Consider the following 143,169-nt stretch of genomic DNA (forward strand, 5'->3'; position numbering starts at 1 on the left):
GATTATATGTACCATGCATTTTCATAGAATCCACAAGGTTGGAAAAGAACTCAAAGATCATCAAGCCCAACCTGTCACCCAACACCTCATGTCTACTAGACCATGGCACCAAGTGCCATGTCCAATCCAATCCCCTCTTCAACACCTTCAGGGACAGCAACTCCACCACCTCCCTGGGCAGCACATTCCAATGGCTAACAACTCACTGTGCAGAACTTTCTCCTCACCTCCAGCCTAAACTTCCCCTGGTGCAGCTTGAGACTGTGTCCTCTCATTCTGGTGCTGGTTGTCTGGGAGAAGAGACCAACCCCCTTCTGGTTACAACCACCCTTCAGGTAGTTGTAGAGAGCAATAAGGTCTCCCCTGAGCCTCCTTTTCTCCAGGCTAAACAATCCCAGCTCCCTCAGCCTCTCCTTGTAGGGCTTGTGCTTGAGGCCTCTCCCCAGCCTCGTTGCCCTTCTCTGGATGTGTTCTTTTCACAACACTACAGTTAATTCCACCTCAGGGCCTTTCTCCAAGCTCTGGCACATTTTGTCAAGCTACTATTTGACTTGATTTGTGTGCTGCCTTTTGTTTTCTATACTTTTTATTTTCTTGAAACCAAAGAAAGCTTGGTGGATGTTTAAAATGAAAAAGAAAGAAGAAAAGAAGAATAATATTGGAGAAGGGTCTCCAGCAATCTCCTGTGCTGCCTGATGATCTTCTAGGAACAATGCATCATGTGGATTTTTATGTAGGATGATTTTTAGACTTTTAATGCTTGGGTGTTAGCCACAAGGTTCATGTGACATGACAAATGTGGAACATCTGTGCACTGATGCACATCACTGTTCTAAAAGTCATTCCCACTACCACATGCATTGAATTAAATACAGGAATTTAGGGAAAAAGAGTTGGAAGAAAACATGCTGTCAAATGCAATGGCAAGGATCTGTTGTGCAAGCTGTCTGAGCTCAGCCATGCACTTCTCTATCTCTTACTCAGATGTCTGCTGTGCTCAATGCATTAACTTGTTGCCCCCTTTGGACTGGGAAAGTGGAGTCAGTGGCAAACTATTTTCTGGATAGGAATTACAGCATAAAGGGTTTCTCGATACAGTTCTTGTCTGAGTGATGTGTGGGCTGTATGTCAGGTAAGTAGTTGACCAAGTTGGCATACTTGAATTGGAAATGAAGTGTGGCTGAGTGGCTTTGACCAGGATCTCTCACATTAAAACAGAATTTTATTCATCACTCTGCCTGAAGTGATCTTACTTAGCAGCTGATACCCTGGTAAATCCTGGATGCTACTGTTTGACTCCATGATATAACTGGAGTAAGAGTGTTTGGCTGTAAAGTGGCTGTGATGTAGAAAAGAAAAGCAATTCTAGGTGAGATTTGGCTGTTAGTGTTCTGGACCAGTAGCTAGGAATCCTGTTTCTTCCAGACTGCTAACCAAACTGCAGGGAGGATCCTCTAGAATCATAGAATCAACAAAGTTGGAAAAGACCTCAAAGATCATCAAGTCCAACCTGTCACTAAAGACCTCATGACTACTAAACCATGGCACCAAGTGCCACGTCCAGTCCCCTCTTGAACACCTCCAGGGACGGTGACTCCACCACCTCCCTGGGCAGCACATTCCAATGGCTAACAACTCTCTCTGTGAAGAACTTCAAGTCTAAACTTCCCCTCGTGCAGCTTGAGACTGTGTCCTCTGTACTGCATTAGGATTTGTGTGCTTGGTGCCATTACCTCGATCTGACAAGAGAGGCTGCCAGGTTTAGGTTGCAGGATGCAGTACATTCAAAAGGCAGACTTCAGGATGCAGGTCACAGCTTATGTTGGGGTAACAAGAAGCTCACTGCTATGCAGAAGGGAAGTCTAGCAGACTAGTAGTTGTCTTCCTAATGACTTGCATGTATTTCAAGAGTGGCCTGAAACTTTGTGTTTAGGTTTGAACATAAGCTGATGTAGTAGGATTTATAAGTAATGCAAAGCTGTTCTTTCATTTCTGTCATTACAGATAGGGGTTTATGCAATTCTGGTACTCCCAGCTGGAAACCAGTCTTAAGAGCTCAGTCCTTGCCTTCTAGTTTACCTTCACAGGCTTGAGTCTGGGATTGCAAACGTAAAGGACCTCCTTAAGTTGACTTAGTTTCAATCAGCTATCTCTGAAATGCTTTCCTTCATATGCTGAAATTCTGATGGATGGTTTCATGCTACGCTTAACTCTTTCTGACCTTATTATTTCTAAAGCATTTAATAGCTTGTTCAAAAGAGATTTCAGTTTAGGGTAGCTTCCACTCCAGAGTGCATGTAAGAGCTCTTGTTCCACCATGGCTGTGTACACCTGTTTTTTGGAGGGAGTGTGTGCAGACATTCAACATGTCACTTCACTGAGGAGCAGCTTCTGAATGGTGCCCTGCTTTTAAAGGAGGCGTGAGAAATGGTCTGATATGAAGGGGGACATCTCTGGGACTTGTGGTGCTGCGTCAGGTTTTAGGGAGTGGACAGAAGTTGGTATACAAGCCCTAAATAATTTGGGCACCCATTTCAATTGTCCCCTTCAGCAATGCTGTCTTAGCCTTTGCTACACTTTCAATAAATAATTTGTAATCATGAAATCATAGTTAATTCATAAGAAAATTAAAGTGGGGTGGAGAAGGGGAACGTTTTTGCTTAAAACCTAAGTTGATAGTTGTGAAACAAGTATTTTCAAAAGCTGTTGATCTAAACCAAAAAAAGCCACTTCTCACTTCTTCTCCACCCTGCTCTGCCTGGGCTCTCAGAGGCTACTCCTCCTGCTGACTCTGTGAGCCTCGTGTCTTTAGTGTATGAGGACCTATGTGCATTTTTGTGTCCCATTTCCAGCAGGCTTCTTGCCTTGAGTGCTGCCTACAGTATTCATGTCTGAGTCAGCAGCTCTGTCCACACATCGTCCAGAAATCTGACAGAGAACCTGAGCTGATCGAATTGTGATCTCTCTGGTACTGGACTTACCTAAGCCTAATGTTTCTATTTGAAATGGTTTTCAACTGAGCTTTCTAAAACTGTAGTTAGGAAACAGTTTGTCCAGAATACTTAGGTGTGAAGTTAAACTGGTGTTCAAAGTAGTTCAGTGCAGCTTTGATGTGAATGTCTGCAAGCACAGCAGTAGCTCCACATCCTTCAAACAATTTATGTAGCTTCTTTTACCTGTGCTGCAGTTTTGCTACACAATTGAGAGTAATCCTTTGAGGCCTTTCTCACTTCAGTCTGTTTTATTGCATGAAAATATCCTTCACAGGGCTGGGAAAACAATTTTTCTAAGGCTTTGAAGAGACTTCTCATGCCTTGAGTCTTTATTACACTAGAGGTCAGTGTATGATGGGAGCTTCTGTGAGCTGGTGTAGAGTTTCTTGCAGAATCCTATTTCATCAAATTTGAAACCAGATTCTAAGAGAATCTGTCGCCTACTACTGTGGAAAAAACTTCACATTAACATGTCTTATGACTTTCTTGGCTAAAGGGCTTTTCTGAGCTTCCTGCTTTGAATTCTCCTTGCTTAGGGAGTATTTGGCACGTACCAAATACAGCACTTTAATGTGGTAAGCATGAATATAACATGCACACTCAGTTGTTCCAACTAGCACCTCAAGCATTCATCTTGCACTGCAATAACATGGCTTTTTGGTTCAGGTATATTCTTATATGCCATACTGTTTATAGGAGTCACCCTTAACTTGGGCACTGTACTTGTTAAGAGCACAGAAGGAGAGTTGCACAGGCATCTCTTATTCTTAGTGTACCTAGCAACTTCCTGGGCACTGAGACAATGACTTCCAGGTGAATGACTCCACTTTTGAGGGAACCTTATTCAGGCATGATTCTACCTTCTCAGCAGGTTGTCTTCAGTTCTCCAGAAAAGTAATTTCTCTAAACATCTGGAATGTGCAACAGCAGATTGTTTCCCAGAAACAATAAAATAAATCCTTGGGCAGAGGGACTAGAACAGATGGTCAAGCTATGACAGTGCTATGTGAGGTCAGAAGGGAGAGAGATGCACTGGAGAGAGACCTGCTGACTGGAGCAGATTATCACAGATGACAGTGTAAGTAAGGTGGTGGAATAAGAAGTAGTAACAACAGGGTGGATTTGAACTCTTGAGAGTTTTTCCAAGAGAACTGGCTAAACCCAAAAGTGCCTACATCGTATTACTCTTGTCTAGGGTTCTTCTGAAGCACCTGGAAAACAAGAAGAACAAGGACACAGGATTTTAAGAGTTTACAGACTACCACATGTATAGAGAGTATAAAGCTGCAGGCATAGAGCTGAATTTTACTGTTCTTAAATGATTTGCTTAGTGTTTAAGAGAGACCTGGACCAATGAAGGTCTTTGTGGCCTTTCTTTTTGGTGGAGTGGAAAGGGAAGAGGATGCTAAAAACATAACCAGCAGTCTGAAAATCTCCTTTGTGCTTGGCTGCCGCCCAGTATGTTTTGTTACATGCCTCTGGAGCATTAAGAAAGGTAACACCTCAGCTGAGATAGTGTGAAGGTGTTAGATTCTGGTTGAATTGAAGTCTGTGAGGATGCCTGGCTTTGCAGGAAAGTTTTTGTGCCCCTCTACATCTTCCCTGGATTTTGCAGGCTGCATTTTTTTTTATTCTCTGTAAGAGGATGTTCCAAGACTTTGCAGAATGGGTCATAATCAGAACATCTTAAAGGTTTGTGGTGTCAGGCATCACTGAGCTTGAGTTTGGAAGATGGGGGTTTGGAGAGCTGCTGTGATGTAAGTCATTAAGCAACAACTAAAGCTTCCTAAAAATTTCTTTCCTTTTCCTGTCCTTTTGATGCTGGGGAGATGCAAATCAAATTTGTATCAATGCAATTCTTCAAAGTCCACTCTGCACATAAAGCTCCAGAACTCTGGGGCTTATCTTAAAGAAGAGAAGCTGTTGTAGCTGTCCTGTAGCCAGTCTAGTGAATAACCTGATGGGTCACTGGTAATTCTGTCTGATTTGCACATAGTGACAGTCTTTCCTGGTTCAACTGTCAGGTGTTAAGTTAGTCTAAATATTGATATTATCTGTATCCAGAAGAAGCTTTTCCTTAATAAATAAAGAAATATTTATTTTAAAAGTTTATTATTGTATTTATTATTCCAGCTCTGGAGCCCTCAACATAGGAAGGACATGGACCAGATGGAGCAGGTCCAGAGGAGGGCCACAAAAATGGCCAGGGGGCTGGAGCATCTCTGCTCTAGGGACAGGCTGAAGGAGCTGGAGTTGTTCAGCCTGAAGACGAGAAGGCTCTGAAGAGACCTAACAGCAGCCTTCCAGTACCTGGCAGGGACTACAAGAAGCTGCAGAGGGACTATTTCCAAAGGCCTGTAGTGATAAGACAAGGGATAATGGTTTGAAATTAGAGAAGAGGACATTTAGACTGGATGTTAGGAACAAGTTCTGTACCATGAGAGTGGCGGAACACTGTAAGAGATTGATTAGGGAGGTAGTTGAGGACCCATCCCTGGAGATAGTCAAGGTTATGCTTGACAAGTCTCTGAGCAACCTGATCTAGTGAAGGATGTCTCTGCTCACTGCAGGGGGGTTGGACTAGATGACTTTTGGAGGTCCCTTCCAGCCCAAACCATTTCATGATTGTATGATTATCCTCCTGGATTAAAAACTATGGATCTTTGTGGCTAAGCAAAAATGATTATCCAGTTGCCCAGTATCCAAATGATATTTTGATGCCTGGTCTTTCCTTCATGATGTACTGACTGATTCCAGGATCTCTCTTGTATAATAAAGCAGAGCCCATGGAAAAGACAAAACCTAATCTTTGGATTGGCTTTTCCTGCTTTTGTGCTAAACTCTCAAAGTGCGAGTGTTATCAGATACAGGGTTCAAGTAGCTTGCCAGGCAATTCTTAGCTGAACTGGAGAAAGAGTGTGAAAAATCACAGCCAAGGTCAAGCTTTGGAAGGTTGAAATACAATTGCCAGCTCTTGCATTGTGATTTCAGTCTCAAATGTTTCCTAATAGGTGCTCTCTATTTGTCAGCCTTTGTGTCTGCCTCATCATCTGTTCTTGCCAAAGCTTCTTGTGAGATTTCTGATGCTAACAAGGATGTGTAGAATGTAATGACATAGGTGAATGGAAAAGACAAAAAGCCCCACCAGGATGGTTCAACTCACACAGGATGTTCAAAGTTGCTTTAAAAAGATAGACTTTGACAGACCTCCAAAACCGCAGCGCTGTGGTCTTCGCTTTCTCCCTCCAAGGCGCAAATGTAGCCCTTGCCAAAAAAAAAGGAGTAAGATGTGCTAGTGGGGTCATGGCACTGTGCACCAGGTTTAATGTATGCTCTGCATTGCAAATGTCATTTCTTCCAGCCTCCAAAGTACTTGCCTAAAACTGTAACTGGATTTCAAGTCCTTCTTTTTCTGTCTTTGGAAGCAGCTGATATGTAAAGAGGAAGAAGGTAGCAATAGTGAAAGTAATCAGGCAGCCCTACAGCTTGGCAAGAAAGAATTCAGAAACTGAGCATTAGGTAAGGATGAAGAGACTAGTTCATTTTTCCTTCAACTACCCTTGCTGACCACCTTTATTTTCTTCAACTTTCCTACCAGGCTGAAGTGAGTCCCCACTTCTTAACCCTTTTTAATTGAAGGGATTCTTATTTGAGGTGAATGAAAGTTGGAAATGGGAAAACAATAACACGAGGCTTAGTGTATTCTGGGAACTTTAGGGTAGCTCCTAGCTGAAATACAAAGATAAACGTGGGTAGACCATAAAAACTGGCTTAGTTAAAATGTGGGAGCAGTTGCAGAGCATCAGGGAGAACACTGAACTGATGGATTGTAAGGTAGTCTTTGTTTGAAGGTTTGAATGTCTTCTAAACCCAGATGTTTTTTCCCACCTGGGGCAAAATTGCTGCTGTACCTGGCCGTCTGGCTTTTCAATGAATTATTTTTGTTTTGACCTCTTCTCTAGATGCTGTTATTAGTGTCTGACATGTTCAGCAGCTGCAGTGGAAGCAGAGCAGTGACCTGACTGCTCTTAACAGTTGTTGCTATGATCATGTAGGATATCATGACTTCGTTTTGTGCCTCTTAATAGGTTAAAAAAAAAGGGGGAGTGGGGGTGTGGAGTTTAATAGGTTTAATACAGCAGCTGTGAAAGTGAAAGCAGTGTATTTAACTAAAGCAGTATATTGACACCTAAAAATGTATGCAGGTTAGCTGAACCTCACCCCTTCAAGAGTGAAAATGTTGGTTTAGTTTCTAGCTGTTTTACAGGAGGCTGCACAAACTGTTTTATGGAGGTCAGATCTGCACTGGAGAAGTCTTCACTGCTCAGTGGAAAGAAATAACTGCATTTGTAGTACAGAATAGAGCAACAAGCACAGAGCAGTCAATTATTATTGGGTTTTATTAGTTCAGGGATTGGCATCCTTAAGGACAAGGTGGTGTTGGGATAATTCAGCTAGTTTGAAACAACTTGGATAATGTATCATTGTGAATCTCCACATGGGATAAGCCACCTGGTAGGAAAGCAGTTAGCTTTAGGGAGAGCCAGAGATGTTTTCTGTTGGCTGAAGAGGAAAATAAAAGCAGCTCTGTTCCAGCAGCTCTGTTCCAGATTTGGGATCAAAACTCAGGCCAAAAGAAAGGTTTTGTCCACAGAGCTGGACTTGCTTGATTAGGTCAATTGCTTTCCACTGGGAGAGGTCTCAATTCCTATTTCCTGATTATTGTGGCTCTAGGAAGAGAGCTGGCTCTTCTCCCAGGCAACCACCAACAGAACAAGAGGACACAGTCTCAAGCTGCACCAGGGGAGGTTTAGTCTGGATGCTAGGAAGAAATTCTTCACAGAAAGAGTGGCCATTGAAATGAGCTGCCCAGGGAGATGGTGGAGTCACCATCACTGGAAGTGTTTAAGAGGAGACTGGATGAGGTACTTGGTGCCATGGTTTAGTTGATTAGATGGTGTTGGGTGATAGGTTGGACTTGATGATCTCAAAGGTCTTTTCCAAGCTGGTTAATTCTATTCTATCCACTGATGTTTCAAATTAACGATTTGCAGGGTAGTAGGTCTTTTGTCACTGCTATTTTGTTGTCTTTAGTGCTGCTTGACCTTATAAAAAGTAATACAGACTACTTTTTGTGAGGTGGTTAAGGAAGGCTTGGTAGTTCAAGAAAGTCTCACGTTAGAGGCTCAGACTGTAGTAACTGAAGGCTCTAGTTCCTTGGGGTTCCTAGCAAACTTGTAAGACCTCTCTTTTCTGCCAATATAGCCATGAGTAGCTGGGCTTTGAAAAGTGCTGCTGCTTGCTGAGAAGGTCTTGTCTGTATGAATGAACAACATAGCACAGTAAACTACTCCACTCCCTGTATTCAATCAGGTCATTGCCTTTGTGCAACTGCCTGGTAGTTCTCAGCTTGTTTTTATACCTTAGGATGTGCACTCATGCTTCTTACTCACACTGTTTTATTTCTTGTAGGAAGAAGACTGGCTTTTGGATTGTGAGCCACTTGGACATAGTGATGCAGATCTACCTAGAGGGTCAGGCCTGGATGGTTGGGATTTAAAGGTGAGCCTGTGCTGAAAAATGGATGCAGATGTGCACTATATACTATGGGTGGTTGGTGTTTTTCTTCTGTGGTTGTTTGTGCCAAAAACTTATAGTAGGAGGCACACAGATTCTGCTTTAGGTGTAGTAAAACACAGGGATATAACAGTTAAGACCCTGGAGTAGCCTTTAGGACCTTCTCAAAAGTGGAATTTCTTGCTGACCCAGAAATTAATTTGCTTGAACTTTTGTGCTTTACTGCTCCAGAACTGTAGTACCAGACTTCTTGCAAAAGCCAAGCTTGCAGGGAATGTCACCTTAATGTATTGAAAGTGGTTTGCTCTTACAATAATGCATATGCCATGATAATGCTTCTGTGAAAATGGGCTTGGCATAGTACCTGCTGTGCTGTACCTCTGTTGTTTGTCAAGTCATGCTCCCTTTACCTGAGAATAGAAGTGTTAGTGTTGGAATTGGCCTGGTGTCTTGTGTAGAAGTCCTCAGTTGTGCTCAGAAGTGTACCAGCTCTTCACCTCCTTACCATGTTGGTAAGACTTGGGGTTTTGTTTGTTATTTTCTCCATGCAGTTCCTCTCAGGCTTTGGGACTGCACTGCTTGAAGGCATACTCAAAACTTTGGATTTTTATAGTCATTAATTTGTTAGTTTGTTTTTGTTTTGCTTTCTTTACAACATTGGGAGTTTAAGTAAGGATCTTACCTGGTGAAAAAAAGGTGAGATAGGAACAGTGCATCTCCCTTACTGCTGCATCTCTCTTCAAATTCCTAACTAATAAGAAAGGAAGTTATTCCCAGTGTCACTCCCAGAAGCTTAACATGTGTGTGGCCTGCACTATTGCTGAATGTCCTTAGCATCCTGGCTATATTAGAGTTGTAAACCCTGAATGAAGCTACTAATCCATGCAGTCTGACATCCTTTCTTGCACTGACTGCTTCTTTCAGCATTAAGGCTATTAGGCAGACTGTCTACCTTATTGCCATCTACAACTACCTGAAGGGAGGTTGTAGCCAGGTGGGGGTTGGTCTCTTCTCCCAGGCAACCACCAACAGAACAAGAGGACACAGTCTCAAGGTGCACCAGAGGAGGTTTAGGCTGGATGTTAGGAAGAAGTTCTTCACAGAGTGATTTGCCATTGGAATGGGCTGCCCAGGGAGGTGGTGGAGTCACCATCACTGGAGGTGTTTAGGAAGAGACTGGATGGGGTGCTTGGTGACATGGTTTAGTTGATTAGATGGTGGTGGGTGATAGGTTTGACTTGATGATCTCAAAGGTCTTTTCCAACCTGGTTAATTCTAATTTCTTCCTAATTTCTATGTTTGGGGGTGGGTGGGTTGATTGTTTTTAGGTTCTCAATTACTGGCGCCTCTTTTCGAAGTTTTTATTACAGTAACCTACCTAATGTCAGAAATTTTCATCTTAAGGAATGTTTTGTTGCCACCAAATTGTAATGACTCTGCTGTTGGTGGGATGCTGTGCAAAGTGAGAGGTCAAGAAATCTGAGAAGTGCTAAGTAAAGCTTTTGCCAATTGCTAATTTCTTTGAGTTGTGGATTCTAACTTCCATTAGTGACTCTACAAATCTCAGTGTTTGAGCCTTGCAACTGACACCTCTTCTAAAAACAGAAGGAGGAAGGAGAGGGAAGCACTCTGTTTATTTCAACAACCACAAGCAACACTTCCAAAATACACTTGTGGTTGTATCTCAGAGTTATGAATCTTAGGTTATCTAGCAGTGACTAACATGGTGAGACAGTAGCCTAATATGTCTGTGCTTTATTTAGAAAAGGTAGTTCTTATCTGAGACAGGGAGCACCAGGGCTTCATTCACTGTGCCTGCTGAATCCCCAAGTATATGCATCAAGTCTGTTGGCAACTCATGCTGTGAGGTACAGAAACTCACTGCAAGTTCTTCAGGATTTTTTTTTCAGTACAGAAACAAATTCCTCTTCCTCTCCACTTTCTCTGCTTCTAAATACACTTTGTTAGGCTGTCCTATGGTTGATCAAAGTTGACAAAGGGTTGTGATACCTCTTGGTCAGATTTTTCATTTATATTGTGGTAAATTTCCTTTTTTTAATCACTTTTACCTCACTGGAGTGGGGGTTCACAAATAGATTGTAACAGCTTCTTGTATTTTTTTTCAGGCAGCCCCTAGATGACACCAATTATTACCTTTAGGTTAAGAATGGCTTTTTTTTCCCCCCTCACTGCAGAGTTCAACCTGTAGAGTCCAGATGTATGTCTTCAGTAAGACAGCAGTCTTTTATTGTTCTGCCTATTTAAGAATAAAGTGGAAGAGCAAATCCTACCTGGCAATCAGTTTTGGTGGTCTGTATTTTGCCTGGTTGAAGGGCACAGACTTTGACACAAACATGTAGGCTTATTCCCACAGACAGACAGTGCAGCCAGACTGGGGATTACTGAAGGCTGTGGGGCTGCCCTCCCTGACTTGCTACCTTCTCATTCATTGAGCACCGGGGAGTTGTTTGCCCCTGTGGCAGTAACACCAGCTGTAATGTGTCTTGGTGAAAGGATGAACAGTTTGATCTCCCAGAAAGACAAAAAGAGCGTGCTTTGGGGTTTATTGTTGCTTTGTTTGTGGTGGGTTGGTTTGTTTGTTAGGGTTTTTTTTAAAGATAAATAAAAAAAATCCTCTGTGAGTAATTTTAGGCTCTCACAGAAACTTGAATATGCTAAATGAGTGTGACTCCCTAGCTGAGCCAATAGGGGTGGCCAGGCACAGGCAACACTTTTATCCTGGGAGAGGGAGGAGGGGTGAATGAGCTGGGAGATATAAGCTGAAACAAAGCCATGCTGTCCTCCTGAGTCATTCGCATACACTGGCTGGGTAAGGCTTCCTGCTTCCTGGGACACAGAAGTGGGGCCATGATTCTGACAATGGATGCTGGTAAGCCACTTACTAGATTTGAGTTTGTTTGTTTGTCTGGGTAGTCCCTCCTCCCCCTCTCCCCAGCTGTAAACTGGGAAATTGAATTGCTAAATGGATGCAGGCTTACTCCAGACTGGAGTGCACTTTACCTTGTGGTACCCTGCTGTTATTTCTTGACTGTTACTCTTTGAAACCCATGTCCCATGTTGCAATGCCAAGACCTTGGTGTCATAAGTGTGCCTGTTAATTTGTACTTCTGTCTCAACAACAGAAGCTGTGGTCTGAGAAGTGCTCGATGTGTCACTCTTTGATAGTAGAGGTGATAGTCTCTGGAAGGTGCCTGCTAGATCCTTAATGGTTTTTGTAAAGAGCTAGCAGGGAACTTGTGTATTGGCTGTGGTTCCTTTACTCTGTGTCCAGAAATTTTGTACAGAGGGAGAATCTGCTGCATTTCTGTGGTAGTCAGCTCTCTTGGTGGGTTCAGAGCCAAGGAGGTCTGTGTGAAAAGTGCACAGGGAGAAATGTTACGTTTTAAAAGTGGTTGTGAATGTGAAATCTTTAACATATTTCCCTCTGTGCTGGGGAGAACAAATGCAAACAGTCAGATGCAGAGTGGTTTCTATAAAAGAAACAAGCAGCCCCAGTCCTGCTTCTTGAGAGGGGGTGTGTTTCCATGTCATAACTTGCATCCTTCAAATTCCACAGCAATAAAAAGACCTCAGATTTTTACATGGCTATGGGTAGGGCATAAAGCACCAATGGTGGTGTTCTGGCAGCATGAGCATGGCTGCGCTCTCTCTTACCAGTTGCAAGCATGCCTGCTGCATTTTTAAGAGCTCTGTTGAACTTCTGTTAGCAGTTGGTTCAGCTACTTTTTTTTTTTTCACCTCAGTGCAGAAACATAATATGACAAGTTCTACAAGCCATGTTCAAAGTGATAAACTTACTCAGGCAGATCTTGCTGGTCTGTTTTATCTCCATGTCACATGCTCAGTTTATTCCATGCTAATGAATAGCTCGCTGTCCCCTCTGCAACTGAATTGATTTGCTTAGGCATTTGCTAGAGCCTAAAGGGAAAACTCTCTGTGGCTTCTTCCAGCTCTTCTGACTTCTCTGAGACTTCCAGAAGGTGACCCAGCTGTTTCCTTCATGCACAATTCAGAGGAGATAGCAAACCACTTTGTTTCACCCACCCCACACTTGGTTAAAGATGTTTTGTCATCGTCTGTGTAGGCAAGATTGAAAGCAGTACCTCTTTTTGTGTTCAGTATATGTTACATGCTTGGCAAATCAGTTCAGACCCAGGCCTGTTAACGGAGATGATAAAATGTAATGCAGGCTCAGAGAGGAGAGAGCAGAATGGCATATGGCTGGCAATTTTCCACAAGGATGAGTTTTGTGTTTTGATGCTTTCTCTAGAGTTATTTCTAGAGGAGCCCAGTTTTGGGCCCTTCTTAAAGCAATTTGAATACCAGGAATTGGCAATCTCTTTCTCTTGCCACTGGGACAATCAGGAGTGGTGCCTGGATGTCACGGTAGGTGTCATGGCCACAATCATAGGAGGATGCCCTGCCAATATTCTGGGTTTACCTGCTTGTGGGAGATACAGGTCCAGGCTTTGCACACTGGACACTGTTCCTCTTTGAAGTACCAGAGCTCCTGCAGTGACATAATTTATCTCTTTGTTTTGGAAAGTCTACCTTTAGTAATAGATGGTTTAAAAAAATAGAATCAATCTATGATTTTCGTATGCTTTACCTACTTGCATTTTGTGGCTTCTTGGTACTGAGAGCTGAACCATAAAGATAATGCTGCTCACTTCTGTGTCACAGGATCGAAGAGGGAAAGTTTTGAAGCAGAGGGAGAGTAGGAAGAAGTTCTTCAGTGTGAAGGTGATGAGACTCAGAATGGGCTGCCAAGGGAGGTTGTGGCTGCCTCCTCCCTGAGGATGCTCAAGGCCAGATTGGACGAGGCCTTGAGCAGACAAGTCTGGCTGAGAGGTGTCTCTGCTGCTGGCAGGGAGGTTGGAGTAGATGATCTCTAAGATCTTTTCCAACCCAAGACATTCTATGACCTTTTTCCACTAATTTCCTCAGCAACTGCTGTGCTGTAGCAGTACTGCTGGTAGTTTTCAGAGTTGCACTGATTTGCACCATTAGTAAACACATTTTGGAAGCTCCCAGTTCCTAAAGTATAGTTTTCATCTTTCTATTTTATTTTAAGGTGTTTTTTTTCCCCTTCTGAGGAATGATTCTAACTAGCTGGAAGGAAACATTGTAATACAAGGATTTATAACTCAGTTCTAGTACTTCTCCAGTGTATTTACAGGAAAAAATATGCAAGCAATTTGGTGCCTTGTGCCTTAATCTGGGACACAGATAGTTTATCTGCTTGGTTTTGCCTGCCCTCTAAAGCTGCACTTTGTGTTCTTGCAACTTCACTTACTTCAAATTGTATGTTTGCATTACAGGTCAGGGCTGATAACTTGATTTTTGTTTCTTAAGCTGCTTTTTCAACAGAACTTCTGCTCCTGAAGAGAGCTGTGAGAATGCTTCTCCATCGTGTCAGATGTTTATTACCTGCATTTTGTTTTGCTGCATTTGTCTTTGCAGCTTTTTATTTCTCACAGGAGCAGGACAAAAAAAGTTTTGGGGGAAGTAAGAAGGAGGGCTGCAAGCTAGAGGCTGACAGTATAATTGGATTTGAAGCAGCTACAGGCTGGGACTGTTGCAACAGCTGATTTGATCCTTCTGAGTTTCAAGAGCTATTTATGGTAGATTAGCTGTATCGAAGCTCTACTGTTCCAACCATAAAAGGTTGGTCCTATGTGAAGTTGCCACACTGCATTTGGCTTAGTCCTCTGAGGTTGCAGAGCCTATAGCTTTTTATGTGGATAAATCCAGTCATGGATGGAAACACTAAATGCAGCTCAAGGAATAACATTGTTGAGGACTTCAGATGGCAGCGAACTCTTACAAGGAGATTTTCTCTGTTAAATTTTTCTCTCTAATGTTTGGAATCAGCACTTGGATATAGCTCCTGCATATTTACTGCATTTGGTGAACGCATGCTTTTAGGAAAGCTCTGTTCTAAATTTATCAGACTTATCTGAATCATCTTGACTGCACATGTACTTGCCAGCCTTGCATGTTGATATTTGGTAACTTTTGTGAAGTCAGTTTTCTGTTCACTTAGCGAGTGAGTGTTAGGTGCTTTGGAAAGGAATTGTAGCTGGGGTAAGAAACTTCTCTAAACCAAGAATGATGAAGTTCCTGGTTAGAGAGAGCTACACACGTTATCAGTAACTACTCTGAGAAGACTTTGACCCCTTCTGCTGCATCTGTACCTTCATTCTCTTCTCCCTTGTGTAAGGCAGACAAGTGGATTTTTAACGGGATTCTGAAGTAAGTAGCCCCTCATTCGGAGAGCTTGCACACAGTTGCTCAAAACAGTTGCTTGAAAATACTTGCAGCTTTGTCAGGTTGAAATAGGAGTGGATTTATTCCAGCCTGTGCATGCCAGTCATTCAGCCTTCCTTAAGGCGTTTTGTGATTTTATTCTTGTGGTTTTGCTTGGGGGATGAGTTCATTCTGCTATGAATGGAAAGTGCTGTTGCTGGTTGGTTTGTGTGAGAGGTGTCAGTCTGTTCTTTTTCTGCTTAAATGAGTTAACCTTAGTCACAGTGCTACGAGCAGCTCTAAGAACACGTCTATACAAACACTACTTGTTAGTACTGATTTTTCTCTTGTGTTGGAGCAGTTCTGTAAGCAGATGTGAATACAGTTGCACTGGATAATTCTTGTTGTGTTTTGAGACTTGGGCTGTTCTGAAGAAAGCTTTCTCCAACGTTCCATTCTCTTCTTTTTAAACATTACCAGCCCACCACAGGTGAAAGTTACTGGCACTTCTCTACCTTCTTTTCCTGCAGCAGTATCAGCTTTTAGAGGGGAGCACAAGGGGCTGGAGGGTGGGAAGAGGAGGTTTCTTACTTCAAGGATATTTCTAGTGTTATACTCTAATCTCCAGAAATACAAGAATAGAGTCCTTGCCAAATAAATAAGTTTTCAGGCTTTCAGTTTCCCTTTCAGGAACTAGCAGTTTAAGGCCACCTTCCTTTTTCTTTGGCTTACAAATCTGTATTTTGTTCTTTTGTCAAATGGATCTAGAATTTTTATTCTGAATTATGTATACCTTGTGTTTTAACCTAGAGTATACCAGAAGACAGAAACCATCTGGAGAGTTACTGTTTAAAAGCTACTGCATCAGTTTAGGAAGAGGAATATTTTGCTGGAATAACCCCCCCCCCCTATATATTTAAGTTTGCTCACACAGACCTTGGTAGATACAGATTTAAATACTCACCTTTATTGTCCTATTTTATAGGAGATTGAATCCTTATATTTGTAGAGGCAGTGAGGATTAAGAAAAGACTGCCTGATCAATATCTTCCTTTGGACAGCCTGTTAAATGCTGTCTTGGATTAGCAGATGTGTACTTCAGTTTGATACCTGACATCAAAATGGTTTTGCACCCTCATCAGTAAAATTTTAATAGGTATCCTTTTTTTCCTATGATCAGAATATTTTTTTCTTTGCTACTTGCATTTTAAAAGTCAACTTGACAGAAATTGCTCCACCATCTTAGCATGCCTATGTTGTGCTCTTATAAATCTGTTAGATGTCAGTGCCTTGGAAGCCTTAAAAGAGACCATAAACGCATCAGAAATGGAAGTTAGGTACCCCAGAGTCTGCACAAGAGCAGGAAGAGACTGTTAGAGCTCTTGAGTTTGAGGCTCAAATGCACTAAGAATGTAATGCAGGAAACATTTTGATTGATGAGGAGTAACAATATCAGCTCCTCTTTGTGCAGCAGATGCCTAAACTTGTTGAAACAGGTAAACTTTCTTGCCTGCTGTCTCTGGAGGATTAGCTAGTCAAGTTAGGATTTAATTTTACTGCTTCCAGTGCTGCTTTATGCTGATTCTGTTGGTAAACTACACTCTTGGTAAACAAATCCAGTGGTAAGGAGGAGTTGAGCTTTCTAGGAGCTTAAATCAGAAGGGCTGTGGCTTTGTTATTGGTGCTTCTTTGCTCAATTCCTTAGACTTGATAGTTTCTATGGGACAAGAGTAGTGAGGGCAGGCAGTTTTCCTTTAGCCAAGCCTTTTTTATAGAGTGAAGAGAGATTACACTCAGAGCTCCCCCAAACTATCAGAGTGAGGAAAAGTGAAGTGTTCCTACATATTTCTTCTTCACAGCAAGTCAGGGCAGACTTGGAGTTGAACCCTTTGTGACCCAAGAGATTTCTAGTCAGGTCTAAGGATTCTTTTGCCCCTTTCCTGTGTGGAAAGGGTGCACCCATTATCCTGCAGGTTTCATTATGCATGCTGAGCTGAGGTTTCTCTCTTGTTTAGATTCATGTTGGCGAAGAGGTCTTCTTTTTATGGCCCCAGTACACTTGTTTATGCAAAACATTAAGACTATGTAGAATTTGTGGTTTGTGGGGTGGTGGTTGTGGTGGTTTTTTAAAGTGCAGCATTGTAATTTTCCTTTCTTAGAACACCTTCACAAGACCTCTTCTTGTCTGTGAAGCTTTTCATATAATGATCATAGGTGAAAATTGCACAGATTTATTTAGCTTAATTTGCCATTGGTTTAGTTCATTTCTTCCCTGGTGTGCTCCCCACTAATTAATTCCCTACTTCCCCAACTAGTCAGTTTGGCATCATGGAGAGAATAGTGTGCTCTCAAAAGAAGCAGCAGGCAAAATGCTCCCCGCTAATTAATTCATGGGTTTTGCTACTTGCCCAACTAGACAGTTTAGAGTTAACAAGCACATTGGAAAGTCCTGATTTTTAATGAGCAAAGCATGTCCTAGTTGGAATCTGCCTTAAGTAGATAAGAATGCATTGGGTAACTGGTGATAAAAATGCTTCTGATGTCATTTGCACGTGGTGGTGTGTTGAAGGGAGTCTTTCAGTAGAGAGGGGTAGAGCAATTATTCATTAATTATTCATTCTTTGCTAATATATTTGAAACTAGTTGATGGGATGATCTGTTTTTGCTCTCCTGATACCAGTTTTCAGCATTTAAAAAGCACAAAAAAATAGGTAAAGCTAGGCCTTCAAAAAACCTAGGTTAAAGTAATTCACATTTTGGGGGTTGTCTCTCTTAAGGCACACAGAAAAGAGCTGTGGTGAACTTGGGCATGAAGCATCATTTGTGCTGATTGCATTAATAAACTACATTCTAAAGGTGCATTTCTAAAGCAAGCTGAGGCTCCATCAGACCATTACACAGGGCATCACAGATGTCAGGGCTTGGAAGGGACCTCTGGATATCTTCAACCCCCCTGGCAGAGCAGGGCCATAGAATTTAGCACTAGTCTCACAGGACTGCATCCAGATAGAGCCTGAAAGTCTCCAGAGAAAGAGACTCCACAACCTCTCTGGGGAGCCTGTTCTGGCACTCTGTTGAGGTGGAACTTGCTGTGCTGTAGTTTACATCCATTGCCCCTCATCCTACACAGAGATATGTAGCTCCCAGCAGAAGTGAGCCAGTTGACACTACAACCTGCTGTGCTGTTACTGGTGAGGTGCTACAGGGAACTGGTTTCAGGTGTTAGCCCTGAGACTGCCTGCCAAAGTACTGTGAGAAGTTAATAAGACTTCCCTGGAGTTAATGACTGCCAAATAGCTTATACCTGTAACACCCTTGGCAGTCAGCAAAGATCTGCAGGATTTCATTCTTGTTCCATCATATCACCCTTAGCTTTAACCAAAATGACTGTCTAGTCTCTAAACAGAACAAAGCTAGCACTGTCTCCTGTCAACTTGCTGCAGAAGGAAGGAGTATGGATTAATGTTTTAAACCAGTTGCACCAAATGATAGAGGCAACGTGCAAGTCGTGTGCTTCACATGTGACTTTTTCAGTCTTGCTTTTTTGTGACAAGAAGCCCAGTTAAGCCTCAGAGACAGCCAGAAGAACTCTTTAACTCTGAGAAACTATTTGTCTCAACTGTTTATATATTAGAGTGGGAAAATGGACAATATTTCAAAGTCATTTCCCATTAAGTGCCAACCAGCCTCAAAACCAAGGTGTGATCCTACTGGAAGCAACGTTTCAGGCAGCTGTTTGCACTCCAGTGGTGACTAGGGGTTAGTAATGCTAACCCTGTAGCCCCAAGTTAGCTCTGGGAGTTGAGACACTGGAGTTCACTGGGTGTCAACAATCATAACCCCAGCCTGCCTTCAGTTTCCAACAGCAAATACATGCCAGATTTGTTAACACAGACAACAAGAGCTGAAGAACTGAGGCAACTGTTGCTCCAGCAGCCCTGGATTTCACTTTTTCTTCCTCTTTTTTGTGAAGATGAGTAGCTATTTTTTCCACTGAGTAAAGCTAACCGTGAATAAAAAAGCTTCTTACTATATTCAAACCATCCAGAGCAGGTAACTCATTTGAAAGAAACAGACTCAAAGATTCAGTGCTGGTCATTCTAAGCAACATGATTAACTCTAGAATTTGAGGGAAATTAAGCTTCCTGCATGCCTTAAACCTCCTAATTAAAGTTAGTTTATACTAAATCTGCTTTGAACAAAGCCCATGCCAGCTCCCTGATTGGCACTCAGTGAAACCTGTGTGAATTGTACAAGCTGACTTTGAACACACAGTTCTGGGCCCCTCAGTTTAGGAAGGATGTTGACTTGCTGGAACAAGTCCAGAGAAGGGCAACGAAGTTAGTGAGGGGCTTGGAACACAAGCCCTATGAGGAGAGCCTGAGGGAGCTGGGGCTGCTTAGCCTGGAGAGGAGGAGACTCAGGGGTGACCTTATTGCTCTCTACAACTACCTGAAGGGGGGTTGTAAACAGGCAGAGGTTGGTCTCTTCTCCCAGGCAGCCAGCACCAGAACAAGAGGACACAGTCTCAGGCTGCGCCAGGGGAAGTTCAGGCTGGAGGTCAGGAGGAAGTTTTACACAGAGAGAGTGATTGCCCATTGGAATGGGCTGCCTGGGGAGGTGGTGGAGTCGCCGTCACTGGAGGTGTTCAGGAGGAGACTTGACAGGGTGCTTGGTTACATGGGTTAGTTGATTAGGTGGTGTTGGGTGATAGGTTGGACGTGATGATCTTGAAGGTCTCTTCCAACCTGGTTTATTCTATTCTATTCATCCCTTCTTTCTGAGCAGACAGTGTGGTTATCCTTGCAAGCAAGGAATCCTTAGTTCATAGCTAGAGGTTGTGTTTCAGAATGGGAAACTTAATTTTATAGCTGTAAAATGAAGTCTTTAAAGGGCTGCATTAGTTACAGGTTTAAATACCTAATTCTCAGGTCAAAGTTTCTTGTGCTTTCTCACTCCCATTTCTTGTTACATTGTCGGTGGGGAAGCACTAGGAGAAAAACCTCTGCCCTATCAAATAGCACAGAAATCATTCTGATAAGAGCTTACATGCTAAAATATTCTGATTATCAGTGCACAGGTATCTAAAGGTATGCTGCAAATGTAATTGTGGCAGGTACAATGTTGATATCTGCAAATATTCATAGTTTCATAGAATGGTTTAGGTTGGAAGGGACCTTAAAGATCATCCAGTTCCAACCCCTCTGCCATGGGCAGGGACACCTCCCACTAGCCCAGGTTGCTCAAATCCTCATCCAGCCTGGCCTTGAATACCTCCGGGGAGGGGGCATCCACAACTTCCCTGGGCAACCTGTTCCAGTATCTCACCACCCTCACTGCAAAGAATTTCTTCTTGAACTCCAGTCTAAATCTGCCCTCCTCAAGCTTCAATCCATTCCCTCTCATCCTATCACTACAAGCCCTTGTAAAAAGTCCCATCCTGACTTTCTTGTAGCCCTGTTCAGGTACTGGAAGACTGCTTTAAGGTCACCCCAGAGACTTCTCTAGGCTGAACAGCCCCAACTCTTTCAGCCTGTCCCCACAGGAGAGGTTCTCCATCCCTCTCATCATCTTTGTGACCCTCCTCTGGACCTGCTCCATCAGTTCCATGTCCTCCTTATACTGGGGGCACCAGAACTGGATGCAATACTCCAGGTGGGGTTTCATGAGAGCAGAGTAAAGGAGCACAATCACCTCCCTTGCTGGTCATGCCGCTTTTGATGCGGCCCAGCACACGTCTGCTTCTGGGCTGCACTAGGTTTAAAGGGGTCCTCAAAGGTAATCTTGTTCAACCCCCCTACAGTCAGCAGGGACACCTCTAACTAGATCAGACTGCCCAGGGCCACATCTAGTCTGATCTTGAGTGTCTCTAGGGATGGGGCCTCAACCACATTTCTGGGCAGCCTGTTCCAGTGTTTTGCCACTCTCATTGTCAAGAACTTCTTCCTTGTGTCCAACCTAAATCTACCCTGCAAATGTTGAAGGCTAGGGATACCAGCTTCTTCTGACTGCTTTAGGTCAGCTGATGGTTTGGATTGGCAGATGATAAGAGTAGAAATTACAACCTCACTATAAAATACTGTTTAGGTATCCCTCTCGCTTGCCCTCCTGTTCTTGGTTTGCTTCCAAACCATTCTCTCTATGTACATCAGTTGGCTACCTGGCCACATAGTTTGGAGAATCGCTCTGAGAACTATTTTTCCCCTTCTTCTCTAGCCCTGTGAGCCCTCCTGCTCACCATGGCTGTGGCAGTGTGGGTACTGATTTACAGGGGGTGGGAAGGGTGGCATTTGAAAAGAGATGCTCAATGTGGGAATGAGAGTGAAAGACAGGTGAGCAGAGAACACTGTATTGGTTCTGGTTAGATGGCAGGAGAAGGGACAAAGGAGAGGTAAGTTTACTTGTGTGTTGAGTGACAGAGGCTTACATACTGCCCAGGCCAGGGTGCTGGATTTAAGTAGAAATAGGGTAAGTAAAGCTAGAGCATAATTTTGAAGTGCAGCTGTGAAAGACTTAGGTTTGTTATCACAGGAACTTTGCAGCTTGTTTGAGGCTAGCACACAAGCAAGTGGTGAAACATTAAATGGATTAATGGAATTAAACCTCAGGCCAGTAATCGAGCAGACTTTTATGTGAGAGACTTGCAATTGCCTGTGATGATGTGAGGCTGAATGCAGACAATGAAATGTCATGACAACACAGCTCTGTGGAAGTAATTGTCAGGGGAGAAAAAGTGACTCCACACACATTCTTCTTGGCAGACACTTAAGATAAATCAAAGACTATTATACTCAGTTGCCCCTGCTTGTCTTCCCGGCATCACAAGCAGCCACCCACAGCAGCTGACTTGCTCCCTGTGCAAGGCTTTGGAGGGATCAAGAGAGAGGGAGAAAGCAGTGAAAGCAGTTGAGGGAGTTCAAAGATTATGGACCAGGCTTTGAGACTGAAACCTAGAGATGGTTTCAAGGAGGACCAAGGAAAGTACTGAAAGAAAAGGAGCTCCCTCATGCTTTTGTTTTTACTCTCTTGATTGGATAAGTGGACTAGTTTGAACAGGATCTTTGGGTCACCTGTCTGCTAAGAACAGACAGGGTTGATATGCTGGGGTAATAGTCTAAGATTTAATCTTAGTGTTGCATCATGGGATTACACCCTAGGAGGTGTAAATGACCAGTGCTCAACATGACTTTACTTAGATGTCATGCACCCTGCAGTGCCCTGTTCTGCACCTTGATATTTCACTTCATAGCCTCCATTCAGTGGCTGTGACATGCAACCTGCTGCTCCACTGCTTCCACAAACCTGTATTTTTGTTTCCCCTATTAGTATGGGAACAAAACTTATGAGAAACCATTGCATATCCCACAACTGGTAACTGAAACACTCACTGAAATCTAACCATTTGAGACTCATCCTTCTGTTTGCAAGGGGATGTTCTACTGTAGCTCCTGCAGGGCAGAAGGGAGTGTGGATCTTCCTGATGTAGAGGAATAATGTTCTCAGTTCACTGGGGGTTAAGTGTATTCAGCAGAGTACAGTAAAACACAATGTAGTTGATGGTACTGTTCCCATGGCCAAGCTGTACTCCCTGTGGGTGGTCTAGCCAAGCAGACAAACTCTAAATGTTTTGACATATTTACATAATTCAGGCCCCTGACCCTGGTGAACAGGGATGTGCATCCTATGAGAGTACAGGATGCCAAAAAAAACTGGGCACTCGGCTTTACCCAGCCTATCATGTTTTTCCTTGTAGCTCAAAGTCCTTCCCACAACCACCTGCCAAGTGTAGCTCTTTAGTTGAAGGCTTGACAGCTCCCTGAACGTGGTTTTGTTGCAGGCTAGTGACTTAGCTTGCAAACCACTATAAATAAATAGGGGGGCGGGAGCGGAGTTTTGCAGGGCAGATTTGGTTAGGGGGTTCCCCCCCCATCTTTTGGAGCTCTTAGAAAAGCAAAACCAGAGCTTTTTAGATCAGGGGTTCTTGAAGTCAATTATTTTAATCTTCTGTTGTTTTTAAAAATGGTAACAACCACCACCCCCATTCTGCTTCTACAGGAAATCCCCCACAAGTGACAGGTTCTCCTTCCCCCTCCACCACAAAGGACCTATCTATCTCTGTGAGGGCAATCAGACAGCTTGTGGCGTTGACAATAGGTCTTTGTGTTCTGAAGACATCACATAAACTATTCTTTCTGCTTGCCAAAAAAGGCTGGGAGAGAAAAAAACAAGGCCAACCAGCCTGGTTTCTGTACAGAAGCAAATTAGAGAGCCTGTAACTGAGCCACAGTGAGGCTGTGCTTGCTGTACCCTGACCAGTGCCCAGGACTGCCTGTAGTGCAAAGCTTTTCACCAGCTTTTGGTAAGAATTCACAATTCTATTCCCAAACACCAATCTCTGGTCAAAGCTGTTAGAGGAAGCATCAAGTGGAGAACTGCAGATGCTGACTTTTGCTGTAATTTTATTTATGGTGCATCAAACTTTCTGAACTGGCCAGCAGGCCATTGTATCAGTCACAGCTTTACCCTTGCCATATTTAAAACAGGGTGATGATCACATCCTTCAGAACATCTGACCTTTCTTTTTCACTGCCTGAGTTGTTGGTCTCTAATTTCCCTTCCCTTTCCCTTCAAGGATTATACCCTTTTTTATTACTTAAGTTACTCTTTATCTGCCTTCCTCTCCCCCTTTTCTGCTAACCTTGGGTATTCTGCAGGTTCCATTTGGAGACACCTTCAAATTTTGCATTAGCCAAATGGTGCTGTGTCATTGCTTTGTAAATGCTTGGAGCAGAAACAGAAAGCACAAACTTTGCTCATTTATGATAGGTCAAATCTCTTACCATGTTTGTTCTGAAGTGGTGGCAGTGAGGGGGAAAATCCCGGGATTGTTTCAGTTGTTCTAAGGTAAGGTTTGACGATGCCTTCAGAAAGATCTATTAACATTCATTTTGTTAGGAAATGATAAAAGTAGTCCTGAGCTTTTTTTGCTTCTCTGCTGCCAAAGGAGAAGCAAAGCCAAGGTACAGGTAAGAGAAATGACAAATGGCATTTGGCTTTGCAGTTTGCATGAATATCAGGTGGAAGCTTCTAAATAATTAACTAAAAATAGACCTGGCTTAATACATTTCATGTAGCCTTAAATTTCCAGTGCCTGACAAACTGCGCTCTAAACATTTGTTGCCCAGTCCAAGTTCATCAGAGCTTTTGACCTGCCTGCACTATGAACTATTACTGAATGCTCCTTTCAGAACTGAAGCTGCCTTACATCTGGGGATGGTTGGGTCACACGTGTGAAATGCAGCCGTGTCTAAGGCGATGATTTAAAGCTGCAGCACTCTCACAGCGCTGAAAAAAAACAAACAACTGCTAAGCAAAACATACACTCTGGTACAGAAGAGTTGTTTGTGCTTCTGGGTAATGGAATAATGTGTCACAAACTTTATTTAGCTGTTGTAGTGTGTGAGGTTTGCCTGACTTGTATGGCTTGCTGAAGCAGGCTGACTGCATAAAACGGTTGTCTGGGCAGACCTCATTGTGTAGAGCCCCTTGTGGTTTGGGCAGCTCTTCTCTCCCACAGGAGCAGTCTTTGAAGGACTGGTTGTTGTGTGCTTGACTTGTAATTCCAATGGCATATAGGAGGAGAGAAACACAAGGAGCTAAGGGAAAGAAAGGTTTTATAGTAAAGAACCAATGAGGATTGTGGAGATGCATCACATCCAGGGAAGGGATTCACAAGCAGCCTTAGGAGAAAGCATCCTTAGGAGCTGCACTTGGGTGTGTGCTGTGTGTACTCATCTCTGTGAAACGACATAGTTGGACCGACTGCAGGCTTGATGCACTTTCTGACAGCATAAAATTGGCTTGTAATAAATATGCTAAGGAAGCAGCAGGAATAAATGGAAACTATTTGGGAACTGACTTGCCGTTGGGTTTTCAAAAATCCCTGGAAGTGTTATGCTGGCAAATGAATATTCATAAACCAGGCTGTTAAAATTTTAAGAGAACCTAGAGGGGGTGATGATGTCAGACTCCAGAGTTAATTATAGAGATGATCAAATTCTTGGCTAACTAGCCTGAACATACTCTTACAACAGTTTTTACACAAGTAGCAGTGAGTGACAGCATTGGATGCAGGCTCTGAATCTCTTAATATGTTCCCTGAACTGAAAGTCTACCAGTGTAGAGAGGAGGAAGTATTTACATCCAGCTACTGTGGGAATAAATTGGCTTCAAGCAGTTCAGTTGCTCATCATTTATTTTGTGCTTTTTCTTTGTGACTGAACTGGTCATAATTTCTGCCTTTCTTGCTTGCAATAAAGTAGCCTGCTGGGCCAGGAAGCATGAGGTGGCCTCCTAGGAAACTGCCAGTTGTTCAATGCAATCTGTACTGCTCACTGAACTTACTATGAGGGATAGTAATACTACAGTAGCTTTACTCACTCAAGGTAGCAGTTTGGAGGACTAAGAGATTCTATTCCTCTCAAAAGAGTTATGAAAAATACCTGATTTCCATTCTGTAAGATGGCCTGAAAAAAAAAAAAGCAAATATCAAAACACTCTAAATAGAATTCTGAAGGTTGGGAAGGACTTAGAAAATCATCTCAACTTGTTTTGAAATAGACATCTTTCTTCTTAAGAGGCAACTCTTCAGCAGTCAGTAAGTCCAACAGTGATGCTATCTGGCCATAAAAATGCAGAGAGTCTTAAATGCTGAAATACACTTTATCAGAAATAATGCTCCCAAGAGCTCTCACCAGCTGGAGGAGTGCAACAGGAAATTGCCAATGTTTGGTGAGATGTGCAGCAATTTTGAGAGAAGGAAAATGACTTCTTAACCTCAGCTTTCAGCAGCTCTTCTGGTAGGGTTGCTTAAGAGGCAGTGTCTTGGTTTTGGGTGTAAAACACAGACTGCCTTTTTGACAAGGGCCTTTGGAGCCCTCTGAGTGGGAAGCATGTTTGTCACTTACCTAGTCTTGTAGTTTATGTGATTAAGTAAGCATGAGTTCTTCCACGCTTGTTGCTTGAGTCCTTTTACAAGAAAGGCACTTGTGCCATGGATACTATCCTGCCTCTGCCCGCCTCTTCCTGCTTTAAGCTGTCCAAAGATACTTTGGCCTCTCTGTGTGAGATCAGGCAGGAAAAATGAAAGTACTCATTTGCAAGGTGTTTTCATCATGAAGCACAAAGTTCAAGACTCTTGTGGATGAGAGCTTTTTGAATGTTACTTGCAGGCAGGCAAAGTTTTTGATTGCATCTGTGCAGGAGACAGCAAGGCTACTTGCCATGGGTGGAGGAAAGGAACAGGTGCCAAACCTTCATTACAAGTCTGTCCTCTGGGAAGAAAAGCCTTGTTGAAATCCAGGCTTTTCCTTAGCAAATTAAGTTTTTTTTTTTCAGTAGTATTTCCCCTTCATTCTCCTGTAGTTGCCTCATTGTTATATTGCTTTGTACTCGCTTTGCTTGTCTTGTTCAGACTTTCGAGATGGGCAATTTGCATTTTCATGCAGACCATATCTGGTTCAAGAGAGTCTGTGACTAGCCTCTCAAAGTGAGCAGTATCCACAGGCCTAAGGACTGATTCATCAAAGGGTGCAAAGGTTTCTGTCACAGAAGCCAGATGATTCCATGAACACTGTAGTCTGCAAAGTTGGAAGTAGAGACTAGCTTGGTGGTGATGGCTGAAGATACAGAAACTTTCCTTGCTGGGCGCATTTCTTGGTGTGAGGGAAAGCAGGTTGGAGGAAAGAAATGACACACAACCTGATGTGGCACTTGAGGTCTCCTTCTCACTTGGTCTGCTTTGCTAATAATGTTCCTGAGGCTCCTGGGGGATCAGGAAGGTGGCTGCTTCAAGTTTGAGTTCTGTCAAAGCTGACTGATCAGCAGCTATGTAAAAACAGTCTCTTCTCCCTCTCTGTGGGGATGTGTTCTGCAGCAACCCCCTTGCAGGTACTGCAGTGAGCCTGAGCACTAGCACCAGGGTGTGAGCTGCATCTTTGGTACTGGGGTGGTACCTATTGAGAAGCTTTATGTCTAGCCATTTGTCAGCACTTCAGTTAGCAACCTGTTCCACTCTCATTCACAACCAGTGCTGCCCATAGCACTGTGCTCTCATATCTGGAGCCAGTCCTTGCTCTTGAGCAAACAGCTGCAGTCCTGAAGACAGCGCTGTGATGCAGGCAGTGAGTGTCCTGAAGTGTTGTGTGAGCTTCAAGCTGTGCGGGGCTTGTACGGAGCTCTGGTCTCTGCCTAAAAGCAGAATTCCTCTCTTTCCTTTAATGCTTACTAAGCAATTACAAAGAGGGGGTTGGTTGTTTGCCTTTTCAAACTGTAAACTCCACGTTTGGTTTTTGGGGACAGGGGCAGTTAGAGGAGCATATGGCCGTATTGATGCTGCAGAGCTGCCACTCATTTTGCCAAGTTGTCGTTAGTTTGCATGTGGGCAGGCAGCATTTATGAAAAAGCCCTGCCCTGCCCTGCCTGCTCCTGCATTGTTTCCAAATAAAGGCATGTCTGAAAGGGGACTTAAGCTTCCAACTGTCGGACCTTAAAGAAGAAAGGGACCTTTTTACCCATGGATTGAAAAGAGGTGATTTATCTCCAACGAACTGTTCCTCCCCCATTCGCCCCTTCCTTTTCTCGTTAAGTGAAAAAGTTGCTTTTAAATGTAGATAATGCGAAGTGGTTGTTTTAGATCCGTGCTGTGAGAATTTAAGAACATAACCATCAGCCCTGGAGTTAGCTCAGACTTACTCAAATGTCCAGTGGTTATATTTGGGTTTTACATTTAGAGCAGTTTAACAGAAAATATTTGTGTTCCTGAAAGTTATTTAGCAATTGAGCTGTTCCTTGCATCTAAACTCTGATCTGTGTGGAGAGGGGAGAACTCGAAGGGCTGCCTTTATAGTGCAAGATAGCAGTGTGGGTGACTTTGTGTTTTATTATTTCCTAAGCCACAAGTAGGCTTTATCAGGGCTTAATACCAGTGACATAATGGTGTTTTGCAGTGTATGATCTCAGCACATAACTAACATAAGGTTGTTAGGAAGAGCTAATTTATTAGACCAGCTGGTATGGGGGGAAAAATGAGACAAGCTTGCAGGCACACCAGCACTTCATCAGAGCTGGAATAGAAGCAGCAGATTTCAAGGTTAAATAGCAGTTACAAATAAACTACCCAGTTTAATCAGACACGAGCTGAACTGTCAAAGAAGAGCTTGCTGCTATCTTATTGTGGTACACTTATTCCTTTAGTAGAAGGTGAGAAGCTAATTGTTTTACTAGAGAAATAAATAAGAACTTTACAGGAAGCTAAACAGGAGGATGCTATAAAAGCAGTGCCTGAAGAGCCCAGGGCTGTTCTGTCTAGGAGAATTGGGAAATTCTGGTTCTTGGTTTCTTTTTGGAGGCTTTTCTTTGTATAGGTTTGTTTTGAGAATCAAGATTGCAAGACCAGTCATTTGTAGACAAATAGAGTTGAATTTATCTAAGGGAACTTTGTCAGACAAATCGTTTCGGGTGGTGTTTGGCAGCTGGTTTCCATCCTTAGCCTACACTGCTAACTTAGAAGCTACTAAGTAGTTAGTTCATAGCTGTAAAGGTGATGGCAGAAAACCCCCAACCCTTGGTGTTTGGGGTTTTTGTTGTTTGGTTGGTTGTTTGTTTTCCCTCCCTAAAAAGCACCAAGTATTTACTTCACCAATCAGATCAAATCTGCTCTAATCAGAAGCCCTGAATGCTAGTACTTTATTTTTTCAAATCTATTATTTTCCTCAAGCAGAAACCAAATTTGGAATTCAAACATTCAAACCAATGTCAAGGCTTTGCAAAACAACAGATGCTTTACTTGTGCTGCTAGCAGAGCTGGCAGTGTGCTGGGTTTAAGCTTGGAATTAGGACGTGTGACCAAGGTGGTTTCAGTACACATCTAGTGATGCACTGTCAATGTACACTGGGCTGTACCCAGTGAAGAGCAGAGGAAAAGTATTTGGTGCTCTTTTTCTAAAGCATTTCACTATTCTTCTGTAGTGCTGTGTCCTGAAGTGATTACTTTTGTAGTTGAATCAATGCCAGATTAAAGATGTTAAAGCAGAAGTTATTAGCTTGTCCTAGCTTTGCTCTTCTGATTTCTTAGTCCTTTTTTAATGGACTGTCTGAAGAAATGCCTCTAAATTAAGCTCTGTATGTAGTCACAGCTGCTTTTAAAGTTAGGGCATCTGGCTTTATCCTGCAAAACTGACTTCCAATATAAATTCTAATGCTCAAATGGATGCTGTTTGAGTGGTGTCAGGAGTCCCAGGAACCAGCCTGTTCTTCCTTCTGAGTCCTGCTGCTGTATGTTAAGAGGTCAGAGCTGTTTACTCAGCTGTGTCCTGTTAGTTCTGCAGGGGCTGGATAGGTAACCCTTGCATTTAACCCAGGCTCTGGGTACGTGGAGGAGGTCAGAAAAGCTTAATCTAATTTAGATAAATTGCTTGCCAGGAAAGGGGTGTAGCTGTGCTAGCATTTGTCTTTCTTTGCCAGAAGACAGCTTCCTCCAACCTGCTCAACCAACACTTGAAAAATATTGTCACATAACTGGAGGAGTTGAACAGCACATCAGCTATACTGAGGGAGGGACTGAAGCAGCTTCTATAGAATCATGGAATCATAGAGTGGTTTGGGTTGGAGGGGACCTCCAAAGGTCAACTAGTCCAACCCCCCTGCAGTGAGCAGGGATTGTTCCAGCCCAGGTGCAGGACCCTGCACTTGGTCTTGTTGAACCTCATGAGATTCACCTGGTCCAGGTCCTTCTGGATGGCATCCCATCCCTCTATCATCCTTGATGTTGTTGAATATGGAACATCTGTGCTTTGGCTTCCTTGAAGGAAGTTTTACAGAAACTTTCAGAGACTAAGGTCTGTTAATATATCAGTTTGACATGGTACTCCAGTCATGTGAGTCTTTGCTCTCTGACCAGTATTGGAGCCAAGGGGTTTTTGTTTTGCACTTTCATTTTTCAAGGAATTACCTGTATTTAGTTGTGAATGTCCTCCACTGCTACCACTTCAGTAGCAGTATCACTGCTTTAGTAAGTTGTCTTACTGCTCTCAGGAGATTTCCTGAAGGCCTAAGCTCATCACCAGTTTACCTTAAGGCTGGTCTTGAGGCACTAAATGGCTTGAGTATGGCCTCTATGTAGCAAGTTCACAAGGAATTTAATATTGGAAGCTAAACCAAATGTATTAGAAGTGTGACCAGCAGGAGGAGGGAGGTGATTCTGCACCTCTGCTCTGGTGAGACCCCATCTGGAGCAGTGCATCCAGTTCTAGTACCTCCAGCATAAGAGGGACATGGAGCTGATGGAGCAAGTTGAGAGGTGGGCCATGAAGACAATGAGAGGGCTGGAGAACCTTCCCTCTGGGGATAGGCTGCAAGAGTTAGGGCTTCTCAGCCTAGAGAAAAGAAGGTGCCAGGGAGACCTTAAAGCAACTACCAAAAAAAGCCCACCGAAGCCAAACATACAAACCCCAAAACCAAACCAATAAAATCAAACCAAATAGACAAAAAGGTATCTGTAGCAATTCCAGTAAATGGAGTTTGGCATAACTATCTATTACTCCAACATAATGAGCTCAAAATCTGTTCTGAGTTCTTCTTACCTTCTTATTTTCCAAACACTTTTCCCTTACTAAGGATAACTAAGACTACAGCAAGATTTAGACTTCCTGTCAAAGTGATCTATCCTGTGTATAGCTCACACTTGCTTGTGTTCACAGAATCACTAAGGCTGGAAGAGACCTCAAAGATCATCAAGTCCAACCTTTCACCACAGACCTCATGACTAAACCATGGCACCAAGTGCCACATCAAATCCCTTCTTGAACACCTCCAGGGATGGTGACTCCACCACCTCCCTGTTAGCCAATGGCTAACAACCCTCTCTGTGAAGAACTTTCTCCTCACCTAAACTTCCCCTGGTGCAGCTGGAGACTGTGTCCAGACTCGTGCTGGTTGCCTGGGAGAAGAGACCAACCCCCTCCTGGTTACAACCACCCTTCAGGTAGTTGTAGACAGCAAGAAGGTCTCCCCTGAGCCTCCTCTTCTCCAGGCTAAACAATCCCGGCTCCCTCAGCCTCTCCTTGTAGGCTAAGATGTTAAGGGACATAATATGTCTGTGGGACAGCAGCAGTGAAGTCTTTAGACAAGGAAATAGAAATAAGATGTAAGTTTTCCGTTTCAGAGAGAGGGACAGGTTAAAATTAGTGTTTAACAATGCATGTTGCTGAGTGCTCCTGGTAAGATGATGCTTGCCACAAAGTAGTGAACATGAAACACCCTAGGTGGTGTACTTCACCCATTAGAAAAGACCGCAACTAACAGATTATTACTGACACACAGAAACAGCTGCTTGACATTTTGAATTAAACAAAGCAATGGTGAGTGTTGGTGTAGATTTCTGGCATTCCTGGTGCTGCTTCACCTTGACATTCCGGAGTCTCCTCCTTTTTCCTCCCTGCTTTTCTATGTTTGGAAGTAGTTTATTACTGTTTTTTTTTTAAGGCTGCTTACCAGCACTGTGCTTTTCTTTGCTTCCCAGTTTCAGGGCAAATGATATGACAGGTGAGCAAGACCCTTTCAGTCACGAGTTGTGTGTTCCTAACAGAAGATGTTGCTACAGTAAATAAACGAATCTTTCTTTTTTATCTTTAAAAAAGAACCAAACCATTTCCCCCATCCCCCCCCACCCCCAGTGAACTCTTTGTGAAATCCAATTTCTGTGCATGTGCTTTGGACATACCTTCAGACCCTTGAAATATCAGAAACTCTCACATTGTTCCTTCTAATGACTTGCAAGAAATAAAGATCATTCTTGGCAAACACAAAGCTCCCAAAAAAGCAGCTAGTTGAGAACTTCCATGTGCCAAACTGTTTAATAGAATACTTTCACACACACACACACACACCCCCCCTTGAGGGAAGAAAGTGAGAATTTTGACTATAAAAATGAAATCATGCTTTCCAAGTGAAATCCTGATACCGTGTCCTCTCTAGGAGTAATCCTCTAGTTTTGTTTAGCCTTCATTAAATAATAGCATTCTAGTGCTCCAGATCTCCTTGGATAGGATTTTGTTACTTTTACTACATATTGTGAGCTAATGCAGCTGCTGGACTTCCTCCAGTCTGTGCTGTCTTGACATCTAGACTTGGGGTATGAGCTGCTGATTATGGTTTCAAACTTCCCAGGAAATGACAATAAAGAGCTGAAGAAAACGCTGCAGCTTTGCAGTGATCTCATGCACGGCCACATGCTGTCAGGATGTTTAAGTTTCTTGTGCTTTCCAGGGGATTTTAAAATGCTGCTGTAGTTTGACTTAAAGCCATTGGCAAGCAGCATGCTTACAAGATAGTCTGAATGTCTTGAATTGCAGCCTTGCCCGGGCTTTCTTCTATTGGACTGTTTAAGAACTCCATTTTATTTGTTTCTTTATTTTAAGTCAAAGTGTGCTGAAGTGCAATACAAACTGTTAAATCATTTCTTCAGAGAAGCTGCTGGATTGCCTGCCTCTTCTCCTGCTTTATTTTATTCAGTTTCCCCATTGACACTTATAAAAAGCAAGGCAGGTGTGGAAAGGCAGCGAGAAAAACAAGAGTCTTGATTGGACTTCAAAAGCCTTTGTGTGGAGTGCTGATACAGAACTTAACAGTGAATGTGCCAGTAGTGCTGGTGTGCTGAAATGAAGCTCCCAAACGGCTCATGGAGGCTCCCTGCTGTGGGAAGGGCTATTTCCATGCCATAAGATCACCTTTTCTGCAGACTCTGTGAGCAGGGCACTGTGCTGACAATAAATTAAGTGCATTTCAGTAAATTTCTGGTCTACCTGTCCTGTTAAGTTGCTGAGGCTCCTAGGGTGCTGAAGCTCCTGTGCAACTGGTGTTTATTGCTTGGATCACAAACTCTGGCTCCAGCTTTACTTGTGGCTGTGGGTCCTGTGAGGATGTTGGAGCATTTTAACAATAAAGCTTCTCAAGAACCATGCATTCTAAAATTCCCCAAGGCTTCAACAGCTCGTTGCTCCTGAAAATGATGAGGTTCCTTGATTTGGAGAGTGTGGTGTGGGTGAAGTCAAGTCTTGCCTCCTTTTCCTTCTGGGTTTTGCAGCCTGGCTGAGCTGTGTCCTCCTGCAGTGTCTGAAGGTGTTGCTGCTGCCTCATTGGAGCTCGCTGTACATTTTGCTCAGCACTGGGCTGTGCTCAGGCTGTGACAGGACTTTAACTCAGGGGCTTGTCACATCACCTGGCACTGTGTCCCACCATGTGCTGCTGGCTCAGAAGTGTCATGCTGTGTGTGCCTGTGGTTTTGGTGTTAGTGCACTGTTCCTCAACAATGGTTTCACCACACTTTGAGACAAATGCTACTGTAGGTATAGTTCCAAAACCTCATTGTAAGGCCAGCCTTACAAGGCTCTAGTCCAGCACTCTTTCTGTAACTGATTGTTAGTGTGTTGTTCTAATAACCAATGACCATCAAGACATTTTGGGAGTCCTTCATTCTTTCCAGCTCTAATTTGTTCAAGCTGCCTGTCTCCCCTCTCTCTGTTAAGGGATGTCTCTTTTTTCCATTATACACACTCAGAGCCTTTCTTCAAACAGCACAGCATTCCTTTGATGTTATTCATGGCACAAACAAGTTGACTACACATCCTTCATTCCCATGTGAAGATCTCACCTAGTAAAGAGAAGACTATCAAGTCTGCTAGATGGACAGTCCTTTACCAAAGCCTCCTGCAGAAGGGAAAAACAAAACCCTGCTCAAAAGATGACCTGGTTTGGGAAGAGGGTGAAGTGGGAAAAGAAAGCTACTGAGGTGGGACTGTGTCTGATAGGGGAGTCTGCAGTGTGAGCTGCAGAAGAGCCAGGGAAAAGTGGAAATAGATTTGGAAACACTGAAGAATACAAGTGTAGTGGGACTACCCATAGGATGGAGTACAACAGGAAGGTAGAGGTATGCAACAAGCAGGAGAAATAAAATGGTGAGAGGAATTGGCAAGGATGACACTAGGAGCTAAAAAGAGTGGAGCAGGGAATGGCAGTTGTTCTGTGGGAGAGCTGTGTGGACCTTGGGGTAAGTACAGCTGAGCTCCTCCCACATGGCAGAGCTCTCCTTCCTGGTCATCATACAGGCATCAAGGTAGCACCAGCCTCTGGAGGCTTTTCTCTCTATGTTCCTGAGGTGGCTCAGAGAGGTTGGAATATAAGGAACTTCTTAGCTCCCCAAGCAGCTGCCCTTGTTCTTCCATTTGTAGGCTGTTTGCTCTGCTTACCACATTTCATTAGAGAAAAGTCCCAATGTTTTGCTTCTGAGCTTGAATGGACCATGTGTACACCAGAGGAAGAGCACCTCCCCTGAAACTCCATTTGTCCTCTCAGTGTGTGTCTGCAGCACATAACTGTTGATTATTTGGTAGATGTCTCCTCTCTTGTGACCAGGGCCAGGGTGGCAGGTGACTCTTGTAAGGCCACTGAAGGAAGTGGCCTGTTTGGGAGAGTGTGTGCAGAAAAAAAACCTTCAGCTTTGATTTGGAGGCCTTCTGTGAGCCATTACTCTGCTCTTTCAGCACCACCTTTGATATGCCTAGATCTGCTAAAATTGCTTTTCTACCCTGTTCCTGAAGATTCAGTGAGAACTTAACTCTGCACCAGCTGGGTGTGAGTGTAGTGACTATGCCTTATTCTGAGCGATGGAGAAGCCATGCTTCTCTGTGGCTTCTCTACCACTTAGTTGTCCTTTTGCACTCAAGATATTCAGAATACAGATTAAAAATGATAATAAAATTACTTTTTTTCCCTAAACTGTCCTAAAAATTCCTTCCTGGGGCCTGGCTTCTGAAATTCTTCAGGTCTGTGAACAAAGGTGGAGAAGGTGAGTGTTAGAATGGAGTCAGCTGGTACTTCACTTCCCATTTAAAATTAAACTGCCAAAGCATTAAAGCATCTGAAAACATTTGCTGTTGTGTAGTTACACAAGCAATCCTGGATAAACTGATGTCAAAGAAGGCAGCACCTGTGAAGGTGCCACTGGGTTTTTTTGTTGTTGTTTTTCTGGATGTGCCTGAGTTTGAGATTCTCCTGTTTAACCAAGAGGAGAGACTGTGGTCCCCTCATACTTTTGAGTTCAAGTATTCTGAGAGGCTAGAAACAATGAGAATAGAACAGAATTAACCAGCTAGGAAAAGACCTTTGAGATCATCGAGCCCAACCTATCATCCAACACCATCTAATCAACTAAACCAAGCACCCCATCCAGTCTCATCTTAAACACCTCCAGTGATGGTGACTCGACCACCTCCCTTCCCATGGCCAATCACTCTTTCTGTGAAGAGCTTCTCCCTAACATCCAGCCTAAGCCTCCCCTGGCACAGCTTGAGACTGTGTCCTCTTGTTCTGGTGCTGGTTGCCTGGGAGAGGATACCAACCCCCACCTGGCTACAACCTCCCTTCAGGTAGTGAACCCATTTCCTCTAGCAAGCAGTGCAAACCTGGTAGTTTTTCTCTTGTCCCAGCCTGAATGCTTGTGAGGTGTGACTGGCTATCCTTACTACTTCTTAAAACCCTGTTAGTGGGTCTAATGCACACACACCAAACTCTCTTGTTCCTAGGGTCTTGTTTAGCTTCCTCCAGCATTCATTATTGATACTAGATAGTCATAAGAGAACACTGTGCTGCTGATGGAAGCAAATCACACACAAAGTGAGTTAGCTGATTTCAGCACTGCTGGTGTGTAATCATGTCTGACTGGCCCTTTTTTGAGTATGTGTGTCCCATTTCTTTGTACCAGTGCAGCATATATTGGGTGGGAATCCACTTTTAGCAGTAAATTAGCAGTTCTGAGCCAGGATCTGTGTGTGCATCTGGGCACAGCTTCAGCCTGGAGTGCTAATGGCTGAGCTTGCAAACTGCCAGCATGTTTCCCAGCTGCATTTTTTGATGTGCACTTAGCCATATATGCTATTGCTTTTGATTATAATGGCCTGAACCCCAGGTTCATTGCAGGAGCAGGATGAAACTGTGGTGGTTTGATTTCTTTTAGTGGGGTGATAATTGTGGTTTAGTTTTAATCCCTGTGTGTTAGGGATTTTTCTAGCTGTGAGAATCCCTTGATAAGCATATTGCTATACCTGGGTAAGTGTTTAAGCCTTGCAGAGAAGCGTTGTTTTCCCAGTGTTAAGGAGCTGTGATACAGAGCTTACAAAATGTAAGAGCTAAAAGTTTCCAGGGCAGTGGGCAGGATCCTGTTTGCTCTCCAGTGCCCTCCTGGTGACTTGTGCTCTCTGTGCCCATCCCTGCTGACCGGGAACAGTCTCTGCCAGCCCTCTGGCAGCACGCTTGCTGGGGATGCTTCATTCAAGGCAGCAAAGGGCCTGGAAAATTGGATGCTGATTTCAGAAACATCAGGGTACAAATAACAACTGAACTGTCCTGGTATCCTACTGTTCAGTGCCAGACAGAACAGGGAGTGAAGGACAGAAGTGCACTGCCCGTACTGACCCACAGAGAAGAAGCCTCTCTGAATGCCCGGTGGCAGGGCTGGGTGACCGTGCTGCTGTCCTCAGCCTGCCGCCTCCGGCCACCCAGCCATCTGCTGCCTTTCCTTGCAGGCTCTGTGCTGGGAAGGAGGCCAGGATGGTGTCCAAATCTAGCATCTTGAAATTGGGAAGGATATAAAGGAAAAACTAGTCTGAATCACAGGAGAGGCAGCAAGCAGGAAGAGCAGGGGGCAGGGGAGGGGGGGGGTTACCTGACAGCTATTTTGGGGAGAGTAAATTATTGCTTCTGAAACCATCTGTCTGAATTGCAGAGAATCTCACCACAGCTGATCGAGGATGTTAAATAATTAAATAGTAGTGTTCAAATGAGTTTCTGTACCCTGCTTTCATCTAGTTCACTTGGTTCTGGTGTGTGACAAGTACCTGTCTGCTGTCTGGGAGCTGTGAAGGTGGCTGTTCGTACCCCTGCTGCTGGCCTACTTTTCAGTGACTCATGCGGTGTGAAAACCGATTATTTTTTCAGTCTAGTAGTCCCGAAATGTGCTGTGGTGAAAACGGAACTAGAGCTCGCTGCAGTTCCACATAGCCCGTGCTAAAACTAAAGTGTCTCTCCCTTAGCTCTGAGCCGTCAGAGCTCCTGCCCAGCGCCGGGCTGCAGCTCCCGGCGGCTATGGCAGCGCAGGCACGGCAGAGAGGTGGCACAGCTGCCGAGGAGGGCTGGCCGAGTCTCCTCCCTAAGGCTGCCAGCTCGCAAGGTAAACACTGGGTGACCTATAAGCCAGCCAGTCAACTCGCCTGTGGCCTTATTAGGCAAGCTGCAGCGGTGCCTGGGGACCGAGCATGCTGGATGGAGGCGGGGAGCCGGCAGCCCAGAACGGATCCAGCCCAGACCCCGGGAGATGCGACCCAGTACTGCGGCGCTAGCAGCCGGCTGCCGGGGAGCTGCTGTGGCCGGGTCCTGCCGTCACTGGGCTCTGCTTGGCAAAGAGCAGGAACAGTGCTAGAGAGGACTTTAAGATGCAGAATCTTTTCTTGTGTAAATGTTAATAATTGTAGTTCTCTCTCCTGATGTGTTTCATGTGCGTGGTTAAAACCTTAAGATGCCGGTTCGTGCTGTCACTCCACACCGTGGAGCACTTTGTGGTGGCCTTTAAGATGAGTGCTTTCATTCCTTGTGCTGCCTGCTTACACGTCTGACCTGTGAGAAAGTAATATTCTTTTTTTTATTCAGGAATTGTTTCTTCTCTCCTCTTGTGCAGTTTTATGCCCTTTATTGGAAGACTGTTTGTCTTCAACCAAAACAATGATTTTGCTCCCAAGAGAAGGGGAATATTGAAACCAAACAGTCTGTGTGCAGACCAGGACGTCATTAGGTCGCTTTATACTTGTGAAAACTGACTTTCACAGGGAAGCAAAAGTCTGTTTACAATTTTTCCTTTAGTAAAAATCCTCATAGATTGGACAAACAGAGTACAGGCAGATGCTGTGCAAGCTTTCCTGGGCAGCTCTGGGAAAGCTTTTCAGATCTGACTTGTGATTACCTTGCCATTAGTTATTGGTATCCTCCTGAGCACTGGCCACATGTATGATTTTTGCAGGGTCCTTGGGAGTGTGTGAGGGCAATGAAGTGGGGGGGAGGGGGGGGAAGGCTGCAGCTGCTATGAATCTAAGCCTGCTCTCTAGAGAACAGGCTCCAGAACTGCAGCATCACTGCTAACCAGATTTTCTTTCCTGATGAATTTTTGCTTAGCCATGCTGGATACAAATTAAGCCAGGTACACATGGGTTTTTTTTTCCTTAGTGACATTATTTTCAGTGACAGTACTTGCAGCTGAGCTATCCAACCTTGACCATCAGCTCTTAAATAAAGCACATGGATTTTTCTTTATTTCTTTTACTAAATATTTAATTTCCTGAGAAAGCATTGCAACATGCTATAAACAGGATGAAAGCTGGGGTCATGGGTTTGTTTTCGGCAAGGTTGCTGTCTGCCTCGGGGTTGAAAATGACAGTTATATTTCAAGGTAAGTATGCAGGGGTATGATGTGGCCTGTGAAATGTCAGATCACAGCAGTAAACAAAATTGATGCTTTCCTTAGATGACTATCGTGAAGAGCCAAAGAACTTTGTTATAAATTCTTCCTCGTGGTATGTGTGTCTCTCTCTGCTCCCTTTTTGGGCTCTTGCTGTGTAGGGAGACAGCAGTGCAGAGGTGTTTGAAAACAAACAGGAGGAAAACTCAGTTGCGTGGTTGGGCTGTTTGCATTACTTAACTACATAAGGCCACTTGCTGCTCCAGGCAAGGAGACAGCCTTGTGCTGGTTGTATTGAACTCTGGTGGAAAGCCAGAGACTGAAGAGTCTAGAAGTCCCAGAAGATGAGGAAACCTATCCTAGAAACCCTGGCTGCTTGCTTGGAGGACAGGAGTTTTGCAGACTTGCCCAGCAGTGGTTTAATCCCTTGGTTATTGTAGCAGCAGGGGTCTTGTTCACTGCAGTACTAAAGGAGAAGCTGCTGCTTGTCATGTCTTCAGTGAAGGATGTCACAGAGCCACGGCTAACCCTGTGCCTTCACAATCTGAACTGCATCTGATTTACAGTGAGCCATGGTGTGAAATGCACTTGAGTATTGTTTTGCTAGATAACCCCCCATGTCTTCTCAAAGTCTTTGGGCTGTTTAATTGTTTAAAATAGAATAGAATAGAATAAACCAGGTTGGAAGAGACCTTCAAGATCATCGCGTCCAACCTATCACCCAACACCACCTAATCAACTAAACCATGCAACCAAGCACCCTGTCAAGTCTCCTCCTGAACTCCTCCAGTGATGGCGACTCCACCACCTCCCCGGGCAGTCCATTCCAATGGGCAATCACTCTCTCTGTGTAAAACTTCCTCCTGACCTCCAGCCTGAACCTCCCCTGGCTCAGCCTGAGACTGTGATTGTACTTGCTGCTGGGAGATGAGTTCCTGCCTTATCCTTGTTCCCAGCCATTTGCTCAGTCCTGTCCCTTTGCATGTCTGATGTTGTCTGTGACCATTTCAAGCCCACAAACAAACAGATTTGACTCACTTCAGATATTGTGCCTGAGTAGGATATCCGATTGCCACATATGAAAGGAGTGTGTGGTCTTGGAACGTTCTTTAAGGAGCTAGCCTAGACTGATCCTGCTCTAAACAGAAAAAACATTGGAAGTCTTTTAATTATGCTACAGTCTTGCCATACAGTTTTATGAACAGTGATATGGGATGGAAGAATGTCAGGAGGACATTACCATCATGTTCTTTACTCTGAAAATGTGTCACAAGGTTGAAAGGTAGCAGAATCTCCTTTGAGGAGCAATTCCTTGCGAAAATGAATGATTTGAGAGAGATTTCTTCACATCTGAAATAGTAGGCCAGAAAATGGAAGGTTGTTTTTCTTTTAGTGTGCATGGAAAAATACCCATTGTTCTCCTTTTTTTCCAGAGCACAGCCAATACAAAGACGACCATCCATAATCTTCTGACATGTCTGTCGTCTTGTACTAAGTGTCTTAGACCTCTTTAAAACTAATGAGGTTTTTTATCTCTTTGCATATGACTTGTTTTAAAGCACACCACAAAGGCAACACAGTGCTGAGGTCTGCCTGAAGACTTAGCCAAAACACAATCGCTAGCCAAACCAGAAGTGTTCTTGGCAGGATCATTACTCAGAAACTGTTGCACAGTGAGAGTTGGGAAAAAACCCAAAGTGGAAAGGATTCCATTTGTCTTCCGCTGGAGGGGGTGATACCAAGTCAGAAAACTATCCTAGTTTCAAAGCTTTTGAGCTGTCTCTTGGCTTTGGGCTAAATTATTTGTTGAACACCTTGGCAGAAATGGCTGGAGGGTGGGAGGAAGGGTGAATTAAATTAAAAGGGAGACCCTACTAGTGCCTTGCCTCTTGCCTTCAGAAGTGTGCCTGTGTGCCAAAAAACCTGACAGGGTGGCTCGGAGTGGGTGAGTAGCCTGGAGCCTGAGAGGGGGAGGTCAGGCAGAACGGTGCTTCTTCTGACCTTTGTTCCTCCCATCACCCACAGCCTCTTAAACCTTGGTACAGCTTCGACTTGCTGTTCCAAGAGCAATGGAATGAAATTCGTGAGCACCTTTAGATCTCTACCATGGGTGAAAATATGATTTCATCACCTTATTTATACAGATCATCTCAGTGTTCCTTGCTGCTTAAATTCCTGTTCCCCTAACTGGCGTGTGCGCTGAAGGATTCTCTGCAGTCGCTGTGGGTTTCATTCCCTCTGCATTCTTCATTTTTATTTGTTGGTTGGGTTTTTTTTTTTCCATTTTATTTATTTTTATTTTTTTTCCAATTTATTTTTAGGCTTTCTTCAAACAGCTGTCATGGGCTTCTTTGATTTTTGTTTGCCTGATAACTGCAAGTCACAACAGAGTATCTAGCTCTCCTTATCACAGAGGAGCGCTTCTAAATATAAATTCATAAGCCATCAAAATTCAGAAAGGAAAAAAAAAAAGACTTGATCATGCTAGGACCCAATTCATAACTATTCAGCGCTTTGGAGCTGGCAGCCTTGTAAGATGGGAACAGTTTTGCAGGCCATTTAAACTCCAACTTTGATTACTGTGATTAGTTTTACCAGACAAAAGGGAGATATTTCCCTTCCCTTCCTGTGGGAAGCTTCAGAACAACATTTATCTGCCAGCTGGTCTTTCATGAGCAGTCTCAGATTTTAAATGGATGCATGCTTAACCTCTAGCTCTTTGCCCAGATGACTACAAACTTAACTTCCAGCTGGGCTGCCCCCCTTTCTAGGCTGAACTGATGTTCTCTCTTTGTTTGCTTATGTTGGAGGCTGCTAATGCTCAAGAATTAATGATGGCCGAGAAGGATGTGAACATTACTACCGTTTTGCCACGCAGCCTTGATGAAGCACTTTGGATGAGCAAACTTCTGGGTCCTGGAGACTGAATCTCTCTAAAGGACAAAATTACTCTTCCTCCTTCCCCCATCAAGTATTTGAAGATGGGTTTCTTTTCTTCTGGGAAAGCCTTACTCTTAAAACCTACTGTTTCCAAACAGGCAACAAAAAGCTAAATCTAAGGCTTCTTTTCTTGATGTCCATGCTTGACCCTGCTGACTTACTGTTTTAACCAAGATGTCTTCTCCACTGCCAGAGATGGTTAATGGACAGCATGCCTTGGAATAGGTGATCCCTTTTGATGGAAAGGAGGGAAGCTGTCAGTTACATCTTCCCAGTGAACTGTATGAGGTTTGTAGTATTGGTGTAAGACTATGTCATAGGTTTAAGAATTTTAATACTAGAAGCCATCTTGGTATGCACCCCTGGTCTTGAAGTGATGCTGCACAAGCTCTGGGCTCACAGATTCTGCACAGCAGCAGAGTTTCAGTATTAGCAGCAGTGATGTTAATGTGAATTTGTAGGTACCACGTGTAGAGCTAGGACTTGTGGTCAATTTCCAGCCTAAGATGAAGAGAGCTTGAAGCCAAGTGTGGGCAGGGGTTTTTCTTTCGTATGTGAAGACTGATAAAGATGTTGCTCTTTTTGGATATTTTACTTCCTTCTATAGTATTTCTCTTTTGTCATGAGATGGCCCTTATATTCTTGACCTGTCAGCCATAATAGTAGGGAAAGGAGTCCTGCTTGCACCAAAGTCTGTCACTAGTGTTAATGCCAAGAACTTTCTCTCCAGAGCTGGCTTCTTAACTGTGTTCTTTGAGTAGAATTTAAACCCATCTAAAATATACACATTTGTGGAGGCACTCTGGAGTTTTTCTGTCTCTCTGCTGCTCTCTGTCCTTTACCTTCTGCACCTTGTTCACCAGTACAAAATGTTGGAGATGGTGTAGAGCAGAGGAGTGTGGGAGCCTGAACCCTCCCTCCACATGTGCAAACACACCTCTCCTCTCTGTTGTTCAGGACATTGTAGAGTCATAGAATCTATGATCCAAGAATCAAGTCCAACCTGTCACCCAGCACCTCATGACTACTAAACCATGGCTCCAAGTGCCACGTCCAATCCCTTTTTGAACACATCCAGGGATGGTGACTCCACCACCTCCCTGGGCAGGACATTCCAATGGTCAATAACTTTCTGTGAAGAACTTTCTTCTCACCTCCAGCCTAAACTTGCCCTGGCACAGCTTGAGACTGTGTCCTCTTGTTCTGGTGCTGGTTGCCTAGCTGGAAGAATTAATTGATCCCTTTTCTGATCATAAGATAAGTTGTGGCACCTTCTGAAAAGCACAGCCAGCAAAAATCAAATGGAATAGTTACTGTCAGTTTAGTCATCTGACTGGGTCACCAGTGTGGGTCAGGACCTAGCAGAGGTTCTGCAGAGGAAAAACAAGTAGGACTGTCTTTTTTGGAAGCTGTGAGCTATTGCATCAGCTCAGCTGTCAAGTTTGACTTCTCCTTCAACCTTGCTAGACTGCAGCCATGAGATTTATCAAATGAGTGTTACTTATCTGCACATTATGAGAAACAGTCCCCTTGCTGTGTACCAGGTGAGTTACAGGTGCTTAAAAATGCCCCGGCTACTAACACCTCTATTCACAAGATTGAGTAAGCAGTCCTGACACAAGCAGGACTCAGAGGGAAGGGACTTTATCAGAACTGGGTGTCTGTCTTTATCGATACATCTGCACAGATACTGCTCCAGAATATTCCCGTTAGCTGTTACCAGCAGCTTCTTTGTCATTTTAGCTCTGTCTCATTTTTGTGTTTTAAGCATACCTGCACTGATATCTAAGCCATAAGGTAGATTTTCAGGTCAAAGGCAAGTTTGGGCCACTGTTGATAGATGACATTTCTGTTACTGCTTTAGAAGGGACTAGGCTCCAGTTCACATGGGCCTCCACAGCTGGTCAGAAGAGCACAGCAGTGCTGGGTTTATGTTCTGGGGTTGGTGCTGTGTATTTAGGTTGTATTAAACCTGAGAGCTAGCAAAGTTACAGCCCAGGAGGAAAACAAAAGGGATATGTACCATCAATTCTTTCTGAACAGGGGGACCTTAATTAGTGAGTCAGAGGCTTCAATGCCATGTTCCTTGTGTTGGATCACTCTCATTCCAGGGAGCTCTGGACTGTTGAAAGATGTGCTAATAAAAGGTACTTTGGATAAGGTGACTCCAGTATTATTTGTGTTTAAGAATAAATAAATGAATACAAATAGCAAGGCCTTTAGACAGGGCAGGGCACATAGTCTTCTGTCTCTTGTAGGAACTGAGCATGAAAGCCAGTGTTTTGATGACCCATCAGGCTAAATACAACTTCATGGTGAGGCAACGTAAGTTAGTAGAGTTTTGATGGATTGCATTTTTCACTTGTGGTTAAGCAGTCTCTTTCAGCCTGGCACTGCTTCTATTTCACCCAAATGTAGATCCAGCATGGATCAGGGTCCTGTTGCACCAGATATGATAAAAACAGGCAAGAAAAGTCAGGAATGCAAGTTTCTAGACTCTCTTTTCATGGTCCTCATGAGTCCAGCCTTGTGGTGAGTTTTCTACTGATACTAGTTGAGATCTGTTTGAAGAGCAGTCTGATGAAGGGAAGCTAGTAGGCAGATACTGCTTGCAGGTACTGCTTCTGGTTGGATGAGGTTAAGTGAGTGCACAGACCTGTTCCAGCCTCATATGTGTGACTGTGTGTGCATGTTAGTTCAGTGTAGAAGACTGAGCTGGGGTTATTGCACCATTTTGGACCAAACACCTCCAGACTTTCAAAATGAATTATAAAGGGCTCTGACTTTTCAATCCAAACTCCATCAAATCCATTAATAAAAAAAATATAGTAGCTAGACAGTACTTTTGTGCAGTGCTACACCTTCTGTCTCAAATTAAAATATTTGGAGCTGTGGTGTCTGTTCTGAAATCCCCCCACCCCCCCAACCAGTAATTTTGCTCATATGTGACCCATAAATCTTGTCTGGTTTAAATGTTCCAACTAATAGTTAGGCAAAACGTTTAACATTATGATATGATTAACAGAGGCCATGGTTTTGGCAGGCAGGATGCTGTTTTTCTTAGGCATTGCAATTTATCCTGATTAGAGATATGAAGGAATTATTCCTCCTCTTGGAAGTTTTTTTTTCCTTCTCCTTTTCTTTATAACTGTGAGGATTTAGGGGCTGTGCCTTCGTTTTGCAGGCACATAACGTGTGATTTGGCTGGGTGTTTGAAGGGGTGATATTATAAATCTCCCAATCACCGTTGCCCAATCTGTTTTAGCATTCATGTGCCTAATTTCTGTTTGTAATCTGATTACTGGCTTGAGCTGCTCCAGCTTGCAGCCTATTGCTATGCATTTACTGTACTCCCTGGGACGCGATAGCCTGACAGCTCCAGTCGTGTGCTATGAAAAATCTCTACACGATATTGCTAAGACAGGCCTAGGGCTGTGGCTGCTTGAGAATTAGCTGCTATTGTAGTTTCTCTTTGCTGAATCCTTTGTTTGTGCAACCATGTTCAGAAATCCTTGGATCTCCAGCTATTTGGGAAATGCTAAACACTCTGAGGAGCAAGGTAAGAGTTGCAAGCAGATAGAAGAAAACGCGTTTCGTTTCTGTGTGTTTAATCTCTCTGGTGTGTGTGTGTGTATCTGTGTGTAAATATTGTTTGACTGGATCTCCTGCAGCTACATTAGCTACTTTAGCAATCAGTATGCAGTTAGTCACCTAGGCTATTTCATTATTTCCTAAAGGACACTTTTGAAAGATCCGATTAGATGGATCTTTTAATTAGCTTAGCTTGCCACCTACTTAGGGCCTTTAAATATACTAAGTAATGCTGCAAGCTTGCATCTTTTGCTTTTCTTTTCTCTTTTTTTTTTTTCCTCCCCAACCCCTCCTTAATTCAGCATTTAAAACAATTTCCTATGTAATAAATTATGGAGAGTGCTTTTTATCTGGTAGTTTGGACCGGAGAGGGAGGGGGACCTGAACGAATGGTTAAACTTGTGAGCAAGTTGGACTTGCCCTTCAGCAAATGTACTCTTAATTTTAAATACAAAAATTGTTTCTCTGTGATTGTGAGCGTGTTTAGAATTCTTCAGTGAAAGAGGGACAAAATGCTGTTGCAGAGATTTCCCTTCTGTGTATCAGGTACTGCAAAGATGAGGGTTTTTTTTTTCCCCCCCTTTAAATTAACCACTGAATTAAGACCATGTTAAAGCGATATTTCTTGGGGGGGGTATATTTCTGTTCTTTTGAAGCAGAGTTGTTTTGCTTTTTCTGCTGTGTTTGTGTTTAATTTTAAGACTTCCACGTTGTAGTGAGTAAGTTTTATTGGACTTTAATCCTCCCACATGGGGTTTAATTTGAACAGAAGGAAATACATAAAATATCAAAACTGTGTAACAATGTGTGTGTCTGGTTGGTTTTGTTCGGTTTGGGGAGGGGGGGTGAGAGAGGAGCTTGCCTTGTGAAATACAGCAGTGTTTTATTTAAGATGGTTTTGATTCTAGATCTGGTGTGTATCAATGTTTCTGACTGTGTTTCATGGGTAGCAAGAGCCAGACCAGCTTCTGTGCCCCCTCTTAGCAGCCCCACTCCCTCCCTCTCCCACCCATGCAATGAAAGCTACTTTCTTCCCTTCTCATACCCTCTCTCCAGTCTTGGCTAGGGTAGGGAGAATTTCTCTGTGGTCTACTTGTGGTTTTCATGGTGGACAGCTGTTTTAGTGCCAAAAATTTTAGGATGGGTTATATCCTGTTAGAAGAGCTATAAATTTAAGCTATGCATGGTTCTGATTAGCTAAGCCGATACTGAGCTGGGCTTTTAAAGTTACTGCATACTGTCCTCACAGTAATGTGAATCTGGCCTTTGTAGGGGATACTTAGGGCATGGAGCATTCTTATTAATGCTGTAGTGTAAAATATAATGATTTATATGCAGTTCATTCTGCTTTTGTTACAGTACTGTTTGGGTCTGTGTAATCTGCATGCTTTATTCTCCCTTTGCTTGGAAAGACAAAATGTTAACAAAAACAGGAAAAAGTTGCCTATGAAAGTTGAAGAATGCTATTAGCAAAGCTACTTGAAATCCACAGTGACTTACAGCAGCTGCCTTAAAAAATGCCTCTTTTGCACTTTTAAAGCCTCTTTATTGAGCTATTAAAATGTTTTGTTTTTTTTTTTCCTTTGTCTCTTTTTTTTTTTGTTTCTTTTTCTCTTTTTCTTTCTTCTTTTGTTTTTTTTAAGCCAACTTCCCTGGAGAGGCAGCAGAAAGAGGTGGAAGGGTGGAGGAGGGTGAAAAGCTTTGTAAGGCAGGGGCAACAGGCACACTCACTAACTTAAAGATACATTCACTAAATTAAAGAGTCAACCTTGTCTGCTAGAAAAGGTTTCATTAAAACCTTGTTGGAAAAACAAGCAACAGCCTGTGTAGGTTTTAAATCATTTTGTTAGCTCTTTTTTTGTTAGCCAGTTAGCTGCTCTTTGCAGCAGTTGAGACTGAGAGCAAAAGGGATGTTGCTGCTTTTGAATAATTCTGAAGTCCATATTGTATGATACTGAGGTCTGACTTGTTGAAAAATAGAATGGGCACTGCATCAGTGACCAACTGTTTGGTGTTTATGAATTTAGGGTCTTGGGGTAGTTGACTTAATACAGATGAGCATGAAGGGGCAATTACTTCCCATTGCAAGTAAATTAGTAGTAGCTTTGTGTGGTTTTCAGCAGCAGACACAGGCTAGGTGCTCCCCTGCTTCCTGGCAGACTGCTCTCTATGGTCTCTCAATAGCATCCTCATAGCTGAACAGAGGGAGCTGGTTCTTGGAGCCCTGGACCTCCTCACCACTGATCATTGGTTAGATCCCACTGGTTATCAGCTCTGCTGATGCTTTTGACTGTAGAAATGAAAAAGTTAAATCTGGAGGGGGAGAAGGGAAGCTTGCCCATGTTCCTCTCTGAAAGTAAGCATGTTCTAAGAGTATTGAGGGGGAAAAAAAACCCATGGAAGCTTTCAAACAGTAGACAGCCTTCTGAAATACTGCTGTCATGGATGGTGCAGTACTGTTTCTGCAACAGTTCCTAAGCTGGGCATCTCTGCCTTCTGCAGTGAATATGTGGTTTTTATGGTATTGCTAGGCTGCAGCCAAAAAGGTTCTTGCTGCTTGCAGCAATTCTCATTTGCAGAGTGCTTATAAACAACCCATTTTACCCATTTACTGCCTGGTTTATAAACTGGCAAACTGAGTCAAGGGGTTTAAATGATAACCCCAGGCTGTGGTGGTAAACCATGAATGGTGGGATTAGAACATGGTAGTTCATGCTTTTGATGTTTGCTGTCTGTGCTCAGTTCTGCAAGGTCTTGGTTTATCACTGTCTTGGACATGACAGTTTGTGGCCCTTTGGCTAGAGGGGAGGCTGCTGTACAGTGGAGAAGGCTATGATTGGAGACTTTAACCTACTTTCCTGACAGTTTCTCATTTATTCAAGCACTTTCATTATGGTGTGCTTCTGTCATTTCACAGATTTTGACAAAGAGAACTCAATCAGATTTAAACCTTCACGATTGCTCCAAAGGAAGAGAGCACTAAGGTAAGGCTGAGCTTTTCTTGCCCCCTGTGCATCACACAGGTTGCACAACTGTAACTTACAGCCATTGCTTGCATCCACATTTATGCTTTTGTCAGAGAAAATTAGTATTAGTCCTCTTGCAGGACTAAACTTCAGCTGAAGAGGTATTAAAACCACCAAGTGTCTCCCAAGAAATGTGAACATTTGTAACTGGCATTGCTAAGGCAAAAGTCCCACTCTGCACTGAGCTTCCTGCAATGCCCATTTTGCCCTGTGTGGCACGGACACAGTACAGACATTTAGGGAACTAGCCTGGAAAACTGATCTGACTGAAAAAGAAGGTGGCTGAAGTTGGTGAATGAACAATACAGCCATGCAGAGAGCTTTGTCAGCATGTGGGAGGGCAACACTGCAGAGAAGAATGGAGAGGTGATGTTGCTGCTTCCTTGCAGGACCATGCATTATGCCTTCAGTCTTAGGTTCCACAAGGCTGAGTAAGGGGATGCAGTTCACAGTGAAAGGTCACATTCCCTCTCTCTTCCCATCCTTGCTCCAACCATGTTTGGTGTCCACCCTTGTGCTTGCAGGACTCATTCATAATGGCACAGTGAGGAAGTCAAGGAGTAGGGAACTGATCCTTGCCCCAGCAACCAGCTGCTTTGTTGGTCCAAGAGCACAGGAATACACAAGCCTTAGGCACTCAGGCTCATGTTTATAAGCATTTCATCAATCCCCTTCAGGAGCATACCTGATTTTCTTCCATGTTGTTTCTTAGGTGCTGTAGAGGGAAGGAGGGAACAAGTACACAAGAGACATTGTATTATGGAGGGCAGGTAGGGGAAAGTGAGAGATGAGGGTGGGAGAGAAGGATGTGACTGCAGAATGGACCTTTTACATAAGAGGCCAGGAAAGGAAGCTCTCCTGGAAGTAGAGAGAACTAAAATGAGTACCAAGCACCTAGCTGACAGGTACAAAAGTGAATTTTCATGCGTTTCAGTCACAATCTCAGTATGCCCTATAGCTTTAATCTAGACTGCAGGACATCTGGATCAAACTTCTGCTTGCTTTTGGACGTGTAACTAGGTTAGTGGGACAGCTATTTAGAAACTGTATGATGCTGCTGCAGCAGCAGATGAAGTTTTCAGCCTGGAATCCCTGATGTATAGAAGCAGCCCACACTTACTTTGGAAGCTCAAGACCAGTGTAACTACTGAGACTGTGGATTTACTCTACTAATGCCACGTTATGTGTTGTTTTTAAAGAAGAACTATTGAGGTTTTGAAATGTTCATGCCTGTGTTTTAGTGGTAATTGTATGAATTCCTGAACATTGGAGAGTATAACGAGTTGTTTGGGAACCTGAGGCCAAACCACACACAAATCCTGTGTGAAACAAACTCATAAACCATCATCACAGGCTGTATTTCAGGCAAGCAAAGGAGAAAAGTTCCTCTGTCAGTGCCCAGGGACTTTTAGGAGGAATTCTTGCAAATTTCTATGTGATTTTTTTGTTGTTGTTCATTTGGAGAAACCCATGTATGCCTTAAATTATATTCATGCTATATGTGCATAGCCTAGCTGCTAAGTGCAGCTGCTTGGTGCTGGCTCATGGAATCTGCAAGTAAATTTATAGCACCACTTGAGAAAGTATGAAAAGCAAAGGTGAGATGTAGTTGTGATACTTCTACAACAGGGTTGTGGATGAGTCTGAAGGTCCAAGTCTGACAGTCTGGCTCTGCCTTAGCAATTAAATTGATGCTCCAACTGCTCCTTTAGCAGAGAAACTAATAAAGCAGGGATTGATAGATCCCTTTGAGGAAAAAGGAGAATCTTGCTGAGGAATTACTGAAGGGATTTTTGGAAGCACACTCCTATGGGTAGCATCCTGTAATATTTTATCTCTTTTTTTTGTGTTAATATGGGCTGCCTGGGGAGGTGGTGGAGTCACCATCACTGGAGGTGTTTAGGAGGAGACTTGATGGGGTGCTTGGTTGCATGGTTTTGTTGATTAGATGGCGTTGGATGATGGATTAGATGTGATAATCTTGAAGGTCTCTTCCAACCTGGTCTGGTCTGGTCTGTTCTGTCCTATTCTGTTCTGTCCTATTCTGTTCTGTCCTATTCTGTTCTGTCCTATTCTGTTCTGTTCTGGTCTGTTCTATTCTGTTCCTCTCCCTGTTCCTCTCCCTGTTCCTCTCCCTGTTCCTCTCCCTGTTCCTCTCCCTGTTCCTCTCCCTGTTCCTCTCCCTGTCCCTCTCCCTGTCCCTCTCCCTGTCCCTCTCCCGTTCTATTTGTAATTGCTTTAACATCATTCCAACATCAATTTAGATTCCTAATGAATGTTCTTGTTGAATACTGTAGCATGCCCTAAATGTGCTTACTTTCGTTTTTGGAACTGATTTTATGTATGCATCTCTAAATACCAACTGTTAGATTTGACTGTGTCAGCTTCAGATCAACGCTCTGCCTCTGAATTCGCTGTGCTACTGAAAGCAATGCAGTCATTACAGTGGTTTAAAACATCTTGTCTTTCTAACGTGTAAATATCTAAACCAAACAATGCCACCTGCAGCTTGTGAGAAAGGAAAACCTCTTATGTTCTGGATGAAATAGCTATTATATGAAGGTAATTAATCACTTGAAAATCAACGAGTAAATGGAAGTTGACAGTCTAGGGGGAAAATGGAAAATGAGAGCACAGGGGAAACTGCAACAGGATTTTCAGAGAGCAGATAACTGTGATGCTCTGTAGCCCAGCAAGAGTTAAGCTCAAGAAATTTGTAGTTATTAAAAGGATTTTAATGCAATCTGCCAGTGAGCAAAGGTTGGAAGCCACCCTCGGTGCAAAGAAGGAGGGAGCTCACATACAGGAAGAGCTGGATGACCTTGAGTAGTAATAGAAAAAGGATGTAATGTAATAATGCTAAGTGCACAGTTGTGCATTTGGGACTGATAAATTTTTCTGTCACTTGCAACTGATGAAAGCAAAGCTTTGGCATATCAGTTGCTCATGCAGGATTGAGCAACCAATACAGTGCTGATAAAAAAGGCAAATATCGTGTAGATCCTGACATTTGTGTGGCTAGTCATGTAATAATGCTTTCTCTACTGAAATGCCTGGGTTCATAAGACATTGCTGAGACCCAGGTCTGGAATCAAGACTATCAAATTCTGGTCACTGTGTACAATAGAGATGACTTAAAACTGCAATAGGTAGTTTTTGAATGTTTTTACAGTTAACCAATGAAACTGAGAGCCTGTCTTGGGGAAGCTGAGTAGATGTGAAAAGCATCTGTTAAGGAAAATAAAGGCAACCAGCAACACTGGCATGAGAACAAATGGATGGAAACCCAGTGAAAGACATTTAGACTGGGTTTAGAGGGTCTCTGCAACTCCCTGAAGTTTGGAGGAGGGGATAGGAGTGATTCTAATGGATTGGCAGCATTTAAGCTTGCTGTGGAGTCCAATAACACAGTTCTTATTAGAAGCAGTGGGCTACTGCCAGTCCTGATTTGCTATGATTTCATCCTTGGAAATTTGTGTGGGACTGAGGGATAGTTGGGGATGTTACTGCCCAGGATTTTGCTGTAGGAGTGACTGCTTTGCTGTACAGAGTCCCATGTTTATAGAAACTTAAGGTGCTGTGCTGTCACAAGCCTTATGGAAGCAATCGGAGATGCTGCTAAATAAAGCCCAGGTATTCAAAAGTGCTGAGCTGGGTCCCTCATCACTTCTAAGACAAGTCCTAAGTAATCAAATCAATTTGACAAAATAAATTTGGGGGTTGATTTATATCCTTAGGCAAATATTATTCCCATTTTTTGAAATTCATCCTTGGCCAAGAGGAGCAGAAACTGCTTTCAAATGGAAACTGGGAACCTCTCCACAGAGGGGCTCTCCAGAAGCTGTATCTGTAAGCAAATAACATATTGTGAGGCTAATAAGAATGATGTCTGTTGGCAGTGTGGGGTTAGGCACACAAAAACATGCAGTTCACTGTCTGGGCCTCAGCTGACACACTCACCCATTTCTTTGTGGCTGCTCTGTGCTGGTTTTCTTTTTAATTTGACTTTGCCTTTTTGGCTAGTTCCTTTAAAGTGTTTTTGTCCTGTAAGGCTGCACAATTTTCTGTAATGGACAGCTTATTGCAGCTCTTCATCTTCTATCTGCCGTTCTCTGGAGTGGCTAACATTGCTTTTCTTGGCAGTACCTGGAATAATTTCTCTAAGTGCTGTTGTTGGAGACAATTTGCAGCAGGTGGCATGGTGCCCAAATGTGACACAGCCCAGTTTCTTTATTGTCTTTTCAAGGCTTTTATTCTCTCCTCAATGTCTTACAAAAGAATATTATTTATAAACACTAAAGAGGCAAAAAAAAACACCCCAACCCTTCTTGGAGTTTATGTAAAATGCTACTCTTCATTATATGTTAAAAGTCTTTTCAAAGAGAAATCTTCTTCTGGAATAGTGAGTGCAGAACACTTTTTTTTTCCTGCTGTTTTCTCTCTTCTAACCCTCGATCCTTAGGGAAGGATTTTCCAACAGCAAGTCTGTGCAGTTTGTCTCTGTGTAGGATGACAGTAAATAGTCTGGCACGTCACTGCCATGGCCTAGGATCACTGTGGGGATTTGTATCTGTTACACCTCTCTTCACAGATTACTAAACATTTTAAGACAAGATTTCTTCTGCCTAGCTGGGCTAATTTAGAAGTTATTACACCTCACCTGGAGTACTGCGTCCAGCTCTGCAGCCCTCAGCACAGGAGGGACATGGACTTGGTGGAGCAGGTCCAGAGGAGGGCCACAAAAATGAGTGGGGGGATGGAACACCACTGCTAGAGGGCAGGCTGAGGGAGCTGGGGTTGTTCAGCCTGGAGAAAAGAAGGCTCCAGGGAGACGTAATAGCAACCTTCCAGTACCTGAAGGAGGCTACAAGGAGCTGCAGAGGGACTGTTTGCAAAGGCTTGCAGTGATAGAACAGGGGGCAATGGTTTGAAATTAGAGAAGGGCAGATTTAGATTGGATGTTAGGAATAAATTCTCTAGCCTGAGGGTGGTGGAACACTGGAACAGGTTGCACAAGGAGGTAGTTGAAGTCCCATCCCTGGAGATACTCAGGGTCAGGCTCAGCAAGGCTCTGAGCAACCTGGAGATGTCCCTGCTGTCTGCAGAGAGACTAGATAAACCTTTGGAGGTCCCTTCCAACCCAAACCATTGTATGATTCTCTAACAGCAGAATGCAGCAGTTATCTCGGGTTTTGTGCTCACTTCGTTTACCTTCAAGGAGGAACTCTTCCTCCAAAAAAATATCTCTGTAAACAGTATCTACTTTAACCGTTATAGCACCTACATTTTACAGTTACAGCTTCTAGCTTTCATGAACATATTTAAAGAGAGACTTTGTGTCATCTAAGTGAGCATTTTTGCTTTTTTTTTGAAAAGACAAGGAATAAAAGTAAATGATCTACCAAGTCATGGAAGAGGCAGAGCTCAGTGCAGCAACAGGGCAGTCGTGCAGAAGGCTTCTCGTGGAGTGTACGTACAGTACTGAACCTGATGAAATGTGCTTTTATGAGGAATCATTTGGTATGGGTCATTTCAAATGTAATTGCTAGTAGAGCGTTTTGAAGGCAGTTTCCAGTCAGTAATTCAATGCAAAAATGTGTCACAGGCAGTTCCAAACAAGTTTCAGATTATGTTAGGTTTGGCTCTGGGAGTTTCTTGGGGTTATTTCTTACTTTGTTCTTATGGAAAATATTTTCATTGGTATCTCTGTTAGACTATCTTGCAGTAAATTGGTTGCATCTTGGCTTTATTTGATTTGTAGCAGAAACATCCACAGATCTGTAAACCAGATGTTGCTTTCAGTTTTCAGAAGGAGTTCTCATTGGAAGATAAAGAAGAACTAGCAAACAGCACAAAGGATATTGATGCTAATCTCTTAGCAGTACTTCCAAAAGGTAAGTAAGGGAGATGCATTATGGGCATAAATGGTAATGTAACAGCATGTGAAGTTTAATCTATGCAAGTGCAAGGCACAATTAAAATCACTTAGACACAGATGTTTTGTGAAGGGGTTTCTTTTCCCTGTGTAGTATCTGTGGGGGACAAACCAGGGGATGAACCACAGTCCTCTTTTACACGGCCTTGTTTCATCCCTGCTTCATAAACTTCAGCTTTGTTTACTCAGTTTTTAATAGGCTAAGAAGTAGTTGGAATTCAAAACTTCAGAGAGGTTTCTTTGTATAGTTAGATTAATACTGAACTAAAACTTAGCAACTTGGCTTGTAGTCATGGCTCTTTCCAGTCCCCTTGGGTGGTTGATAGAATCACTGTGCTTGACCAGCTGAATACACTGAGTTTTAGTCCTGCATGCTAAAGGACTGGCACTGCATATGGGGTTTGGGATATTATATTCTTTTAAACTTCTGTCTTAGTCTGAATAACTTAGAAAGAAAACAGCAGTTCTTTCTTTATCTTTTGACACAGATGAAGTAGAGGTGAGAACTAATTCCTTTGAACTATTTAGAGGAAATCACAATCTGCTTGGAAATCCTTCTTGACCAGTAAAGGATTACATTCGACCTGAAACCCATATGTAACTGACATAAAGATGTTCCCTTTATTTGGGGGTGTTGTAGATATCAGAAGTGTGTGTAAGCTGATGGTATTTACCCTCTTTAGACAAACTACAAGGCTGGATGTAAAGAAAATGTCACTACTTGTGGAGTTCCTTTAGAAGGAAGTTCTTCTTCCAGCATAGCCTTTAGATGATGTGCTTACTTTTATAATGTCATAGCAGATGTTCAGAGAGAGACTTCATCTGCACAATGATGGACTAGAGTGATATGCATTTATGCAGTACTGCTGTCACAGAAAAGCTCTGCAGATGTTGGCCAACCCAGCTGAAACTACTGTCTGGAATCTCAAGTGTGGAAAAAGTGTAAGGCAGCATAGAGTAGTCCCATGCTATTTTTATCTCTTCTTGTTTGGGAAGGTGTTGGAGAGATGCTTCATGAGGTTAGTGCTCTTTTTAGGGTTGCAAAGCAGTAGTAGAATCTCTGGAACTTCAGCTAACACATAGCAAGAGAGTGTTGAGCTAATGCTGCTGGGAGTTCTTTGGATGTTCCACATTTCTTTTGTGCAGACAACTTATAGTCAAGTTTCCTTTTTGGGGTGGTGGTGGGGAAAGACAACTTCAGTATATGAGGCCAATGCATTAGAGCTTTACTAGCACTGTGTGGAAGGCTTCTTCTTTGATGATAGCTTTATGGTAGCTAAGGAGGAAAATTGTTCAGGATTTGGATGGAATGTTATTGACTGTGAGCTGTGGAGGCCTTTGACCTATCTGAAGTAGCAGAACAATTGCAGGTTTTGTTTTGACCATTTTATGTCTGTATAGTTAACAGATGGAACAGAAAAACTGACAGGCAGAGGAGCAAACTTTAACAGAAGTAGATTTGACAGAGGTGGGAGCAAAGTATTTATGGGAAATCATTCCCTCTGGTGTGAATGTGAGATGAAGGCTGGTTTCATAAGTTCTGTTTGTGCTAGCAGTGGAATTGTATTGAGTAGGCAGCAGTGGGAACTGCTTCTGCAGTGAGGGAATGCTCCTCTTTGCTTTGATGCTGGTTCAGGATGCAGATTTTGCATTGCCCAAGTCCAGCTCCCAGCCATCTCCAGAGATGTGCCTGGAGTTTGCTGACTTTCTCTTGCACTGTCATTCTGCTCAACAGAATAGGTTTTGCTGCACATGCTGAAACTAGGCATGGAACAAGTGACCCTAGGGTTAACACTGTCGGCTACCTGCATTCTTAGCCAATTTGCACTACTAGTTGCATCAAGTATATATGCAGTAGATTTCATTTTTTTTCATGGCATGATGCCAATCTGAGCTAACCTGGCTTGAGAAACTGAAGTGGGGAGCTGGAGTCTGCTTTTTGTAAAAATGTAGGCTGAAGGAGCTGTTCAGCAGAGTGGCCCAGATGATCTCTTTCCCCTGTTAATCACACGTTCTCAGTAGGCACTCTGCTGTAGCCTCAGATGCACAGATGTTCCTGCCTTGTTCATTTGCTTCTCTGAGCAGTCATGATCAGAATCATTGATTCCTGCTGATCCAAGGTATTTCACATGGAGTCCTAGTAGCTTTTCAGCATGTCAGGTTGATACGACAGCCGACGTCAGTAGCAGCTGTGTGCATCTGTGAGGTGTGTGCACTGCTACTGACTAGAGCCAACTTCCTGGATGTGTGCAAAGAAGATGAAGCCATGACTTAGCTGTGCTTGTAAGCTCTTGCAGTAGAGGAAAGGGAGAGAAGGTGCACCTAGCCTTTAAAAGGGTGCTATTTCAATAATGATTATCTTCTAAGTATCTAGAGATAAGTGTCCAAGTCTGTTGAGGGGAACAAAAAAAGCTGATAGATTTACTTCTGCAGTGGTGTGGAAGTGTCTGCTAGAGACTCATGACTCATCAGGCATTTCTGATGGCAATCCAGGGCTGATTTAGCCAGCTGTAGACTTTAGCTTGCCTTAACTTTTGATCCCTGAATCAGCAGGATCAGCACCCCAGAGGTTCATTGCATCAGAATAGGTGCACCACATCCATGCCACTACAGTGATACAGGGTGGGTGTGTGGGGACAGGTAGTTAGGCACAGATCCACCCCTCAGCCTACTGCATCCTTTGACAGCCTGGATGGTTTCTCTTCCTGATGGTTCAAAGTCACATCACACTTGTTTTTGTAGCACTCACTGCTTCAGTGTGGTTTGCAAACATCTCTGGTAACTCTGCACATGTAGCTTTGTATATAGGAATTACCTCATCTGCCATGGCTCTTGTGGGTTCACTACTATTTTGTCAACTGGGACAGCTGTCTGCTGGCGTATAGCACCACCTAAGAGTATTGGGGGAGAGAAGGAAAGTGTGTTCAATTAAAACTACAAGGGAAGATCAGCAAAGCAAAGATCAGAGTGTCATGAGAGTACATATTAATTTTCACTCCAGTCAAGACTCACTGGGATTCTGGGGGCAATAGGAGGAATTGGAGATAAGTAAGGACTAAAGAACACAGTTTCTTTGTAAACCTAAGTCAGTCCACAACCTGTATGCATAGAGGGTAAACTAACTCCATACTACCTGCTTTTGAGATAGGTTACTACAGTGTGTGGGCTTGACCTCAGCTAATGAAAATACAACTTGTCCAGTGTATACCAGATCTTACACAACTGCTAGGATGACATAGTAGAATCTAGCCTAGCCTGGAAGTATTCAAAGCAGAGGACTACAACAAGAGGACAGTCTCAGGCTGCACCAGGGGAAGTTTAGGCTCCAGGTGAAGAGAAATTTTTTCACAGAGAGAGTTGTGAGTTGTTGGAATGGGCTGCCCAGGGAGGTGGTGGAGTCACCATCCCTGGAGGTGTTTAAGAGGGGATTGGGCATGGTGCTTGGTGCCATGGTTTAGTAGTCATAAGGTGTTGGGTGACAGGTTGGGCTTGATGCTGTGTGATTCTATGACTCCTTGGTGTTTACACCTATGTGCCTAATGCTTTCTTGTTTCTCAGCGAATGCTATTTCAAACCTCTTAATTTGATTTTGACTGTTCCTTCTTACTCTAGAGTATTTTAGCAAGTTTCTGTGAGTTTCTGAAACTTAGTAGCTTATCAAGTGTATAATCTTTTGTTGTCTCAGTTTCAGAATTAAGAAAACTGTTTGAACCAAACAACCGAGATTTTTTGGAAATGAAAAGGTAAAAAGCAAAAAACAACCAAACCACCACAGTCTTTGGCCCATAAAACAAAACACTCAGCTTGTTTTGTTACTTCCTCTTAGAAAAATTTCCCCTCAGCTCTTCAGAGGTGCCCAGATTTCACATTTTTTCACCTCTTTTCTTTTCCTTTTTTTTCCCCCCCCAGGAAAGAGAGGATAGCCAGACGCTTAGAGGGAATTGAAAATGACACCCAACCCATGCTCCTCCAGAACTGCCCAGGCTCGGTCGCACACCGTTTACTAGAGGAGGATACACCAAGGTACATGCGTGCAACTGATCCATACAGCCCCCACTTAGGTGAGTAGTACACAGCAGTCAGTCTTGCACTGCTGGATTACTTCGTGTTTACTCTCCTGTCATTTGTGCAGTGAATGGAAAGGAGCGTTACGGAAGAGCTGTGGGGTTTTAACCAGACCTTTGATTCTCCAGTTGCCTTATGGATAATCGGCTGCTTTCAAATCCTGTTTTAAAACACTAGTAATTTGGGATGAGACTCTTAAAGAATTACAACTAATGAATAGAATAGAATAGAATAGAATAGAATAGAATAGAATAGAATAGAATAGAATAGAATAGAATAGAATAGACCAGACCAGACCAGACCAGACCAGACCAGACCAGACTGGAAGAGACCTTCAAGATCATTGCATCCAACCTATCATCCAACCACCTAATCAACTAAACCAAGCACCCTATCAAGTCTCCTCCTGAACACCTCCAATGATGGTGACTCCACCACCTCCCCAGGCAGCCCATTCCAATGGGCAATCACTCTCTCTGTGTAGAACTTCTTCCTAACCTCCAGCCTAAACCTCCCCTGGTGCAGCTTGAGACTGTGTCCTCTTGTTCTGGTGCTGCTTGCCTGGGAGAAGAGACCAACCTCCGCCTGTCTACAACCTCCCTTCAGGTAGTTGTAGAGAGCAATAAGGTCACCCCTGAGTTTCCTCTTCTCCAGGCTCCCTCAGTCTCTTCTCATAGGGCTTGTGTTCCAAACCCATCACCAGCTTTGTTGCCCTTATTTCTTAATCTTATGTGCTTTTGAAGACCTAAGTGCAAAAATAGAATGTCCAGTGTGCAGTCACTGCTATGCTTTGTTTGTAACAAATGGGAAGTTTTAAGTTCCCCTGCTTGTGAGTGGTGGGCAGGGTACTCGAGGTTTTGGGATGGACTTCCTCATGTGTGTTGTATTTTTGACAGGAAGATCAAATGAAGAGGAGGAAACTTCAGATTCTTCTGTAGAAAAACAACCCAGATCATCCAGATACCGAACAGAAATCACAGGAGGTAACACAGAGCCCTCGTATAGCACAGGAAACATGGATGTCCAGGAGCTAGAGTCAAAAGCAGAAAGAATAGCGAGGTACAAGGCAGAGAGGCGGCGCCAGCTGGCAGAGAAGTACGGATTATCCCTGGATTCTGACTTGGATTCCGACTACTCATCCAGATACACGCGGGCAAGGAGAGATCACGACAATGTAGAAAGGAAGGGAGTGAAAAGTGAAAGGCAAGATGATCAGAACAAAGACTCTGGCTCCCTGTATTTGTCCAGAACTGAGACAAAGGAGTCAAAGAGTGTGATTTCTGAATCCAAAGAGTACTCCAGCCATGAAAAAGATGGTGTTCCAGATAAAGAAGACCTTTCAAATGAGAAGAGTGTTAGAAAAGCAGATGATGACAGTGCCATTAAACAGGCATCTGACCCCTCAGCAACCTTGGATAGTTCTGTCTCCCTTTCACTTTCTGGACGAGAATCTTCCTCCTGTACCGAAGTGCCAATATCACCAAAGCAAACCCCCAGAGAGTCCCTTTCTTCACCCAAGCGGGCAGCCTCACCAACCCATTTGCAGAATGACCAGCCCTTGCACAGTAACATCAGACAAAGGTAAGCACCATTGTGACTTGTTTGTTTATGCAGTAGATTCCTTTATCTTAAACCAGCTTCTGCAGCAACGGCTGCAGTATGTAGGACAATATTTATTGCCCTTGGAGAATGTGTTTAGTGGCTTTAGCTGTCTCAGGCTGAACTGGTAGGGCCGAATCACAGGGCCTTTCTGATACAAGGAAGTGGGTATCTATTTCTGTGATTAGATATGTCCTTGGTTTCACTTTGTATTTATAGAATTACTGCTAAAATTAGGCCCTTGGCAGGGGGGGTGGGGAGGAGTGGAATAACTGATGTTTAAGATATTTATACAGGCTAGGAATTGAAGCAGTTAGGGTTCTAAATCTGCTGCCTTTTTTGCTATTTTTTCCCCCATAACCTGTTAGAGCAAGCCTTTTATTTCTTTTTTAGTTTTTGTCCCCTGTATCCTGTAATTGTTTGGGTGGGAGTTTCCAAGTAAAGGCAAATTGTTTCTCAGAGTGGATTTGAATAGCTTCATGATGGCTTCTGCCAATATAAAATATTCTCAAGAGTTAAGAGCTGAAAAGTGTCTTGGGTCAGTTGAAATAAGAGCTGATTTTGTTTTCCTGCTGTGAAAATATAAAAGCCCCTTTTGAACTGTGATAGTTAATCTTTCAGATGATATGAGAGTGATGTGTGTGAAGGGGCAGAGGGGACAGTTAAAATTCCATGCTGAATTTGGAAAGCAAAGCCTCCCTCATGGTGTGCAAAATTACTTCAGGTCTGACAAATTTTCACTCATTTCACGTTGTGGTTTCATGCTGCAGTGTAAAACCAGGCTGTCAAAGTGTTTTGGTGACTGAAAGCAAAGCATGGCAAAGAATTTTTTTTTTTAAGAGGATGATCTCCTCTTAAATGTAATGCTTTTTATTGCTAGCTAGGTGCATCAAAGGAAAATAACAACTGCAAAAGACTTAAATGTTGCAGCTAAAAATGATGTAAACCGTAATGAGAACTCAACTGTAAATACATCTGCATCACACTAAGCAGTGCTGACTGTTATCCATTGTCTGGATACACATATAGGCAGCAGGTGGTATTTAAAAGGTGAAGTTGCCTGGAGCCCATTCTTCATTTTAGTACCCCTGACAACTTCCAGTGCATGCTCATTGGTGTGATATTCAGATTTAAGAATAACCTCTCCAATATCCCTGGTTTTGAATGGTGAAGAAGTCATTGCATGTTTCCGTGCAGTCTGGCTACAGTCACTGTGTAGTAATTTGCTAGGAGGTCATCTGCACAAGCAAAACAAGGGCTTACACCAGTTTTCCAGCTGGCTGCTGTCTTCATAGATTCATAGAATGGGTTAGGTTAGAAGGGACCTTAAAGATCATCCCTTTCCAACCCTCCTGCCATGGGCAGGGACACCTTCCACTAGTCCAGGTTGCTCAAGGCTTCTGATATAGCCTGGCCTTGAATACCTCCAGGAAAGGGGCTTCTATGACCTCCCTGGGCAGCCTGTTCCAGCGTCTCACCACCCTCACTGTAAAGAACTTCTTCATAATATGCCATCTAAACATCACCTCTTCAAGTTTCAATCCATTCCTTCTCACCCTGTCACTACAAGCTCTTGGAAAATGTCCCTTTCTGGCTTTCTGAGGCCCCCCTTCAGGTACTGAAAGGCTGCTCTAAGGTCTCCCCAGAGCCTTCTCTTCACCATGCTAAACAGCCCCAACTCCTTCAGCCTGTCCCTATAGGGGAAGTTCTCCAGCCCACTGATAATTTTTATGGCCCTCCTCTGGACCCACTCCAGCAGTTTCATGTTCCTCTTCTGCTGGGGACATCAGAACTGGACACAGTGTTCCAGGTGAGGTCTCACAAAGTTTGTCAGTTCCATATTATACAGGTTGCAAAATTATTTGTGTTTAAATTTTCTGATTGCAAATTGGAAAGTAAATGCAGTTTGGTTTGGAATACATGTGAAAGCTTAGTGCCTTCAGTCTTAAGAAGATTTAATAATTAATCCTGCTATCTATCACTGAGAAGACAACAAAGTGCTGAGAAGGTATCATTTGACATTGTCTGCATTTGTCTGCTGAAGTGGCTGATTAAATTCAGAACATGGCTTGTGTTCTTCTGACTGCTGTCTTCAAAGAATGAATGATCAAGTACAAGTGATTGCTGCCTGGGCCATGCCCACTATAAAAATGTGCCAAAGTACACATGAAGAGATGAGAAGGAAGTTTGCTTGCTTCAAAGCAGTTCCAGCTACCAGGTCTGATCCTGTGCAAGGTTTTTACCTCTTATTTCGTCAGCACCTTCAGGAATTCATAAACCTCTGGCAAAACAAAAGGTGTTTTAACAGTCAGTGTTTGACTTTATGAGCTTGATTTGGATTAGATGACCACTCTAGGTGAGTTCTCAAATTTTACATGATTTGCAGTAAATGCACTTACCTTAAGAACAGTTAATTGATTTGACCTTTTTCAACCATTTTTACTAAAAGAAAAAAAACTGAAGCAGGTGACCTGGAGCTTAATTTGGGATTTTCATCCTGCTGCAGTGTGAGGATTCTTTCAGTTACTATAGGTGGTAGAAAGCAGCCTTGGATGTGTATCACCTGTAGGGAGTTTGGAAACATTCATGTGGCCAGACAATCTGTGCTTGCAAAGCTGAAAGTATTTGATGTGGTCTGCCCTTCTTCAGGGACTGCAGATGAAGGTAGACTTCAGCAAAGTACCTGAGAAATTATCTGCAGACACTTTCTTGCAGTGCTCTTGTTTCTCTCTGTGCTTTCAGCTCCCAGATAGAAGCAGAATACAGTTGAGACAAGATCAAACTGAGGATGATTCTGGGTTTTAAGCTTTTCCCTTCCCCTGTCACCCAGCGAGACGTGTTTTACTTGTGTCACACCCGGTGACACAGCATGTTTCACTTGAGCTAACTGGGTGTACATTTCTGAAGCTTTTGTGCTACAGGGCTACAAAAGGAGAGGGGGGTGTGATACAGCCATTCCTGACTTCATTAAATTCATCTTACCACTGCATTTTGGGACCAGCAGCTCATATCACTTTAAACCACATTAAATAAATGGGTTTAGTAACTTTTCCAGGTGTTCTTACATAAACCCTTCAAAGTGACCTGCAGTGGCAAATGGCAAAAAGCAAGTTTGTTGTTACCTTCTCTTCCCAAATTCTGGACAACATACACTTGGTAAAGTAGCTTTTGCAGACTATTTAATGTCCTGAACACTTTTTTTTTAGATGTTTTTTGAGTTAATATGGTAGTTTGTTCCACAGTTATCACCTTTCAATGTGATGAATGTGTTGTGCTTTAATTGCCATGAGCGGTTCTCTGTGAGTGAGCGATTAGAAAACCATAAAAAGCGGTGGGGAGGGAAATCTGGGAGGAACAATGGAAGCATGTGTTGAGATCTCAAAAATTACCTCCAGTTCTGTTTTCTGTAGTAGTGCAGGGAAAGCAAAACCTGAGTGGTTTCTTCAGAAAGATTCGGAAGGGGACACACCTTCACTTATCAGCTGGCCCTCCAGGTATCATAAAACATAGCTGTGTGGCTAACATCAGTGTACAAAACCTCCCTGTTCTTTCCCTTTTACTCTGTCTTCATTTAACCCTTGCCTTTAATTCTCCTTTAACAGCAGCAAGTTAGAAATTATTTCTTGTGAATAAACAGCTGTTGGATCTTTTCTGAAGCACCTGCTCTTACTGGAACTTAACACCAAGTGGTATTTTGTTGAAGAAGTACAAATGCCCCTAGCTTCTTCCACAGTTAGTATCATTCTGGCTACCAGGAATATTTTTACAACCTCTTCTTTTATCCCACTTTTTGCGCTGCAAACCAGCAAATTTTTGTACCACACACCAATCCACCTTTCCATTAATGCCTAGAATTCCAAAGGATGTGGTACAAGAGAAGTGAAAAAAATGTATATTGTAAAGTAAACATCCTGATCAGAGCCAGGAGCAGCTGCTTTCTCCCAGAGTGGTAACAGCCAGAGGCAGCCCGCCCTGAGAAGCATCGCAGGAAGGCTCTTTTCCGTGTTCCTGATTAAAGTAATTCTTATAACCCAATACTAACATTAGTGTGGATGCTCTGCAGAATGCTTGGGACATGGGGTTTACAGAACCACCTTTTTCAGACCAAATACACTTTGTGTGCTTAAGTAACTTGGAGAAGCTTCCCTGGTAAGTCCTCAGAGAAAACAAAAATCAGAGAGGCTGGTGTTTCAGACAACATTGGATATCCTGAATTAGTCTTTCAGATATTCATTTGCCTTTTTAAATGTACCCCCCCTTTCCCCCCCAAAAAAAATATTATGCTTTTAATAAGGCAAACTCCAAAATGCCTGTTGGTAGCAAGCCTGGAATTGCACATTGAGCTGGATCACTCACTTCCAGATAAAGAGCTAACCTCCTATTGAGTTTCTCTCCTTCCTTAAAATTGAAGTTACTTTTTATAGCCGTATGGGAGGGGGAGAGGAAACACAGGGCTTTCATTTTGAATTCTATGTATGTGATATTTACAAACACTCACCCTATAAGCTGTCCAAACACCCCAGGAGGCTGTAAAACTGCTGGAGAGCTTACGTATAGCTGTAGTCAGAGAGCAAAGGCTGTTTCCGGCTGCCAGCGCTTGCCTTCCCCTGATGGCAGCTGTGTTAAGGGTCTGAAGGCAGAGTGCAGCTCTGTCCTGCATGGGTGTTACACAAGTCTAGAGGTGTTTCTAGAAAATACACTGAAGTAAGGTAATTATTTGGAACATTCCTGTGCGTTTTGCATGTTAAAATGTAATGGAATGTTCTGAAAGAGAATGCCTGCTTCAAGTGGCTTGGGATTTGTTTGGTTTGGTTTGGGTTTTTATCTTTTTGTTCCCTGCTAGCCCTCTGAAGAGCATCAGCTATGCCATAGCTGTTCTTTATGCTTTAAGGCTTGGGCTTTCAACATCTATCAATTATTTTTTTTCCTGTCACTTACTGAAACAGGTTACACTATGTGTTACATCTTAGATGTCTTACCTGATACAGAAAAGCACAAATGAAAAAGTCTCTGGGAAAGCATCTGGAGGTCTAGGTGAAGATACCAATGTCTTTCTTCATCCCTTTGCCCAATGCAACAGTATCTTGGTATGACATAAGCTGCCCAATGCTCAGACATCTTCAAAAACGTGGCTAAATACACAATTGTCAATGGAATTTGCAATTTCAGGCTGAGCCCCACACTTTGACAATTGAAAAAGCCATTTTGGTCATCTTTTTTGTTTGAGGCTATGAGTATGTGCTATTTGACAGACACAGTTGTGATCTTACAGGAACATGCTGTAGGCTTTCAGAGCTTGCTCAGTTACCTTCTCAGGAGTTGTGCATGTTCAAGGGCCTGTGAATCACTTGAATGTTTTGAGCAGTGTTACTGTTCAGGTGTGGAGGGGAGGAAGGGGTTGCATCATGAGATTGCTTTCTTCTGCATATTGACTGCTTTCTGTTTTAGTCTGATGTTGCTGTCTGTACCCACAGTAGGTGTCTGTGTTCCTCCCCAGACTGGGTATTGCTGTTCACAGCTTCAATCCTTTTTCTTTCTTAAAGAGTAAAAGTTAGAGAGAAACTGGTGAAAGAGGAAAGTGCTCGTGGAAGCCCTGAACTTGTCACAGACACAGTATCTCAGAGAAAATCCCATCCAGTGCCAGCCCACTACATGCCTCTTCAGACAGAAACGTCTGCCTTTGATAGGGTCATAAATCAGCCCGTCAGCTCAGTCCGACAACCGATACACGGCTATGTTCAGCCCGCTGGCACTGCTCATACAGCTCAGCTGATGGCAACAGAAGAACCAGCAAACATCTCTGTTGGCAGCCTCCTCCTACCAGACGGTGTTGGCCTATTAAAATCCTCAGCAGCCGCTGCACCAGAGAGTGAAAAGAAAGAGGCACTTGGATATGGAGAAAAGCCTGATGAAGATTCCTTGGAGGGTGAACAGGCTTCCAAAGGCAGAAGACCGATTCTGCCGTCTGAGATTCGCAAGCAAGGGAAGAACCATGAAGGCCTCTTCGGGGGAGAGCTGGATACCCCTGTGGGGAGTTCCTCTTTCACAAGCAAACTGAAAGTTAACTCAGAAGTTCATAGAGAGCTGGAGTGCAATAAGAGGCAGGCTCCTGAGCAGCAGTTAAAGACCCCTGAGAACATAGAGAGGAGCGAAGCTGTTATGTACATACAGAGCGGGTCTGTATCGCAGCCTGCCAAAGCAAAGCCTCCTGTTTGGAAAGTGTCAACAACAAAGCATAAAGTCCTGACTCGTTCAATGTCTGACTATACTGTGGCTCCTCAGCTAGAACCTTTTAAAAGTAAGGAGAGCCTGGAAGCAAATGCACCAAACGGTGAGATTGGAATGGTTGACACAAAAGTCTCTGTTGCCCAGCTCCGTAATGTCTTTCTGGAGACTGCTAAAGCCAACAAGAAAGCAGAACTGTAGGTGACATTTCAGATGTATTTTTGTGTGAAACTTGCACGTCCTTGGCAAAAACAATAATTACACACACTCAACAGCAGTTGTGTTCTGCACTTAAAGCACACAGCTTAGCTCTCACCAGTGTGCACTGGAGGCTGAGATGGTTTGAATCCCGCTTTTGTGCTTCTGCTCGCTGGTGCAAGTTGTGATGTGGGGTAGCTGGAATGTGTACATCTGCGCATGTCACCCGAGGAGCATGCAGAGTGGTCTCTGGTGAATTGTTGAGATGCTTACCTCTGTGCTTTACTTCTCTCTTCTATTTCCTTTTCTATGCGCTTTCTATCGTGCGGTTTAAAAGCGAATCTCGGTTTGAGATGGCAACGGCAGGTAGCACTTTGTCTGCCAATGGTGACCGTGACAGAGGGCCACGAAAGCCGAGGCGCTATTTTACTCCTGGTGAAAATAGAAAGACTTCTGAGAGATTTAAAACCCAACCTATAACATCAGCAGAACGAAAGGAGACAGATAGGTAGGCACTTAACCTGGCTCTGTGTAGCATTCTGGTGCAGGTAAATGTGAAGGAGTGTGCGAAGAGACTTTGTTAATTTATCAGCATAAATATTGTGTGAGGTTGTTTCTCTTTAAAAGCAATCAAGTATTTGTTGTAGCATCTTATAAAATAAAACCCAGAACACTGCCAGCAAAACCAATTCATTGCAGATCCTCCCAGTGTGAAAAAGGTGAATAGAGAATCATCCCAAAGTATTGGAGCTGTCTGGTTCTGTCTAATGATAAATGTCTTTGGTTTCATATAAAGTTTCCTTTCCACCTACTCTGCTTTATCATTTACTTTTTTTTGTGTAAACAACCAAAGCTATATATATATATTTTAAAGGATCAGGCAGCAAATCTTAGACTTCTGTCATCTGCAAGATGAACTGGAAATCATTTTGCTTTACTGTATTGAAGTTTGGCTGCCATTGCTTGCCTTACTGCTTTATTAAAGGATGTCCAAGTGGAAACTTGTTGAAACTTGAACACAGATAAGGTTTTCTCGCTCTGTAAGACACTTGAGATCCTGCTGCTTCAGCTGGAGTTTGAGTTTAAATTTTTGATGCCTTGTTTCTAACGAACTTCTTTCTGTCTGATGATTTTTTTCACTAGGTCAATTCTGAGTGCCGAAATACCAACTGCTGACGGTAGGTTACTATTTCCTAACAAAGAAATGGGAGCAAATGTTTTAACTGAAGGCCGATTTGATAATGCTACCAAAGTCCACTTGAAAATTGCTATCATTACCTGTGTTATGTTTGAAGTGCCACTTCCACTTGGGCCCTATCTGCTACAGATTTGATTTCAAATTTATTTAAGTCCAAAAGTCTGTCCATGGGTACCAAACTTCATATAGGTGGCAAAGAGGGGAATACCTTGACACCTTTCAACTTAGATTTGTGTGAGGTTTTTTTACTGTTTAGACAACAAATAAATTAGTTGGAAGGGGAAAAAATACATTTTAGTCATTGGTGTAGGACTAAAAACTAAAAACCCCTTTACTGTATTGTGAAACTGATAATGGCAATGTGTTTGCTAGCTAAGGCAGTTGCAAGAGACTGGCTATTATCTAATTCAGTTGCCCTCTTGCTTCTTTTCCCCTCTTGTCACTCTCAGCAAGTCTGGCACAAATTAAGTAGGTAATCTCATGAGCAGCTAAATTTAGATTTAATGCCTTATGCTATTTGAAAGCTGATACTCTCTGCAGCTTGGAGATGCTGCCTTTTGGATCTGGAGGATGCTGATTTCAGCTCCTAAGGATACCAGTTGAGCCTCTGAAAAATGGGGACACAGAGTGGTAATCAGAATAACCAGCTTCCAGGAGAGACCAGGTCATGGTCAACTAGTAGAAAATAGGTGTTCTATACAGCAGGATGAGTTCTAACCCTTAAGGCAGTCTTTCAGTCTAATTAATTTCTTAGTCTGTATTATAGACTAATTTAGTAAGTGTGATTATTCATAAAGGATTGTTTGGATGGCACATGAACTGTCCTAAAGACATGTCTTTGGTTCTCAGATCTTGTTAAGACTTTTCCTCTGGTGAAATGCATGTAATTAAAAGCTTATAAAATTCAGCTCATGAGAAGCCTTTTGTGAAAAGGAAGTAATAGCCACTTGTTCTGCTGTTGGAATTTCTTCTTGTAGTAAAATGTGGTTTTTGACAAGCTCAGACATCGTGTAGTAAAACCCCCCAAAACTTACAGATAGTGTTTGCTTGGTTCAATACATTCAGCCTTCTTTTTCTTTTTGTGTAGATGAAGAAAAATTGGATGACCGAGCCAAACTGAGCGTAGCTGCAAAGAGGCTGCTTTTTAGAGTAAGTATTGCATTTGCTGAATAGGAGCCTGAGTTAAATGTTTCATACACCACATGCTGAAGAACCCAGATGGTATTAGAAGGAAATGTAATGCAATTAACCAAGTTCAAGATACAGAACTTTTTCTTTTACTTTTATCTTGCTTAGCTACACAGTAGACCTGTTGCTCTAAAACCTTCTTTGAGAGCATGCTTTAGAGAGATGTATAGTTAGCTTAACTCTGTGACACCTGCTATGCAGTTACATCCTACTTATAACTGGAAGATTGGATGTGGCACTTAGTGACATGGTCTCGTTGATGTGGTGGTGTTAGGTCATAGGCTGGAGTTGATGATCTCAGAGGCCTATTTCAGCCTCTAATTCTGTGATGCAGGAAACTTACTGCATTGTATGCAAGAAAGCTGAAAAGAAAGTTCTGGTTTAGAACTTCCCTTTCACAGTTTTAATTGTGACATATATGTCCTCTCAGGAAATGGAAAAATCATTTGAAATGAAAAATATTCCTAAACCACCTACAAGAAGTTCAGCAGTAGAGAGAAGGCTGCGACGTTTGCAGGATAGATCACACACACAGCCCATTACCAGTGAGGAAGTGGTCATTGCAGCCACGTAAGTCTTCTACACCTTTGCTCTACCTTTGGTTCCTGCTTTTCAATCTGGAGTTAAGCCCACATGTATGTGGTGTTTACAGCTCTGGATCAAGGAAATCATTTATTGTTAAGGGCCAACTTCCATAAGAGCCATGGGGGAAACTCTGATGAAATTCCTTTCTAGAAGCAAGAGGGACTAGTAAAGCATAACTTGCATGAACTGTAATTTGGCAGAAAGTTTATGAACCTGTAGATGAGGTAAATGGGATTAATCATAGCATTGGTTTGTAACTCAGATGAAAGAATTCTTTCCTCCAAGGGAAATCTGCACAATTTCTTCTGGCTTGTATTTGTCCTGGGGGAAGTCTTTTGCAATCTGAAGTCTCAAATGTACTTCTTGGAAATGCGTTCCTTGCACCTTGTGCTCTGGTCATACCTCATGACATTTTCCTCAGAACAATTTTGGGGGAAAATTAAACAAAGGTGAATAGATATTCTACTAAAAGATAGCCATGTTCTGGATAATGAGTAACTTCAAGAGCCAAGCTGTTTGCTGCTTGACGTTTTCAGTTCTTCCACCGTGTTTGAAGTGATTTTGCCGAGGTCGCAGCAGATAACTCGTGTAACTAAAAATCATTGCTGTTTGTATTTTTTTTTCTGTTTTGGTTTGGTTTTGGTCTTTTCTGTAGTTAACACTTAATGTATTGCTTTTCTTAATGCTTTTTTCTTCTCTCTCTCCCTGTGAATTTTCCCTCCTTGGCAATTCTGTAAAGTGAATCTACCCCTGCTTCACGTTCTGTGAATACCCACACAGTAGTGACCAGAGTACCTAGTCCCACTGTAGTTAAGAGCACTGTACAACCTATCAGGTACTGGGGGGGATAAATGTGCATGTTACATGGAGCACAAGATTCCTCAATAGCAGATGCATCTTTAAAGTATTGAATGCCTTTTCAATGTGTCAAGTCAGAATATTTACAACATTTGTCAACGTCATCTGTGTTTGCATGATTAAAAAAGAAAGCAGCTTTTTTGTTTTGTTTTGTTTTGTCAAGCAGCTGTTTTCAGGACCTTTCTAACCACACTTAACCTGCTCCAGAGGCACATTCTTCTTCTTTGTGAAAGACAAAATTTGCATGTGAACAAACCTAGCAGAACCTTCTCTGCTCTTGTCCTTGTTTTTTTTCCATGTGTATATACAGTTATGTCATCTTGAGATGAAAATATCAGCGCTGGGTGCTTGATTTCACAAGCAGAACATATTTTCTTTGTCTGTCTCTACATATATTTATTTCTTTTTTAACTTGCAAAATGAAAAGGAAAGAACAGAAATTGCACCACCTATAGGTAAAGATGCAGAATACTGTTTGCTTGGTTTGAATGAGGGAATTTTAGCAAGATTACAACTAAAAGATACTACTAATGCCATAAATGTGGCAGAAGGTATTATTGTAGAGGTGAATACAATATATTATTGTAGAGACAAATGCCATTACAGCTTTGATGAACAAATGCTTCTGCCTTCAGCATTGGTCAGAGAGTCTTCAAAAATCAATGGAGAACATCTGCAGAGTAATTTGTGGTGTTTTGTTGAGTTACCCCAGGTAGCTCGAAACAAAAGCCAGTCTGAATTCTCTTCCTCTAAAATTTAGAAAAGGCATTACAGTTGATGCCAACCTAAAAGCAATACTAACTTGGAGTGTAAATCTGGCTTTTAAATGTTTTTATCATGTATGCTCCAAAAATTGCTTCTAATCAACTTGAATTTGATGGAAATTGCACTCTGGGGCCTGTGTTTGCTCTACAGCAGGCATCTTAAATGTCTCTTCTGTATTCTGTATAAAGAGATTGGTCCACAAAGTCTTTCTTCAATTTTGAATTCCCCTTAAAAAAATACAAACAAAACCAAACAGTTGTGTCCTAATCACATGAATTTGTGGATGAAAAGTTAACTTTTCTTTAAATCTTCAGCTGTTGGATTAGAATTCATCATGCCAATGTTGAACCACTGCGTAACCACTCAGGCTGCTGTATTGCGTGGGCTATGATGCTTCATGCACAGTTCTCCTGCTTCTGTCAGGTTGTGAGTTTTAAAACTTCCTAATGGCTTCTTTGAAACTCATTCCCAGTTCTGTTTCCTCAGCTTGCAGGCATCAGCACACCAAAAAATTTTAGCTAAGGAGGAGATAAGAGCAGCCAAAGAGGCAATGGGGCAAGATCAGTCTGAGGAACCCGATTCTTCTACCTTAAGTTTGGCAGAAAAGATGGCTTTGTTTAACAAACTGTCTCAGCCAGTGTCCAGGGCCATCTCCACAAGGAGCAGAGGAGACATTAGGCACAGGAGAATGAATGCTCGTTACCAGACTCAGCCAGTCACTCTTGGAGAAGTTGAGCAGGTAAGTGCCATCTCAGCTCCTTTTCTCTTGTTTCTTTTTACTGGAGGAAACAGCTGCAGTGTAAGGTGCTGTAGCAGCTGGCCTCTTCTTTGCTCTGAGCTGTACACTGCAGTTGTGATGGATCCACAGGAAAAAGCTTGTCAGGAAGCAGGCTTCTGACACTGAGGAACAACATCCTCTGCAATGTTCAGCTTTATTGGTGTGCTTTTCTTTTTCAACGAGTTCAAGAGTGCGTCATCTTTCTGGTTAGTGCGTGCTGTAACTTTCACAGTGTCAGCCTTTTCCAGTAGAATATTACCTGTCTTCTAAAAGTAAACTGACTGAGACACATCCTCATCATGCTTTACATGTGTTTTCAGGGAAGCTTGGGGCTTTGTCATCTGTAACTTTCAGACTCTTTCCTGAGAGCACTCTGTATTTCCATTATTAGGCAGGACATATTCTGACATCTTGTTCCAAGTGGAGGCATTGATTATTTTGTTGTTGTTGTTGTTTTTGTTGTTATCTTTTTAATTACTTTATTTTTCCCCTAAAAGCAAAATCCTTTTGAAATTCAGAAAGTCATGGTTGATATAAAGTTGTTTAGCATGTGCTGTAGAATTGGATTTCCTGTTTGAGAAGCCTTCATATAATTGGAGCTGCAAAGGAATGCTTTTTCAGGGAGGTTGGATCATAGCATGGCCCAGCAGTGGTCTTTCAGATGTTCAGAACAGCAGAAAGATCAGTTCCTTAGTATTACAGCTTTGGAAGGCATCACTTCAACAGTGAAACACAAATCCTATGCATGTCATATTTGTAGGGATTTGGATCAATCTGAGCATTAGGAAGTTCCTACCCTTCTCTTCCTATGTGCTTATGCATTTTCCATACTACAACAGAACAGTGAGAAGACCAGGATTTCTCTAACCATGTTGGTGCAAAGCTGTACAGATATATTATTGTACTTTATGCCTACTTTACTGCTACTGCACATCTAAGTATTTGACAAATTTCTTTTAGCAAGCTTTCCAGGCCTTACATAGTCCTCTTTCCAGTCATTTTCCACATGCCAACCACTGGCACAGCCGTTAAGGCATCCTTAATGATCCTGTCGCTAACTTGTTTGGGGGCCAGGAAGGTGAGCAGCAGAAATGGGTGAAGCAGATGAGAGAGATGTGACAGTCACATCAGTTTGTCAGATTACTACAGGGTGAACTTGCTCTTCAAGCATGGAAGTGCAAAGGAAGCACATTTTCTCATCTCTTTCTCAGCCTAGCAAAAGAAACTAGAGTTGACTCTACCAATTAATGGGAGCGTAGAGAGAACTCTTCATCTGGAGTGTTGGGATGTTTGAAGGTGCAGTTAAAGGCTTTCTAGGAAGAAACCAAAAAAGGGCATCAAAATAGATAGCTGGAGGTTACATTATCAAAACACAAAATAGCAGATATTTATATCTTGTACTTAAAGCTGAAATCCCTTTGCTGATTTCCTCTAAATTTTTACTTCTGATAGATGCAATGGAAAAAGAATAAACTGGTAACTATTTTCTTTTTCTTTTGGAATCTTTGAGCTAACATAATATTCTTTGCTTCCCAATTTGTTTAGTAACTGACTGTGTTGTCCATGCTTTATGGAATTTGCATGCATATTTCAAGTTCTGGTTGATTTCCTTCTCCTGGTATGATTTTGTCTATTTCTTTTGCATGCCAGTTCACTAGCCCTGCAGTTTAGGAAAACGACAAAAAATCCTCTTCTGATCTGCATGAGAACATGTCAGTCTCTTTCATAGCTTTTCTCCTCTTTGGAGAAGACAAAGCCAAACTCTTTATTTCTCTCTCCAGGAAAACTTTATAAAATTATTGTTTTAGAAGAGTAGAAACAATAAATTGTTCCCCTGTGAGGCCAGCAAAGCAAATTTGGTGGGGTTTTAAATATGCTTCTTACATGCAAGTACTTTGCTCAGAGATCATAGTATCAATAAGGTTGGAAGAGACCTCATCAAGTCCAACCTGTCACCCAAGACCTCATGACTACTAAACCATGGCACCATATGCCACTTCCAATCCCCTCTTGAACACCTCCAGGGATGGTGACTCCACCACCTCCCTGGACAACACATTCCAATGGCTAACAACTCTCTGCTTTATCAGTATCACTAAGGTTGGAAGAGACTCTGTGAAGAGCTTTCTCCTCACCTCAAGCCTAAACTTCCCCCTGGCGCAGCTTCAGACTGTGTCCTCTTTTTCTGGTGCTGGTTGCCTTGGGGAAGAGACCAACCCCCTCTTGCCTACAACCACCCTTCAGGTAGCAGCAGTAAGGTCTCCCCTGAGCCTACTCTTCTCCAGGCTAAACAATCTCAGCTCCTTCATGTCCATGATAGCCAATGTTTATATTAGGAAAAAAATAAATCTTTGACTATCAGTTCTGTGTGAGGGTGATTTATGGGGCAGAAGTGTCAGGAGTGCCTGCCCTGCATAGGATGGCACAGAGCAGGGTCTCTCTCTGGCGCTGAGCTAGCTCCAGAGCTGGAAGCTGCATGACCGTATCAGAGTAAAGCTGTGCCAAAGCTAATTAGTCTTGCTGAGATGCAGAGTTGATTAGCCTGCACACATGGCATGTCATCCGGTGTCTGGAACCTGTACTAATTTCCTTCCCCAGTGCTGTGCAGCACCGTGCCAGTATCAGCCTTCCCACGGAGCCCTGACACAGCCTTGTGTTGCATGCTACACATGCACCCTTTGGTACTAAAGATCTTGCTGTTCACATGCAGTCACTTCTTCCCTGGGTGGAACAATCCATCTGCAGCCAGGTTCTGGAGGCGTTGTTGCTCTCCGTTATCTCTTTCCAGCCTACATTTATAGGGCACTCACATCAGCTCCTCAGGTGGGGACTGTTTTCAGGAATTAATGATTAAAAAACTTAAAAGTTGGGGTTTGTTTTGCTTGTAGGTACAAAATGAAAGTGGGAAGATTACTGCCCTGTCACCTTCAGTTGCGACATCCGTTTCAACAATGGCATCTGTCCTTGCGCCATTGCACGCTGGAGACCTGCACGTGAAGCCAGCTAGCGATGGAAGCGTGAGCGCTGCTGCTAGAGCTGATTTGAGATTCCACACCTCAGCAGAAGTCTCAGACTCTTCAGGAAAACGCTCACAGAAGTCAGAGCAGTGGCAGCCCTCGATGGAAGCGCTCGAAAGCAAAAGATCATCAAAGAAGCAGGAAGAAGAGAGAAAGAGATTTCTAGCACATGAAGCTAATGAAATTACAAAGTACGGCTCCTTTGAGGATGAAACCACACATCCTGTTCCTGAAAAAACAGGAGACTACCATAAAGAGACAACATACAGCTTCCTGAGGAAGGGCAGCATGGAACTGTTTAGTTCTCAAGCACTTTATCAGCCTCTTGAGCAGAAGGAAATTGATACTGGCATGCAAGGTAAATGGGAAGTCAAGGGAGGCCGGTCCTTTGAAGACAGGATGGATTTGGAAAGTCATGAAAAGCAAGGCTTTGCAAGGAGCTGCAGTATAGACTTGCTGTTGGCAGAGCCTCCTTCAGCAGACAGGGATCTTTCCCTAGTTTTCAAATATCTTCATTTCAAGCACTGTCAAGGCTGGTTATTTTTCCTTTTCTCCACACTACTTAAAAGTAGAGAAATACCTGTGAAATCCTAAGTTTTCCAAATACAGTTTCTCTTTGTTTTTTCCATTCTTCAGCCTTTAAGGATGCCTCAGTTTTATTCAGGTTTTCTTCAATTGAAGGATGTACTATTAGATGCTAAAGCTAAGATTTATCCTTTCCTCTTTTGCCCCTGACCTCCAAAATGCTGAACAAACGCAACTTGCTGCTGTGGGTCAAGTGTCTACTCCTAATTGTTGCCTTCTTGGGCATGTATAATTAGGTATTGACTCCATGTGTGCATACCTAGCTAGCAGTGGATAATTTTCAGCTAACCAGTTTTGCAAAACTCCTCTTGTTTCCTCTTCAACGTGGTGATTAAATATACACCAAGTAATTCTCAGGGCAATTACATTTCTGTATAACTCAGCATAACTCAGGCTTCATAAATAAACTCACCTCTCTTTGAAATAAAGTAATCTGGGTGACTTGCTTTGGTTGCAGAGGTGTCCCTGCTGACTGCAGGAGGGTTGGACTGGATGGCCTTGAAAGGTGCCTTCCAAGCCAAACCATTCCATGGTTCTGTAATCAGTTGGTTTGGTTGCTGCATAAAGCCCTCTGTTTTATTATGTGTAGAAGGATGCTGTATTTGTTTTCAGTTCTGTGATGATGTGATACAGGATCACAGTACCCTATAGTGCTAGGGGAAATTTTTGTCTTCATCTTGTGAAGTTAACTTACTTTGAGTGAAAAGGTCTTTGAAGGGGCATAGGGAGGAAGGTGTATTCTATCCAGTGTTGTTCAAAAGCAATGTCTGTTCTGGCCAATTAACTTTTGGTGACTGCAGGGGAGACAGAGACTGATATAAAACGTGAGCAGTTGTGTATCAGAGGGGTGTTGTGCTTGTAAAATTTCCAGGAGTAATGAAGATTACTCACTTCCTTAAGGGTAACTGTAATGATGCATTTATCTTTCATCAAGGCCTTTTTTCCTGTGGTTTAATTGCCAAAAAAGCCCCCAACACCCTCAGAGAAAAGAATACCTTTATAAAGCTGTTAAATGTCCTCCTAGTGTGCTACTTAGGCATTAAGCTGCTTTCCCAATGAATTAATTTCTTATTTAAATTTTGACTGCTTCCCTTTACTCTTCATTCCACTTTTACTTTCATCTGCCCATCATTCTTGTTGGCCTGATGACAGGAGCAGCAGTTTTGTGCCTTGTCCAGAATTGGTATTGAACATGATGTTCTGTGGCTTCAGGAGAACTTCAGTCACCAGTGGCCAGTCTGTGCAGCAGATAATATTACAGGATTGATCTTTATGCTCTAGCTCAGCCAGAAGTTTTTCCTCTGTTAGGACAGCATCTGATTTGAATGTTAAAAACCAGGTTTGCTGCTTCAGTGTTAGTGATGTAGAATATGTTCGAGGGTAGCACTAAGTCTAATTCAGCGCTTCTCTTTCGAATGGGCAGACCATGCTGAGCCTACTCCTGAACTCACCAGCACATCAGCAATGAGGACAGCTTCACAAACTGCAGCTGTGGCGTCCTGCAGGCTGCAGGAGCTCTCGGAACAATTGGAAGGCAAATTTTATAAGAATTCCTCTGAGGCGTTTTCCGTCGGAGAGAACAAAGCACAAACAGCTGAGGATGTCCTGGATAATTCCAGCAAAACAATGTCAATTAAGGAAAGGTACTTTAATTTCACTTTTTTATTTTTTAATTATCTTTACAAATACAGATATTAGGCTGATGGTATAAAAAGAGGCTGTAAGCCCCTTTCTGCAAAAGCTAAGCAGTGATTATTAGGCTTTATTAGATGTCAAATACTAACAGCAGAAAAATGCAGCTAATCTGCCTGACATGCTTATAAAGCAGATGGTGGTGAATGAGAATTACTGCTCAAGAGAATGTGATAATCTGATTTTGAAAGAGCCATCTGAATAATCAAGAAGCAGTCCAGAGAATGCCAGTTGTCAAAATACACGTTCTAGCTACACTTCTATACTCAATGCAATTCCCCAGGTTCTGCTCTCAGTTACAACAGGTACGATGGGATTAACTTTATAATAGCCACTTCTCTATTGGTTTATGGAAGTCTCTTGTAAATAAACTGAGTACAAGGAGTCAGGGATAGACTGTGATTGTTTCCCTCTCTACTTCAGAAAGGCATGGTTGCCATTTGACTACCAAGAACTCACTGTAGGGATTTTAAAAGGGTAATAAATTGGACAGGTTTATGGGAGCATTAGAAATACTTTTTCCAAGCCTGATCTGAAACAAAAGAAGTGTTCTGTGCTTGTGCAGACAGTAGGAGCTCATGGCTGGAGCTCTAAGAGCTGCTGTTGTACTTGTAAAAGTCATTCTTACGTAGTTAAAACTTTGGGAGTATAAACTCAGGCTCAAACCATAGCCCTCCAGTGAGTAAAATTCACAATTGTTTGCATCAGGTTGACAAATAGGCCTATATTTGCTTCAGGGTTTTTTCTGCAGTGAAAGCAGAACCAGTAAATAAAAATAGTTGCTTGACTGAACTTTCACAGAGTAAAAGTATTCCCTCATTTGGTGAGATGGGTGTGGTATTAGCAATTCCCATCCATTTTTCTTGTTTTCAATAAGATTCCAAAGCATGCTTCTTAAATTAATGTATTTCTAGGAGGTATGTGAGTCATCCTCACTTACAGAGCATCCTCACTCCCTGTTATCCCCTTAACTAGAAAGAGGTGGTTCAGGGGCAGCTGCAAACATCTGTGCAGTCTTAGTCCCCCTTCTGAAGTATGTGTTTTACCTTTTTCATTTTACTGGTTTTTATTTAAAGCAACCCACATCCCCTGTCTGTAAATGTCAGCTGTCTGGGCAGATAAGGTTTAAGACCAATAACTTCTGGTTTATAGGTAGTAAATTATCTGCTCTCCTTTATCTGGTGGAGAAAAAGAGATTGAAAGGAAGATCCAAGTACTAGCAGCTGTTTCAGTCCTAAATTTAATGCTTCAGTTGAGTTGATCTCTTGAGGAGCTGATATTAAAGGCTGTCAGTCACACTCATAATCTGGAATCACTTTTGTTAGCTCTCCAAGACTGTCTGGTCAGACCCAAAGCTGACAAAAGAGAATAACCTGCTGTCCTCTCAGGAATTTGTATATTCTGATTCCACAAACATCTGTAAATGGCAGAGCTGGTATCAAAATGCTTTCGCCTTCCAAAATACCACAGTAGTCTACTTCTTGGCCCAGAATTAATACACTACAACCAGTCATTTTCTTTTCCTTATGGTTAATGCCAAATATCCATAAACCTCAAAGTACATTTCTGCTAAAAATTAACTATTACACTTGAATTTTTTTTTCCCTTTTACATTCACTAACTTCATCTTCCCATCCACTGGATTTTTCTGGCTGTGTCAGACATTCTTTCACCTTCTGGAAGAACAGCTTTTCCACAGATGTAATGATACTTGAGCAGGATGCTTGCATGCTAGTCTGGATGAAAGTGATTTTTCCACAAAGGCTTAACTTCACTGAACTAATATTATCCTAGTGGAGTGAGTGCATGCCTGGCATTTTCAGAATTACCTATGCTATATGGAAGAATGAAAAATCATGATTTTTTCAAGGAAGAAACCCCACCTATCCTCTCTTCTTCAAACACAGCTTGGAGATGAGAAGTAGCAGAGGTTCATATCTTGGGGTAGTTCTGGCTGTGTTTTGTTCCAGGCAGCCAGGGCAAATCCACTGATGTGTTATGTGAGTAGTGGAAAACTTTTTATAATTGCCTTGCCTTCAAGAAGAGGAATGCTTTGGAGGACTTTGAATGGCTCATCAGTTGCATTTAACTTCCCATCCTCTGTACATTTATGGAGACCAAAGTTGCTAGAAGGCCACCCTGTCAGCTCCGCTTCAGCAGTCAGCTGCATTCCACCGTCACCCTTTTAAAATCCTATGGACAGCTCTTAATTTCTGGTGGACATGTTACCATCATTCATTGTTTCTCAGGAAGAGCCCAGCCTAAACTTAATTTTCAACCTCTTTTGATGTAGGACACCAGAGCAAGGCTTTCTTGTGCAGTCTGGTCCCCGCTAGAGTGAATTTATGTACTCTTTAACAATCAGCTTCCTTTCTGTAGTTACTAATCTCACATTTGCCTCCAGGATTTATTGTTTAGCTGAAGGGAGCTGGTCAAGTGCAGCCAATGGAGTTTATATGAAAGCCAAGTCTGTGTCCAGTTTAATCTGTCTCAAGGATAGCACTAGCAGCTCAGAATCTGAAATATTGCCACAGAAGAAAGATGTGTCATTTTGGATGGGTTTTGCCGAGCTTTTTCCAAGGCCTTTCCTACAGTGTTCCTCGTTTAGGCAAATCTTGTTTCTATTTCCCCTCAGTATTAATCCAACATTTTGCCTTCAGCTGTAGAAGCTTTTGCTTTGAGCCCATCCTGACACCTCTGGGACAATAATCATTCCATCTTGATGGCAGATGGTTCTTTCTCAGTAGCAGATGAAAGCAGGATGCAGAGCAAGCTGTGAAGGATGGGCGGATATATGAAAAGCTGTTTTCTTTCAAGGAAAGAGTACAACTGATAGATTTATTTATTTTTCTCAGTTTGGAAAAGGAACTTTGAGAGTCAAAAGCAGTACAACTAGAACTAAGTGAATAATGAATGATCATTCATTATTTATCCAAAAGGAGAAAAGTAGAGATATGCAACGAAACTAGTAGGCAGCAGGCCTTAAAGCCAAGGGTTAGACCAAATAATTACCTTATTTTTGTAGACATCCCAAAGAATCAGCTGCTTTGAGGTAAGCTGCTGAGCTGGTGGGTGTATTCATGCATCTTGACTCAGATAAGAGTCCCCTTCCGTTGTTGCTGAGAGGCCATTCTGAGTTTATTGTTGTTTGTGTAGCTCAAAACAAATGCATGACTCTAGGTTGTACACAGCAGTGAAGTTTTCCTTAAGTGCTGATGTCCTCACTCAGAACACAGATGTGCTCTCACTCTAGGAACAAGCTCTTTCAATACCTGAACAAGTTAAGAGTAGAGGCATAGTATGAAGCCACCTTTATGACAGAGGAGAAAGCAAAGTCTCTAGAGACACAAGCACTCTTAGAAGTATAAATTTTTCTGCTCCTGCTCAACCAAGCTGTTTGGAGCAAAGGTCTAAGGCAAATCCTCTGCAGTAATATCAGGTTAAAAAAAATGCCTGCTATGCATTTTTAAAAACCAAACCCTTCACAGGGCAACCCTGAGCAAAATGCTGTCCAGCTCCACTTACTGCAGAGCATTTCTAAGCCAAGCAGACCTGAGAGAACATAACTACTGAAGATAACTCAGCTGCAGGGTAGCGATTCAGTCGCATCTTGGTCTCCTCCACAGTTTCACACATGCATGGATGCACTCCAGAAGATTAGTTCTGGGCTATGAAATCTTGCATACATTCTGGAAACAGTGACCATAGCCTCAACTCCTTATTGTGAGTCCTTCTAGTTCCTACTCATCCTGTGCTGTGAGGTATGAAGCAACCAGGCAATGTGAGGCCCTGCCAGCACTGCATGCCTGGGCACTCTTATTGCCTTTGCATTCTGTGCATTTACTGTTCTCTGCATCCTCAGTTTTTCTCAAATGACTGCCTTAGGACCAATTGGTCATCCCTGAGTGGGTCAGTAGCATAGCTGCATCTCCAGAATTTTTGCAGGAAGCAGCTGCCTGAAACTTGGCTTCTGGCTGGACCTGTTTGGTCCTACCCTTTCCTTCTCAGAGTTTCAAGGCAAGACTTACTGTGAGGGTAACAGTAATTGCATCTCTGAAAAGGAATCTGTATCTTGTGGTCAGAACAGGTTTAACTACTGAACCTGTTCAAATATTAATAGGGTCAAGGTTTGTGTATAATTCTTACTGCCCTAGAGTAGAGAAAGTTTTATGTAGTAAGGCTTAATCCAAATAAAATAAAAAATGCAGTGGACTGTTTGCACAAGTACTGCAGATACACTTTTTATAAATTACTAAGAATGGGTTTTGAAAGTTAGAAAATTCAGGCAAATGTAAACTCTGGAGAATGTTAAGCTGAAGATCATGCCTGGGTAGACCTCATATTCGTACCCCCAAAGCAAACCACCTCACAAATGGGTTCTAATTCTAGCAAAAGAAATCTAGATGCTGTCCCCATCAGATCCTGTCAGTGTCCCTTTGTGCTTAAAGTTTGAGGATGGGAGATTTAGACTGGAGATGAGGAAGCAATTCTTTACAGTGAGGGTGGGGAGACACTGGAACAGATGCCCCCTCCCTTGAGGTGTTCAAGGCCAGGTTGGAGGAGGCCTTGAGCAACCTGGGCTAGTGGGAGGTGTCCCTGCCTATGGCAATGGGGTTGAAAATGGATGATCTCTAATGTCCTTTCCAACTTAAATCATTCTATGAATGTGAGTCAAATTACTAATTCACAGTACTACTGATTTGTGTCACAGCAGTGCCTGAGCTAAGTAAGGAGATACTAAGTGAGCCTTAAGGGCTGTCTGATAGTAACTTTAGTAACTGGAGTTGTTGTGAAAGCAGTAACTGCAGAGTTGTCATTCAATGTGCCTTATGAGACCTAGTTGGTAGGTACCTGTTGAACAAACCTCCTCTGAAGTTGTGAAGAAAATAATGTGGTGGGGCTTTGTTGGTTGGTTGGTTTTGTTTTCCAATGAGTATAATAAAGACCCAAGGCAGGATTCATCTACTGACTTTGGACATCTACAGCACAAGCACTCATGGCTGAGCTAGTCACTCTGTACCTTATCAATGGAAGGGGGGGGGGGGGGGAAAAAGGCAGGGATTTGTCTAAGCTATTGGTAAGTCTGCTTTAGGATGAGCTGTGTTATACCTGGGTTTCCCTTGACTATATTGGCAGTTTTCACTGACTACACAAATTCACTGGAGTGCCTATCTTGGATCTAGCTGTCTGTGTTTTGACAGATGATTCCCATTCAACATGTTCAGTAAAGACTCTGCATTCATTTGTGAGCTTGGTACGTGTGTGTGAAATGTAAATAACTGTGGCTAATGTTGGAAGACTTAATTTCATATTCTCTTGAATGCAGCCTTAGTGAAACAATAAGGGTTGAGGGTAATGGGAAGTACAGTAGCTACCTATTGGCATGGATTTTTTTTCTTTACTTATAGGCTGGCATTGCTGAAGAAGAGTGGTGAAGAAGATTGGAAGAGCAGGCTGGGCAAAAAGCAGGAGTATGCAAAAGCATCTGTCGCAGATCGGAGCGCGCAGATGCAAGAAGTTGAGCAGCTGTTGAAGAAGGTAACTGTCTCCTTGTTTGGAAAAAACATCCTGCTTGAAATGCTTCAGCTTTTTGAAGATGCATCCAACTAGACAGGCATGCTTAGTATCAGCTACTAGCTCCTGCTGCTCCTCTTGCTAAAAAAAAACAACAAGTAAAAATTCCCAACATGAGAGCTCTTTAAGTGTAACTAACTTCTCTGTCTTGGGACATGAATGTTGGTTACAGTGTCTTTACCTCAGCAGATTGTGAACCAGCATAGGGCCCTGTATGGTTTCTGGCACATTTATGAATATAATGATTTAAGGCTTTTCTCCCCAGTGAAATTCTGCATGAGGCTGTAAATGTCTCAGATTCCTGCAACTGTGTTGTCTCTGTGCTCTTTGAGCAGTAATTTTGGATCCTAAAACCCTGAGGAAGTGCACATGTCAGAGCATTCGTGAGCCAGCTGGCTTCTGAATTGTCCTACATGATCTCTGGTGTTTGTGAATAGCCAAAACCATCTGAACAATAATTTTCTCTGTCTTGTCAGTGTTAGTAAATAGAGTGGGAGATGGGTAGAAAAGTGTAGAGGAAAGGAAAGTCCACATTGGTAGCACACTCTGGATATGTCTACACATGAGGAGAAGAGGAGGCTCAGGGCAGACCTTATTGCTGTCTACAACTACCTGAAGGGAAGTTGTAGCCAGGTGGGGGTTGGTCTCTTCTCCCAGGCAACCAGCACCAGAACAAGAGGACGCAGTCTCAAGCTGCACCAGGGGAGGTGTAGGCTGGGTGTTAGGAAGAAGTTCTTCACAGAAGGAGTGATTGCCCATTGGAATGGACTGCCCGGGGAGATGGTGGAGTCACCATCACTGGGGGTGTTTAGGAAGAGACTGGATGGGGTGCTTGGTGCCATGGTTTAGTTGATTAGATGGTGTTGGATGATAGGTTGGACTTGATGATCTCAAAGGTCCCTTCCAACCTGGTTAATTCTATTCTAATTGCACTTATTTGCAATTAGGATTCTTTTTTTTGTACTCTATTTTATGAGTATTTAATAAGCTGGTGACTCATCAACAGTTCTGTGTTAACTGGACAGAAAACCAAGAAAGCTGATTTGCAGTTTGGGTTGGGTTTACACTGTGGACTTCCTCAAAACCCCAGTTGCTAGTTTCGCTAGTTTGAAAGATACAAAAATAGTTTCAGTGAGAAAGCAAACTTGTCACATTTTTAAAGGAGTAGTCTCCAAACTGACAACTGTTGATATCAGATAACAAATCTGCTGAGGACCATGGGGTTGAGAAAAAGCTTTCAGCAGCTGCCAAGATTTAGGCTGAGACAAAACCTTTGTTCTCTCTTCTCCCTCTGTAGCACCCATATTCTCCCTGCTGTGTTACCACTTGCAGCAGCTTCACCCAGCAAAGCACAAGTTAGGATTTTAAAGCTAGTGAGGGAGCGTGAAGTGCTTGAAGGATTCAAGCTTTGAAGTGACAGTGTCAACAGTGGGAGCTTCTGTGACACTGGGTTGGTCACTCTGTTGGCTCATGTTAGCTTTTGGCTATTTAAAGTCTAAATCAAAGGTTTTGCACGTCTGCCAGCAGGTGAAATCTTGGATGTAGAAGAAGAAAAACCATTAGTCTGGCTAAATACACAACTCCCTGAGCCATATTGATATTTGTGATGCTGATTCATTATGTGGTACATGATAAATAATGTAAAGCTTCACTGAGCTGACCACACTGCTTACAACCTGCCATTTCAGCTGCCCTTAAATCTCAAAATACCATTATTGATAACTGATCAATGTGAGGGCTGTAAACTGTTGAGAACCATGAAGCAGTGTGCCACTGAGGTCTCTGTTTGTTTGTGGAGGAGCTGTAAGATTATGATGTGATCAGGAATTATAGTGCTCTCTGTTCCTGGACTGCAAAAAAAAAAAGCAGGGATTGTGTTGACTACTGGGTTCTGAGCTTCTGGCAGTCATACATCAAAAGCAAAGGGTGTGTAAACTTCTGTCATGCCCTGTTGGTTCAAAATAATGCCTGAAGTGTTTAGCTGCAATGTCACAGAATCACAGGATGTTAGGGATTGGAAGGGACCTTGAAAGATAATCCAGTCCAAAGCCCTTGCCAGAGCAGAAACACCTAGGGCAGGTCACACAGGAACGCATCCAGGAAGGTTTAGAAAGTCTCCAGGGAAGACTCCACAACCTCTCTGGGCAGTCTGTTGCAGGGCTCTGTCACCCTCACAGTGGGAAGAAAAAATTTCCTTATGTTCACATGGAACCTTCTCTGCTCCAGCTTGCACCCATTGCCCCTTGTCCTGTCATTGGCCATGACTGGCCAGAGCCTGGCTTCATCCTCCCAACACTGCCCTTCACATCTTTATAAACATGAATGAGGTCACTTCTCTTCTCCAAGCGTAAGAGCCCCAGCTCCCTCAGCCTTTCCTCATAAAGATGATGTTCCACTCCCTTCAGCATCTTTGTGGCTCTGCACTGGACTCTTCAACCAGTTCCCTGAGGCCACTCTTGTACTAAGGAGCCCAGAACTGGACATAATGTTCCAGATGGGGCCTCAGCAGGACAGAGTAGAAGGAGAGGAGAAGCTCTCTGACCTACTAACCACATCCCTTCTAATCCATCCCGGGATGCTACTGGATTTCTTGGGCTAATTCCTGGTGATCTAGTCAAGACACCTTTTCTAGATCTTCTTTTGTGTATATGTCTTCTTAGAAGGTTGGCTAACTTGTTCTGAAGACTTGGTTATTGAAGCATACTTGTATAAAAGAGAAGTTGCTAGAGAACATTTAGATTTCTTATAGGCGACAGAAGTTGAAATGTTCATGCTCTTAATAAAACAGTTACAAAGGAGGGCCACAAGGATGATCAAAGGGCTAGAGCACCTCTGCTGTGAGGATAGGCTGAAGGAGCTGGGGTTGTTTAGCCTAGAGAAGAAAAGGCTCCAGAGGGACCTTACAGCTGCCTTCCAGTGTCTGAAGGGAACCTGCAGGAAAGTAGTTGGAGAGAGACTTTACATAAGGGTGTCTAGAGATAGGACAAAGGGGAATGGTTTGAAGCTGAGGGAGAGTAGGTTTAGACTGGATCTTAGGAAGAAGTTCTTGAGTACAAGGGTGGTGAGATACTAGAATAGGTTGCCCAGAGTGGTTGTGGATGCCTCCTCCCTGGAACTGTGTTAACGGGCAGATTGGATGAGGCCTTGCGCAACTAAGTCTAGTTGAGAGACATCCCTGCTCATGGCAGGAGGTGATGATCTCTGAGGTCCCTGCCAACCTGAGCCATTCTACGATGCTGTGAACTAGTGCTGTTTGATCACTTCTAGTCAAAATGCTTCTGCACAGTTGCCTGCATGCTGAGATATTTCTCCAAATGTGTTTATAGTCATTTCTGTGTAGGCTAAACTGTACAAACCCCACCCCTTTTGGAAAAGCTGATGGAGCAATCTCACATGGGGTAAAAAAGGGACTAAAGAACTAACTCAGGGAGATGCAGATGAGGTGGAAGCCGAGGTTTACTTAGAGTTCTAGCATCTGTTTTGACAATTGCTGCACATAGGAGGAAAATTTGTTGGAAGCTTGTGAGGCTTCTTAAATTATTTATGTGTAGGGTAAAATGTACTTGGACAACCAAAAGAATAGCTCTAACAGCAGGGGAGCAACTGTACACTGAGGAATGTCTTACTGGATAAAAAAAATCATTTTATTTGTGAAAAATACTTTGGATTTAGTATAGTGGTATTCATCATCCTAGGTTGAATGGAAGATTTCCAGTTCAGGGTTGGGTTGTTTTTTTTTTTTGTGTAGAAGAATTACCTAACTTGAAAAATCTTTCCTTAGTATCAAAACAGCAAGATTTACTGGAATGAAAATTGCTATTTTATAGTCAGCCTTTTAAGAGCCCCTGATTAATGTGATTACCAGCTGCACTGCAGTCACATTAAAGCAGTGAATGGCATTTGAAATGTGCTTCATTCTTACTGCAAGTTCAGATTGCTGCTCAGCACTAGTGGTAAAGGCTGGGGCTGAACAGTCAATTCAGAATTACTCCCAAGATGAAGTGGGTAAAAAACTTCAAGGGGGTAAGCCCTCAAAAGTGACCCTTTACCTCTTGCTGTGGTAATAGTTTTATCCATTTCACACATGGCATCCACCAAGTGCTGTGATCAAAGCTGGACCTCTAACGATCAGGCTTCTTTTTGAGCCATTAAGGAGCTGCGTGTACCCATATTCTGTGCTATAACCTGTGGAAAGGAAGAGGAATTACAGATGATAAAGCCATGTCTAATCAGCTTTGGGTAAGCCCAGCTCTGAGGCAGGGGTCATTTGTAGGCTTTGTTTAGAACGACGAACTCACCTTCGCTGAGTGCCGTGGGCTTAGCAATTCCCTCCAGATGGCTGTTGGCTATCCCGCTCTCAGCGCACATTCCTGCCTTTCACCCAGAAAATGGATGGCTTCTTACTTAGCAGGGCCTGATTAAACTTGCAGCAGAATTATTCCCGTTGTGGCTGACATGGTTCATCAGTTTAATGGTGCGTGAAAAAGGGAGACATGAAAATGATCGGCCTATGAGAAGTGAATCTTCTGGCTGTGCTGTTTTGTTCAGTCTTGAGTTGTAGTGATATTGTCAGTAACTTGTTAAAGCATGGAATGGCTTTGGTAAACATGAGGTTGTGGTATGGCAATTTTTTTTTCATCCCTGGCTTTCCAATAGGGGAAAAAAAATTTCTAGAAGGTTAAAAGATTCAGATTTGCTTCATGTTAAGAAATTAGAGAGATGAGTTTTCCCCCCCTCCAATGTCTGACTGTCCAGTTCTTATCTAATTGCTTTGCTTTGCTTCTGTCCTTGTCATAGGAACCTGTATATGCTTCTACTTACTCTCCTGTCATATCTGCTCTCCATAAATTTCATCCTTTTCTACCTATTAATCAGGTGAGCAAAAGTCTGCACAATTTAAATGCTCAACAGTTCCAAGTAAGCACATTTTGTCAGTGTTGGAGGGGTTTTTAAATAGGAAATTAATAATCCTCTTAACTTAGCAGCTTAGTAAATGCTGCTTTAAAGAAACAGAGTACACAGCATGGTGCCATAATAGCTCAATATACATTCTGCTAGTCTTATGGTTGCTTTTCTGAAAACTCTACATCTGTTAGCCTCTGTAGGTGAGGAAGTGAGTGAAGGGAACCTCATTGCATTGGTTGTAACACTGAAAACTTGTGAGTTGTTCAAAGGGATATCTAAAAGGAGCAATATGATTGTATATGTAATTGCGCAGCAGCTATTTGAGAATGAAATGCTGTGTACCCTGCCTTCTCTAAGTAAGACAATGTAGGACATAAAATGATCTAATTTATTGACTGTAAAAGCAAGCTGCTTTTGTTCAGAGGTGACTTTCCCACAGTACTTTTCCTTAGTCCCTGTCTGAAGGATTTTTTTTTGCTTTGGCATATCCTGCTTCAATTCTCTGACTGTCCCATCTTCCTGCTTCTCTCTCTCCTTTCCCCCCCCCCCCCCTTCCTTTAAGGTCTGTAGTGCTAGCTTGAAAGAATCAAGCTCTCTGATTTCTGATGACCGTCATCCTTGGAGATGGAAGGTGAAATGCTGTGTAAACTTCATCTTTAATTGTTGGAGGGAGGAGGAAGAAAGAAAATTGCATTCGGATCTAAAATGCATGTTCTTTGCTTGGGAATAGAGTTCTGCTGTGTTCCAGTAAATGTCAGAGAAGCTTCATGTGATGTGCTCCTCTAAGTTATGTCCATACCTCTGCAATCCCATCCTAAACAATGTGAAGAATTCACTTATGAAGAATTAGTAGATAATGAAAAATAGAAATGTAATGAAGCTGTCTTTTAGAAAAATGCACTCTCCTTTATTGTAAACTTTCAACATGCAGAAAATTCACTCTAACATGAAGTAATTTTTCATGTGCAATTATTCCCTCTGGGTACAGTTTAACTCTTGACCCTCTCATCAGGAAAAATATTGATCTGATTTAATCTGAGGTAGTTTTCTTTCTTTCTTTTTTTTTTTAATCTTAAAAAAATACTTTCTCTCTTTTCTGAAACCTTTCCAAACTGTCAGCATCCTGGATAGAAGTGTAGCAGCTAAAACCCATGAGCTGTTGCAGTATTGATTCTGCCACTTTGCTCTGGTGGGACTTCACCTGGGGTACTGCATCCTATTCTGGAGCCCTCTGCACAAGGAAGCACAAGGACCTGATGGAGCAGGTCTGGAGGAGGGCCATGAAGAAAGGGCTGGAGCACCTCTGTTGTGAGGACAGGCTGAGGGAGCTGGGGTTGTTCAGCCTGAAGAAGAGAAAGCTCCAGGGAGACCTAATAGTGGCCTTTCAGTACCTGAAGGGGGCTACAAGTAGGCTGCAGAGGGACTGCTTGTGAAGGCCTGGAGGGATAGGATGAGGCAATGGTTTGAAATTAGAGAAGAGCAAATTTAGATTGGATGTTAGAAACAAGTGCTTTAGCATAAGGGTGGTGGAACACTGGGACAGGTTGCACAGAGAGGTATCTGAGGCCTCATCCCTGGAGATATTCAGGGTCAGGCTTGCCAAGGCTCTGAGCAGCCTGATCCAATGAAGGATGTCCCTGCTCACTGAAGGGGTTTTGGACTAGATGACCTATGGAAGTCCCTTCCAACCCAAACCATTCTAGGATTACCTGTTCAGAACAACTATTCCATGAGATTTTTTCTCACCTTTTTCACATCTTCTGAACTGATTGGTTTTAACTTGTTTCTTTTTTCAACTAGTATTGCTCTTAAACACCTCATTTACCAGATTATTTTTTTTGTGATTAAAAGAAGTTAACTCTGTGATTATTTCTTCTTTCTCTTCATCACTCTTCTGTTTGTTGGTGTCATCCCGAGGATCTTCTCAGCAGAATTGTCTTTTCTTTCCATGTGCATGAAAACATTTTGGTCTCAGTTGGGATGAATCAGATCCCTTTATGGCTCCTTTCTCTGTAGAAATAATTTTCCAGTCAGTTAACTGGTCCGTAGCCTGTAAGCTGCACTGGTGTTTTCCTCTTGCTCAAGAAAACTCAGAATGTCATCTGTGATTAAGTCAAATATATTAAAGAAATCAGAGGTAACTGTGTTAAGATACTTAATCATACTTGATCTCATCAAACTTACCGGTTTGATTAAATCTGTTTTCCATAATGCCATGTGGAATGGCATTAATTATGTGCCTGTGCTTTAATTCCTCATTGATTATCTTACAGCAGTCTTTTCCATGAGCATCTGGGACAACACACAGCTTGTGTGACCTGAACCTACATGGTTTAGTTCTGCTTCTTCTAAATATTGTCCTCATCTGAGCCTGTAGCAGTCTAAGACATGTCCCCTCCTGCACATTTTCCCATTTTAAAGGCTTTTTTTTACAGATTCACTGTTGGTGTTTGAGGCACCTCCTCTTTCAGTTATTTCATGTTGTTGGCTGCCAATTCTTCTGAGGCTTCTTCTGTTTGACTTCATTTTAGGACTTTATCATTTGTCTGAAGCAAGAGATATCGATGAACCCAGGGATGTGTTTTTCATGAGCAATGAGAACATTTCACTGGGTGTAATCACCTCTGTTGTGGTTGTTTAGTGGGGAAAAAATTAATGCATTGGAGCTGTTTATCTTCCCCAGCATTTGTTTATTCTTGATACTCTAATTCCTGTTTGGGCTTTATTTTGGGAGGGGACACCTTTAAATCCCCTTATCAAAATGATTACAATTGAAAATAAACCTTGCACTTTAAAGTGTGTCAAGTTCTACTTTTCTCCCCTTAATGTCTCCCAACCCACATGGGCTTTGACCACCTGATTTCTCCAGAAGTGCTGCCATTTGGAAATTGTGAACACTGGAGGTGTCTAAGAAGAGACTGGATGAGGCACTTGGTGCCATGGTTTAGTTGATTAGATGGTGGTGTGTGATGGGCTGGACTTGATGATCTCAAAGGTCTTTTCCTGTTCTATTCTGTTCTGTTCTGTTCTATTCTATTCTCAGTTCCCAGGTGTATGTTTTCCTGAAGTTCTTTTGGCAGTTAAATTGACTTAGTTTTCCAGCTATGGAAAATTCTTCTTTCTTTTAATCATCACATAAACATGGTTTGGGGTTTCACCAGAACTGTTATGGCAAATTAAATGGGTTAGGGTTTATCCAGTTAATCATTCTTTTCAGTTCATTTGTTCATTAATAGATGAAGGTGGGAGTCTTCAAGCATTGGGAAGAGATCTTATCTGGAATTGCTCCAAATTTTGTAACATATGCATCCAGTCTGATTTTCTTGTTTTATCTTTTTAGGAACTCAAAAGCTGTCTTACCCAATAGAACAGCTTGAAATCATCCATATGAAAAAGATGTTTGTTTCTGCTGTTAGACAGCTACTCTCTTTTGTCCTTTGACACAGCTCCAGAATTGCTCATGATCTTTCACAGATTGCATTGGGTTGCAAGAGACACTCAAAGGTCATTTTGTCCAACCCCCCTGAGGTCAGCAGGGACACCTCCAACTAAATCAGCATGTTCATGAAGCCACATCCAGTCTGATCTTGAATGTCTCCAGGGATAAGGCCTTAACCACATCCTTGGGCAACCTGTTCCAGCGTTTCACCACTTTTCATTGTAAAGAACTTCCTCTTTATGTCCAACCTAAATCTACCTTGCTGCAGTTTCAAACCACTGTCCTTCATCCTATTACCACAGGCCCTTCTAAATAGTCCTCCAGCCTTCTTGTAGGTCCCTTTCAGATATTGAAAGGTAACTCTAATGTCTCCCCAGAGCAGTTTGTGTGTGTAGTGATTAACAAACACACTTTCTAGGTTTGTGTCTTCAGAATTTCCAGTATGTCTGCAGACTCTGTGCCTTCAGGTGTGTGTTTGAGACAGAATTCAAAATTAAGCTGCCCATCACTTAAACACATATCAAAGAACTTCTTCTGCCTCTCCCTCACTTCCCCTCATACTGCAATGAAAGTCAGCATCCTCGCTGCCTTAAAACTATCTGTTTTGTATAAGAAATTCACTTAAGTTTCATTAGGTCTTCATTCATTTCCTGCTAAGATCTCCCTCAGTATGTTGCTGTGGGTTTTTCCTGGCTCATCCCAGAGGTGACTGTGCTCACTCTGCGGTGGGTAGTGAGCAGAGATTATTTCCAGTGGTTTCCTTTAAAGCATTTTAAGGCTTTTACAGATGAGAAGGTGATAGTGAATAGACCTGCATCTTGTTATTTCTATTGAATGTTTCAGAGTTCTAAAGGAAAATCAGAGGGTTTTATCTTGATTATTGTGACTTGCAGTCACAGTGTCTGGCTGCCCAGCTATCTTTCCTAATAAATTGAGAGCAAGCTTTGCTGCAGAGATAACATGGAACTAGAGGAAGGAGTGAGGGCTCTCAAGTCTTAATCCTTGTACAAGCCACTACATGGATTGTCTTTACTCTTCTGGCTGGTGGATACTGCTCCTGGTAAATGCTGAAAGCTATGAAACCTGTTTCAGTGTGTCCCCTGCAGTCACAATAGTTTCTGTATAAAGTGACTGATTTATTCAATCTCTTTAGTTTTGAGAAAATAATTGGACTATCTGGGTTTATATCTCTTCTTTGTGTCTTGAAAGGAGAAGAGTGTTTAACGTTCATAGGCTTTTGCATACTGTTTCATTTCCCCTCTGTGGCTGTATGAGCTAGAGGTGTGCTAAAGCTTTAGATTTTCATGTGATTTGTCAGTTCTGGCAGCTAGATTGTGAGGAAAAATGCCAAATAGGAAACAACTTGAAAGTAATGCTAGAGTCAACAGTCCTATGTATACAAAAATGCTTTCATACTTGATGTCTATACACTAAAATCCCTGAAATGTTGCTCCTTTGTTATAAGTGTATTGAAGCAATATTTCCTTGGCCTGACCTAGCCACAGCAGAGTATGTAAATGTTTCCTTCCTCTTTAATGTACCATCGTCAATCCTTTGTGTTAGGAGGGCACCAGGATAGTTAATGCTCTTAGGTGCTTCTAGACACTCAAGCTACTGACTGCTGCCCTCTAATGCAAGCACAAAAAGCTGAGTGACCTTAAAAAAGTAAAAATTAAAAATAAACAAGAGATGCTTAATGCTCACAGTCATTGGGAAAATATTCAGTAGAGCAAGCTGGCACAGGAACTAAAGGGAGCAGCCTCTGGGGGGAGAATTGAGTTGCTGTAAGCGAGTGATTCAGAATTCCCCAGCTGAAGTTACACTTCTTCCTTGTTATTCCCTGTGCCACCTGCAGATTTGCACACTTAAAAACAACTGCTGAAAGTCAGTTTGGTGACCTCACTAGTGTAGCAAGTCATGCTTCAAAAGAACAAGGTCTGGGAAATCATACAGAGTAAGTAGTTTGCTTGGCTTAGTCCTTTTCTTGAAGCTACCAGACATTTGCCTTGGCTGGTCATTTCAAGAAGAGGTTAAAAAGCATAGACCAAAACCTGATCTTCACATTGTAATGGGGCAACAAGACTATGAAGCTTCTCAGGGTCAGGCTCGTTAAGCTGTATGTGTGACTTCAGTAGTTTGTTCTCCTGTTCTCTTCCCTCTGCAGCTGGCAGTTGAAATGCTCAGCCAGCTTTTTGCTAGATCCTCATCAGTTTATCTATTTTTAAACATCACTTTCTCTCTTTCCCCAAAAAAAGCAGAGAATGTCAGATAACCAAGAGAGTCAAATGACCATTGAAGAAAGGAAACACCTGATTACAGCTCGAGAAGAAGCCTGGAAATCCAAGGGTAAAGGAGCAGCCAATGACTCCACACAGTTCACTGTAGCTGGCCGAATGGTAAAAAAAGGTCAGTGATGAAATGATCCCAATATAAATAAGTGACTGCTTATCTGTCTAGTCAAAATAAAGTCAAGCTAAAGCTATGCAGAAACACTACCCATGTTTAGTAAGAGGAGGACTATTTATCTTCATCTGAATATCATGTCACGAGGCTGTTAACTCCAGCTTCTTGTGGCCTTTGGTATTGATCCGTTTTGTTCTGCACTGTTGCACTACCATGCAGCTATTACTGGACTCTGTCTCACTGGTGGTAGTCAATTACTCAAACAGTGTTTGTTTTTGTTTTCCATCTAATACAGCCCAGAGGTCACAGTTGGATTATTCATTCTTCTTTATTCTTGCTTTGAAAAGCCAGATGCACTGTCTAGAAAAAAGTTGTGCAATCTAGTTGTTGCTGGCACTCCTCTCACTCCTAGGATCATTGGGAATATTCAGCAAACACTTGCTATTTTTATGGATGCTCTTTTGGACAACAAAACAACTTGAGTTGTTGTGCATTGCTGAAGAAATCACTGAACACATCTCTGCATAGAATCAGGGAGTAGAAATGACAAAGAAGTGGTGTTGACATTTTGGGGATCTCTTGAATTCAGTCACTGTTTCCTGATACAGTGCTGCTTCTGAAGTGGAGTCTCTAAAGGCTGTAATGTGGTAGAAATAGAGCTGGTCATGCAGTGAGCCTGTCCAGAGTGATTGTGGATTCCCCCTCCCTGAAGGTGTACAATGCCAGATTGGATGAGGCCTTGAGCAACCAAATCTAGTTGAGAGGTATCCCTGCCCATGGCAGGGGGGTTGGAGTAGCTGATCTCTGAGGTCCCTACCAACCTAAGCCATTCTGTGATGCCAAAATGGTATCTTTGGGAAGAAGGCACCAAAACTGATCTCTTATGGTTAATGAATACCAAATTTTGTTTTGTTACAAGAGCTTGGTTGTTAAACACAACAACAAACCTTGAGTTAAATGACAACCTCCAACAAAACTCATTGTGGCCTGGGGGCATTATTGCCCCCTGGGGGAAGTCTGTTTGCAATCCAAGCCACGTTCTGTTGGCCTGTAAATAGATAGATGGTATTAGGAATTACATTTACTAGTAATATATTTTAGCTGCTGCTTGCATTGATTAGCTACTAGAAACCACCAGTGGTCGATGTGTAACCTGTTTTGGAGGGTTGCCATGAAAAAATGTTTGGTTGTCCACAGCCTGCTTTTTGAGGTTTGTTTTCCACAAAATAGGCTGGGCTTTGGAAAGGCACAGAAAATGATGATAGTTGCTCTTTTTAGTGGAAGAAAAAATACCTTGAAAGGATCTCTTCAGGTGCTGCAGTCATTCTTTCAGAGAGGCAAGGTTACCCAGTGCCAGTGGCATGAAGAAAAGTAGCCCAAGTGGGGTTTTACTCCGATGTGTGCTATTTTTATTGCCTAAAAGGATAAATTATCATTATGAGTTTTAAATTGAAGAGCTGATGAGAAAGCAATGCAAAATGAAATCCCCGTTATACACGTGTGCACAGATGCTGTGTTTTAATTGCTTCTTAGGGCTGAAAATGTTTCACTCTTAATTGGAAGGTGGTCGTTTCCTAGCAGATGAAGCGGTCTCGGTGCGGTCTTGTGGATTAAGTCCTGGGAGAGCTGCTTAAGAGCTGTGTCCTCTCAAACACAACTTGATGAAGGCTTTACCAGTTGACTTAAAACCTGCTGGAATTTTGAGGTCCTTGGGTAACAGGGGAGAAAAACTGTGGAGAAGCTATTTGATTATATTCTAAATCTGGTTTGGTATTTGGCAGTTATGACTTGCTAGGAGTTGCAGTAAAGACAGTGGAAACATGGTTAGTGCTTATTCTCACAGGGCAGTGTCTGTTTAATCTGATCAAACTAACTGAAGGTGGCTCAGTAATTAGTAAGCTAAGTGGCAAATAGCTAAATTTTCCCATTTACTGAAAGCCTAAGCAACAAGAGGTAACACAGATCTTTGCTTCATTATGCTTTTCTGCCTTGTGAAAACTATGAAAGCTATAGAGCACTGTTTCTGTTGTTGGAGCAACAGGGTAAAAAAAATGAAACAAAAATCATCTGATTTTTATCCACTGGGTCTAGAAATCATTGCTCTATGATAGTTACTGAAAAGGAGGGAGAAGTACACAACCAAAGGGGGGGAGGAGTTTTTGATGTGGTGGGGACTCTGGACTTCCATATTCACTTCCATTAAAAGCACAAGAGAGCCCAAGAATTACAGTTTCACAGTATAACTAAGGTTGGAAGAGACCTCAAGGATCATCGAGTCCAACCCATAAACACAGACCCCAGGACTAGACCATGTCACCAAGTGCCACGTCCAATCTCCTCTTGAATTTGAATTACTGCTTTATCCAGGGACAGCTCTCACAGGTCAGCTGCATCCTGCAATCTGCATTAATAGACATGGGCTTAAATTAAAAAAGGAGTGAAGGGGTGGTTGTGGTGGTGATGGTGAAGGTGGCAAGCAAGGGTGACTTCCCTGCTAACCATATCTTTTTGTTCAGAACAGTTGCATGTTTTTAAAATGTGGCTTGTGGTTGAAGCAGATTCAAAAATGCAGACCAAGTTAACTTGAAAACAAGCAAAATGAGTGTATTCAAAAGGAAGCCTGGATCTTGTATTAGGTTGCTTACAGACACTTGGAAACAGCTTTTTTTTTCTTTGTGAATGAGACTTCCTGAGGCTGCTGTTTTGAGGAGCAGGCAGGGCAGTATGTTCTGCCATCCCTAATGTAACAGTTGTGGAGGCTGGGGAAGTGTGAGGCAGTGTAAGATGTAGCCAGGCTCATCTGCTTTCCCTGAATAGCTTCTGCCGTCATCACTGCTGGAAATGTGGCCTGACCTGGGACTGCATTTCCTATGTTCTCTGTTCTTTGCAGGCCTGGCTTCTCCAAGTGCCCTAACGCCAGTAGCATCCCCTTTCAGTAACCGACACAAGTCTACCACTCCAGTTACAAAGCCCTTGGAAGGTGAGGAATAAAAATGACTGAAATACATTCAGGCTTCTTTACATCCTATCAATTAACAAGTTCACTTTATGGTTTGTTTGCTTAGAAATTGAAGCCAGGCCTGATATGCAGTTGGAATCAGACATGAAGCTGGACAAGCTGGAGTCGTTCTTGGGGAGGCTGAATAACAAAGGTTGGTAGTTCCCAAAGGTGGTAATGTACACACTCTGCAAGCTCAGTGAAACCCTTCAGGTACTCCTAGCTGAAGCATCTGGTAACAGAAAGTAAATATTTTTGTTCAGGCTGCACTCACTGATCACAGTTTACTTTTAGTGGTTCAGGCTTTACTAATTTTGACAGAAAAGTCTTATGCTATTGTGTTAGAAATGTAGAACAACATAAATCACAAATGCCAAAATAACTTTCCTCTTTCTCTACACATGAAGTGGAAATTCTTCTTGAGAGCAAAATTGCTTAAAACCACACAGCCAGTTTGAACCATGTTGCCATATACAGTGAAACAGCTTTACATGTAGTTTAACCTTATTACAATCAAGGTGGGACACTAAGCCACTCCCAAGCACAATTCAGGAACCTCCTTGCTTCTTTGTAGAGCTTGTTGGCTCTCTATGAAGCTCTGCTGTTTCCATCTCATGTCTGGCCTCCATTTGTAAGATGAAAATGATTCTGTAATTCATAGAGTGTCAAATGCCAGAAGCAAATGTATTAACATTTCATCAGAGGAGGCAGAGAGAAAGAACTTTTCCACTGGTAGTTCTATTAGATCTTTTCAAAGGCAGGTTGGAGGCAAGATGGAATGTATAAGACCATAAAATGCTTATATTATCCTACCCCAACAACTAATTTTTGATAGTGCTGAACTCTATTCAGCCAGATTTCCCAACCATCTTGTAATAAAGATTATTGCAGGAGTTGCAATTATGCTCTGGTTTTTAGCATTCTTTGCCAACAGACTTTTCTACTCTCAGCTTCAAATTCCATCAATTAACAAGAAACTGAACTAAACAAACAAAACCCCCCAACCAAACAAAAAAAACTTACCAAAGCCAAACAAAAAACAACCAAAACCAAACAAAAATGGCCAAACCAAAAAGAACACCACCCCAAAAGAACCACCTCAGTAACTCCCAAACAAGCCATCTTTACCTCCTTTTCTAGAGTTAGAAACTCTAGTTTGATGTGTTTGTTTTATTGGGTGAGGTGTCTTTTTCCTGCAGTTGCTGGGATGCAAGAGACAGTGCTGACAGTTACAGGAAAGTCTGTGAAAGAGGTGATGAAGCTGGATGATGATGAAACCTTTTCCAAGTTCTATCGCCACGTGGATTTCCCTTCCTCTTCAGTGCCTTTGGACCTTGATGAGGACTTTGATGCCATCTTTGATCCTTGTGCACCAAAGTAAGAACTGTTGGGTTGTTGGTGTTTTGGTTTTGTGGTTTTTTTTTTCCCCACATTGTTATGAATGCAGACATAGGGAGGGGGGTGAAAATACCCAGCTTAAAGTCCTCTTGGAGATGTCTTGGTACTGGAGATGTCTTTCCTGCTACATATTCTGGAAATCACTTTTCTCTGTAAGTCAAGGCACTGATCCTGCTTTCCTACGGTCTCTTCTCCCAGGCAGCCAGTACCAGAACAAGAGGACACAGTCTCAGGCTGTGCCAGGGGAGGTTTAGGTTGGATGTTAGGAAGAAGTTCTACACAGAGAGAGTGATTGCCCATTGGAATGGGCTGCCTGGGGAGGTGGTGGAGTTGCCATCATTGGAAGTTTTCAGGAGGAGACTTGATGGGGTGCTTGGTGCCATGGGTTAGCTGTTTAGGTGGGTTGGATTGGTTGATGGGTTGGACACGATGATCTTGAAGGTCTCTTCCAACCTGATCTGGTCTGGTCTGGTCTATTCTATTCTCTTCTATTCTCTTCTATTCTCTTCTATTCATGCCACACAGGATCAAAGCAAATCTCTTGTCATTGGGTGACTCTGATCATTATAAACATGGCTTGGTTTTTCAGGTTGATATCTTCTGTAGCAGAGCACAAACGTGCCGTTAGGCCGACACGCAGAGTCCAGTCCTCAAGAAACCCCCTGAAGATGCTGGCAGCAAGAGATGACATTCTTCATGAATACACTGAGCAAAGACTGAATATTGCCTTCATGGAATCCAAGAGAATGAAAGTAGAAAAAAGTAAGCTAACAGGATTCCCTTTTTTGTACAAGACACTATTTAATTAAAACCAGAACAATTCCTAACCCAAACCTCACAGCTGAAGGAATAGAATATACTCTGAAAGGCAGTAAATTGAGTTACAAGGGTTGAATGTAGCCTGTCTGGGAGGTCTGGGGTGAAGGGCATGTGTGACATCCTCAGGGAAAGCTACCTACAGCCACCTCCTGTGCTTAGACTTAATGACTTATTTTTAGCACAGTCACCTTGGGCAGCAAGAGAATGCCACTGTGCCTGCAGGGTGAGGACAGGAGGTCAAGGAAAGCATAGCTAGCATTATGTTATGCTGGGGGGAGGAGCTGGCAAGAAGAGATAACCTTTTGTTTGGGTACACTGCTCTCAGTTTTGGGTCTTAGTTTTCCTCCCATAAACTGGAACTGACCTTCTTGACTCCAAAAGTTTAATTTCCATAAAGGGTCAGTGCTCTGTGGCAGGGCTTTGTGTGTTACTTGTGACCTGACTTTCTCCTGACAACCAGACAGACAGCAAGAGCTGTCATTGTAAAATTTATTCAAAGGTTTGTCAAGCCACTTTTACCTTTTTGAGTAGAAGTTTTCCTCACTACATTTGAATAAAGAGAGATCACCTTTAAACATTGCCTGTATTCATGAAAACACAGACTGTATAATAGAGTCATAGTATCAGTCAGGGTTGGAAGGGACCACAACAATCATCTAGTTCCAACCCCCCTGCCATGGGCACGGACACCCCACACTAGAATCATAGCATCACAGAATCATAGCATGGATTAGGTTGGAAGGGACCTTGGAGATGATCTACTCCAACCTCACTTCCATGGGCATGGACACCTCTCCACTAGACTTGGCTGCTCAAGACCTCATCCAACCTGGCCTTGAACACCTCCAGGGAGGAGGCATCCACAGTCTTCCTGGGCAGCCTATTCTAGAGTCTCACCACCCTTGTACTGAAGAGCTTCTTCCTAAGGTCCAGTCTAAACCTACTGTCCCTCATCTTCAAACCATTCTCCCTTGTCCTATTGCTACACACCCTCATGAAAAATCCCCTTGCAGCTTTTCCTGCAGTAGGATCCTTTCAGGTACTGGAAGGCAGCTCTGAGGTCCCCCAGGAGTCTTTTCCAGGCTGGACAACTCTAGCTCCCTCAGCCTGGCCCCATACCAGAGGTGCTCCAGCCCTTGGGTCACCTTTGTGGTTTGACTGTAAACATTTCCCTGAGGTAGAAATTCATGAAGTGCTTTGTCTTTGGTTGAGAAATAAGCAAAAGTAGCCAAGAATTTAGGTTTGAAGTTTACAGTAAAACATGACTAAGACACTGAAATGTTAATTAGCCTTGGCTACTCTGCTTTCTTTTACTATTAATCAATTGTAAGGCACTGAAGATCTGCAGAGTACTTCACAAAAGATTGGGTAAGAGACGTTTCCCATCAGAGTTGCTATTTCTGCCAAATAACATCGTTCTGACAGTGGCAGTTGACTCTTGCATGACATTTAGAGACTTAGGTACTACTAAATCCACATTTGCTACCTTGTGAGCTAGCAGTTAATCTGAGTTCAACCTGGTTTTGCTGTTGAGAAGGAAAAAGAATGGAAGTCACAGGGGGAGTTTTTAATTGTGGTTTTTCAATACAACAACCACATTTTTTTCATCTATCTAATTTAGTTCTGGTTTGGGGTGATTTTATGTATTCATTTATTTTTATGTCTCAGTGTCTGCAAACTCGAATTTCTCAGAAGTAGCACTTGCTGGCTTGGCAAGCAAAGAGAACTTCAGCAACATTAGCCTGCGGAGTGTTAATCTCACGGAGCAAAACTCTAACAACAGTGCCGTGCCATACAAGAAGCTAATGCTGCTGCAGATTAAAGGTATGCTGGAACTGCCTTTACTTTCCATACATGAGAGACTTGATTCTAACACCTGGGAGTTCCTACCACAGCTTGTTCTAAGTCTCCAGCTCAAGATTTATGTCCAAAACATTAAACCACCAAGTAAGAACTGCGTGACAAATACAAAAGCTGACAGACAGGTTTGCGCTGTGCCCAGTGGTGTGTGTTTTCAAGAGAGGAAACCAGAATAAATCAGAAATTCCAGCCATGTCTTGTAGCAATTTTTGAGCTGTCCCATTCTTCCAGTGCTCAGTGTAACTTGGAAGCGGCACAACAGCGTTCTTGCTCTGCTTCCCCTTGCAGTGCCTACTAATGTATCTGAGTCTGCAAAACAGCAGCTACTGGTTTTGGCAAAGTAAAATCCTCACAGCTTTTTACTGCCTACAGAAACTGTGCCATAGCTTCACTTAAGCAAATCTAAAGGATTCTGGAATTTACCAAGGGCTCTAGAATCTGCCATTTACTTAATTCATTGCTTTCCAGAAGGACAGAAAGTTGTTAAAGCAAGAACAGGAAAGAATAGATACTTTAGTTGATAGGAGGCAACATTTATCTGTCCATTTTCTTTCCTGTGAATAAACCCCTTTTTTTCCCCACTAGTAGTCTTGTAACTCTTCTTTAACAGGCCATTTGCTAAACGTGCTGGAATTGTTTTTGTGTCATCCAAACCAAATTAGATCTTGGCATCTGATAGCAGCAGTCAAAGGAATATAATTAGCTTTGTTTTCTCTTTAGGAAGAAGACATGTTCAAACAAGATTAGTTGAGCCAAGAGCCTCATCACTGAACAGCGGAGACTGTTTCCTGTTGTTAACTCCACATTTCTGTTACTTATGGGTAGGAGAGTTTGCAAATGTCATAGAAAAAGCAAAGGTTAGTACCAGCTGGGGGTTTGTTCTTTTATTTTTAGAACTGCTGCAGTATCTGTCTCTTTGATGTAACTGAGCCTTGGTGCCAGCTGTCTCAAAAAGCAGTACGTAGCTGAGAGCCAGTGGCAGGTAGATGGGCAGGGTTCCTGTCCATGTGCTGGAGCCTGTGCACTGAATGAAGCCTGAGGTAGGAGTGTGTAGGTTGTGAAGCTGCAAGAGAAAAGAGGATATCCTCAGGAAACAGATTGGTACTCAAACAGAAAATAGTCTGAATTGCAGGATGTCCTTTTTATTCCCATGCTCATTGAGATCAAGTCTCATTTTAAGGCAAATGAAAGAATGAATGTATTTATGTGACCTGTTCTCTGGTGTCTGTTCAGTGCAACAAATGACCATTTTTCCTGCTGTTTGCTCTATTATATCCTCTCTACTTTTGCCTTCTCCCTGAACAAGATATACACAAGTATTCCAAAGACTTGAGCAATCCTGTTCAGATAACTGTTAATCTCTTAGGCTTCAGAACTTGCAACTTTAATTCAGACAAAGAGGGAACTTGGCTGTAGAGCTTCTTATATACAGACTATAGAAGAAGGAATAAATACCCATACCCATGCAGCCAAAGACTTCTGGAAACTCCTTGGTGGACAGACAAATTACCAGTGTAAGCATTTCTACAGCTACAGTATCTGATCTTTTATCACAGTACAATAGTCAAGTCTGTTCTCTTCAGTAAAAGTATCTGGATGTTAATTTACTTTCTTTTTTATTACTTGCAATCTTTTCCTTAAGCTGCTGGAAGTCCTGAAGAAGATGAAATGTACGAGGCTGCAATAATAGAAACCAATTGCATTTACCGCCTCGTAGAGGATAAACTCATTCCTGAGGATGACTACTGGGGAAAAGTGCCAAGATGTACCCTGTTGCAACCAAAAGAGGTACAGTGCCACTCAATGCTCCTGTGGTAACTGCAGGAACATACAAGCCGATAATGACTCAGTAACTGCAAGTGCTCATGGAGAGGCTCACTGAAACTCGGGTCCTCTATTTCTGATAAGCTTCTGAACGCTGTGCTGTCTAAAATGTGCTTCAGGTCTCAAGAAATGAGATCATGTTCTTTTTCAAGTGAAACTGTTTTAGGAAGTGTAAACCTTGTTGTAAACAGTGGCTCACTCCCAAGACATAAAGTACAAAACAGGTACCACTTTGGACAAATGAAACAAACACCACCCCACCCCACCCCCAGTTGTTTCCCCTTTCAAGCATTTTTGTTTCTATCCTTAGCAGACTTTTCCCTTTCAAACAACCATATCTCCCAGCTAAGGAGACATGAGAGTGGATTTCCAAAATGAAAAATGTCCAACATGATGCCTTTTCTTGAACATACACAAGTTGTTGCCTGTTTGCTGAGCTGGTTACCCATGCTGTGTGTTTTGTCAGCCCTTCCCAGCTGCAGGACAAAGCACAGGCCTAAATGTCAGGAATGGGACAGCAATCAGTCATGTAATAGAATCAGGTTTTTAGTAGTAAGACCTCTCTAATCTGCTGGTGACCTAGTTACCACCTAATGATATACCTCACAGCATTCCCCATATGTACTTCCAGTCATCCTCAACCATAGGACATCACAGTGCAGAGCACTGCTCTGGCTTTACTGACACTGCAGTGCTAGTTGTTAGTACTACTGCAGAACCTCAGATATTTGGAGGAGTTTGTATCCAACCCACTGTCATCTTGCAGGACTAGGAAACTGGAGGACAAAAGGTATCACCTAACCTCATGGTAGATTGTTGGGGTTTTTTGTTGGGTTTGGTTTTTCAGGTGCTGGTATTTGATTTTGGCAGTGAGGTTTATGTGTGGCATGGAAAGGAAGTTACTTTAGCACAAAGAAAAGTGGCATTCCAGCTGGCAAAACACCTGTGGAATGGCACCTTTGACTACTCCAATTGTGACATAAATCCTCTGGACCCAGGAGAATGCAATCCCCTGATACCCAGGTAAGAAAAGCAAGTTTTGGCTCCTTGCAAATGTAGTTTTTTTTTCCTTGATTTCAAAGTGTTTCATTTGATTTTATTTCTTTTTTTCCCCCCTTGTGCAGAAAGGGACAAGGACGCCCAGACTGGGCTGTGTTTGGCAGACTCACAGAACATAATGAGACTATATTGTTCAAAGAAAAATTTCTTGATTGGACAGAGCTGAAGAAACTCAATGAGAAGAATTCTAGTGAATCCCTTCACCACAAGGTGTGTGTAATAAGCATGCTAGGTATTTCAGACTAGATGACCCAGCTGGGATGGAAGCCAGGGAAGCTTGTTCTCAAGGATCCAGGGCACTTTATCATGCAGGCTTTGACCTAGAGGTCATAATATCTCCACCTACACTGAGCCCACAGAAGTGCTTTGTATTAGTGCCAAGCAGCTCAATGCATGCTGCCAGGGTGGCTTTGACAAGGCATTGAGTGCTGAAAAGATATCAAAGTGTTGAAATATGCAGGGCTCAAACTTTTTGAGTGCAATTGTGGCATAAGGAGAAAAAAAGCTATGCTCAAAGAAATCTCTTTTGTGTTTTTTTGACAGGAAGAATCCAAATCTGACTCTAAACCATATGATGTCATGCTAATGGTACCTGTGCCCCAGACAACTGTAGGCACGGTCTTGGATGGAATGAATATTGGCCGAGGCTATGGACTTGTAGAAGGAGAAGATGGGAGGCAGTTTGAAATTATCACTGCATCTGTGGATGTCTGGCACATCCTAGAATTTGATTATAGCAGACTGCCAAAGCAAAGCATAGGGCAGTTCCATGAGGGAGACACATATGTGGTGAAGTGGAAGTACATGGTGAGCACTACAGGTTAGTAAACAATCCCATGTTATCCTGCTGGAACATTGAGAAGTGCAGCGGCTAAAACTGCTGCTGTTACTGGTCAGATCCAGACCTAGACTTACTTGGATGTGAAACTGTTTTAAAGGTTCACAGATTCATAAGAATGGCTTAGGCTGGAAGGAGCCTTAAAGATCATCCAGTTCCAAATCCCCTGCCATGGGCAGGGACCCATTCCACTAGCTCAGGTTGCTCAAGGCCTCAGCCAACCTGGCCTTGAACACCTCTGTGGAGGGGTCATTCAGGACCTCCCTGGGCAACCTGTTCCAGCGCCTCACCACCTTCACTGCAATGAATTTCTTACTATCTGGTCTAAATCTCCCCTCCTCAAGCTGAAAGCCATTACTGGTCATCCCCTCACTACAAGCTCTTGTCAAAAGCCCCACCCCAGCTTTCTTGTCAGCTGCCTACTGGAAGGCTGCTTTACGGTCTCCCCAGAGCCTTCTTTTCTCCAGGCTTAGCAGCTCCAGCTCTCTCAGCCTGTCCCCATAGGGGAGGTTCTCCAGCCCTCTGATCATCTCATGGCCTCCTCTGGACCCGCTCCAGCAATTCCATGTCCCTCTTATGCTGGGAGCATCAGAACTGGATGCAGTGCTTCAAGTGGGATCTCAGCAAAGCAGAGTAGAGGGACAGAATCACCTGTGTCATCCTGCTGGCCACACTTTAGGTTAGAAATGCAGTTTAGCCTTGCTAGGCCATTAGGAGGTAGATTATTATTTAATTCTGTTGAAACCAAAGTATATAAATATTTTTAAAAAGCAAAGCTGTAGTTATTTTTCATACATCAAGTGTAACACTGTCCATCTCTCCTTTCACCCAGCAATGCTGTTGTATGTGTTCACAGGACAGCTCATTAAGCCAGAATTGTGCCCCCAGCTTAACTCCAAAATAGCTAGACAGCTGGACTGATGACAGTGGTCTGGATGTCTTGTAAGAGAGGTAGGCTTAATAACAAGGAAAGCCTTTGCTGGCTGGTGGAGAACAGCAACAGTAACAGGAAAAGCCCTTGCCAACTTATTGCCCTTTCTGTCCTTTTTACTATTTCTGGAAACCCTTTGCTATGAGTTTCAGTCTCAAGTGGAAAACTTCAGCAGTGTTCTGACAAAGGGCCTGAGAGCAGCAGGTAAAATGCTGAGAATCAGTCAGCTCAGTACGCTCACTGGAACTCTTCCTTCTGGCACTAAACTAGGAATAGGTGGCTTTTGTGGTATGTAAAGTAGAAATAGTCTAGAAGTAATTGTTCCAAACAGGGAAATAATAAAATTGGTTGAAGAGCTGTAACAGCTCTTCAGCCTCAGACTTTTAGCCAAGTACTGAAGGCAGGTCTTCCTGGGGATCCTGGAGTTCAGATGCTGACAAATTCATTAAAAATACAAAGGCTTTGTAAGCCTTATGAGAAGTGGGGAATGTTAACAGGGAACTGTACACAGGCTCCTAATCCAAATGGAGGAAAATACATTCTACCACTCAGAGTAACTTTTATGAAGGAGGCTGAATGCACAGATAAGAGTGAAACCCATAAACCTTTAGAAGCGATTAGTGGCTGGAGTATTCTCAACTTGAAAACCCCAGGATGCTTTCTCCTAAATGCTTCAGCTGGATGCTGCTCAGCACAGCTGAAATCAAGGCAGGAGGTTTAATTTTTGTTTTAATAATCTGGTTTCAAGCTTTTGGTTGGCTTCTTTAAACCTTTGATTTAATTGTACCTGGTGTAGCCAGCAGTCGCTGGAAGGAGGAAATTTCTTCCCGACTGGTTGAATTGTTGAACTTCACTTGCTGTAAACACAATTCACCTGTCATAACAACTAGATACTAATCCTGAAAACCAAATCAAAACAAGTTGCTGCAAACCCACTCTACAGACCAACATGAAACACTGAGTTAGTTTTGACAAATAAATACAGCTGGCCTAATCCTGACTTTCATTTTCTGTGACTGCAAAACACTGCTTTGGTGTTCTTTTGTTCTGTAGGTTTCCTTTTCTAATATCACTTTACCAAGGCAGACTTTTGTGCCTGTAGCTTGCTCAGCTGTTGCTGTTTGCAGTATCCCTCAGCAGCCAGCTCCTCTGCTGCTGCCAGAGAACAGTGTGTAATGTGGAAAATGAGCTGTAACACTCTTCTGGTAACATGACTGGACACACCATTTCACATGCAGATTGGCTCAAGTCATGGCAGTTATTTGTCTCCAGACAGTATCAGCTCTTTCTACATCTCTTTCTCTAGCCAACTCAGGCATCTCTGCCTGTGGGCTTACATCCACCTGATGAGACAATGCCAACTTTCTACAGGGAACATACTGGCTTGGAGACCTAATGTTCCTCCAAGTGGACATTTGTTCTGGATGGGATAGTGCTGAGCTGGCAGATGAGATTAAGCCATGTGCTGTTCAAACCTATAGCCAGAGTACTTTCTTCAGCCTGAGCTTTCTGTTTTGCAGTTGGAAGCAGGCAAAAAGGAGAGCAGCAAGTAAGAGCTGTTGGAAAAGAGAAATGTGTGTATTTCTTTTGGCAAGGAAGACACTCCACAGTGAGTGAGAAAGGGACATCAGCACTGATGACAGTGGAACTCGATGAAGAGAGAGGAGCACAGGTGAGCTTCCTGCAGACCTAGGTGGCAGTCCTGGTAAGGCTTTACTACTCAAGCAGCCACTAATGGTAAATGTGGATTATCTTTTTTTGCTTCCTCTCTTTCTGTAAAGGTGTTCTTGTCAGTACAAATAGCCAGACCTCCAAATTACCTTTGATTTTATTCCAACTTCCAGAGACACGTAAGCTCCTTTATGGGTTGTCATTCCCAAATGCCACTTCTAAAGATGGTATTTCTGAGAATGGCTGAAGAATGGCTTCTCTCCTCTCCCTGCAGGAGTGGTGAAGCACAGTTAACTTATGTCTTCATAACTTGTCTTAACTTCACTTGTGTCTTAATTTATGTCTTCACTTCAAGTACAGGTTCAGATAACAGGACTGTCTTCCTAGCGCTGAGAACAGGATAAGCACTTTCTGCCAGGCCAAGGCTTGAAATACCTTGGGAATTTCTAATTTGGTTACTTTGGAATGACATACTAGATTGCCTTGGCTTGCAGAGATTTTAGCAGCTGCAGATTCAGCTAGTTTGAAGCTCAGACAGAGGACAGGCTAGCTTGTTGCCTCTTGATAATGCTGTAATTAGTTTAAAAGCAGCACAGACATGACCAGGAAGACAGGAGTTCATAGAGGAGATACAAAACTACACTTGATCCAGAGTGTGGGATTCTGTGCCACATAGCTGGTTTAGTGATTGGCTATATCACTTTCAAAGTCACAAGGCAATGTTTAATCACCTAAGAACATTCATGCTGTCATATAAACCAATTTTGAGCCTACTTCAGTGCCTACATTATCTCCATAACGGTTTTAAAGAACATCAGGCAAGATGACCCAGTCCTGTGAAGAATTCAAGTAATGGTTAAATTGATTTAAATTAAAGTTTATTTGTGGGGGGAGTTATCCTATGAACATCTTGATTGTTGGATTCCAGCCAGAGATTTCTTGGAGATATATATAATAATTCAAAGTATAGTCAGCAGTTGTCAAGTAGAGCGAAAACCATCTTCCTGGTTGGCAATAATTATATCATCCTTAATAATCCACAGAGACTCATTTCCCTCAGTCTCTATTCTTGCATCATGTTTTTAATGAAGAGTGGTGCTCTCCATTTCCAGGTACAAGTGCTTCAAGGGAAAGAACCACCATGCTTCTTGCAGTGCTTCCAAGGAGGAATGATTGTGCATGCTGGAAGAAGGGAAGAGGAAGAAGAAAATGCACAAAGTAAATGACTGTTAGTTAAGAGCTTCTGCCCCCAAATCCTTTTTTACCTGTTGTGAAGGTCTTTGAATTCAGTCTCAGCTTCCATACTCTGTAGAAAAAGGAAGTGAATGCCATGAAACCCATGAGACAGTTTTGCAGTGCTTGTTTCAAGGTAGCTTGTTTCTTCTTTGAGCGTAGAATGGGTTTTGTCACCCTGGAGCAAGCTGACTTTATTGTACTGAAATTGTTCTAGTTGGTTTTAATTGTGCCCATTTATTTTAAAGTGTGTTCTTCTCTACATAGTCTGGGCAAGAGAGTACTTTAATAAGCAGTTCTGCTGCAAAGAGAACACTAAGCTTTTGTAACCCATTCATTAGTCTTTGCAACATGTTCCTCGAACGCTGCAGTTGAGGTAGGAGAATTTCAATGCAGGTGTAGCTTGGATATGTTCCAGTTTGCATCTTAATGTGGCTTCCTGTGCCTAAGGTGCACAGAGGAAGGGAGCTGAATAGAAGGACTACTGTGTTTGTTTACTCTTTTTTCCCCCCTTTTTTCCCCCTGTATGACACAAAGTAGAAACTTGACTCTTGCTCGCTGAAGCTCTTTAGCTCTTAAAACCTAGTAGCAAGGTTTCAGAAGACATCCTGTTTACAAAGTAGCCTTCAGTAAACCTGCTGCTTAGTTAGGTTTATCCTGGGACATACAGACCTGTGATATGTGACATTCATCCAGCGTGAGCTGTCACAGAGTAGAGGTCTTGAATTGTCAGTCCCATGTGACTCTAATCCTGCTGCACTGTTCCTGTCTGCTCCAGGTGACTGGAGGCTATATTGCGTGCGAGGAGAAGTTCCGAGCGAAGGAAACTTACTGGAAGTGGCGTGTCACTGCAGCAGCCTGCGCTCCCGGACGTCCATGATTGTCCTCAACATAAATAAAGCTCTCATCTACTTGTGGCATGGCTGCAAAGCACAATCTCACACCAAGGACGTGGGAAGAACAGCAGCCAATAAAATAAAAGAACAGTGAGTGTCTGACCTGTGTTTTGGAGGTGTTTATTCAGGCTAGCAATCTACTCAAAACAGTCTGCCTCAAATAAAAGTTGAGATAAAGCTGTCCTCTGAGTACTACTGCAGTGTGTGCATGCTTGGTAAGGAGGAATGATGGGTAGTTGATCTGGATGAATGGGGAAAACACATGTTCTGCACTCCCCTTCACTGAAGATCAAATGCATTTACTCCTCCTGCTGCACTGCTAATTACAGTTGCATAGAGCCAGTCTCTGGGAGATGCTCATGGTTGGACTTGATGCCCTTAAATGTATTTTCCAACCCAAACAATTCTGTGATTCTATCTGAATAGCAAACTACATTTGGGTTGATAGGAGGGTTCGAATCAAGCCTTGTGAATAAGGAGGAGCAAATTAATTTGGGAAAGCATGCAAGGAGGACAGTTACAAAAACAGGTGTCGAGATTCCCTCCTCAGCACTCATGCCAGCATCTCTTCCCCTCTGGGTATGTGATCAGAAGTGGCATGAGGCTGGCTGCTGAAATTCCATATCTTGTTTATTCATCATTTTTGTCCTCATTTTCAAAAGGCCTGGTGAAATCAAGAGTGCTACAAGCCTAAAGGGTGCTTTGGGGTTCTAATAATGCAATTTGGGTTGGACGCGATGATCTTGAAGGTCTCTTCCAACCTGGTTTGGTTTATTCTCATGTTTATTCTCAAGTGGCCAGCAGGTTTGAGCTAGCTGTGTTGAGGGCAGAAAGCTGAGCTCACTCTGTTTCTTTGTGCTTCGTAGGTGTCCGCTGGAGGCAGGGCTCCACAGCAGCAGCAAGGTGACCATACATGAATGTGATGAAGGTTCAGAGCCCTTGGGATTCTGGGATGCGTTAGGAAGGAGAGATCGAAAGGCCTACGACTGCATGCTGCAAGGTAGACCTGCACTCCTGCCTCTGGCACTCACATTTTGCTCATCTATGCTGTTGTGAGGTTTGACATAAAGCTTTTGAAGAACTTCTTGGTAGTTGAGATGATCCCTTCAGACAGATACTTCCAAGAGTCCATTGAGTTCAGTGATACTGTTCTAGAAAGGAAGTGCTAGAAGATGATGTGTTTCATTTTGTTCTCTCCCCCTTCTGCAGACCCTCTGTATTCATGCAGCACAGAGCAACAGTTAACCCACACATTTTGCTTCTCTTCTGAAGGGAATTAGGCAGTTCTGCACACATCCTTGTCCAGCCTTTGATTTGAAACTGCCAACAAAGGTAGCAGGGGGATTGATTTACCAAGTGGAAAAAAAAATCACACAGATGGGCTTGCTTCACTTCAGCTGCAGAACAGCCAGTTATGAAATGGCTGAGAGTATCTAGCCAAGATCAGATTCAAACTGATGGCTGCTGGCCTTTTAGCTCAAGTTCTTAACAGCTGCTGTTAGTCCCCCAAGACATCTCGATTTTTGCAAAAATCATAGAATTCAGTCTTTTTCTTTCTTTTTTTACCACTCATCTCTGGCATTTTCTATTGGAAATATTCTTAATTTTTGTTCCTTAAAGATCCTGGAAAGTTTAATTTCACCCCTCGCCTGTTCAGCCTCAGTAGTTCATCAGGAGAATTCTCTGCCACCGAGTACGTTTACCCTTCCAGAGACCCTGCTGTCATCAATTCCATGCCGTTCTTGCAAGAGGATCTTTACACTGCCCCACAGCCAGGTATATGCTTTAAAATACCTAGGTGATGAGCAAACAGATAACTGTGTCCTGCACTGGGCAGTGACTCAGTAACTAATCACCTTGCACTTGATTTATCACAGGAAAAATGTGTGCATGTGGTGCTCACACAGCATTAAGCAATAACAGTCATTTTTCTGTGAGAAAGATACTGAGGACTAACCAAAAGTACACGTATCCCAAAAGCTTGCTATAAAAATCCACTGTTTATCTCAGAGAGTCTGAGTTCAGCTGAGGTTCAGCTGGATGAATAACAAAAGGGAATTTAAAAACCCTGATGTTGTCCTGCTGCTGACAAGCATGTAAGACCAGGCTTGTTCAGGGGATTCTGAGAGCTAATAAGTGGCTGATGATGGGTTTGTTTGGGTTTCTTTTGGCTGTGCAGCACTGTTCCTTGTTGATAATCACCATGAAGTGTATCTGTGGCAAGGCTGGTGGCCCGTGGAAAACAAAATTGCTGGATCAGCTCGTATCAGGTGGGCTACAGACAGAAAATGCGCCATGGAGACAGTGCTCCAGTACTGCAAAGGTAACAGTGTTGTGCCTGGCTGCTCTGAGTGTGACAAACTCTCCCATGCCTTACTGTCTGAAAGGTGTTCAGGTGCTACCCCAACATAAACATCAGTGTGTTTGAAGGCCCATTCTCCTCTCTCTCTTAGCAAACCATTTGTCTAGCAATAGCAGTGTTCCCAAGTTGCCAAGTTACTCTGCTGACTCAGTTTTCAGAGGAAAAAGGCTTTCATTTCTCATCAGACTCCTAAAAGTGAATTCCCAGAGCACAGCCTCTTAAACTGAATGCTTTCTGCCTAGCTCCTCTTCAATTTTCTAAGCTTCTGTGTATCAAAAGACTGGATGAAGATACAGTTTGCTGATGTAACTGGGTTTTGGTTGGGTGAGGGAGGTAGAAAGACATTGAAGATCAAGAACAAGTCTCAGCAACATGGGACCATTAGAAATGCTGGAGCAATTATACAAGACAGAGTTACTGCTGTCCAGTATGCTGCAAATGGTGAGCATGAAGGAGTCCACTGACCAGATTGTTTTCTGTTTCCCAAAACACTGTAATGCTTTCTTCTCACTTCATCTAAGCTTATGTGAGGCTGGGATCAGACCTTGCATGGAGGATGAATAGAGAGGTGTGGGGTCAGCATCCAGAAAGAGGGCACAGCAACAGCCATGTTCAGTTAGTTCAGAGCAGGTTCCCACTGTGAATAAATCACTAGGGGTTAATTGGTGTGAATTATGTCCTCTTGCAAGGAAAGCCTGATCACTGCTAGACCTCCTGATGCCACTGATTTCTTCAGCAGCAAAATAAACTTTACAACCTGTGCCTCACCTGCTGGTGACTGTCATCTTCTCTCATAGCTATTTGTATATTTGAAGAGGGAAAGCAGTAACCTTGTATTCCACCCTTGTGAGGAAAACCTTCTCTCTCTTTACCAATCTGCATTATGAGGAGTAGGAGCAAATGTTGTGTTTCTGCTCAGTTGTTTCATGTCACTGATGGCAGGTAGTAACACCTAGCAGGAGTCAGCTGAAAACCACTACTGGAGGCTCTGAAATGTGACCTTTATTTGACTCTGTTATTGCTGTGCATGATTCATCCTCTGGTGTCCCTGGCACTGCCTTGCCAAACAGCAGCATTTGCTTGGGAATGGGGTGCTAAGGACAGGCCAGTAATTGGAAGAATCTTTGGCAGGGACTGCTGAATTCCTAAAGAAGAGGTCAGTTACTTGTTCTCCACCACCCCCAGTTTTTGCAGTTCAGAGGAGTGATAAGCTGAGTTTCTTTGGAATGGTTTCTACAATGTGCTTTACAACAGAGGGGAATGGCAGCATGGAGGGACACTGCAGTGCCTGGAGTGGCTCAGCAGGCCAGTGAGGGATGGAAGTAAGGTCCTAATCTCAGTGTTCCTGTTGTAGTGCTGTGATTGTCTGTTAATAAAAGTCATGTTTTCTGCCTCCAGCAGAGATGGAATCAGATCCACATGCTGAGGTTTGGATACTTTTCAGATTTCTTAAACACCATCAAGGTCAATGGTGGGAAAAGGGATTAGCACCTTCTGTGCTGTGAATGTGCTGAATGGTGCTGTGATGCAGTGGAAAGGTCTTCAGTGACTCAGGGCTCTGAAGTTTAGCATATGTATGGTAGGATGAGGGGGTTTTGCTAGGTGCTCACTTCTGTAGCTGTGGTTATAACTTTGCAGTAGTTGTGGCTTTATCCTCTTTGCCATGGGGCAGTTCTCAAGAGCTTTAGCCTGTGTGGTTGGACAGGTACTTTGTTATAAGACTGATTCTACTTGGACTTTTTCTATGCCAAAGCTGATGTGAACTTCCTTAGCAGTTTTTTAGTGTTCAGACTTTGCTGTTCTGGTGGTCTGTCACTTTCAGAATCTAGGATTCTGTCAACCACTTCAAAATTTCATTGCATCAAGCTGTCAGGCTTGACTAGCTTTTATGTGTTATTACTTACCAAGGTGGGGAAATTGAATTTCAGGAGATATCAGTGCTGCTGCAAGTATATTCCAGAAAATAGCTGAGTGATCAGAGACTTAGACACTTCTCTTTTATTTGTCTCTGTTCCTTTCCTCATCTATGTCCCTCTCTCCAGCTGCACCCTTTTTTGCTTTTCATGTTTTGTAGTGTTTAACGACATGATTGTTTGAAAGAGATTGATTAGCAACTCTGGATATCCCTTGAATAGATAGAGTAGTTCTGCTTGTGTGTACCTCTTATTTCACTTGTAAAAATATCTTGAAAGGTTTGGGGTGGTTTTTTCCTGTGGTTTTAGCTGCTCAATCAGCAGTCTGGAGAGCTGAGCTGCAGACTGCTAGGAGAAGGAAGAATCTAGTTTGCCCTTCAGTGATTCCTAGTGAAGGAGATGAGCTTGTGCTGAGGGCAGAGTTCATGCACTGACAATTTCTCCCCTTACATACAAAATCATCTTATCTATACTGGAGCATTAGCAAAGGCCACTCTCTTTTTACTTCTTGGCTGGATTGCTGAGGTGGATCAGCACCAGCACAACTGGAGCAGATTCACACTATTGTGTTTTTTAAATGCAGTTTTTAAGTGCTTGTTGGAATTGGTAGAAGAAACAAATAAACTACAGCAAAAATATGTGGTAGAGAAGGCTTCAAATCAAATGCTCAGATGCTAAGCCTGTCTAAATTGTATGGTTAATGCATTCACATTCTAACACATTTGTTGGACTACTCCACATGCATGGTTTGACCTTTGTGGTCAGCTACAGTAAAAGGCAGATTTCAGAATCCTGAAAAATGTGTTAAGAGGTGTCATATTTTAAAAACCCTGGTAAAATTTATTCCTCCTGCCTTTAAATTTCTTGGGCTTTTCAGAAAGGAATCAATTGGACATGCTGATGAGGTGGCTTTGGATAGTGAGTGACTGCAAAATGCGGGACCGTTAGTAATGCCTGTTTGTTTGTTTGTTTGTTTGTTTGTTTGTATTTTGACTGTGTTTAGGAAAAAATGTGAAGAAGCCCCCAAAATCCTATCTAATTCATGCTGGCCTAGAACCTCTGACCTTCACTAACATGTTCCCAAGTTGGGAACACAGGGAAGACATCGCAGAGATCACAGAAATGGTAATTTTTTTGCTTGCACAGATTGTTTTTTCTTGCTAGCAAGTGTGACTTGTGCTTGGTTGGTTGTGCTGTCAAGCACTCAAATTCAGAGGGTGAACCTACAGAGTACAACTCAGGAGTCTGCACAGGATAATTAACAACATAGCTGAATTCTGACTGGGAATGTGGAGAGCAGAGGCATTCCTGGTTATATTTCCATGTAATTTCTCATTCTTTTTTGTTTGAAACAGAAGGAAAGTGCGATCTGAATCATCTCTTAGAGATCTATCAGAGTTTAGCAGAACAAGGGTTTCAATCCTGTGAGACAGGCAGCAACATGCAGTTCTGATCTCTTCTCCAGGCTCCAGGTGCACAGGGAGCAATATGCCACAGAGAACCAGCTGGCTCCAAGAGCTCCAGCATTGACTATCCCACCAGGGACAGAGTCATGGCCAAATTACATGTGACTGCTATAGAAGCCTTCAGTGAAGGAAGGGGCATCTTAAGGAAAAAGACTTTTTCTGTTTTGCAAGTCTTCTGCAGCCATCCTTAGTAGAAATGTTGGCTGAGAGGACAGGATGTCCTTCTGCAAAGCGCAGACCTTTTTCAGGTGTGAGTGCTGCAGGACAGGGCTGTGCTCCTAGGTGAGGAACTGGATGTGTAGCTGTGGGCTCTGTGGGCCAGACAGTGCAGGTTGGTCCCATGCCATCTGCAGGCTGTTGTTGATGGCTTCAGCGTTGTGATGCTCTTCTGTTTTCCTTCTCTTCCTACAGGATGCTGATGTTTCTAATCAGATCATCCTTGTGGAGGATGTGCTGGCCAAGCTGTGTAAAACGGTGTATCCATTAGCAGATCTCTTAGCCAGGCCTCTGCCTGAGGGAGTTGATCCACTGAAGCTTGAAATTTATCTCTCAGATCAGGACTTTGAGGTAAGGAGAGAAGGTGCACTGTTAAGTCTTTGCATGTGTCTAACCATGCTGTGAAGGTATGTGACAGTTCACAGAATCATAGAATGTTAGGGGTTGGAACGGACCTCAAAAGATCACCCAGTCCAACCCCGCTGCCAGAGCAGGACCACACAGGGCAGGTCACACAGGAATGCATCCAGGTGAGTTTTGAATGTCTCCAGTGAAGGAGGACTCCACAGCCTCTCTGGGCAGCCTCTTCCAGTGTTCTGTCACCCTCACAGTGAAAAGTCTTGCTGCCTGTGGTTTTTACTAAGGGCATGTCCTCTGGTTTGAAACGCAGGTTGCGCTAGAGATGACGAGGGAAGAGTACAATGCACTGCCATCGTGGAAGCAGGTTAACCTGAAGAAGGCAAAAGGACTTTTCTAAGTTGTGTTTATTGGAGTGAGCACTAAAGGGATGTTTATTTTCACTTTCTATGCCCTTTAGAAGAATTGTTCCCCACATTTACAGAACAAATAGAAGTAATCTGAAGTTACTAGTGACTACCTGTCTGGAGGTGTGGAATGTTATAAAAGGCCAAGAGAACTCTTTGGAAATGGAATTCAGTTTTGTCTCCTAAAGGTAACATGTTTAAGCTCTGCTCTTCTATGCACTTAAACAGTAGTTTCTTGAGCTACTGCTGCAGGTGTCCTTTGGCTAGACCCAATACTTGCCATTTTGGTTTTTGAAGAAGTTCTCTTTGTAAAGTGTTATTTTGTTAGTTTGTGGATGACAAAGGATTTATATTTATATAAACACATAGAACAAGTATGTATTTAACAATGCAATATATATTCACTTTCGAGACTTTCATGTCCAAAACTACAGAAGGAGCAGCTGGGTAGCAGCTGCTTGTACTGAATTAGCTAGACCACCAATATGTATCTCCTGAAAAGCATTCTGAAAAGTTTCTCTTTGCAATAGCTAAGGAATTGTTCTCAGTGCTGCTTCAGGTGCTAAACTGAACAAAGCATTTGTATTTATAGCATGGATTTCCTGAGAAACTATGCGACTCGACCTTTCTACTTCATTATCCAAAAATGTATAGTGCCTTGGGGGTTTTTTTGTGTACAGTTTATATACAACAAGGGGGAAAAAGAAAAAAAGAGAGGTTGGTCTGCATTTTGAAGATGGCTTAGAAGGGTCTCCTCTGTTACTTTTGTAATAGTAGAAATATAAAAACATCTCAGTTTCTAATACTTGCTGTAAACATTAAACATGTCTTTTGTGATATAAGAGCCGAAAGTAAACGCTTCTGAATAAACTCCTAGCGATGCTTCGACTTGGCATTCTTTTGTACTGTAATCTGGACTATTGTCATTGGAACCTTCCAGAACATGCTCTTCTATCCAAATATTTTAATCTTAGGTACCTGTGGGTGTTGTACAGAGCCTAAAATGTTTGCAAAGCGGATTAATGTAGAAAATAATCGATGTATGAGATAAAATTAGGTTGCGTAACACTTTGATGCTGAACGTTGGAATCGTCACACAACTCCTGTATCCTTTGGGTTTCCCTGTTTTATACCTGAAACCAAAATTATTATGCTGGTTTTCAAACTTTGGGGGAAAAAAAAAATTAATAATAATGATCTTTTCAACCTTTGTGCAATTGCAAGTAAAACTTGAACTGAAAATGAGTGCAGCGTTGTGTCCATTTCTTTCAGTAAGCACCTGAGTCAAACCTGGTTTTATTCAGCTAATTAGGGACGTTGAATAATGGAGTGAAAATGTGCTGCTGTTTGAAATGGTTTGCAGGCATTTGGCATTTCTGTTAACAACTTGTGTTGTTCCCCTCTGCTTAGCTTTGTGGATTCACATTTTTGTTTCTGCCAGCATAAGCCTTCTGCCCTGCAGCCTTTCAGAGCTCCTTCTGCCTCCATTAAAAGGGGTGGCCTCCAGTGGTGCCTGGTGCTGCTCTCATCATCCCCCTAGGCCCAGGGAAGCAAAGTAGGATCTCTGAATGTGCATTAAGACCTGCAGTAAATGTTGCTCCATAGCTAAAATTCATGGGTTTGTTTTTTTGACAGATCAGTTAATAAGTTGTAAGCTAGCCTTTAAGTAAACAAAAGAGCCTAGAAATATACAAGTACTATTCACCTGACCTGAGATGTTACAGGTGAATTTTCAGCACTGGTGTATTTCCTTTTATTACTGGCTTCTGTCAAGAACTGAAAGGAAATATTGCCCCTTGTCCTATCACAGGGCACAAGTGAGCAGAGGCCATCCCTTCTCTACAACTACCTGAAGGGAGGTTGTAGACAGGCGGATGTTGGTCTCTTCTCCCAGGCAGCCAGTACCAGAACAAGAGGACACAGTCTCAAGCTGCGCCAGGGGAGGTTTAGGTTGGATGTTAGGAAGAAGTTCTTCACAGGAGTGATTGCCCATTGGAATGTGCTGCCCAGGGAGGTGGTGGAGTCACCATCACTGGGGGTGTTTAGGAAGAGACTGGATGGGGTGCTTGGTGCCATGGTTTAGTTGATTAGATGGTGTTGGATGATAGGTTGGACTTGATGATCTCAAAGGTCCCTTCCAACCTGGTTAATTCTATTCTAATTGCTTGGTGCCATGGTTCAGTTGTTTAGGTGGGTTGGATTGGATGATAGGTTGGACGCGATGATTTTGAACATCTCTTCCAACCTGGTATATTCTATTTATTCCTTCCTGACACCCAGCCCTCATAGATTTGTACACATTAGGTCCCCTCACTAAACAGCCCCAGGTGTCTCAGCCTTTCTTCATAAGGCAGTGCTCCAGCCCCTTAATCATCCTTTGGATTCTCTCCATTAGATCCCTGTCCCTCCTGAACTGGGGAGCACAGAACTGGCTGCAATATTCCAGGTGGGGCCTCACTAAGGCAGAGTAGAGGGGGAGGAGAACCTTCCATGATCTGCTGGACACACTTCTTAATGCACCCCAGGTTACTTCTTCCATGGCCTCCATCAAGAACATGTTGAGATGTCTGGTAGCTGGTCAGAGGTACTCAGCTCTTTGCATGGGATACCTTGTAAGTTTGGAAATGCAAGGCTTTATGGTGACAAGTTTAATTATTAGGTTTTTTTAAGCACTGAGAGGTTTCCAAAGTCACTGCTGTATTCATCAAAGTATTTTTGCATCCATATAATTTCCTCTTTCACCCTCTCTGGTAATAAAATCAAGCAAGAATTAAGTTTTATTTATTCATGTTCAATCTGTAATGTGGGGGTAGCAGGTTCCTCTGTTTTGATTTTTCCTCTCCACCAGAGAGCTGATTTGCATAGCATGATTGACCTTGTTTTTCCCTCTGGCAGGGTAGTATCATTTGCTTTTCTGTTTTGAAAACACCATCAGCCCTCCAAGTGCTGCTGAAGGGCAACATCCACTCACCCTTAAAGCCTTTGGAATCTCAGCTACAAGACAAGATGAGCCAGCAGCACGTGGAGCTGCGGGCAGTGAAACGGTTCAGTGTTGTCAGCTCTGAGCTCTCCTCATTTTTACACAGTTTGCTATCTCATGTCCCAGTGCCAGGAACTGGGACACAGAACAACTTCCTACTTTGTTGCTTTGCTCATAACATTGTCTAGGAATGCTTCAAAGCTTTGCAGAAAATAGAGCATTTTATTGTCCCTAATATGCTTGCTAGTTATCAAAATGCTTTCCTGGAATGTGAAGCTGGCAACAGAAAGCAAGGCAGCGTAGGGCCTCAGACAGAACCTTGTGTTATGCTTCATCTTTCTGCTACCTTCCCACTCCACAGTGGGGATGCCATTTATGGTTTTAAATTGGAAAGAGCCATTAAAAAATGTCTTGAACTCTTTGTCCCTTCATGGGAAATACAGCTGAAACAGGTTTTGTCTGGGTATGGGGAGGGGGGAGTGAGTTTGTTTACGTAAGTTATCTACCAGTGTTTGCTTGTTTCACATAGACCCCCAAGAACACAAAGTCCAGGGTGAATTTAAAAGCAATGTATCTGGGACAGGGGCTCTGTATGTGACAAAGGCAGTACCTGGAACAGGGCATTCTGCATTTTCTGCTGATCTCGCAGCTTCCAGGCCTTGAGCCATAATTCTTATTTCCTATGGTTTTAAACTGCTCAATCCTCACTCTTCAAAGTGTTGCTTTTTAGTTCCACAAGCATTCCTGCACATGTGAGGATTTGTTAGCAGAGAAATGGACTGGAAATGTGGAGACATTGATGTGCCAAAGCAGCAAATATATAGCTGAAATATTGTAATAATATTTCCCCCCTCAGGTTAAGCCTTAGCATTTGTGCTGTACTAGCCTCCTGCTGGCAGTATTCTTTTGGGTACTGACTTCTGATCTTGGAGGTAAACAAGCACAAGAGCTCTCCACAAACAAGCACAGCCCAAATACCTGTGCATAAGTACAGCCAATCCTAGAAAGAAAAGGATGAGGTAACAGCTGTTCTTGCTGGTGGGAAATCCCAGGGTGCAGGTAGCCTCTCAGGGCCCCTTTCAGCTTGATTGGATTGGCTGCAAATACTACCTAAGTCACCCCAAACTTCTGCTCTCCTCTGCAGAGACCTGTCCATGGGACTGCTCACCATGTTATTGAACCAGAGAAAAGTCCTGGAGCAGAATAAACAATGGTAGTCTCCCCATTTTCCTTGTCACTACCTGATAGCTTCAATGGTAAACTCCCCCAAAGGCTGGCGTTAGCTCAGCCTCCCGCTCTGCAGCCTGTGGCTTGCAGGCTGTGCTAAGCTGCACATTTGCTTTCCAGTGGCAGTTGCTGAGCCACTTGTGCTGTGATAGCAGCACTCTGCTATTTAATCCCTTTAGTTTAGAAATGTGCTGTGCAAACAGGTAATTGTTTGTGTGTGGGGCCGTTGAATGTCTTTACGCAGCCACTAACCAGGTAGTGGCCCCAACACCATCGCTGCTCTGGGTAATAGCAGCTTGCTGCTAAGAAGGGCACCTGCTTCCTAGCTCTATGTAATAAAGTTGCTGAAGTGGTAACACTTTATTACAAGTGCCTCTGTTCATCCACTCTGTGCTTTATGAATTGCTCATGACTTACAGACAGAAAAGTAATTGATTTGGCTTGGTTTATTTATGGGGGCCCAGACAGTGCTTTAGCATTTTCACTTCTACAGCTTTTTCTTTTCTTTTTTTTTTGGAGCTCAAGTCATTTATGTGAGTAGCTTCCAAGTAAAACCTCAGCTAGTTCTAGTGATTTTTGTGTTTGTTTGTTTTCCAGCACTGCCTGCTACCTTCATTTCACTGCAGTCTTACCATTTAAATAAGTGGGTCACTGGGGTTAACTCTTCTGTCTTCTGTCTTTCAGCAATAAGTTTGCTGGTGCCCTACTGCACACTTGTAGAGTATTTTTCCTCTCCTCCCAATTCTTTCCAGGTGGTTTACTAGTGAGCTGGGAAAGATCATTCTCTATTTCAGAATCTGGCTGCAGACCAGAAGCAGAACCACACTGCACCATACCACACTGCAGCAATGGATTAAATAGTAAGAAATGTAGCACATGGCACAAAAGGCAAACTACCAGCAATAGCCTGAAGTGTTGACTTCTGAATGGAGTCTCTAGTTTACTTCAGTATGACAGTTTCCACCAAAACAGACTTGATTTTCTTGCTGTGCTTTCTGATTTAGATACAGCCATGTGTTCCACCAACACGACTGCTAGGTGAATGAAGACTTGCAGGACAGACTTTGTAGAAGCCGATGCAGCATTTAAGGCTGCAAGTAACATGAAGCACAGGACCAGCCAAAATCACACAGAGCAGCAACAGGGATGAGCTTTGTGAGCCCAGAGTGTGAGCAGCAGAGGGACAAGTTGGAGCTCTTCAGAAATGGCCTGTGACGATGAGATCCTCTGGAACCTTCACTGGTCTTGGTACCAGTTTGGACAGAGTAGATACTGCAGAAGAAGATCCATAGCCTGCCCTTAAAATAATGTACCATGACTCCAGAAGGTGAGCTTTATGTAAGACCAAGGGCTAGCAGAGTGTAGCTTTGTGTTTCAGGATCTTACTGCAGCTGCCTCATTTCTGATGACACACAACAGGCTGTGGGAGCCTGGTAGCAGCAGATTGACTTCCAGGTTATAGCTCTAGAGTGAGATGGCCCATATCAGTGCCAAAGTGGAGCTTCTGGAAACACACTTGCACACATGGCCTTGCTCTGTCCCCTAAGGGCTCTCTTATGGGTTTGTTTCTTCCTGGACACCAGATCTTCCTCTTAGCCAACCTCATTAAGAAATGTTGGAACCCTTAATGCAGTATTTTCCAAAGCAGGGTCTGGGCCATGCATGGGGAGGCTGGCAGAACCCAGGGAAGGCAGGCAGAGGATGTTTGCTAATGAGAAAGTGCTCCTGGTAGATGGGATAATGATTGAGCCTTCTTGGAAAGGACAAGGAAAAACTGCTGGGAAAATGCCAGAGCAGTGATTAAAATGTCTTTTCATTTTATATTAAGAAGTGGCTGAAGGCTGTCAGCCTTTTTGCATTTAATAGGAACTTGTTTTTTTCCATGTTTGCACCACCTCTTGAGAGCCACAGCCATAGGATCTTGCAAGGGCAAATGACTGGCTGCTGCACTACACAAAACACAGCTGGTGAGCACTGTGCTTTGTTTCCCAGGAGTAACCTAGGTAACACAGGTGTCACTGTGCTCCTGCCCTCTTACCACCTGGGCTGGCTGGCATGGACAGCCTGCTCACACTGGGCTGCCTCCTCCTGCTTGCTTGCATTGCCTCAGGGGCTTCACCAGGTGCGCTTCATCATGACAGGTGTTTAAAAATCCAGCTGTGCAGAGGTGAGGCAGGGGACAAGAGAGCTCCCAGTCCCTGGGGCAGGCTCAGGCCCTCTCATGGTGGCACTGGGTGTCAGCAGTTGCAGGGCTGAGTGGCTGCTTGCCTCAATTTCCCTGCGTGCTGGCCTGTGGCACCTGTAATTCATTGCTGGGCATGTGTTAAACCATGGCCACAGGAGAAAGTACCTGTAGAACATGGAGCAGCAGAGTGTTGCTGCCTGGCTGGCACATCTCCTGCCCTCATGCTGCTTGAAGCCCTTCCTCTCGGTGCCAGCTTCAGCGAGAGGACTGTTAATCTGTCACTGCCTGCTGCCTCAGGCCAAGGTGTCCCCAGGGATGTCCCTCAAGCCAGGGCTGCAGACCTGGGGGAACCCTTGCCTCTCCTCACCTTGCCCACTGCTGGGGTGCTCAGGAGAGCCTTCATAGAGTGGTTTGGGTTTGAGGGGACCTTTATAGTTCACCTAATCCAAAGTCCTGGCCATGGGCCAGGATGTGTTTCACTTGTAGTGAAAGGGCTCAGAGCCCTGTCCAGCCTGACCTGGAATGTTTCCAGGGATGGGGCTTCTACCACCTCTGCAGGCAACCTGGGTCAGTGTTTCACCACCCTTATCATAAAAATTTCTTCCTTGTGTCAAGGCTGAATCTTCCTTCTTTTAATTTAAAACCATCACCCTTTGTCCTGTTGCAACAGACCCTCTTAAAAAGTCTGTTCTTTAAGTACTGGAAGGGCACAATAAGGTCTTCTCAGAGCCTTCTGTTCACACTGAGCACCTCCAGCTTCTGTCCTCAGAGCAGAAGCGTTCCAGGTCTTGGACTGGTTTTGTGACCTTCTTCTGGACATGCTCGAGCAGGTCCTTCTTGTGCCGAGAGCTCTAGAGCTGGACGCAGCACTGCAGGTGAGGTCTCACTACAGCAGAGAGGCAAGACCATCTACCTCACTCTGCAGCCCCCGCTGCTTTGGGTGCAGCCTGGGATGCGGCTGGCGTGACCTGTGAGCACGCACTGCCGGCCCGTGCACACCTCTGCATCCCCCGGCGCCCCCAGGCCTTTCGGCTCAGTCCCTTCGTGTGACGGAGCCTCTCCACGGCTCTCAGCCTTGCGGCCAGAGGCGGTGCCCGGCACTCCGGCATCTCACCGAACCCCGGGCTCGGGAGCCCCGGGTCAAACCCCGTGCCGCTCCCGCCCCGCCGCCTCCGCGGGCCGCCGCCATGGAGCCGCGCGGCCGGCAGGTGGCACCACCGCCTGCGCTGCCGCCTGCGCCGCCGGCCGGGCCCGGGCTGCCCGCGGAGCGCCGCTCTCGGCCGGGCCTGCCCGCGGCGGAGGGCAGCTCTCGCTGCGGGCATTTGCTTCCCTCGGCCCACGCCGGCGGCAGGCCTGGCCTCCCTTTGCCCCAGCGAAGGCCGTAACGTTTCACTCTGCGGTTCGTCTGAGTTGGTCGTAAGGGACTTTTAGCTCTGCCCTGCGGAGTAACCGTGGCGGGCACGCAGAGCCGGCGGCAGGCTGGGCTGCCCCGCGGGCCGGCTCGGCGGCAGTTTAAAGCAGCCAGGTACTTGACGGAGTGCCCAGAAGTGATCCCGGGGCTGCCAGCTGTCGCCGCCTTCCCCAGGGATAATCCTCCCTTGACGATGTCGGTTGCTGCTGCCGCTGGGATTGGGTGCCCGGCTGCCGCCCGCAGGCTGCCTGGTTGCACCGCCCGGCGCTGGCCGTCACCCTGTGTCCGTAACACTCCGCGCCCAGAGGGCATGACTGCCTGTCGTCAAGAAGCCTCTAGCAGCTGCACTTCCCCCTGACATCCCACCGGAGGTGTTAGCGCTGTCCTGACCCAACTCTTCCCACGCAGGCAGTGCTAATCCCAGTTCGGGGACAGTAGCTGTGGTCACATTGAAGAACACTCCTTCATCCAGAGGAGATGAAACGAGCAAAGCCATCCTCTGGCCATGAGAACTGAAGTGGCTCCTTGGGGCTATGGCCCAGGGGTCCAAGGAGAGGGGAGAGGAATGCCGTCCATGCTGACACCAGCACTTCAGCAGGGGCACTTCTGGGGTGGAACATTTTCCCTGCCAGCTGATTGTCTGGTAGCTGGTCTAAGCAAGTTAGTGCTGAGGTCCCATCCCTTGCAGTACGTTAGAGAATGACTCCCTGGCAGACACACGCTTGGTTTTGTGCCATTCTGTGCACTGGGATAGATGGGGAGAGCATGGCCACCATTTCCCTCTCCCTCAGGACCCAGCAGTTTGGACCAGCCAGGCTGTGCATGGTGGAGCACACCCCAAATGCCAGGTGCTAGGAAATTTGTGATAGCTGTGTGTCAGTGGGCATGGGTAAGGCAGATCCACAGCACTCTCCTCCAGCCCCATCGGCCATGAATGCACACACATGGCTAGTGGCTTTTCCTTCCCTACTCCAGCCAAAGAATTGGCACATTGACTAGAGGAGCGGTGGCTCACAGCTGGCATGGGTCAGTCACAGCTTGCTGGCCCCAGCCACTTAACTTTGAATTCGCTCTCTTGCTGTTGTCTCTTCCTTCTCCCCTTTCCTGCCAGAGCTGCACAAAGAGAGCTGGCAGGGCTGCCTGCCAGCCCAGTGGGCACCACTCACCTTGCCAAGCAGGCCCCCTTCGGTGCCCCCGCCCTGCAACCCCCCCCAGCTGCTTCGCTCCCGTCACCATTGTGTTCGCTTGCCTTTGAAACTGGCAGGAGACATCAGCTATGCTCAGCTGATGAAAAGAGAGGGAGAAGCACCTGCTAGCGTTGGAGGCTGGGGTTTAGAGCAGTGCTTGTGCTGAATACATACACCCTTATTTGGGTGCTCGGGACAGAAGAGTCGGGGGGGGGGGGTGGGGGTGGGGTAGGGGGTGGCTTTTATTCCACTGCTGAAATATTCAGCCAGATCACAGCATGGCAGTTTACAAGGAGCTACCTCCCCCATCCTGAACACACAAAAAACTATTATTTTTAAGCAGTTTATGTGCTGAATACACAAATGTGGTTTTGTTTTTTACCTTGCCTTGCCTGTTAGGAAGGGCTCAGTGCACGAACCAGCAGCAGCCTTCTTGCCCCATTACACCAGCCACAGTGTGTGTTGTCACCTGCATACAGCATGTCTCTTGAAAGCATTTTGGGACCACAACAATTTCAACCTGTAAGACACGTTTTAATACCTGGGAGAAGTCCCTAGTATCAAGTGTGAAGTAAAGGACAGTTGTCCAGGACACGGGAACTGACAGAGTGAGAGGAAACTACTCCTGCTGGGTGGTTGTCTGCAGCTGGCTCGTTTCCAAGGCACGGATCCAAGTGGGTGACCAAAAGCAGCCTTGGACTTTCTTCTCTCACTTGAAATGACTCTTTCATGGCGTTTATTACTGTGTATGTAGGAGGGGGAGGGATGTGGGTCTCGCACATTTGGGCTGAAGCAAGTAGCGGTTATGAGCCCTGTGCACTCCAGGCTGCAGCCAATGTCTGCCTGTGCACAGAGAGCTGGTAACAACATGAGGTGCAGCCCAGTGTCACAGGCATGGCAGTGGGTCTGATGGCAGCACTGACACATTTGCCTGGCTCTGCACCTGAGCTAATAAGCCCTGGGTTTGTTAGCTTGGGCACAGCACTGCGCTGACATCAGGGAACTTGTGCTGATTCCCAGCCCACCAACTGGGATGCCTCTGGGCACTTTCCTCCAGTTCTGGTGCTGGGTAAACACAGGCAACTTGAGAGCTGGGACAGCCTCCCTCACTTTTTGTAGCACTTACTAAAGCCCTGGTAGTTCCCCAGCTTTTGCTCCTGCTTACAAGAAGAGATGGCCAGGAATGGTTAAAATAAGGGAGGGCATGGAAACATCTATAAATGGCTTTATCACTGTGGCTGCTACAATGCCCTGCCTGTCTGGGGGCCTCACCACATCAGCTGTGGTGTGTTTTGTGGAGTTGGCCCTACCTGACCAGGTATCATGCAGGTGAGTACCAGGAATGCTCCACAGGTTGAGTCTGACTTGGTGTTTGGTGAATCATTTGCAGTCTAGTGAAATGTAAGCTATGTCCTAATGAAGATCCATTTTTCTAAAAGCTGAGGGCAGTGAAGTTAGGAATGCTCACCTCATGTTGGCAGACACCATGCCTCAGTTGTTGAGTAGGAAAAAGCCCTGAGGAAGTGAGAGGTGCAATGATGAAAGGCCCTGAACAGCTGCTGAAAGTGTTTGTAAACCGGGAGTAGTTTCACAGAAAGAACTAAACCCAGCTTGATTAAATGGTTGGATTCAGGAAAGCAGGTCACCTCCTGGAAAGCAGCTTAGGTAGGTGTGAGGTGATTCAGGCTATTTCTGAAATGGGAAAATATGCAACAGCTTGCTGGCTAAAGCAGAGGTCACTCCATTCCCAAGGAAGGCCACAGGCTTCCAGTGACCTTTGTCATTGCCCCTTCAGTCCCTGTGCTCTTGATGAATACTAAGGTCCTTCTGGTCTCTGCCTCCAAAACCAGAGCACATATGCACGCATGCAAATGATTCCCAATTTGCTGACATTCATTCACCTTTCTGCTCTCACTCAAATCACACCCAGAGCCTCATGCTTTAGGCAGCATGGTGGCCAAAATCACTGATGGAAACTATAAGCACTTGGCATCTGAATCACAGAAGGTTAGGGGTTGGAAGGGACCTCCAGAGATCATTGAGTCCAAGTCCTCCTGCCAAAGCACGATCACCCAGGGCAGGCCACACAGGAATGCATCCAGGTGGATTTTTAATATCTCCAGATTGGAAAAGACCTTTGAGATCATTGAGTCCAACCTATCATCCAACACTATCTAATCAAATAAACCATGGCACCAAGCACCCCATCCAGTCTCATCCTAAACACCTCCAGTGATGGTGACTCCACCACCTCCCTGGGCAGCCCATTCCAGGGATTTTAGTGGGATTTAGCCCATTTTATCCCATTTTAGCAACTAACCTCAAATAACTGCTTGGAAGTAATACCCAATGGTCTCCCCTGAGATCAGGTCACTGTAGGAGCTGCAAACCTTCAAGCCCCTGTAACCATGAGGGTCAGCTGATGACTGTAACCAGTCCTGCCTGTGTAACCAGGTAGGCTGGAAAAAGAGAAGCCATTTGCTACCCCACAGTTTGTAACTGTGACTTGTGAGAGGTAGGATCCTATGGCCTGGCAGAGAGCCTGGATACACATCCTGGCTCATCTCTGCCTTCTCTGTTATTTGGCCCAAGCAGGCAAAAGCGCGTGAAGGAGAGGGAAACTGAAGAGGTTAGTAAACAGAGCAGGAAATTGGGCTGTGCCTGGGCAAACTGAAGTGAATATATTGGGGAGTTATGATCTGAAACACTGCTAGTGAGTAGGACAGAGAAACCTGGAGAGCAGGTGAGTCAGTCAGCAGGCACTGCTGCAGCTGAGACAGGCCAGGTCTGAGTGATGTGGGGTTGCCCACCAAGCTGTCACATCACAGTGAGGATGTGGGGGGGCTGCAAGGGCTCTGCTGGAGCTACACCTGCACTGTTGCAATTGTTGCTGTCCATCTCAGGCCTGAGGGGATGTAGGCAGGCTGGAGGGCTTTCAAAGAGCACCACCACAGAGGAGAGGTGGGAGGGAATGGCTGGATGAGGAAAGCCTGAAAGAATTTAGCATAAACAGCTTTTCCAAATGATGACTAAAGGAGGAGGATATGATAACCCTCTGCAAGTATTTGAAAGCTATAAACACCAAGGGTGGCTCATTTGGGATAAGATTAGATGTAATGGGATGAACTTATGAACAGGAAAAACCTTGCTTTATGCAAGGACACAGGTACAAAGTAGGGATATAAGTACAAGAGGTGGTGGCAGAATTTCCCAAGGTAAGGGTTGAAGTCTCCTTGGTGCATACAAAACTGCTCCAGGTATGAGAAGAAAACAAGGCATTATGCCTGTGCAGCAAAGGTAGATGAGGTAGCTCCTCCACCTTTCAGGTCTTTTACTGTGAGGCTTGCTGTTCTGTAGAAAAGAAAAACTTGTGATCATCACCTTGCTTAAAATTCCCATCAGCAGCAATCTGAGTACAGAAACAGGTGACAAGACTGTCTTCCTGTGTTGGTGAAGGACATGGCTCCTCCTCACCTGGAGCTCTCCCTGCCTGTACAACATGGAAGATGTGACAGCCTACTTTGTGTCGGTTTTGTTGAGGCTAGCCAAGAGGACATTTAAAAAAAGGATAATTAGCTGCAGCCAGCTCTCACTTGTGTCACTGGCAGCATCACACTCTACACACTACATTCCCCCTGGAAATGAAGAACAAATTCCATCAGGGTGAGAGTGCAGAATGGTTCTCTTTTCCCATGGCAGTGATTGCCCTCCTCTAACGAGGCAAATTGACTTTGTACGTTTCCAGAAGGAGCTCCCATGCTGGGGTCAATGGCATAAGAACTGAGTTTCCATCCTTGTTCCTGCAGAGGGCAGGGTCTGGTTGGACCCCTTCCCATTCATGGAGAGAAAGAGCTCTCTACCCTGAAGCTTTTCCCAGCATGGCTGGACCATATTAAAGAGGCAGGAGGCACAAACTCTGCTCTATTTAGAGGCCCATCCTACATGGCTGCCAGCTCACCTTGCACACTGCTGTCAGGTATAAGATGTTCTAGCACTTCAGGCCACTCTGGCCAGCACAATGAACAAAAAGAGAAAATAAAAAGACTAAGAAAAAAAAAAAAAAAGTAATTTCAGAGGTTTGCTTCATCTTACAAATGATGAGGTGGCTCATGAGAGGAGCATAGGTCCCTTCTCCTCCCATTTTAATTGCTAGAGAAGGTGAAATCACACCTGCTGCCTTTCAACGTGTGTCTTTGATGTCCCAGGTCACTCCTTGGGTGTCATTTGTGGCCCTGAAACCACACAGGCAACTCAGGTGATCAATTTTAGGTGCCCTAAGCTGTACCAGAGCACAACTGTCTAACAAATAAAGTGCAAAGATCCACCATTAAAGAAATCTAGAAATAAATTTGCTATATGACATATCTGGAGGGAGTGTTTATTGTTCAGGTACCCAGTGGCCAAGCTGTAATTAAGTCCTGGGACTGCAGGGACAATCAAGCTGAGGAAAGGGCACTCCTATTCCACCACTAGTTTTTCTTCACAATAGAAGTGAGGCACAGTTTTTCACCTAATGTTTTATTCAGACCATTTCACAGGATCTGGCTTTTACAGTCAATTTTAAAGGAACAAGTCAAGACTTGGATGCAGTCCTATCACCTGCTGATGCCTCTTTCCACTCCAGCCAGTGTAAAGCTAGGCAGAAAGGGTTTGGCGTGGTTTTTTTTTTCCCACCCTCTCTGTCTCTCTCTTCCTCTCCCACTCCCCCAAATCTGTGTCATCTGTAGAGGCTGGGGCATTCAGAGCTGCTCAGATCCTGTACTGTGGCTCATTAAAATGTCAGACTCACCACTGCAGACCCAGGGCGCTCATTCCCATTGACACCACCGGACAATGACGTCGGTGGGAGCCGGGGAAGTAGGAAAAGCCCACAACTTACTTTATGGTGAGCTTAGTGATCAGAGTAGCTTTAAATTGCACTGAACTCCTCTGGTGTCATTAAGCAGAGCTGTCAGGCCGTTTGGTCCAACCCAAACACACAAACATTTCAGTAAGTTTTCCCTTCTCATGTGACTCAGGAAAGAGACATGTGTCTGACACTCACTCCTGCTCTGCTGACAGGCTGTGCCAAGGCTTTCATGTCGCTGCTGATTGGCAGGACACGAGGAAAATGGATTTTGCTGCTGTGTTTCCAGCTTTTATAATGCATTGCACAAACTGTTTAATAAATACAGAGGGAAGTGAAGAATAAATCATTCTGAGAGAAGCCCGAGGTGATCTGAAAGCCGGGCACAAAGCTGTCACTCTGCTTCTCTGGGACAAAGCCCTTCCATCCCTTATTTTCAGACTACAGAACCGAGTTAGCAACTGCTGCAAGCTCAGTTGTTCTTTATTTAGTTGCTTCCAAACCTTTATTTTCAGAGAACCACAGAATTGTCAGGGTTGGAAGGGCCCTCAAGGACCGTCTAATCCATGCCATGGGCAGGGACACTTTCCACTAGATCAGGTTGCCCAAAGCCACATCCAGACTGGCCTTACATTTTTTTCTTAATGGGAAGACAAAACCGATCCCCCAAATAATGCAGAACCTGAAAATGAGCATTGACCAGAACAAAACTTTCCATTTGGAAACCTGGACTCTTGCTCTCTGTCACCTTCTTCACATTGAAAAGGATCTTTGTACTTTCACACTGAGGCAAATACGTGCCTTTCCTAGGGATGAGACTTTTAGATCCCCAAATATGTCTAATAACATTTCCAGTTTAAGTCTGGAAACTATTTTCATGGGGACTGTCTCTCTCTTCTAATAAACTGATCTAATGGAAGCTCATTAAATGTAATTGGAAGGTTTCTCGTGTAATAAATCACCATAATATTTTATCATGTGTGAAAGCGCAGGTGATTCTCAGCACTGCTACACAGCCCCTCTCTGAAGTACTCTTCCAGGATCTTGCTGAGGAATTGGCATTTCCCTGGGTTTTCCCCAGTGAAAATCAAGGAGTTTATGCTTCTCCTTCAACTCTCACTCTCTGCTGGAAGCCAAGGGGACTGGCAGCAGCCATAGCTCAGTGGGCATTGCCCTATGGTCGGTCCCCACACGGTGCTGCTGCAGTGCGGGCACAGGCCCTGGCTCCTTGGGGACCTTACAACTGTGTGCTAAAAGAGGCCAGCACCCCTGTGGCACAAGGCATTTAATTAGCATGCTAAATATTCACATGTACATGTCACAACAGTGCCAGCTGAGCAGGAGAGCAGCAGCACTCACAGTTTGAAGGAAACTATCAGATTTGCAACCTTTTTAGTTGTTTTGTTTTTTTTCACCCCTCTAGGTTGATTGTTGTCTTTTGAACAGTAAAGGGGAACCTGGCTCTGAACCTGTACTCTGAAGTCCCTTATTAAATCAGCTGGCTGGACTGCAACTGCTGAAAGCAATGGTGAGAACTCGCCAGGTTCTTTTGAAAAGCATCCTCTTGTTCTGGGCACGGTTTAAGCTATGCAAGTTTATTGCAGATGCTGAACTCTCCCCCAGAGGGTAGGGGCATGCACCTCAGTATACATCATTACACATTTCTGGGACACTGAAAGGCTGCCAGAACAAGTTATCTTGCTCCACCTGGAACCAAGTGAAAAGGAGATTTCTTTCTCTTTGATTCCTTAGTGTCTGAGCCAGATGAACTTGGAAACTCAACCTGCCAAATTCACACAGTTTGAGAGGGTTCAGATTAAACCTGTGGGACCTTTCTGTGCTTTCCAGAGCTTTCTCCCTGCATTCTTTCTGTAGCAGTCCTTTCCAGCTCCATCAGCCCAAGGGCCTGACACAAAAAAATCCTGAGGAAAATACTTCAAACCCAGTCCTTTAGTTGCTACCTGGCATGAAGCTGGCCCAGCATACAACACACTCATTTCTCCCACTTGGGCCATCTTCACTGAGGGCCAAGCAGCAGTGTCTTGCACAGGCAGCAAGAGGGCAAGCTGGTATCTCACCCAGCATTGGTTAGAATTAGGTATGGTCCCCCTGCAATCTCAGTTGCTCTGGAAACATTTCTACAGAGCATTCATACTTGCAAAAAAAGCCAACACAAACCAAACCAAACCACAAAAACCCCCTCAACCAACCAACCAAACAAAAAGCCAACAAAAGCATCAGCCCCCCCCACCAAGTCCTGGTTTAGAGACACTAAGGGTTAAGTGTAGCATCATCATTCCAACGACTAATCTAGGAACTGCAAAGAGCTGCTTCCTGGCCCTGTACCAGCTGGAACATCAGTGGCCAGGAGGAGCAGCAGTGCAGCCTGGGGGCCCACAGGAAAGGTATTAATGCTCCTTTGACCATTGCATTCTGCCACTCTCCCGTCTCTGTTATTGTGGAGAGGCAAGCAAAAGAAAAGCTGCTGCTACTGGAGAAAAGTGACCTGTAATGACAGGACAATGGGCAACTGTTTGAAATGGAAAGAGGGTAGGTTTAAACTGGACCTAAGGATGAAATCTGATATGATGGAGGTGGTGAGACACTGGAACAGATTGTCCAGAGAAGCTATGAATGCCCCATCAATATAAATGTTCAAGGTAATGCTGGGTGGAGCATTAAGCAACCTGATCTAGTGAAAGATGTCCCTGCCCATGGCAGGAGGGTTGGGCTAGATCATCTTCCAAGGTCCCTTTCAACCCAAACCATGCTATGACTCAAAGATCCACCTGCAGCAGTGTGCCAGTGACGGGGGGAACTGAGGGTGCTGGACAGATTGCAGGAACAGGCCAAGCTTAGAGACAAGACCCTGCAATGCATTTGTTGACCCAGCATGTTTTAGTCATTGACTGCTGGCCACTTGGACTCTGTACATTCTAAAAACATATTAGATGGCAAGGTCCTGGCTGCTGGAAGCTGATGAAAATGAGAAGGCACTTGGGGAGATCTGGGAGCAGCAAGAAAACAGGAGGTTGGAGAGAAAAGTGCAATTTTTCAATCTCTTTCTTCTCTAGAGTTTCAGAGTCTCCTAGCTTTGGCCCAAGCTGACAGGAACGATCTGGTATGTTTCCTGTTACACGTGAGAAATGGCATGCTCACCAGCAACAGCAATGCTAAATGTTCAGGTTTTTTTTAATTGGACTTCACATGTAACTGTTACTAGAAACATGTGTTTTGAGATTTATAGTTCATCTGAGAAAGGCTTTCCCCACTGAGCGTGACTGGAGCTTCGGGATGAGTGATGGGACACTGAGTCCCTGGGCAATGCCCATCGCTGCCCAGAGCCGAGTCAGTAGTGCCAAGGTGCCACCTGCATCTTTAATAATGTCAAACCACTTCAAAACACTGACATCTGCTCAGGAAGTTTGTAGTTTTAAGTGATTTCTCAGATATGAAAGTCTACACTCGCTACCTGGAGCCTTGCTTGGAAAATGTTTGCTGTTTCTATAGCAGGCATTTTCTCACTTAGGAAAAAATCATCCAGAGAAAAGAGGGTCTTTGCTGCTCAGCCAGTTCTCAGGCACACCACAAGTGAGCTCCTCTGCCCTCTCTTCTCTTTATATTGTCATGTTTCTGCAAGAGAGAAAAGCACCACAGCCATTATTCTACTTAGGCTCTTTTCCCCTCCTGCAGGAACTCATACAGAGACAAATTTTGGTTTATTTTCACTTGACAACTCACTAGCAGAAGAGCAATAGAACTGTTTTGGGTTTGTTTTCCATTATTTAGTTAGGAATACTTACAATTGCTCAATAATGTAACATGTCTTGTGAGGGGATTTCCATTTTCACCCAGATACCAAAATCCCTGGCAGAAGTTCAGTGTTTCTTACAGTTTAAGCAGGCCTTTTTGGACTGTATTTTTAGATATCTCATCTTTTTGTGATAGCTTTGTGTGGGGATTGGCCTGTATAATCCCATGAAGACTTGGATAAAATCCAGTCCAGATCAGCTGCTATTACAGAAACAAACAGGATTGGTTTTGTTGCTCGGTTGGTTGGGTTTTTTTGCCTTTACTCAAAACAAGGAATAGGATTGGAGCTGCATGGGCTGCCAGGGAGTCAGAGGTTAACCCCAGCAAGCCCAAGCTGTGGTTGAGTTCGTTCTTTCACTCCCAGGCACACTGGCCAAGCCAAGAATGCTTGTTGCAGTCATGCACAGGCAGACAGCAATGGGGAGAGCAGGATGGCCATGAATGGCTTATTCCACAACAACCCCAAAGCCTCCCCATTCACCAAAGCGTGGCTGTGGTAGCAAAGCCAGGCTGGAGTCAGCACCCTGCTTGCTCAGCAACTCCAGCTGTATTCACAATTTGACAAATCAGGCCCCTGGGCTTAAGAAAAATCACAGCAGCAGCACCAGCAACCCCAGTGCAGGCCTTGGGGAGTTCACATCCCTGCTCTCCCCACCAAGGCTGCCCCAGCCTCCAGTCCTGCTTCAGCCCCCAGTACGTTAGCACCAAGGCGGAGAGGCTGATGACACAGTGTGATCCAAACACATATTTCTTCCTTATAAAACCACAGAGCAAGACATTTGGCTGCTGTTACCAGAGACCTGGGGTATAATCAATCCACCCTACCTTGCATTTTTCATTACATCTGCACTCAAGTATCCAAGTCTTTCACAACCCCAATACTTCAAGATCCAGGGAAAATACCACAGCCCTCTTTTCACAGGGAGAGAGGCTGCGGCAGAGAGGCTCTGAGTAAGTAGGGCAAACTTCAGAGAAAACCTGGAGCACAACTGAGAGCAAAACCCAGATGTGCCCAGGCTCATGCTTTGCTTTAAATACAGCACTAAACTCCCTCTCACTCATGATGCCAGCATAATGGCATTTCCTCTCCTGGAATGGTGCGGGCGGCTTTGGTCCGTGCCGCTCGCTCACTCTCTTTCTTTCTCTCCCGGAAGAGGGAGAGGGAGAGAGAGAGAGAAAGGCCAGAGAAACATGACCAAAATTGCGCAGAGGACATCCATACAAGGCAAGCAAGAAGTGCACAGGCCTGCAGAGGACCCCAAGGTGCTCTGTGCTTGTGGAGCAGTGAGCAGACTGGCAAGCTGGCAGCATGGGGCTGGGCTTCAGCCAGCTACATGGTACCGCGGCTTGGTGTCAGGGAATTCAAGCTCAGCCTGGGTCTGCTTCTGTTTTCTCTGTGCCCCGGAATAAGCCATATAAAACTTTGGGACTTATCTACCACAGTGGAGGGAACTTTGGTAGGGTGCTCTAAAGCACAAGTTTAACATGTACCAGCTTCCTTCAGCTAACTCCCCAGGTCAGCCCAAATACAAGGCAGGTTGCTGTATTTGTGAATAGCTGCTCCCAAAGGTGCTCTTAGACCTCTTGCATACAGGCAGTTTGTGCACAGTATCATACCCATATGTGTCACGATGAAGGTGCTGTGAAGTCCCACCTTAGTCCTGTGTCCAGTGGCCATGGCAGGGCAGAGGTAAGTCCTTGGTGAGGAGCAAAGCTCAGCTTCATACAACCTGATGACCCTCAGATGCACTGTGGTGGTAGAAATGCCAAGTATTATTTTTCATGCTTTGTTCCAACATGAGCTGTCTCAAGTACCCCTCACCCCTAAAAATCCCAACATTTGCCCAAGAGAAAAAGAAAGAACCACTTCAAAACTGGGAAAAACAGGCAAGAAAATAAATTAAAGGGGCCAAAATGATTCTTCAGTGGATAAGGGGAACACCCTCTGGGAGGATTTGAAAAAACTCCTCTTTAACAGAGGTTTTGACACTGTGTAATTGCTTCATGGAGCTCTCCCAGCTTATGCTTGTGACCTCCAGAAAAGGGCATTTTATTTCACAAAAATCTTGTTTTCAGAAAGCCACACTCCTCAGTATCAGAGATAGGGAAATGCACAGCTTTCCTGAGGACACTGTTCTTGGTTCTAGGCCTGTGCAAGAGCCACCAGAATGCATATAGCTCGAGTGCTGTGCTGCAAGGCAGCTGAGCAAGGCTCACAGCCCAGGCTTGGAGGATGAGGACGTCCATCTAGGCATACACAGTGGCCTTAGCAATTTGTTTTCCATAAAGCCAGGGCCCCTGTATGAGGAAGCATCTTTCCCCACATTTGCAGGTCCTGTGCCCTCTTTAAAAGCTGAGATGCACTGATGGTTCTGTTCCACGTTAATGTGAATGGAATTTCCATGCAACCTGAGACAGGACTTTCCTTTGGTAACAACATCCATGATCCGCCTGAGCCCTGTAGCTTAGGGATCACTCGGCAGCCTCCATCGCCCATTTTCAGTTTGCACTTCTCTCTCCTCTACCATTCATCCTCTTATGCTCATGAGTGGCCTTCTATAAACATTTGCCAATTATCTCTCAAAATCTCTTCTGCCATAATGCCTGTGAAAAGCTTCCTAAGGACTGCTGCTTGCTGTTTATGATGCTAATTCTGCCTTCCTCTTCCCTCAGCCCTGGCCCTGCCTGTACAGTAAACTGCCTGGGCAGGGCCAATGTTTGTCCTCTCTTTGGTACAAGGGAATGATGGTCCAGGATGAGTGATACTCTGTGAGACAATAATACAAGTAGTAAACAAATGATCAGACTAATGCAGGGGAAAGTACTTACTGGAACACTGGTAGGAGAGATAAAGCAGTTCCTCTAAGCAGCAAGCCATTCCACATGCCATCTGCCTTCACCCAAATCAAGCCATCAGGACCCATGCTGGTCTGACTGGCCACGTTTGCCCTCATCTGCCTCACCACTAACTCTTCAACTTCAGATGCTCTTCACTTCCAGAGCCCACAGACATAAATCAATTAGGGAGAAAATCTAATTTACAACATCAAAAAGAGTCACATTTGGAAACAGTCTGATTCCCTGGTGCTCAAAAGCACATCACATTGTAATTTATAAACCATCACATTTTTTTAATGATGTCAGACATTTGTCATAAAATCACCATTAAATTGATATCTAATGGCTTCTAATAAATGTCAAAATGAACTTGCAGATGCCTAGTTGAGATATAATAGGAGCCATTAAACAGCAATTAAAAGGAAGTTTCACAAATAATATTTTATATTAGATCTGTGGCAGAGTCACACAGGGAAGGGACAGTGACATTTTGAGGTGCCTCTGAGAACACTCCCTTGTGCCATGTATTTCTGCAGTGATGGACAGCATACCTCCCTGGAGAGCAGCCCCTGCTTCCCTGGCATCCAGAGCTCTCCCTGCAGGATGAGACCCTGGCTGCTGGTCATGTGGATGCTGCAAGTTCACAGAATCACAGAATCACCAAGGTTGGAAGAGACCTCAAAGATCATCAAGTCCAACCTGTCACCACAGACCTCATGACTAAACCATGGCACCAAGTGCCATGTCCAATCACCTCCTTAACACCTCCAGGGATGGTGACTCCACCACCTCCCTGGGCAGCACATTCCAATGGCTAACAACTCTCTCTGTGAAGAACTTTCTCCTCACCTCGAGCCTAAACTTCCCCTGGTGCAGCTTGAGACTGTGTCCTCTTGTTCTGGTACTGGTTGCCTGGGAGAAGAGACCAACCCCCTCCTGTCTACAACCTCCCTTCAGGTAGTTGTAGAGAGCAATAAGGTCTCCCCTGAGCCTCCTCTTCTCCACGCTAAACAATCCCAGTTCCCTCAGCCTCTCCTCATAGGGCTTGTGCTCAAGGCCTCTCACCAGCTGTTGCTGCTTTAAGGCCCAGCATAGACAGAATGTGGGGTGATGGCTTTAACCCCCATCTCTCAGCTCCTTCTGCTCTGGACCCAGACCCTTCCCCAGCATTTCTCCAGTGTTGGGAGGATGAGTGGGGAAGACAACACAAACAACCATTCTCCCTCTGCAAATGTGAGGTGAGAAAGAGACTTGCAAATCTGGGTAGAGAGACACCTAGTACTGAAGCTTGCATATGCACTAACCCCTGAGTTGTACACAGTTTCCTACAGACTTAAAGAGCTCCCACCACTGGCATTGCCTTCCCTACCACCTTTTTCTTCAGTCCACACATTGACAAAACTCAGCCTGTGTGATTGGTGCAGTCTGGTATGAGCATACCCCATTCTTTCAGCAGGGCACTGAAGCAGCTATGCACAGAGAGGCAGCAGTGCTCCCTAAGCCCACATATCCATGCTCCTTCTGCTCTGGGGCTGTGGTTTAAAAGGTGTTAGGTACCTGTACATGTGTGTATATGATTTATAGAAAACATGCAGCTTGGTAAAAATGCACCCAGGTGTGATGTCCCTAGCTTCTCTTGCAGCACAAAGATGCTTTCATCTGCCTGAGAATCACAGGATCATTTGGCTTCAAAACGACCAGCTTTTCATCCATCAGTACCCACAAGGCCTTCTCTACAGGCCTGCTCTCAATCCCTTCATCTCCAAGCCTCTCTTGATACCAGGGATTACCCCAATCCACGTGCAGGACCTTACACTTGGCCTTCTTGAACCTCTTGAGGTTCATACAGGTCTACTTCTCAAGCCCTTCCAGGTCCCTCTGGATGACATCCTGTCCCTCAGATGTGTCAACCACACCACTCAGCTTGGTGTTGCCTGCAAACTTTGTCAGGGTGCTATTGAAACCACTGTCTGTGTTGTTGATGAAGATACCGAATAGCACTGGTCCCAGTACTGACCCCTGAGGGACACCATTGTCACTCATCTCCATCTGGACATTGAGCTGTTGACCACTACCTTCTGGATGCAACCATCCAATCAGTTCCTTATCCACTAATCAATACATCCATCACATCAATAAATCTCCAATTTAGAGAGAGAATATTATGGGGAACCAAGACAAAGGCCTTACAGAAGTCCAGACTGATGACATCCATATCTCTTCCCTTGTCCACTGATGCAGCTGCTCTGTCATAGAAGGCCACTAGGCTGGTCAGGCAGGACTTGCCACCATGTCCTCCATGTGCCTTAGCATAGCTTGTAGGAGGTTTTGTTCCATGGTATTCCCAGGCACAGAGGTGAGGCTGCCAGGTCAGTAGTTCCTGAGGTCTTTCTATCCTATTGAAAAACAACTGACTGGCAGACATGGAAGCTTGAGACATTATCAAGAATTTCATAGTACTCACATGCCTTTATCAGTCTAGCCACAGCTCAGAAAGAGTTAAAAAGAACTTAATTACAGCTTGCTCCATTCCAATGTCAAGTTCTCGCAGAAGAGCTTTCTCCTCTTTTACCCCCATTAGCCCCATTAGAGGGAGGGAGGAAGGGATGGGAGTAGATGTGACCATTACTCCTGCTGAGGATCAAGCTGATGCAGTAAGAATTAGGTAGGCAGGAGGCTGTGGAGCCCAGTGGGGACAGCACATTGTGGCGTGGCTGGGAGAGCGAGAAACACACCAGTGCCTTACACAAGGAGGTAGCAGCAGCCAGTAACGGATCCATTGTGTCAGTACACAAGTATGTTGTTATGCTCCACCTTCCATCCTGTTTGTTTCTTGCAGTACTATGGCTACTCTCTTCTCCCATTTGTGCAGCTGAGACTTGGGCCTGACACAGGAAAGCAAGCAAAAACAAAAACCCCCAAACAAAACCCATTCCCTCCTCCCATCCCCACCGCTCACACGGCAAAGGACCTGTTTATACAACCGGGCGCGCATTTGCATATTAAATGGGCTCCAGAAGATATGTAACATATGTTGCAAACAGAACTAATGTCTCAACACACATGTAAACCTGGGCTAACGGGTCCTGCCAAAATATTTTAACCATCTGTTTTTACTTAGCTGTTTTTTGAGCAAATTATGTTTATTATGTTAATTTATTTTACTGTCAACAGCACCAAATGACGGAGTTGCCGCTAAACAACATCATTATAGATCACATCCTGGCATAACACCAGCAGGGTTTTTAATGCGACAGGAATAAATGCATATTAAAATGTCAATTTGTTGGAAGTCTGGTTCAGGATGGTAAATGCATCTGCACAAATTCATGTTCCAACAGGCAGCTTGCACGGAGACCGGCTGAAAGATACGGCGCTCCAGCGGGGCTTGGAGAAAGAGGCAGGAGCGCAGAGGTCCTGGCTGGACTCCTGGCTCCAGCTTGGAGGTTGATTCCCAAGAGGAGGGGAAGGGAGAGAGTGAAATGGGGACAATTTGTGGGTTTGAGAAGCTGTGAATGAGTTTATCTTCACTTGAAGCATCCAGGAAATCTCCCTCAGACAAAGAAAAACTGAAATTCGGATCAAATTAACATTGGTCTTCATCCTATGACTTGTTTCCTAGCATAGTCTATGTCTGGACAGGAGCCTCTGCCCCAGCAGGCTCTCCCCTGGGGCTACTGCAGGGCAGGTACACCCAGTGCCACAGACAGCTGCTGCTGCAAGCCCACGTCCAGCACATGATGACAGTGTGGGATGCTAGGGGGGGCCCCAACATCCTCTCAGCAGGCTTCTGGATCAGCTCCTCTCTCTTGCTCAAATAATGTTCTGCTTGTGGCTCAAAAGCAAATCTTTGCTTCATTGGGATTTTTTTTAAGAAGTGGGGAATGCTCTGGGCTTTGAGCAAAAAAAGCCAAGACAGACTGACTTCCCCCTCTCAAATGTTCTTCCTTTTTCTGTTGTGCCTGCATCTGAAGTGCTCAATCCTGCACACAGCCCTTGCCTCCACCTAGGGCAGACCTCTGGGGCTGTCTCAGTAATATAAATGTAGCCAGTGGAATGTGGCAGGACACGTATGGCACTTTGTACAAATCTCAGAGAAGAGGAGAGAGCAAAATTAGCCTGAAGTCTTCAGAACCACTGAAGAACCAGAATGGAACAAGATGAAATTGGAACAAGTGGAAAAGCCAAAGGTAAGACCACAGATGCAAGGAGTGGTCTCTGGCCGTCATGAACCACCCTGCTTCATGAAGTTTTCTCTGGGAACTGAAGGAACTTGTGACATAGAAGCCAGTGACAAGATGATATATTGCAGTACATGGTACAACATAAAATACAATCAGACCACAGTCCTGCGCAGCCTCCTGCGTGTGTGCAACGATGCACACGAAGGGTCCTGTGGAAAGACTCCAGCACAGATGGTCAAACACATGCATTAAACCTTGCAGAACCAGAGCTCAGGAGAGGCATGATCAAGGAGGGACATTCCTGCCCTGAGAAATCCTAATGCAGTGTAACACTGCCTTTGATATTGAATCAATTAGCTGAGAGGCAACCAGTAAGGAAATATGAGATTGCCTTCTGAGGATTAAGGAGCAGGCATCTTGAGACAGGATTTTTGTTGAAGACAAGGAACAGGCTCCTTTTGATTAACCTCAGCCTCTTGAAAAGCACAGCAAAGAAATACTGTGCAGATAAATATTTTGATCTTGCTAACAAATACTATAAGCCATAAGTTGTGTATCAATGCCCTTCCCTGTTGTGGAAGGGACTGTTCACACAGGATGGTAAAGGAATGGTTGGTTATAGTGCCCACTGCAGCACCAGGCTTTGTCAAGTGCAGCGACACGTGAGAGGCAATGCCATGCAGTGCAAAGCTTGGGGGAATGCCCCCTCCCCTCTCTCAGTTCTGCTTTTATGAAGAGAAAGGTTACATGGTTTATATTTCAGGACTTGAAGTCCTGAGAAAATAAACCTCAGTCCAAGTACTTGTCCAGCATACAGCAGATATGCCATAAAATGTATGGGCTGATTTCACGCATCTGGCTGCTCATTTTACAAGAGGATGATTAAGGTGGTCATGGTTATGTTGGCTTTTAGTCCACAAATGCCTCAGCTGTTCTGGATTCGTTTAAAATCATAATGTACCTCTGTGAGCAAAAAGCAAGCAGCCAACACTGATCCACTCTCGCCATCCTGCAGACCCAGCCCTCTGCCTTTGACAGTGTTTCCAGCATGGTTCATTGGTCAGTATTGATTTACATGGTCCATCTCTTTCTTCTGCAGTCTACCGTCTCCCCCAGCTCTGGCACCAAAGAGACCCATGGAGTGGGCAGGGCTGCCTTTGGAAAGAGATTAATTTTTATTGCATTTTGTTGGCTTCCACCCCCCTTCCTGCTGCCTTTCTTGCTCTTTGATATCTCCTGACCGGCATTTCACAGCCTGCCTCCCAAGGGATGCCAGCCCAACAGGCCTTGGACTTCCAGCCAGAGCTCACTGAGCTGCTCTGCTGGTACTTGTGGAGCAGTAATTTCTCGAGAACAAGTGTTACCAGTGGAAATGCAGTTCAAAAGTGCTTTCTCCCCACCAAGACTGAAACTTCAGCACTTTCACCCCAACCCAAAAAAAGAAACATGCCTGGCACCATTGAGAGAAAGAGCTTTGCACCCTGGGAACGGAGAAGCCTTTGTGGTGTGTCTGTGTGGTGCAGCCTCACGTGGTGTTATCCCTGACATACCCTGTCCCCTCCCCAAGAGTCATGCATGGGGTGATTAAAATGGCAGGCTGTGACTCAAGAAACATAATCACCTTTTCTCATTTTAATCTGATTTGGTCATCTCAGGCTTTTTCATGCACACTCTATTTGATACTTCCTGCTTCAGAGGCTTTTCTTGCTGCAGCTGCCCAGCATCCCTTCCCCTCACCCTCCTCCACAGCTTTCCCTGCACTTGGTTTCTTTCTTCACTTTAAAAGGGAAAGGCATTTATTGCTTCATTCACATTAAGTGATTACCATCACTTAATCACAACAGAAATAAACTGCTTGTTCCTATATAATCATGGATCACTTTGCAGAATGCAGGCTTCGAACAGCAGAGGTAGAAGTCTGCAATGTTTTCCTCTGAAGCAATCTTCATTTCTTAAAAAAAAAACCCCAGCAAAACAAACCCTAAAAGCCCTAAGTCAGTATCTTCCTGCAACTGCAGCTGATTTCCTGTGTAAACTAAACCCATGTGATATTCCATAAATGCTTCCAGTTCTAAATTACAGGAAATGAAAACCATCGTGGAAAAGGAAAGCTTTGGACTAAATTCCCAGATCAGATGTCATTAGAACTCCATTTCAGTCTGATTACAATTTGGATGCTTTCTAACCTACCTGTTAGCAATTAAAGGAGCTGATAACAGCTGACAGAGCTCAATGTCACCCAGGGCCCCGCTGCAGGACAGAGACATCTTCCACACCCAAGGCAGCGCCTCAGAGGTGCCACAGCTGAAATCATGAGCTGAGCTTGATCAAGGGAAGCATTTTTATGTAGCCTTTGTGAAGGTCAGGCTCTGAACTTTCAGCTGTATTAAATTGCTTATGCCATCCACAGTCACGGTTTGCAATTAGCTGGCCACATCCCCACATCTGCACACACACACACTCTGCTTCACCACCAAGGCTTGATGGCTCTGCAGCTCCTTACTGCTTGGTAGCATTTCTTCAAAAGAAAGCTGTGCAAGGGAGTGTGAGCCAGTGCTGGTACAGAGCTTAGCCATTAGAAGAACATGGGGAAAGCGAGGAACTGATCATCCCCCCATCCCACCTGAGTGTGGAATATATGCTTGATCCTTTGGGACAGGTGCTGTCTACTGCTCCTTAGAGCCATAGAGCTGCTTTAATCCCATGGAAAGCTATGAGAGAGATTGCAAGCCATGTCTGCAGGCTACTGTGGTATGCACCATGCAGTCTCAAGCTACAGAGATCTCCACATTTTCCCCATGGTTCCCTCAACAGAGAGCACCCACAGCCCCTCCCAGCTGTGATGAACACACCACATAGTTAAGAGCCCTCCACCTTGCAGGAGGATTCTCTGCAGCTCTGACTTGCTGGCAAGTCGAGTGGCCAAGCTGAGATTTATAGACACTTGTTCTCATACCGTAAATGACTGCAGAAAGAGGGTTTTCATCCTGTGACCAATGCATTCTCTTCATTTCTGCAGAGTACCTGTGTCCTTCAAGACACTAAATCAGCCTGGCACTGCTAAGAAATAGAGACTTCAATTAAACAAATTAATTGCAATGATCTTGTACAATTTGTTAATTGATATGCTAGGAGATATTTTAGTTTGTTCAGCCAAGGTCGTGGTAATTTTCCTTTTGAACTGATAAAGCAAATTGTTATCAAATTGAAAAGGATCTGAGGCAAAAGACTGATTTTCAGGACAATTCTTGGGTAGACTATCACTCATTTCTTATTTCAGATAT

The 143,169-nt window shown here is 43.7% G+C and overlaps 1 protein-coding gene across 21 annotated transcripts; it reads left to right on the top strand.

The window, feature by feature from the left end:
- Positions 1 to 8,539: 8,539 nt before the first annotated feature.
- On the top strand, positions 8,540 to 116,459 carry SVIL (supervillin). Of its 21 annotated transcripts, none has more exons than XM_068146193.1 (41): positions 8,540 to 8,555; positions 47,849 to 47,915; positions 53,760 to 53,851; positions 57,578 to 57,635; positions 57,802 to 57,953; positions 58,854 to 59,538; positions 62,967 to 63,050; positions 65,100 to 65,978; positions 66,317 to 66,487; positions 67,123 to 67,157; positions 68,265 to 68,326; positions 68,796 to 68,935; positions 69,690 to 69,785; positions 71,060 to 71,312; positions 72,804 to 72,827; positions 74,240 to 74,726; positions 76,377 to 76,596; positions 82,054 to 82,183; positions 87,017 to 87,094; positions 87,687 to 87,755; positions 92,819 to 92,969; positions 95,857 to 95,946; positions 96,032 to 96,118; positions 97,164 to 97,341; positions 97,952 to 98,124; positions 99,850 to 100,005; positions 100,762 to 100,898; positions 101,408 to 101,555; positions 101,684 to 101,829; positions 102,713 to 102,888; positions 102,990 to 103,134; positions 103,468 to 103,744; positions 106,214 to 106,365; positions 107,477 to 107,582; positions 108,376 to 108,583; positions 109,360 to 109,493; positions 110,114 to 110,269; positions 110,673 to 110,816; positions 113,772 to 113,893; positions 114,646 to 114,801; positions 115,121 to 116,459. In XM_068146193.1, exons 4-41 carry the CDS (start codon positions 57,628 to 57,630, stop codon positions 115,205 to 115,207), a joined length of 6,702 nt encoding a protein of 2,233 aa, XP_068002294.1. In that variant the 5' UTR covers positions 8,540 to 8,555; positions 47,849 to 47,915; positions 53,760 to 53,851; positions 57,578 to 57,627; the 3' UTR covers positions 115,208 to 116,459. The 21 variants fall into 21 exon arrangements, with proteins under 21 accessions (XP_068002294.1, XP_068002284.1, XP_068002280.1 ...); XM_068146183.1 differs by lacking the exon at positions 8,540 to 8,555 and adding an exon at positions 11,397 to 11,460; XM_068146179.1 differs by lacking the exon at positions 8,540 to 8,555 and adding an exon at positions 44,755 to 44,899.
- Positions 116,460 to 143,169: the final 26,710 nt, after the last annotated feature.

The sequence above is a fragment of the Melanerpes formicivorus genome, unplaced genomic scaffold, assembly GCF_026170545.1.
Source record: "Melanerpes formicivorus ecotype bairdi unplaced genomic scaffold, bMelFor1.0.p_v2 SCAF_13, whole genome shotgun sequence".
NCBI classification, from domain to species: Eukaryota; Metazoa; Chordata; class Aves; order Piciformes; family Picidae; genus Melanerpes; species Melanerpes formicivorus.

What these genes read in the sequence shown, in the direction of transcription:
- SVIL (XM_068146179.1), top strand. Translation starts at nt 44,839, where the DNA reads ATGTTCAGAAATCCTTGGATCTCCAGCTATTTGGGAAATGCTAAACAC. An exon ending in CACAGTAACATCAGACAAAG is followed by an intron (nt 59,539 to 62,966) that starts GTAAGCACCATT and finishes TGTTTTCTGTAG; the next exon opens with TAGTGCAGGGAAAGCAAAAC. An exon ending in TCTCAGATCAGGACTTTGAG is followed by an intron (nt 114,802 to 115,120) that starts GTAAGGAGAGAA and finishes TTTGAAACGCAG; the next exon opens with GTTGCGCTAGAGATGACGAG.